The following is a 144,179-nucleotide window of genomic DNA, read 5'->3' on the forward strand; positions in this document are numbered from 1 at the left end:
TAATAATGCTTTCATGTATCATACTCGGTCGATGGTACGAATTTTTGACAGAATTATTCGGTGATAGAAATATTTTTTTTTTCTAAAATGTGTATTGCATTTAGATTGGGGATAAACGAACTTATCGGTATGTTAGACTGATCATTTACCAATGATTTAATTGAACAAAATACTCGATACGAATATGATGATTATGTATTCAACATTCGATATTCCATTCCACCACTTAGTTGTATCTTGAATTATTTAATGTTTACTATGGTCATTCTGTGCTGTATCGGATGATGATGGTTAAGCATCACCGTGTGTCCTTTAAATGTCCTGACTTGACATTCCGAATCCAATATAATTATTAACATTAGATCAAGTAACAAATTTAAAATGTCAAACCAGGAGCACCGATGTCAATCGTCATCCAATATAAGTGACACATATTTTTCAGACAAAACGTAACTTGTTATGTTTTTAATTGTGTGAGTATTTTGGTTTTTTAGATCAGAATTTAGATAATTTGCAGTGCATTTAGTCTGTGGTATTTGATCATTCTGATTGTCTATTAATTTTTCAATCATGTAATAATAATATGATTGAATTTTGGATGAAGGTAATTTATAAAAAGAAAATACTGCTTGATGTTATAATAAATTGGTTTTTATTTATATTATATAAACAATTTTATCGTATAGTAAAGACAGATAATGTGATATAAATTTTAAAGTTGTTTTGTTTTAAAGAATAAATAAAAATATATGATTTTTTCATGTTGTTTATAATCTTTTAATTTTTGTCTACGGTTTTTTTGTCAGTTTATTATAAAAGTTTCTCCTACAGTGGTCAGAAAACTAAAAAAAAAAAGCTGCCAAAGGATTAAGAGATTAAAAATACTATTAGTAAACTATTGGATTTGCCCGAAATGCTAAAGGATTTGGGAAAATATCTACTTAGTTCCCTCATATACGGTAATCACGACGAAACTTATTTGAGAGTATGGTAAGCAGGGTTATTTTCAAGTGGGTGTCAGTTTGGCCTCTCGTCGCTTGGCTAAAACAAGTACTTATAAATTTTATTAGGTGTTTAATTTGATAATGATTTATTAAATTATTCGCATGTGAAATGTTGTTTATGAATTTGATTAACATCTGATGCAATCTGTGCATCTATTCTATAGACATGGCTGCTATCGAGGGTAGTTTATCATATTTAAGTATTGAGGTATTATAATTGTTATTAGCCGTCAAAACTGTCTCGCTCTAAAAGTTAATACAGCCAAGAGAGGGGCTGTTAAAACATAGCACTTTTTGACAGTTTAGAGTGTTTAGACGATTAACTTGTAACAATTAACCGCCTAAATACATAAATATGATAACTACCCTCAATAGTGTATAGCAGTGACGTCCCGTGGGGGTAGGCAGATTGAGCGTCGCTTGGGGGCGGCAGTTACTCGAAGGGCGGAAAATCGAGGAGAATCATTTGGTATATATATATAAATAGCTCCTGCTGAGTACTTACTTAATAATGAAGATATCTTTCCTTTAAAAATTCAGCTCACTGGTTGGAAACAAAATGTAGGTTTAACAGGACTGTGTTTTTTTGTCGAGTTCGCGATGTCTAGTTTACTTCCGTTGCCCTTCGACGTATTTGGTGACCAGAAACGACACGAGCACGGATGATAGAAAATATTGCATTTTGTCTAGGGACGTCACTGGTGTATAGAATAGACCCACTGGTCATGTTTCTAATATAATTAATTGATTAATTATAAAAGCCGATTACTCTTCGATTGGTGAAATTTAAAACACCTTTGATTTAAGTACGTAGTTTTTAGTATTAATTCATGTGACTCATCGATGGAAAGTACGCTGTGGAATACTTTCACTGAAATAAATTTGTCTGAATCTTCTTTATCCGAATATACTTTTTGAGTCACCTTCGGTTTTGGGCGCCGTGGAAAAATCCTGATGCACCAAGGGCAAAGTAAACAAAAAAAATACACAGTCACCCTAGGCTTAAGCTTAAAGGATCTGAACTCACAGGGTAAGATGTGAAATCCGATGCTACTTGGCCGATTTTATGTTTTCTAATAGGTAAGCATGAAGTTTTTGAAAATGTTGTATTTTTGATAACGGTTCTCAAGTGAAAAGAAATTTAACAACGTCAAAGATCTTCACCTCTTCATAATTTATTCCTCTTGATATCATTATTTGCTTGTATTATAAAACGGAAACTTTGAAGTTAAGGATTTCAAAATGTTGTAAATGTCATGTCATTATCAGCCTTAATATCCACTGCTGGATGAAGGCCTCTTCAAGCTGCTTCCACTTCTCGGTCCTGTGCATTGCATTGCTACATACTTCCGCAGAACTTTATCATTTCATCGATCCAGCGGACTCTCGGTCTACCTTGCGGACGTTTTGTACTTCTTGGATACCACTGGATGACTAGATATGTCCAACGATTGTCTCTTCTTCGAGCTATATGTCCAGCCCATCTCCATTTACGGCTTTTAATAAACTCTTACATTGCAAACCCTTATCCACTCATTCCTCTTTTTGTCCTTTCGCGTTATGCCCAGCATGCACCTCTCCACACCACGTTGTCATGTCATGTAGGATGTCAAAATGTTGCTTGGGATGCCACAGTATATTAAGGCTATACTTTAGCTGGGGCACGGTCTAAAACGATCGTGACGCGAAGATTATGCAAATGACGCGTGCAGAACAAAACATAATTTGTCATAAAAGGTCAACATGCGTCCATTTAATGTTATGTTTATTGTTCTATTACTAATAATAATATATGCATTGACACGTTTTCTATTTCAAGTAAATGGGTAACGTTTTTAGTCATCTTTACACGATTTAAGAATTAATTCCCCCGACGCCATCACAAAACAAATTGACGTGTTCACAGCTCCACTTTCGCTCTCCGATTGGCAGCGAGTCCGAAATTTCGTCCCACCTATAGATGAAAATTATTTGCCGTTTCACTGAAGTATGCTCTTAAAAAACACATACAGTGATATGGGTTCACACGCTTTGGTGTCTGTTTTCTTCATAACAAATTTTCAACACTGCATACTGCTCTTCCCTTATTCCAAGGCATAGTGCTATTTGTATATTATGGAACAAATAGTATTAAGCTAATACGCACACTTATTTGAAACTAATTCACTTAGTCACTGTCCATAGACTAACAATACCATGGTCCCCACAATGGGGGGGGGGGGGTTGGCAGAGCTCTAGCCTGGGGGCCCGGCGTTGCAGGTCGAGCAGTTATGTGAGATAAACACACCACAAATAGTGAAAAAAAGTCGAAAAAAAATATGATGTGATGATTGACATTCAGATGTAGAATTGTATATTATATATGTTTTGAATGTGTTTCTTGAATAATAAAAAGAGTTATGTATCCAATATGGCGAAGGGCGCATGTTACCTACTTGACTACCATAAAAGGGGGTCGCAATCAGTGCTTCATAATAATATTATGATAACGAGTACCGATCACTCAATAATTCAAGTGAATTTATTTAAAGATACAAAAAAAATATTAAAATACACCTCATTTTACCTCGTGGAACCGTGGGGTTCTGCGGAATACCATTTGAGGAACACTATTGTAGAACATCACACTGCCCTTAACCTTGGTGATAGGTAGGGGTTCCCGCCAAACATTCAAACTTCAGAATGTGGGGGCCATGAACAATACCCAATAAAAACGCCTATAACAATTAATAATAGGATATAATAAAAACAAAATTAATTTTCATACAAGGTGTTTATTTATATAAAATGATATTCTTAAATCAACATAATTAAATATGTAACATATTATAAGTCTAAAAAAAGCTAAATTGCTGTGTGAATATAGCCATTTAAATCTAAAAATGCAAGTAATTCATAAATAATAATTATAAGGTACATAATCACATTATAGGTAGTTTTTTAATCAAAATAATTTTAAGTATATTATATAAAAGCATATTTAAAAATAATAATTACTAATTTCATGTCAGCCTTAAATGATCATAAAAATCATACAATCATTTAAATAAATAAATATACCTATACCCTAAAATTGTTTTCATAGTATGTATCGAATCTAAGTGATACACTTTTTCGCTTATTATTATAAATTAGCCCAAATTCATATTTAGCGCCTTTGAATCAGCTTTTGAATCATTAAAAAAACAATACCTATCTAGGAACAAAATAAATAAATTAAGAAGGTAATTTTATTTCAATAGGTAGGTAGGTAAAAATTGTGCTGTATTTCTCACTATTTTCGGAATACTGTTTTTTTCTTTACCTATTTGTTTTGTGTTCTATTTTTTAAATTAATTTATTTATAGCTGGTGTAGCCAGTAACAAAAAATTAAACAATAAATTTGCATACATACATAATATTTTAAGAAAACAACTCGATTCTACGAACTGGCTTAAAATGCCAGTACAAACGTACCTAATATTATTAATAATACCTACAAAACTTTCGCAGTTCTTTCATTTCAATTTAAATAACCCGTTTCATATTCACATTCAGCAAGTCTTGTCTTTATTCTAGTTTGTTTAAAAACGGCGCGATCGATCCCACGTCCTCGCAGTCAGGGATAATTTTCCCCTTGAACTTGATGCAGGCGTCCGCGCACAGCTGCCCCTCAAACCATGGTCCGTACATTTTCTTGCATTGGGCGCAGTTTCTGATGCATACTCCTAATAGGTCGTAGCCTGCTGTTGAGAGAATTAAAAATGAATGATAACAATTTTTCAAAATACTTAGGTACGACATAATAAATTATGGACACTAAAAAGAAAGTAAGAAGTTAATAAATGCTAATAGTTGATTATTTAATCTATAAGTGGTACACATATTATGATCATAAGTAAAATGAAGATTAATTATTATGCAATTCAAATGTAAAATACATACGTCACCACCATAGATGACGCATTTTCTTTGGTGATTGCATCAGTGTGAACTAAATTATTATATAAAAGGTAGAATGTATATTTATTTAAGTATGAATTTTTCAAAATTGTCATGATTTTATATCATATTAAATTTAGTCGACAGTGATACTGATGCAATAAGAATAAGTGAATAAGCAAGAACCGGCCTCATCTTTGACGATGACATGTTTGCGAATTTCAAATGTATCTTGATTTTGGGTCAATATAATAAATATTCTGAGATCATACATATTCAATAAGCAAAAATACAAATCTCGGCCTACTAAAGTCGATTACAAATTACAAAAGATACCTAGATTACAAACTAGCTGTAATTTATTATTAATGATAATATTACGTAGGTATGTGCATAGTGAATAGTAACTAGATCCTTTATTATGAAATAATATGTTGCGATATCCTAAAGACGGGGACAGATTTAGTAGATACCAATCATATATTTTTTTTAAATTTACGAAAAAACCTGGCGGCAGATAAAGCTTCCGCTTTCGCGTCAATGAATTATTTGGGGTAAGTATCCAAAAGCTCGATAAAACTTTTGAAAAACTATAAACTCTACAAACAAGCACTTTTCCGCAGCAATTCTAAAACGGAGTAAAATTTAATTACTTTTCATAAATAGTTTTATAGAGCTACGTGGATGGCCCCCTCAATTGGGAGGGCTGACATCGCTCTAGCCTAGGAGTGGGGTCCGCCAGCGAAGTTATATGAATAAAAGATTCTTTCAAAAATGTCGATTTACGATTGAAACTGCTGAAATGACAACAATATTATCACTATTACGAATGCATTTAAATCATTGGTTCCCAACCCATGAATCGCGTGATTTCTAGAGGGTCGCAGCTACCGACGTACTCTTAAATTATTATGAAAAGTATTATTTTTATAATATACTACCTACTAATTTTATTTCATCAATAGTAACCGTACTCTATTTATCTCAAATGTATTATTATTGATTATTATCTAATGATCTATTATTAGGGTTTTGACTACTTATACGCCTATTGATTGTATTAATAGTAATAGGGGTTTTTTTACAAACACTTCAACTATTCATAATTTGTTTGTTATATTTTTTATTGTGATCCTTGACTTAATAGGTAGGTGATAAAGCTTTTATCTACTTTATTATATAAGTTAGAATTAATTGTATTCATTGTCAGTGTGTATTTACCATTGGTGAGTGCGTATAGTGCCCGAAGATGCTAAAAGACGAAACCCGGGTCGCAAAAATGAGTCAAATGGAATAACACAAAATGAGTCCTAATCCATTCAAATATAATATGTAGCTGTTTGACAATATGTTCTACTACGTATTCTTCGAATTATACGCTGATGTAGGGCATAATGCTGCCAATGGAAATAATTGGTAGGGGGCTCGCCAAATATCTTGGCTGGGGCCCCGTGTTAGGGTATAGGGGAAATGGCTACGTGCACATAAAATCGCATCCACTGGTGGTTGCTACGTGCTGCTAGTGTTCTTATACTGTTTGTATGGGAAGTTCACACACACAATAATATATTATGATTATGTTTACCAATTGACGGATTCGCTTCAACGTGTCCAAGTACGAAGATTGCTAGGATTGTCAGGCTCAGAACAGAGATCATCAGTCGGCGGTATTGGCTGGACATATTGCTGAAAACACATTTTTAAAACCAATTAGAATATTAGAATGTCACGCCATTTTAGCCTAACTGAAAACCGAGAATGTTTCAATACAACGCAGAGATACATTTTTTTAAATATATAAAGGTGGTAGGTACTGTAGAGAACAAAACATTATGACGTTTCTGTTGCCTTTGAAAGATTGATTTTAAAATTAAATTTTCATGTTTAAAAAGGTGTAATCTGCACAGTGGTGTTAAGTGCAACCAGCGGCAGTTTTCTTTGACGCAGATGACTAAATCGATTCGTCATAAGATTTAAAAGGGGCCTCGAAACAGTTCCAATCAGTCATACACTGGCGGCTTTCGTGGTGTAGTGCATAAGGCGCTGGCCTTCCATCTGGGAATTCTGGGTTCGATTCCCTATAATATTTATGCGTTGTTATCAAAGCCTGGGTGTTGGTAATTGTTCAAAATAACTAACAACCACCTTGTACGAAAAGCAAGGACATGGTTATAATTATAAACAATTAAATTAAAAAAAAAAAACAGTCATACACTGCACTGGCCCATAACATAACAATTCATACAGCTATAGAAAAAATAAACCACACATATCATTATTTATCATCGTTGTCATCTTCAATAATACTTATTTTTAGTTAAAGGATGTGATTCTAGTAAAGCGATACATTGATATTGTCGGTACGTCGGTTGTTGGAATTTATGGTTTTATTTTATTTATCGTGGGGGGCTTCCAATTCGGTCAGTAACTCGGGCCTCCAAATCCCTATAATACCCGCCATTGGGTACAACGAGGAACACAAACAGCGCCTTGGGGCCAAGACACACGGCGGTGAAAAAATTACGCAAACTGCGATCCCATAGCGCATATTATTTTGTTTGATGGCAATAATTGCACATAATAATATGTACTGTATTTTGTGGTACTGCATTTTTTGTGGTTGGTGTGCATAATTAAAAAAAATGTTGCAATAAAAAATAAATTAGTTTTAATCACATCCCAATAAACATTTTTTTTATAAATATGTAAACACTCGTCTTAAATTATATTATAGGTAAACACTTTATTACTTTATAAACTTCCTGATAATTATAATTCTTATCTTATTAGAATCTATGGTTCGATGTTTCGTTCGAAATTTAAAAATAGTAAACTGTATTTCTCTATCGGACGATTTACTATGTACAAACGAGCAAGAGCTGCAGAACGAATTCAATTCTTCGCTGTTCGATACATCGCCTTTTAATACTTTTTGAGCCTACGATATTAAAACAAAAATAAAACTATCGCTTTGTTGTCAATCCAACATGCAAATATGGCCGTCCTTGGAGGGAAACTATACGCTAAGAAATAGCCGGTGCAGGAAATGAAAAAATAACGACAAAGATGCTGGGCTAGTAAAATCACTTCCTTGGGCATAGGAAACATAGAATTTCGCAGTGGTACTTACTAATTAGGCAATCAAATATTATATTGCAAACGATACTATTTGTATGTTTTGTAGCGGAAACATTAGTAAAAAAATGAGTTTGTTAGTTTAGTTCCGTCATTCTGTGATAGGTTGCTATTTCAGTAATAAAAATACGTAATTGTAGCCAAGGGGTTTGCTTTTTTGTACAGAGCCCATTTTCAGTTTTGACTCACCATTACGATATATCTAACATCTTATTGGCTGCAAACTGCTCCATACCAATTATCCGACACCTCATTGGGTGGATCCGTCTAATATAAATATCAATCAATGCAGGACCCTGATTGCAAACTGTCAAACCTATACGAGTAGAGCTAAAAGGGCCTATATGGCAGTTATGTCAAAGTAGGCTGTGATCTATTCTCTAACATTGTCGTTCTTCATGGTTGAAGATGCTGAGGCGTTACAAATTAGGCAACATCACTATTCATTGTCTTTGACCATCACAAAGAAACACTAAATTTTTCATTCGTCGTGAAAATGATACGTTTTGTTATTTTAGACACTCATTGCATTCATCGTAAAACTATTATCATACTGTGCAAAGAGCCTTCTGCGCAACGGTAAGGGGGAACTACACCTCAATTTAAAGCGCGTGATTTCACATCTTCTCTTTCTCTCACTCTTGCGCAGGCCATCTTGAATGATGCAATATGAAGTGATACGACGAGGACAGACCTAATAAGACCAGGGACAATTAACTATTTATAGTACGAGTATCTATCCGATAGATCATCAAAATTATTGCATTATTTAACATATAGAACACATAGAACAAAATACCGAGAAGAATGCAGACAGCAAAGAGTGGCCTTCATCTCACAATGAATCGAGAGCGGTTGAGATGATTTTACACTATATTAGCTCATTGTAACAATAATTAATACTTTGATTTAAAATGTAAAAGCCAATTGCCAAAACAATTAACGCAATAATTTAGAAAGCGTTTCAGTGAGAATTGTAAGTACCGTTAGTTAATTTCGTAATAATTAAATAGTACACATATAGCTTAGCGGTCATGGCATATGGGCGCGAATCCCGCTGGGTATCGTATTTTTTACAAAAATATTTTTCTAGTGGTTATATTATATTTCTCACAGATGTTTTTCAAATTATGCAAATTAATATTGTGTTCACACATTTGCAATAGGTACCATCAACAATGTCGGGGGGTTTTAAATTTCATATTTTTTTGAATATTAAATTATGGTGAAAGTTGTAAGATAAAAAAATATCCAGATCTAAAATCTCATATAGGTACGCTGGAAACCAAACAGAATCAATTTGTAGGAGGACGATAAATACATACATCAAAAGGGACTGCTTCACCGCTTGCTTTTATATATTTATGAGGTGAATAATATTAAGTATTGTATCTGGTGGTAAAAAAACAATATCTTTTGAGTTCAAGGGCTCGATAGAAAATGTTAAATTTTCGTTACTGGCAGTATATTTCCCCCCAGATTGTCATAACATTGATAATATGAGCGAAGAAAGTAATGCGAGGCCTTCATCAAGCAGTCAATCGAAACTGGATGAGATAACATTACACTATTATTAACTCATTGTAGCAATTGCTACGATGTTCATATATTATTTGTAATGGCAAATACGATTATAAAATCCAATATCTATACATAATATTAAAACATTATTTTTTTATATAATTTAAGAATGCATAATATGACAGTGGCGGATTTAGAAACAGTGGCCAGGAACAATGACAACTTTTGAAAAAATAACACATATTCCAACCACCAATGCACATATTATTAAACTACCAATGTATCTCTGTCCCAGAATAATATTATGTACCTAACTAAAAATAGTTATTTTTGAAGATGACACATGGATTTTGTTATGTTTTGCGTAATATTGTATAGGTAGGTACTTGTGGGAAATACGCATCTTTTTAAGATTGTAAGTATGAACAATTTCGAGGCACATTTTTAAATCTTATAACAAATCAGTTGTGTCGTTTGCGTCAAAGAAAATCGCCGTTGACCTATGCATTGTTGTATTGTGTGTAATATAGAAATACCATTCAGTTGAAATGACCAGTTTATAATTTTTATCGATATTATTCACATCTTAATAGTATTGTTGATTTATTTATAAAGTTAAAAATAACTTTATTATAAAATTCCGTTTTACCAAACAACGAGGAAGTGTATTCTTTGTTTGGATCCGAGTCGTAATTCTGCCTACTGGCAGTCAGTCAGTAATGTTTTGCATTCAAAGTGGGGAAAAGTTTATTTTTAATCGCATTTTTTTATTCTTTCAAAAGACAGCTGATTATTAATGTTCTTGATCTTCGACAAGGCTTCGCGGCGCTGCTGGCCGCTGACCCAAGGTGCCCGAAGGCTTTCTTCGCGCTTTCACAACTGTGGTTCGCGATTGATTGATCGCGGTTTTGATGATACAGGTGGTACCTAGACAATAGCTATGCGACCGATTTCTATAAAAATATATCTATATCAGCAATTAGAATATATCAATTAGTAGAGGACTACCGTGAAGGGGGTTAGCCCCTCTGAAAAATGTGTGCCTATATATTTCGCCATATGACACTAATATTATAATAATTTACATAAATAATATTATGTTCTTAAAAGGTTTGTGTTGCCTTTATGTTAATACACCTAATATTATTGTTAGTTTTATACAGGTGCACGCCAAGGGTGGCTGCCGTCCGGGCGTCACTCGAAATAGCCGTCCCCCAAAATTAAATCATTTTTTATTTAAAATTTGATACAAGTCAAAGTGTCGTAAACCGATAGATATGCACTTACGGAGTATTTATAAATGAATATTTAATGATATACAAGATAATTTCGCCCCCTTTTCATCATAAAATTTATTTTATGTAATTATAATAACATGTATTTGTTAAATATATCATTAAAAATGTTGTCAAACTTCATAAATAGGGTATTAATGAACAATTCTGCAGTGTTTTGACAACAATTTAAATAAAATAAAATACACACGATGTCTTCTCCAGCAGAACCATGAGCTGAACAGTCCGATGGCTTGCTGCTTTGTGGATTATAAGGCTTTCGACAGTCCGCACCGCCCCTCTCTCTGGATGATACCGGGAGCATACGGGATCCCTCCCAAGATCATTGCCATAATCAAAAGCCTGCACGAGTATAGCGAATGCTGTGTCAGAATTGGAGACACTGTCACGGAATGGTTCGGGGTCACGACCGGAGTCAGACAGGGTTGTGTAATTGCACCGTTTCTCTTTATCATTCTCTTTGACTTCATACTACGGAAGTCAATACCACCCGACCGAGGCATACCTGTTACCCCCACGCTGAAGCTATGCGACCTGGAATACGCCGATGATGCTGTCCTATTCGACAACTCAATCGAGGGCATTCAAGAGACAATCGACAGGTTGCATAACAACTCCTCTCGCGTTGGTTTGAAAATCAACGCGAAGAAAACCAACGTCTTGTGCAATAGCACCTGTCCTGATCCAGATTTCCCTCTGATTAGCGATGGACAAAACATCGAGAGCGTCGACAGCTTCAAGTACCTGGGGGTACACATCACGGGAGATGGCATTTTACAAAAAGAACTCGCTATCCGAATGGGAATGGCTGGAGCAACATTCGACTCGATGCGAAATGTCTGGGACTCACGATTGTACTCGGTCAAAACCAAATGCCGCCTATTCGACGCTTGCATTCTGACGGTGCTGCTTTACGGTAGCGAATCATGGCACCTTACGAAGGCTCAGAGCAACCGTATACTGAGCTTTGAAAACAGATGTTTGCGACGAATACTGGGTGTGCGGTGGTATGACTTTAGGAGCAACGAGGAGATAAGCGAACGCACCAAGCAGCCTCTCATCACGCTGAAAGTGAAAAGGCGACGTTGGACCTGGCTCGGCCACGTGCTGCGGATGCCAGAAGAGAACTTTAACCTGGCTTGCCTGTTTGTTCAAGCCGACCGGATTCCGGCGACCTGGAAGGCCGCTAAATACAATCTACGGAGTGTATACGGCGGAGCTACGGGATGCTGGTTTGACCTGGAACGAAGCAAGAAGACTGGCGAGCGACAGGGATTCTTGGAGGCGCCGCGTGGTGTCCATATGCGCCAGTTAAGGAGCGGATATGGCCAAAGAAGAAAGAAAGAAGAAAATACACACACACGCCATAGACTATTTATTTTCCTCTGTGTTAAAAGAATTTGGCTAATTTAATGCCAAAATCTTCTGGCTTACAATTATTAATACACGTCCTCTCTTCGGCGTTTTGTTTGACACACTATAGAACATATGAAAAACAATGACAACGACATAAAAATGATAAACCTACTTATTTGAAATCTTCAATACTCATTATACTACCTAATCAGAGAGCCGATTGCGCCTTTGGTATACTAGTGTAGTGGCTCATGAAATCTAGGTTTGGAATGAAACTTGCGTCGGATAGTGTGTAATTACTATTTACAAACATCGAAGCTTTAATGAAAATTTAATATAGTACTCGGCGGGTCTATTCTATACACCAGGTTGGTTTCGGTCCACTACGGCAGCTAAATAGGGTAGGAGAGTATCGAATTATTAACACTTATTGCAACAATTACAATAATTTAGTTATACTTGTTACAATAAGTAGGTACTATGTTTTAACAGCACCTCTCTTAGATGTGATAGATTTTAGACCGAGATAGACAGTTTTGACGATGACTTTTGAAATGTGAAGCTTTAAAATACGTAATATCGATGTAGGTAATTATAATTTATTGAAAATACAGAAACTTTGAGAACCGTCATTTTGTTTCTCCGCGCGGAATTCAGAATTGAACAAATAAAAGTGAACACTTCCGATAGATGTGTTGTAATAAATTATGATTGAATTATCACTTTCAATTTTTAAAAGGTAATTAATAATAAAAAAAATCTTTAATGTATTCATTCAACCAGCGGGTGTTCCAGTTGGTTATCTAATCGCATATCTATATTAAACAGGTAAAGCTAATATGTATTTAATCACAATATAACGATTTATATTCTGCAATACTATTATGTAAATAATTAGTCATTTATAATACGTAGCTATATTCTATTCCATTCTAGTATTGGACCATTTGGTTACTATGAAGTAATTTAATTCTAATCCTAGTCAGTCATGCCAACCGTACTATAATTATGCCCCCCCCCCAACCATGTCCGATCCTAATGGGATCATATGGGCCTCCACAGAGTAGAGGTTTGTATTAAAAGATTTTGTTTTTTACGAGAAATGGATATCAGCCTCTTGCTCAACCTATTAGGTCCATACCCTGACTCACACAAATTGGAAAAATAGTACAATACTATAATTTAAATTCTGCGAAAAATGTAAAATACTACAATATTACGCCAAATATACCAAAATACTATAATTTTAAAGGATTCAAGACGAAAAATGTTCCTGTACAATATATATTTCAGAAATACTGTAATTTTTACCCCTTTGTACTATAATCAGCACAGAAAAAGATGGCAACACTGATCCTAGTCCAAAAGGTTACATGTAAATTGTACGTAACGTGGCACAGTTCGCCGTGAGCTTTCTTATCGGAAAGAGATGACTGTATACTATACGGTCTCCAATTTTACTAGACTCAATATGAACATTAATTCAATTTACATAGCTTATTCTGTCAAAATTCATGAATTCAAGAATGAAAACCTAACCTAACAAATAATCCAATGTATCGGCTATTTTCAAAATTTGTTTGCTGCTGGCTTCCTGTAAAGTATAAATCGACAAGAACCGTGTTTTATTTAGACATGAATTATATGTCAGTACTATACGACCCAAAGAGGTTGGACAGTCTTTAATATACGGCCATATATTTCCGATACAAAATTTCACGGCGAAGTGTGATACGGCGAACTGCATACGTACAAGTTTCCGGACACGAGTCCAAAATAGGGAATAAAAAATAGAATTGAGATCGCAAGGAGTATCTTTTTCAAAATGAGACGCTTCATTAGCAACCGAGACTGGTTCGTTGTTATGTTCTCTCAATTCTTTTCTATGGCATGGGAGTATGGACGCTAAACCATGAGATGTCACGGAGAGTTAAAGCTTTCGAGATTTGGCTGTATAGACGCATCTTCAAAATTCCTTGGACTGACTGGGTGACAGATGTTGAAGTTTTCAATCCTGCGTTGTATCAAAACTAGAAAACTACAGTACCTCGGCCACACTATGAGAGAAAAGTAAAGACCAACGGTAAGCGTAGCAGAGGACGACGCCGCATTTCGCGTGTTAAGAATCTCCGCGATTGATACGAGTGCAGCTCCACTGAACTGTTCCGGGTAGCAGGTGATAAGACTATGATCGTTAAGGGATGGCTCGATAAGAAGACGCCCAAAATAAGATACATATTTTGCCACTACACAAATGCGCGTTCACAATCATTTGTTTGAAACTCAACGCACGTTCACATCCGCAAAATTAATATCAAATTAAATGTAGTTTGCCTAGTCCATATCGTACACATTCCACAAGACCACACGGGGCTACTTCCGATGAAAGAGTTAGCATTCCCACCCAAATATGGACACACATCTTATTCGTTTGTCATTAGATACACTTGTATAAGTCTTCCATCTGTGTCAGAATGAAAAAGGTGGTAATTTACATAAAACATTTAAATGTATTTATACAAACGATTTTAAACAGTTTTTATTATCTAATAATAAACGATATATATTATTTAATTAATCAGGTGTCACCAGAGTGTGTACTGACTTGGTATTCAACCTGAATATTTACGTGTTTCCACAATTCGTGTTTTTTACATAATGTACGTACGTTTTATAAGTACTTTAGTTGCGATTATAGAGCAGGAGCTTGCGCTACGTATATGATCTGTGGATCTCGGGCTATAAACTCTCTGGCTAGCTTAAATTAATATGTGTATTTGGATCTAACTGCCTAGCATTCAGGAAATTGTTGTAATATTCTACCCCTTTTATGAGAAATTTTAGACTGTTTGCGTTGTCGAAAAGACATTAGATTTAACGACATAAATCGGATACATATTTTGCGAGCGGGATGTCTAATAAAAATGCTAGATCTGGTAAGAAAACTCTAAGATCTCTGATCCTAGTTATGATTTGCAAATCTTGAATTTGAAATTCCGGGATTGAATTTCTTAGAATTCCTAGATTAGTTTAAAAAATGTGCGATGGAAAAAATAGTGTATTATTATTGTGAACTAGAGAAATATAACGTAAAGAAAGTGACTGTAAGCTCGAAATAAACTATTACAAGATAAAAAGAACTTTTTATGTACAACGTATTTTAATTTTTTGTTGTTATATATATATATAATATAAACTTGACTTGACTAGCTTAAACGATAAAAAAAATGTACTTGATAGAAATAATACTGAAATGTCATATTGATTTCCATAGTAACGCACGTATATATTAATAATTTAGTTGCTAGGACCCCAGACCCCATGCAACCAATAATGGTGTCGAAATAACTTTTCATAGAAAACAGAATTAACTGAAAATGAATTCAATTCTACTTAAAGATGGCTAAAAGTATTAAAAGAGTGCATTGGCATCGTGTTCTGATATATTATAAAAGTTTCAAATGTCTAGCTAGTCGGGAAGTTAGTTAAAAATCGATTGCAAGATTTGTACCGTACAAAGAACCACCGAACAAATAAGAATACGAGCTAAGAAAACGTTGTAATAAAAATAATGTTTATAACCCAATGAAAAGAATCAAAAATTTATTATTTATATGATAAATTACTTATTACTAATTACTAGTTATAGTAAGATTTTATGACACAATATGAAACATATATTTCTCTGATAATAATCGATGATTATAAAATACCTAAAAACAAAACAAAAATAAATATTTTTTGAATCAAAGATATTTTTTTACAAACCGGACATAAAATATGCGTTCCTTGAAATCCAATTTCTATTATTATTATTTTTTAAACCTGCATCGTTTTTATGGTTATTTTTATCATTAAATTGTATTTTAATAAATTATAAGAAGAATTATAAAGATTTTTGATTAATTCATAATTTTATGTGCTTATTTTTTATTGATATTGAATCGATCTTCAGTATGATCACTGATCACAATAACGAATTTTATCAGACATTATTTTAGCCTTGTAGAAGATCAATTTACGATTTTTCCGAAAATAATCTTGAAACAAGCATAGGACATACCTAGTTTTTTTTTTAAATTTATTTTCTAGAGATTATGTAATAGCCAATATTTTCTTACACAATGAAACTTCTTATGATAATAAAAAAATGTCTCCAAATGTGAATATGGTGAATGAAAATATTTTTACAAAACTTCATACGCTTTTCACAAATCCTGGAGTTCCATGATTTGAAAGTTATATCCGGGATTACCAGTGGCGGAAAGTATAAAAATTTTGAAAATATACACATTAATTACTTTGTTACAATATGAGTGTAAAAAATCAAATCAAATCCATGATAAAAATTCTGTAAAAAACCAATTCCTGTAGGTTTTATAACATTCAACGGTAGTTTATCGCATATGCGGGGGAAATGTTTGCAAGGGGGCATCCAGAACTGTCAGTGCATCGGGCCTCAAGGTATTGAGGGAGTTCCAATCCCTAATCTCAATGTACCCAATGGTTAAAATTTTCTTTCTTAACTTTCTTCTTTAAGCACTACGGTGCATGTTTGCAGCATCAGTGCCGTGCGGCTCCGTCTCGGGACGGAATGAGCACTTAAAATCACTTCTTTCAGACACGTTTAAAGCGTCATAGAAAGCGGCCGTGCATATCCACGGCTGTGCATATATGACGGGTGGTGGTGGGTATACGTATTTTGTATCGTGTCCGGAAACTTGTACGTATGCAGTTCGCCGTGTCACACTTTACCGTGAAATGTAACGAAAAATATATTGCTGTCTATTAAAGACCGTCCAACCTCTTTGGGTCGTATACTACTGACATAAAATTCATGTCTAAATTAAACACGGTTCTTGTCGGTTTACACTTTACAGGAAGCCAGCAGCAAACAAATTTTGAAAATAGCCAAAATACTGGATTATTTGTTAGGTTAGGTTAGGTTTTCATTATTGAATTCACGAATTTTGCCAAAATCAGCTAAGAAAATTGAAATAATGTTCATATAGAGTCTTGAATCTAATAAAATAGGAGACCGTAATTATAGTATACGGTCATCTCTTTCCGATAAGAAAACTCACGGCGAACTGTGCCACGGTGAAATGTTTTACGTAGAATTTACATGTAGGTAACCATTTTGCATTTATAATTTAACCCAGGCTTTGGTGCGGTGTGGTGGCTTGGTGTCACTTTATGGAAGAATAGGACGTATACCCAAATATAAATGTTTTTAGTCATTATTGATAACTTAGATTAAGATTAGATTAATGTCTAATAATACAATTATGTATGCGGTAGCCTAATAAATGCTTGACCAAGCTAACCACATTGTCCAACAAAGTTATTATCAATCGTATACATTCTATAGTGTAATAGTGTAACTGTGATCTTTGGTCAATTTAGTCTAAGACGAGTATCCAAGTTTACTAAGTTTTTTGAGGTATTTCATTATTTGATCAATACAATCTATCAAAATGACAATAGTATTGAATGAAAGGGTTGAAAGGGAAGAGCTTATCAAGTCGGTCCGACCCTTAGTCGGACCGGTCGGCCATTGTGACTTGGTATCAACGAGGGAAAATTTCTCAGCTTTTAAAAAGTTTGCGGCATTTTACGATTTTATTATATCGGAGTAGGAATCACGCACACTCTAGTGCACGTCAAATTTGAGGAGCGCCTAACGTTCGTTCTCCACTGTATACGCCCGCATAATGGGTGTGGAGACGTGGCGGGTGGTGGAGGGAAAAAAGCAAGTATTAAATGATCAGTTTTATGAAACGTACTTTTGGAGTTTATTATCTCGATTTACAGGAAGAAATTAAAGGTTCAAACTCGTATATGAAGAATAAATACAGCGACGCGTTTCTTTGACACAAATGACGCAATAGCTTCGTCAGAAGACTTAAAAGGGGGCCTCATAACACACGGCCACATAATTATTTAACTATCAAAATGTTGAAAAAAATGCGTTATACAAATTACGTTTAAAATAATACTCAAAACATAGCAAAACCCCTCTGCAACTGACGTCAAATTTTTTTAGAACATGCTTTTCAAAAATAGATACGTAATTGCACACAAAAAATAAACCAATAGTTATATTATATTGGGTCACCCTTTTACTAGATACTTTAGTAGTTAGAATTTACGTGGGTATGGTGTTTATTTTAATTTAATCGTAGGGAGCCTCAAAATTTCATTTATCTTGAATTGACCAAAGTGTGTGTAATATAATAATATGTTGATTATTTTATTTACCTGAGATTAAGTATCCTGTAAAATAACTGCGATAAAAGTGTTTCAAAAACGGACTTCTTTTCGAGAAGTTTAAGTCACAATGCGATAGTTTCCATTGGAGAGATGCGCTTTTATATCCCTAACTGTTGGATTTCTCTCAGCAGTCCCATTAGTCTGCGAGACAATAGAATTAGGATTACGGAAGGCTGAGTAAATTAAGGGATGCTCACCATTACCGGAATGAATCTACTTTTAATTAGCAACTCTTCGAATTGAATTATCGCAACTGGACTGTTCGTCTCCGCGCACAGTGTGTGAGTACTTTTAGGTATACAGGCATTGAGTGGGAATATCTATGTATTTACAAGAATGTCTAAATTATAAACCTAATACAAACGATAATGCCAACGAATCGTGGACGATTACTGTGCGAACGACGGGAATGGACGATTAATTGGAAAGGGAAGTTCTGGGAAGATTTTTGGGCACACGACGGAAGAGGGCTCTCACATCAAAATTCGTCCGCCTGCAGCGTGTCAAACACGATGATGTGACGTCATCGTTATTAACAAAACACACGTTGCCAAAGGGATCTTTGCAGATTGATCGAATGCGACTTTTTAGTTAGAAAAAACATCTACTGTTGCAATCGACAAGTTACATGCTTCTCGGGCTGCACACCTACGAATTGGTCATTTCTATACCGGCTCGCCGATCGCCGCATCCAACTATTTATACGTTTCGAAGATTACGTGCGACTGTCGATATGTAGATGTGCGCGGTAATGTAATGGATGAAAACCTTAAGGCGATACTTCAGTGAAACGGCAAATAATTTTTAACTATAGGCGCGACGAAATTTTGGACTCGCTGGCACTCGGAGACCGAACGTCGAGGTATGAATACATCAATTTGTTTCGTGATGGCGACGGGGGTATTAATTCTTAAATTGTGTAAAGATGACTAAAAACGTTACCCATTTATTTTAAAAAGAAAACATGTCAATGAATATATTATTATTGTTACTAATATAACAATAAACAGAACATTAAAACGGACGCATGTTGGATTTATATAACAAATTATATTTCGTTCGGCATGCGTCATTTGCACCCGCGACCCGCAATCCGCGCATCGCCTAGCCACGATATTTTTAGACCATGCCTCAACCGAGGAGAAAGACGCCATCGGCTGCATTCAACCACAGCGTTCGAAATGGACAATTTTACGAACCGGAGCGCTCGATAATTTTCCGAAAATATTAATGTAAGATTATATAAAAAGAGTGTATGTACTTTGTAGATTTTTGTTATATACCTGCCAAGATTAGACGGTTTGCTGGGACAATTTTATGGCATGCAAGATTTGGGCATAATGTTGTCGGCAAGGTAGATGAAAATTGAGTTAAGTTTTCAGTTTCGTATAACCTTTAAAAATTATATTTAAATATTCACGAATCCTAACGCAATTTTTCATTTTTCCACGAGACGGAGCGATAATCTCGAGGAATTCACGAACAGGAGCTGCGCTCCGGTGCGTTCCGGTCCATTTCGAGCGCTGTTCAACCACTGTATCAAAACAGCTGTTAACTAGTTATTGTTTAAAACATAATCTATTATATTATATTATTATCTTATAATAAAGCCAGTTTAAATATAAAACGTGTTTATATGAAATTGAAACGGCCGCTCCGTAACAGCGAACAACTCTTCCTTTTCTACTTCCTCCAATACATTGGACGTGTTAGGCTGGCTGGAGACTGCTAGCTGGCGAACAAGAAGACTTGATCAAACCTCACGGCCCTCGTAATCCATTGCGTTAGGCACTGGCCTTTCATCAGGGGGGTCCGGTTCGATCCCGGTTAGGTCACAGTATTAATGTGATTTTCTTAAAGCCTATCATTGTTTCACTTATAACACCAATCATACTACAATGGGCCTCGTAGCCTATTGTAGTGTTAAAAACGAATATGATATATATACATAATATATCAATTCATTCGGGGCCGTAGCACCATAGCGAAGAAAAAACGTTTGCATAAAAAATATTGTTATTTATTATCATTTATCAAATCAATAGTTACCTCTTCGAGTGTGTCCATAGCTTTGAGTAACTCTGTTCGCTGGACAGACCCGGGCGGCAACCATTCTTGGAGTGGCCCAGTGCTCGAAATGGAAAATTTCACGAACAGGAACGCTCGACAATTTTCCAAAAATGTGTGATATTAGATATAATAATATCTGAAATATAAAAATATCTTTTACTTTTACATGATGTACTTTTTTTATCATCATCTTCGCCCAATACGCTATCGGCTATAACAATTAGTGGTAACATACAAATATAGAGTCATTTTAGTTTACGAAATCGTTTTCTAAAAAATACATTAATAATTATACAAATATAAATAACTAAACGTATATGAATCTAATTGGAGTGGGAAACATTATTAAAATACACGAAACAATAGACAAACTAATTACAATTTCCCATTGGTTTCGTTAGTAGTTTGAATAAAAATATGCAACTAAGAGTGGATAGAAATATGAGTGAAGATACTTCGGTTTAAACAAAATACATGCCGCTTTTTTCAAAGCTCTGATTTTTCGTAAATTCGAAATATTTTGATTATGGTGAACTATTTTTTAATCAAATCAAAATCCATCGTATACGAAAAAGCAAGGGCATGGTTTTTAATAAATTAATTAAAAAAGTATGTAATACGCAAGATTTACAAATGTAGCATTATTTATTAAATATGAATCATTTTAAACAACCTCAGAAGTGTAGGTACATATTATTAGAAAAAAAATATTTACATCATGTGGACATGTAGGATAATTTATTCTAATAGGTTTCCAATGTTATAGAAATTGTTATATACAGGGAAATTTTTCATATATTTATCTCATTGGATTCTGATTGATTTATTTAAATATTTTTATTTCGTATTGTACCTTAAACAATACAAATTTTTTTAACATGCATACGATGTTCACGAATATGTATCTATATTAATTATGGAATTATTTGATTTAAGTTATTAAATCTATTATAATATTAGTTTAACCATCAAAAACACAGTTCATTCAACCCGAAAAATATCCATATAAAATTAAAACAATAAAAATATATGATAGAAGATAAAAAACACAACTTAAAATTATTAAATTTGGAAAAATAAGGAGTCTAATTTTGTCGCTTCCTCTGATGAAAACGCTTATCATTGGCTGCATACAACTTAATATTGATAAACGACCAATGAACGACCTCGATTGCATTATGAAATACAAAAACTATGAACGCGTCAAACCCATGTAAATTTCGCTAACATAATAATATGATAAATGGACAATTCGGCCAATTATGGTTGTCTCGATACAAAATTTAAAGTTTCATTACAAAAAACAATTGCCTACCACTGCAGTAAAGATAATATATGTATTGAATGTGTTTCATTTAAAAATTTCAAAGTTCCAGTGTGCATTATAACTATTACGTTATTAACTCACTATATTTAGGCATGTAACTTAACCTTAACTGTATTAAAATAATATGTTTGAACTTGCAAAAAAGTATGTGTCTCGTTTTATAAATTAATAATACAGTAAATCTACATTCCAATGTAAAATAGCTTCCAACATTTCCTTACAATCATAAAAACCTTTTTTTTCAAAATACATTATTGTCCCATACGACAATGCAATAAATCTTACTTACCCCAGTGCATTTCTTTGTATACAATTTTATTGTTTTATCACCATTGACGCAAAAGAGTAATATGTCTATTGGTGCATTCAAGGCCAAATTCGTTGAAAAAAGTATTGTCTTGAAAAAAGGTTATTTCTCAAATACGCTGTCTTACACTTACCCTATCACTATTTCAAAAAAACTTAAGTAAATTATGTACGGGTCATAGAAAATCCAGTGGTTCTAAACCAGTAAAATTATTTTTTAATAAAAAAAATATTTATGTTTTTGTACCTTTGTCCATATCAATTCATTTTCGTAAATTTTAAATCTAACCCGGAACGCAATAATATTAAGTATGACGCTTGAGGATTTTACTAGACGACTCGCTGTCCGTCGGATATTTAACGAACCGGTACGCCATTTTCGAGGTTTTAACGAACAGGAACGCCATCCTTAAGAATCCCACGAACAGGAACGGCGCTCCGGGGCGTTCCGCTCCATTCCGAGCGCTGGAGTGGCCATGTTCACGTGGACAATAATATGCAGATTCTTGGAACAGAATTGATGGTTTATATTTTTACCTTATATGTAGATCAGACGACGTATGAAAGGGAGCCATTGACCGTCATAATAGAGAAGTCCAAAGATTAAGACGTGCGTATCGTGGAGTGGAAGGGTCATGGGCCATAATAATATGATGCCTAATAAATGCTGACAACTCAATAATTCAAATGGATTTATTTAAAAATACAAAAAATCACTAAAAATACTTACATGGTTCACGGAACACCATTTGGGGAATAATTACGAACATCACACTACCTTTAATCTTGGTGTTATGTAGGGGAGTCCCGCCAAATATCCTGACCCTGGGGCCCGCTTCAGGATGTGGGGGGCATGGGAAGGGTCCACGATGTTCGCTTTTTTATAATGGAAATTTATACTAAACTTACCGTGTATATATATATATATATATATATAGGTACTTGCACCACTTTTACATTTTTTACGTATGTCGAAAAGGGATCTGATTAATTAGAAAATAACGCGGATTTGTTTGCTTACCGACACTTCTGATTATCAATATTTGTATGTGGATTAATTACATTATCATTCACATTTCACAACCTAATACGAGCTTCGTAATAAGTGTGTCAAGCATTGGTTATATTGGTTTTTTCAAGGGTACATGCATATATATTTTCTTGTTAATATTGAATCATTATATTTTTCCGTTATATTCGTTGATTCATCAATTATAATATGTCGTCAAATAATATCTAAAACTTCTTTCGTGTGAAATTCGGAATATCCATAAGATGACGAAGCGATTTTTAAAATTTAACTTATTTAATTATTGAATTTGTCTTTTAATTTGCAGTTTATTTTCTTATTCTTCGCATATTTATTATTGGTAGTAAAAGGTATATTTTTTTATTGCAAACAAACAGTTACATACTAAAGACAACATAATTAGGTGACGGTCGTAGTTTTTAGCTTTATTAAGCCCGTTTCAGACGGGACGCCAGTGTCGCGCTCGATATAGGAGGCCTTTGTATTTGAATAAAGGGGCCTTTGTACTGTGTTTATGAACGCCCCAGAGCTAATGAGTCAACGCATAATTTCGCGTTATTAATTATAGCATAAAACTGGCTGCGGTAATAAAAACAAGTGTATCGGCGGCTTGAGAATGTAGCGACCGACGGAAAAGTGTACCGGGCACACGTTGACTTATTAGCTCTGGGGGGGGGGTTCATAAACAAAATACAAAGGCCCCTTTATTCGAATACAAAGGCCTCCTATATTATATCGAGCGTGACACCAGTGTCCCGTCTGAAACGGGCCTTAGGCTCTTAGAGAGCTGTTTGACTTGACAATTGAACCAATTTATCCAGGTGAGATGCCACGAGTGTATCCACCATATTGTCATCTTAAACCATACAAAAGACCAAAAAGGTCCTAAATTTAACTTACCATTTACGATGTTAATAAATTCCTTCACCTTGGGTTACTGACTTGGCCTGGCTTTGATATTCGATGATTTTTTGGAAACACAGAGATTGATTGAAATAGGTACTTATATTATTTTTTCATATGAGCCCAAAATGTTAAATAAAACTAATGACAGACATGATAACACCTTTTTTATTTAATTAAAAATATATATAAAAGAATTTACTTACATTTTAGTCGTTTTAAAACTATAACAATATATTGCACATCAAAATACTATGATTAAAATGCTTTATTATATAACAGAATATTTAACGCAAGTATCTATACATTTGATATTTTATTTATTTAATATTTGTAAATTAATTGCTGTGATTGACTAATAAAATAATCAAGTATTGTGGAATTGAGATGATAATTAATTATATTATTTAACATTTTTTGTTCACTTATTAAAGATATTCTCTAAAATCAACAGAGTCTGTTAGTTAGATTATAGATGGATTGTGAAACTAGATAGTATCTACTATCTAGATACCAAACTATTAGAAGTAATGCTTGGTATATTATAAATGCTTAAAGACAGTTATCGACATTACATTAAAGACGTTATATTAATATGTCGATTCGGTAGGGAGGTACCTACATAATATATTGTAAAATTAGAGGAAAAACATATTTTCGTTGTCAAATATTATTATTTTGTAGATTGATAATGGTGGAAATTCGCAAGGTCTTTCACGTGAGATGTCAGTGGATTTGGAAAAATTCACACGTACATAAAAGAGTTTTTTTTAAATTTAACTCTGGTCTTGGCTGGTGGTTGGTTGGATTTGATTTCTCTCCAACGTCTGGAATTTTTCTTCGTACTTGGACTTCAGCTCCTGAAAATAAAAATAAAACATTTCAAATTTACTGTTATTTAAAAAATATATATTTTTGGACACACATTGCCGTAAAACTGCGGCTCCGAAAAGCTGATTATGTTTAACTCCTATAAATTGTAATCAGGCAAGATAAAATTTACAATAGGAATAAAGGAGCTCTATCCCATGCCCACCAACCTAACTGGTAGGGAGCCTGGGGTCTTTCAGGGTTTTCAAATAAAATTTGAAACCATTTATGAAGAATCCTTGATGCAGAGAAAGCAGCCGCCCCGATGTAAATAAGGTCCAAAGGCTCTACCAAAATAGGTAGTTATATACTACGATTGAAATCTACTGTAAAAAGTATGACATTGGAAGATGCCATCGTTGTCTTCAGACGTATGATATGAAAATTAATCACCCAAAACCATGGCCCCCGCAAGCTGATAGGGTTCTGGCCTGGGAGCCCGGCGTGGCGTGTCAACCAGATAAGTGAGATAAACGCACTTTAAAAATTCAACCATTCACTTCAAGAATATTAACATTTTAAAACATGTGTTTATACGATACAATTTTTTTTTTAGTGTGTCGATACTAATCCACTTTACACTTAATACCCATAATTTTACCTCGAATACCATTTGAAAAATGCTTGTATAGTGTCGCATTGCTTTAAACCTTAGCTATATGTAGGGGGCCTGACAACGATTCTAGTCTGGGGGCCCGTTTCAGGATGTGGTGGCCATGACCAAGACATTGCTGGTCGAAAGACGTGCAATGCCATACAGTAAGAAAGCAAATAAAGGATATTCAACATATTTAACGTTTTGTAAATAAAATTGACGTTTTAATAAGTTGTTTTTCTAGGGGACCTAATATGCCCCTGCACGTTTAGTCCATCGATTGCCAAAATTCTTTCAAAGGACCCTGTCTATTCCCACTTAAACTAACGACTACACTAGCAACACTTCGTTTACTGGTGAATACAATCATTAATTGTTAAAAAAAAACATTTAAAACAGTTGTCATTCTGACTCACCTTAAAAATCGCGAGCTGAGCCTCATACTCCTTTTTCAACTCCTCGTTGACCTTGGTTCCAGTGTCGATCTTGCTAATCAACAGTGCATGCCTCTCCCTTTCAGCCTTTATCTTCAAGTCCATGCACTCCATGCGTTGCTGGAAAATGGGAACCAAAATATTACATTCCGTACAATTCGTAATTTCTGACAGAACTTAATATAAATATAGCACATTAGCATGAGGCTCGATAGATTCGGCAGAAAACAAAAGAAAGGTTTAAGTACTTATATTAATATACAAAGATGCATAATATTATACAACTCAATAAACAATATTTCACATAAAGTTTCCATCGAAATATCGAAGAATTAAAAGCGAGAGTCGTTTGTTTTTTACACATAACTATTTTGTTTTTTTGATTCGTTTTAAAATTTAAAACTACATAAATTAGGTATTGCCGTATTCTGGTAATATTATTGATCTTGGGTATAGAACCACGAGACAACCTTACATATTCCACAAAGGGGCCACTTGTCTATCTGAATCGATTTTGTTCACTCGTTTGATTGTGATTAAAATTATAACAATTACTTTACGTGTGTTTAAAACTCCACGCTTGTACCTACTTGTAATAGAAAACATTTCAAATGCATATTTTTGTCCCAGCACGAAAATAATGAAAATAATTACAAGATAAAAATAACTTTTTAGATACAACGTTTTTAATTTTTCTGTTGAATTATTATGCTCAATATGCTCAAACTTGTAGGTACTTGATATGAAGTAAATAAATAACAAAAAAAAAATATAGAATACTAAAATGTCATTTTGACATTTCATTTTGATTTCCATAGTAACGCACTTATGTATTAATAATTTAGTTGCTAGGACCACCCCCTTAGCAACCAATAATAGTCTTTTACTTTTCTCTGGAATAACTTTCCATACAAAACATAATTAACTGAAAATGAATTCAATTCCGCTTAAAGATGGCTAAAAGTATTAAAAGAATGCATTGGCATCGTGTTCTGATATATTCTAAAAGTTTCAAATGTCTAGCTAGTCGGGAAGTTAGTTAAAAATCGATTGCAAGATTTGTACTGGACAAACAACCACCGGACAAACAAGAATACGAGCTAAGAAAAACGTGGTAAAATCAGCGATAACTTTAAATTTAGTAAGTACACAAAAAGTTACGATTTAATAGCTATATTATTAATTGCATTTGACGGCCATACGTTTTGGTCACCGCGGTGCAATTTGTTTGCGACTAATATTTAGACTTAACTTGTGCCCCCACGAAGTGACCACCCCTTCATGGAAAACCGCCCCTGTTCTTGAACAGGGCTTGGGCGAATGACGTCTATGAAAATTCCAGCATCCATTACCCATAAGTTGATATTACACTACTGTACAATGTGTAGAGATACTATCTAATCTACCAGATAATAATATGATTTTTAAGAAAATGTTATTTTGTAACAACGTTACCTGCAGATGTTCGACTTCCATGTTCCTGATGCTGAGAAGATCTTTGGTAATAGTCACCACCTCTTTGAGAGATGTAACCTGGTTTCCCAGAGCTTCGATCTGCAATTCTTGGTTCTTTATCATCTTGGTTTTATCAAAAAGCATGCCCCGCGCTTGCGTCAGTAACTGTAACAAATAGTTCTTTCGGTTATTTAGTCAAACAATAAATAATTATTATTAACTATCTAAAATTAGGGTTGTTTATCGTTTCGGATTGCGTGATACTGGGTTACATGTAAATTGTACGTAAAACATTTCACCATGGCACAGTTCGCCGTGACCTCTCGTATCGGAAAGAGACGACCGATACTATACGGTCTCCAATTTTATTATATTCAATATGAACATTAATTCAATTTTCTCAGCAAAATTCATGAATTCAAGAATGAAAACCTAACCTAACCTAACCTAAAAAAATAATCCAGTATATCGGCTATTTTCAAAATTTGTTTGCTGCTGGCTTTTTGAAAAGTGTAAATCGACAAGAACCGTGTTTTATGTAGACATGAATTATATTCCAGTACTATACGACCCAAAAAGGTTGGACGGTCTTTAATATACAGCCATACATTTCCGATACAACATTTCACGATGAAGTCTGATACGGCGAATTGCATAAGTACAAGTATCCGAGCACGGTGATACTGTCCCTGAGGGTCGGTCTATTCTACATACAAGGCGACTGTCGACGGCTGAAGTGATAAATATTACTACTAGTTTATCATATTGTATTGATATCAAATACTAGTTTATCATATTGTATTGAGGTATTATAATTTATAATTGTTACATTAGGTTAGCCGTCTAAACTGACAGAACTGTCTATCTCGCTCTAAAGGTTAACACAGCCAAGAAAGGTGCTTTTAAAACATAGCACTACTCACGTCAAAAGTTGTATTTAAGGTCCTGGATTTTTACATAAAACCACAGACTAATAAATACTCCACTCTTTAAGAGAGTCCTTTCTAAGATTATTTTCTAATATCCAAAACGGAATACTAGAATAAAATCACAAAAGAAATATTATAATAATTACAAGAACTTTTGTGCTCAGGTTTCGGTCGATTCGCCCGCTGCGAACTGACATACCCTCACATGAAACCGATCGGTGCAGGGGATGGAAGTTTGAAGGTGGAAACTTCGAGCTACTTTACTCATTAATGAGTGAAGTAGATTGGAGTGAGTTGCTCGGGATTTGTGATGTAAATGAGGCGGTACAATTCTTTTATAATACTGTATATAATGTGTTTGATGAATGTTTTTCAAGGAAGTCGCCATGTCGTGGTGGAAGGCGATACCCGAGGTGGTTTTCTCGAGAGATTATTGGGGACATTCAGATCAAGCATTGCTATCACAAAGCTTGGAAGGCTGAGCATGGTCAACGCGACTATGAAATGTTTAGCCTTTATCGCTTGAGAGTGAGGCAAGCTGTTCGAGTGGCCTATCGAACATATATGGAATCGGTAGAAGATTGCATTCGTGAAAATCCCAAATCGTTTTGGGATTATATTAAATCATTAAGAAGGGATGGCGGGTATGCCGATTCGATGAGTTGGAAAGGCGAAAAGGTGACCGGACATGGAGTGGCAGAAGCATTTGCTGGTCACTTCAGGTCTGTCTACGCAAGTAGTATTCCTTATTTGGATGTTGCCTCTGCGTCAAGACAGCCATCATGCGGTGCCCAGTCCATTGATATTTTTCCAGTTGACGAGAGTGATGTGTTAAAATTTATTAAAAAACTAAAAAATACTCACTCTTTGGGACCTGATAACGTCCCTACATTTTTTTTAAAGGGGTGTGTTGATTTTGTCAAAGGCCCACTTGCATATATTTATAATCTTACAATGGAGACAGGTATCTTTCCGGAAACGTGGAAGATGTCGAAGGTTACTCCAATCCATAAGAGTGGTACAGAGTCATCAGTGGAAAATTACAGGCCGGTAGCTGTTCTCTCTGCACCAGCAAAAGTTCTTGAGATGATCATGCACAACATGATTTCTCCAAAAATTGAGTCATTTATAATAAATGAACAGCATGGATTTAGAGCAGGCCGATCAACGGAAACTAACCTGATGGTATTTACCAATTATGTGTCATCGGCCCTGGATAGAGGTCACCAGGTTGACTGTTCTTACAATGACTTCTCGAAAGCATTTGACAAAGTCGATCATGATGTCCTGATGGAAAAACTCCAACTTATTGGATTGTCTGATCGATTTTTGAAGCTATTCGGGAGTTATTTTAGGAACCGTCAACAATACGTATCGTACGGCCTTTATCAGTCACAGACCTTTAACACATTTTCTGGTGTCCCTCAGGGCTCAAACTTAGGGCCGTTGCTGTTCACGATTTTTATAAATGACATAGCATTGGTAATAAAAAATGCTATGTTTTTGTTGTTCGCTGATGACTTGAAACTCTTTTTGGAAGTTGTCACCTTGGACGATTGTCGTCAGCTCCAACTTGATATAGATAATATATTAGATTGGGGCAGGCGTAACAAACTAGAATTCAATATTGATAAATGCAATCTTTTGTCGTTTACCAGAGCCTCAAAAGTGTTGTTTTTCCAATACTCGATGCATGGCAGAGTTCTGTCACGAATATCATCTGTAAGGGATCTTGGCATTACGTTTGAGAGTATACTGACATTTATTAGCCATATAGTTACCATTTGTAACAAGGCGCTTAAAATGTTGGGCTTCGTCATGCGTACTTCCCGGGTCTTTTCGGATGTTACGGTATTAAAACTTTTATTTAATTCTTTAGTTCGAAGCAGACTTGAGAGTGGGTCTATTGTTTGGGCACCGCATCAGTTGAAGTATGGCCTTATGGTGGAGAGGGTTCAGAAGAAATTCTTGAGACTCCTTTATTTGAGGTTGTACGGATACTATCCGTGGCTTTATCCAACTGACTTTCTCTTAGGCATGCTTACATACTGCAGTTTGCAATTTAGAAGAAATCTTTATTTAGCTATGTATTTTTTTCGACTTATACGAGGTATAAATGAGAACTCTGCCATTCTGGGCAGTGTTGACCTGTGTGTCCCTGATAACTATCTTAGAAATAGAGAACATCAGTTGTTTATTCTCCCAAGGTGCAGAACCAACCTGCCACTGGTAATGCCAATTGGGAGGGCGATAACTATGTTCAACGAAATTGCTTCGGGTGTTGATATATTCCGCCTACGTGAGGATGAGTATAGGTGGACGTTATTTTATAAATTTTTAAAATAGGGTCTGCTTAACTCATCCGGTGTATTTCCATGTACCTATATAATTAATATTTTTGTATGTACATATTTGTTTAATAACATATTATCTATCTCTTTTTTATGTCATGTTGTGAACGTCTTAAACTTATAATTTGTAATGTCCACAATATGTAAAAATAAATAAATTGAAATTGAAAACATTTTATATATACATCGTTTTTAGATTTTCCGTTGAATTATTATGCTCAATATACTCAAACTTGTACTTGATATGAAGTAAATAAAAAAACAAATAAGTATAGAATACTGAAATGTCATTTTGACATTTCATCTTGGTTTCCATATTAACGCACGTATATATTAATAATTTAGTTGCTAGGACCACCTCCTTAGCAACCAATAATAGTCTTTTACTTTTTACGGATTTTTCTGAAATAACTTTCCATACAAAACAGAATTAACTGAAAATGAATTCAATTCTGCTCAAAGATGAATAAAAGTATTAAAATAATGCATTGTCATCGTGTTCTGATATATTCTAAAAGTTTCAAATGTCCAGCTAGTCGGAAAGTTAGTTAAAAATCGATTGCAAGATTTGTACTGGACAAACAACCACCGGACAAACAAGAATACGAGCTAATAAAAACGTTTTAATGTAATCATCGAACATGAAAATTATCTGTCGAATAGAGAAAAAAGGTCTCACGTGCGATTCTGCGAGGAAAAGTTTTTTCTATTGATAGATCAACGAAGCTAACGAAAAGGTCTCGAATCTCGTTCTGAAGTCAGAATTTTTCTTGAAAGGCAGTTTATAAAATCTAATAAAAGACTCATGGCGGCTATCGAAGATAGTTTATCGTATTTGTGTATTGATAGGTTAATGGTTACAATAAATTAACCGTCTAAACTGTGAAAAGGTGCTAGGTATGTTTTAACAGCCTTTCTCTTGGCTGTGTTAACGTTTAGAGTGAGATAGACAGTTTTGACGGCTAACTTATTGTAACAATTAACCACCTCAATCAGGGCTCGAAATGGACCGGAGCGCCGTTCCTGTTCGCGAAATCGGTAAAGTTATCGCTCCGTCACGTGGAAAAAATAATTTGAACGTCTGAACAGTCTAGATATGGCATATAATAAAAAATCTAACACACTTATTTATATGAAATACACTAAATAACTATAATTATCATTTAACACCATAATTTGATAACTATGTTAATATCTTCAGAAAATTGTCGAGCGCTCCATTTTGTAAACTTTTCCATTTCGAGCGCTGACCTCAATACATAAATATGATAAAGTAATAATATTTATCACTTTAGTCGTCGATATCGCCTTGTGTATAGAATAGATCAAAATGAGGATTTAAGAAATATTGCGACACATATACAAGGATTTTTTGCGGAAATACTGTTGAGTGTTATACCTTCTTTTTGTTTTAAAAACACTGGGTCATGATATATATCCCAGACATATCGCAAAAATAATTTGTGGACTTATCTAACACAGGCAAAACACAGGTACCTATACACAATAATATGACGTAAACTTAAAAAGTATTTGAAATCGAAATTAATCACAGCACTAACTAGGTTCTTCTTTTTACATTGTCGTAAATGAAATCGCCGCATAAATGAATCAGACAATACCTACTGTGACACCCCCGTATGGTCCCCATTTGGGGATGTCTTTGTGTATCTGGAGACGCCCGAATCGGTATCAAAGCCAACAAATAATAAAGCGCTGATTACGAAAATAAATAATAATAAAAGAGCCCAGCCGGCAATGCCGTAAATTTTGTTAACCGTTGGAGATTTGCAACGTCGCTTTCTTTTCGACGACGGTTTCGTTGGAAAAAATCACAAGATGGCGCGCAGATCGCAACAAACAGAAAAATCGCGAGCACGCCGATTTCGTACGGATAAAATAAATTCTTCAAAATGTAACCATATAGTATAATATAAACTTAAATAAACTCGCCGTTTTCCATCACAATTCCGGTGCCTTAATTATCCACCTTCATCCCAAATACAGACGATAAAAAAGAAAACAAAACACAAAGTGACAGTTGATTAATTTTCACATACGAAAATGGGAGGGAAGTGATACTACACATTATGTTTATACTGCAGTAGTGAAGGGTGGAGGTAGGCTGTTAAGATCCGCCATAAAAAGTGCACATTAAACTTTGTCAGCCGGACGTATTTGTTTTTATTGAACTAAGACTACAATTTACAGATAGTATTTTGGTTAGTTTTAAAAAAAACAATTAAACCCTGTCTAGACCAAACCATAGTAGTTTTGGTATATTTTGGGCGATACGACAAAATTGTGCTCAGTTTTTCATTCATACTTATTTGTTTTCGTTGGATTTAGAATACATTACACATATTGTTGGGTCATTATTTTAAATTCATTAAGCCCTGCCTAAACCAAACTATAATAGACATAAAATAATTATTCTATCTATAAAATATTAAAAGTTATGTATTATTTAATTGCATAATTTTAGATATTTTATAGATAGACGAATACTTTTTGACTATTATCTATTATGGCTTGGTTTCGCATGGTTTAGTTTAATTTTAAAAACTAACCAGCACCATCTGTAAGTTATCGTAGTCTTATTTCAATGAAAACAAATACGTATGACTGACAAAGTTTAATGTAATATAATATATATGGTGGATATTAACAGCCTACCTCCACCCTTCGCCACTGGCACCTAGTTATGTTTATAGCCCCAACGAAACTACGTAAAATATATAGATATCTTTTAAAAGAAGTATCTAACATTATTAATTATAATGGAATGGAATCTTACATCGTCGTGCTGCTTTTTGATCTTCTCGACGATGTCTTTGTTTTTGGCGTTTGGTTTTTTAAGAACTGCGCTCAACTCTGTCTCCAAGTTGATAATTTTCGCTTTGAGGATGTAATTTTCCTCAGTTTTTACCTGAAACATGAAACAATATTATTTTATAGTCAACTAACTCATTTAGCTACATTAATTACATGCTCAGATCATGGCCCCCACAAGGGGGGGCTGGCGGGACTCTAGCCTGGGGGCCCGGGCTCAGGAGGGGCCCGGCGAGGCGAGTCGACCCGATAAGTGAGATAAACACACATCACAAATTTGCTTTAATAGCAAAAAAAAAGTCGCATGAATAATATTATTATTTAAAATTGTGTGGTTGTACGATACAATTTTTAATTGTGTACCAATACTCAACATCTCCATAATTCAAATGGATGTAAGTATGGACAATAAAACACTAAATGGGATACACATACAATTTTACCGCGTACACCATTTGGAAAACGCTACTGTAGAGCGTCACAATGCCTTTATCCTTAACGATAGGTAGGGGGGCCATCCAAAGATCCTAGCCTGGGCGCCCGCTTCACGATGTGGGGCCCATGTCGCAGATTATCAGGTTTTATCAAAGAATTTTGACCGTGACATTTTCGGGTAGCATAATATTAATTTAGGTTACCACCAAAAGTTGGTAAGTTTCGAAAACATATTAAGTATGGATTAATTGCAATTTGAAGTTTGACATGCCCTCTATAATCAGGCATAATGCTAATTCATTCGTGATTTATGTGCATGGTCTATATATCGAATGACCAGGATTTTTTTCTAGGATACATATTTATAATTATATAGACGCATAATCCGTTGATTACTCTAAATAACTAAATTATCGACTTACCAAGTTTTGGCAGCAACCCTAGATTTAATATGTAATTCAAATAATGTCTGACTGAAAGTATTATATTATTATTATAGAGGGTTACATCAGACGTACACGTATATTTTAATTCTTTTACCAGTGTCATATTATTATGTTAAATGCCTCTTATGACACATTATAGGATGTCTCTCCTTATCTTGGTAAATATAACAATTTCAGATATATGCTATCACCACCTCAAAGAACAATAATTTAAATTTTCAATTTCAATTTATTTATTTTACATATTGTGGACATTACAAATTATAAGTTTAAGACGTTCACAACATGACATTTAGAAACAAAGAAATATTATTAAAACAGTTTTATGTAGATAACACAATGTGTAAATACAAAAAATATTAAGTACCTATATAGGTACAAGAAAATACACCGGATGAGTTAAGCAGACCCTATTTTAAGATTTTAAAAAACAACGTCCACCTAAATTCACCCTCACGTAAGTGGAATATATCAATATCCGAAGCGATTTCATTAAACATGGTTACTGCCCTCCCAATTGGCATTACTAATGGCAGGTTAGTTCTGCACCGTGGGAGAACAAACAACGGATGCCCTCGATTCCTAAGGTAATTATCAGAGACACACAAGCCAACACCACCAAGAATGGCACCTACTACTTATGTATATAAGAAATCTAAAAATATGTCAAAACTGCATAATATATGAGACGTAGGTAGGTACATTTCCAAAAACTGACCAAAACCTAACAATGAATTCATGCATTTTCTAAGTGTCACATACAATCTATAATTTCCAAAACCAACGAAAATATACGAAAATGGTGCTAATTAACTTAAAGATTTGAAAAACCGAGGTACCCACGTAATTAAGTACCTAATTGAATACACATAAATGACTTCTAATTTGAAAATACAACACAATGGGAAAAAATAAATAACATTAAAACCACATATTTTGGCTCTACCTAACTATTATAATGTAATTTTTAAGACAGTCATAGATGCAGAAATAATAATATTTACCCCCATTCGACTTATATAAATATATTTTATATATAAGTCAAAATATGTTTGTTTGATTTCCTTTCACTACTTGGGCTGATATATAAATAATAATATTATTAAGTATTATAAAAAAATATAAAGTTTGTTTGTTCAAATTACCTTTCCTGCCAATTCCAATCATGAATTTATACGAAAGTTTGCATATTTTGGATTCGATTTTAAATTTGATGTTCTTTTATTTGACTTCTGTCAGATTTATTTTTGTTTTGACATGTTGTATGCCTAGATATCAGTAGCAAAGGGTGGAGGTAGGCAGTTAAGATCCGACATAAATAGTGTACATTAAACTTTGTTAGTCATACGTATTTGTTTTTATTGAACTAAGACTAGAATTATTTAGAGATGTTGTTGGTTAGTTATCTATTAGTTATTAGCGATAATATTAGTTAAAATTAGTTAATTATTAGCAATCATACTTAGGTACCTATTTGTTTTCGTTTACACATTTTGTTGGTTCATTTTTTTAAATTCATTAAACCTTGCCTAAACCAAACTATAATATATAATTAACTATTTCTTTTATTCAACGAATAATTCACAAGATTTTATTAGATATATTATTATGTATGTTCAAACTATAATAGATAAAAAATATTTTTTAAATTATATAAAATATCCCAAGTAATGTATGATTTAATTTTAAATGCATAATTTTAGATAATTGACTATTATCTATTATGGTTTGGTTTCGCAGGATTTAATTGAATTTTAACAAGTAACCAACACCGTCTGTAAATTGTAGTATAATTTCAATGAAAACAAATACGTATGACTGACAAAGTTTAGTGTGCACTATTTATTTCGAATCTTAATAACCTTCCTCCACCCTTCGCCACTGCTAGATATACATATTTTTATATTGAAGAATGTAATTATTTTGTTAATACTATCGACTGAAGGTACTTGGTGGAATTTGAATTTAAATTCTAATGGATTTAAGTTTAGTACTATTCCATTTTAGTCGTTTTTTGCGACCCTGGTTTTAGGCGCCAGAGTTAAGAGTGTTCGTTGTCACCTTTGTGTTTACCTTTGGTGAGTGTACACGGCGCCTGAAGATGCCGAAAGGCGAAACCCGGGTCGCAAAAAACGACTTAAATGGATTAGTACAAAACTTAATTACATTAGAATGTCATAATAATTATTGGGTATTTAGGAAGATACTGGTATATCGGTCAATGAAGCATACTAGAATACGTATTCCGCTAGTATTGTATAATATAAAATATAGATAGACTGGTATTAGTTAGATTATGTGTGATTGGAAAGAAATAATTATTGTACCTTGAGCTGGAGTTGATATCCTTTGATGCTGGTGTCTCCTTGTTCCTTCTGCAGGATTGCTATTTGCTCTAAAAGAATGCTCTCCCTCCTAGCCCATTCGTCCTGATAAGAAACAAATTAGTATTATAATAATTAATACCTACCTGATTTATTAATTACAGGTACAGCAATTACATTTTGTAACATAATAACAAACTAGTCAGTGACGTACGTTTTCTATTCGCCGACGGTCTCTCTAGAAAAAAAGAAACGTAGTTATTTTTAAAAGTATTTAGACACGTTGGTATTATTGGGGGAAATCCCGGAATCTTGTTCAATTTCCGAAACCCGAAGTTCCGGAACCGGGTATACTGAAATCCGGGATTAGTTTTTTTATAGGCCGTCAACTATAACGTGAGGCGTGACCTAGGTGACAGTGTCATGATGTGAATATTGCAGGTGTATTACGAGCTGATATTTCTTCAAACATCCGCACCTCATGTTATAGTTGACGGCAAGCGAGCAAAGATCGATTGAAAACGAGTTAAATTTTAGCAAGCCATTTGCACTGGACATAGAACCATTACGTGTTCCGACGTTTTCAGCATTTATTTTAGCTTAAATTTCATGGCCGACTATTTTTTTTTTAATTTTATTTAGAATTATTAATAACCATGTCCTTGCTTTTTCGTACAACCACCGTTGTTAGTAATTTTGGACAATCACAAACACCCAGGCTTTGAGAAAAACACATAAATATTGTGTCCTCACCGGGATCGAACCCAGAACGCTCGGGCGGAAGGCCAGTGCCTTACCAACTGCACCACCAGCGCCGCCCATGGCCAACTATTACGTTGCATTTCTGTATAGAAAAAAACTACATATGTTTATTTAACTTAATCTGATGACAAATTTAGCTTAATTTTATGGTATTTTGATTATCAGTGGCGGTATTAGATACGTGGATGCCCGAGGCTCTGACAGGTTTGCTTATGCTTATGCTATGCTTATGCCACTGGTTATACAGTCTATTGGCTACTTTTAGGCCCCGAAATTATAGCCCCGTCTCGTGGAAAAAATAATTTGACCTTCTTAGCTATAATTATGATGTAGGCCAAATAACAAAAAAATCTAACACACTTATTTTTATAAAATATACATAAAATTAGAAAAATATGTTTATGTTTTCTTACATTTCTTTGAGCGCTGGATGTTTATAATTCAAACAAAAATATTCGTGATTTTCAGAAAAATAAAAAAAAATGTGGACGCTACTGACGCTTAGTTGTATAAATAATGAGAGATAATCAAATCGATATTAATGCATCTTCGAATTAAATATTCTGTAAGACTGATGCCTACCAAATCAATTTACTATAGGGATCTCATTAGGATTACTTACTTAGCCGATAGGTAACAATACACCCAAACCAATTATGAGCTTCCGAAAATGCCAGCCTGTCATTTATTTATGTGCAATATAAACAAATTTACATTATATTTATTATTATGTATTGCATGGTTTATGGTAAGTCAAGTCAACCAAACATTTCTTCAAGCAGACAATACATAATAATTATTGATTTATAATAACCATACATAATTAATTGAAAACTTCTCATGCATTATAATCCAATAGAAAAAAAACCCTTTTTTTAAAAAAAATAATTACAAGATAAAAAGAACTTTTTATATACAACGTTTTTAAATTCTGTTGAACCATATAAACCTGACTTGACTAGCTTAAACCACCGGACAAATAAGAATGCGAGCTAAGAAAAACGTTGTAAAATACGACACCCGACGGGACTTGGAACATTTTTGTAACTGCTGAATTCGCGCCAGTGTGCTTTTCTGATTAAGCCACGGGCATCATATTGAATTACGAAGATTTTAACTAGTAGTTATTACATTGTTGTTGGTTATACTAACTAAATAACTGATGTATATTATGTATATATATATTGAGTATATATCAACAAAATTCACTAATCCCCATTTCAATATTATAAAAGAGGAATGCTATTATCATAATTAAGTATATCACTATTAAAAATTAATTTTTAGAAGATTTACCTAAGTATTAAATTTATTTTGGAGTGATGTGATGAAAAATGTTCTAAAAATGTGTTTATTTTAATATTTTACTAATAGTTATTTATATCGAATATATTCGTAACTAAGTTACCAACTTTAGCTTTACCATTCCACATGCAATGATGCAATTATGTATATAATGTACGTATTTCAAACCCACACACAAAACATGTTATGGAGGGGGGTCCACTTCGAAAATTTATTCATAATAATTTGTTATTGATTTTTTAAGGCAGTGGGAGGGGTAAGATTAACAAAATCTAGCAAGCGCCATTGACTCCCCATTTACCCCACGGATCTCACACTTTCCGGGTATAATAATATTATAACCCATGGCCCCCACATGGGGGGTTGACAGGGCTCTCACCTGGGAGCCCTGGCTTAGGGGGAGGGGGGTCGACCAGTCTATGCGGCTGTGCGATGCAATTTGATGAGATATGATTGATATAATTAAATAATAAATATTCACATGTATAATTTTATTTAATAATAATGTGTGTTACCTGACTAATAAATAATTACACGATAAAAAGAACTTTTTATATACCACGTTTTTTAATTTTCTGTTGAATCATATAAACTTGACAATTCTATGTATTAATAATTTAAGACAAATAAGGCAATTGTCAACAAATCATTTTTTTGCTATTTTGCAACAAACAAACAAATATAGAATACTGAAATGTCATTTTGATTTCCATAGTAACGCACGTATATATTAATAATTTAGTTGCTAGGACCACCCCGTTAGCAACCAATAATAGTGGATTGGATTACGGATTTCTTCCGAAATAACTTTTCATACAAAACAGAATTAACTGAAAATGAATTCAATTCTGCTTAAAGATGGCTAAAAGTATTGAAAGAATGCATTGGCATCGTGTTATGATAATATATTCTAAAAGTTTCAAATGTCTAGCTAGTCGGGAAGTTAGTTAAAAATCGATTGCAAGATTTGTACTGGATAAACAACCACCGGATAAACAAGAATACGAGTTAAGAAAAACGTGGTAATAAAATGGCTATTAATTTATCCAATATATCGAATGGTCGCATTTTAATTGGCTACGATAAAAGGTGGTTGGATTAGTGTTTGCGATAGTAATTATACCTCGCAGAACCATGTGGTTCCGCGGAATACCATTTGGGAAACTCTACTATAGACCACCAAACTGCCCCTGACCTTGGCGATAGGTAGGGGCCCCGCTTCAGGATGTGGGGGCCATGATATAGGTACTCCATATCCCAGACATTCAACACAGATACAATTTGGCCTACAGTTAAACTATGGGTGCTCACGAGACCGTTAATATTAACGTCAGTTTGACGTAACAAAAATACATATAGAATGAAAATATCCCTCAGTATTTTAATATAAATGAGGGTAGGTACACAATTATGATGTTCTTTTAATTAATCGGTATTCTATGTTTGTTAGTATCTTAATATCTGATAATTTACATAACTGGAGTTCTGCTAATTTATCTACCTAGTGATTTATGAATAAAATTATGTTTATTAGGTATAGTTGAATAGTAATAAAATATTAATAGGTCGGCATTACCTCTGATACAACCGGTATGACATGCTTGGTTGCATTTTCACAGCTTGGAGCAGCTTTGTCTAATTCTTCGCTTTTGATATTGTTGGTCAGAGGTTCGCTATTTCCGGTCACACAGTTGCTAACTGGAATCGAATTGGATTTAACTTCAACTTCTGGTACGGCAGCTATCTCAGGTCCATTGGTTGAAGATACAGGAATACTTTCAACTGGCTTAACTTCTTCTACAACTACTGGAGCTTCGATTATTTTATCTATAGGAGTCGGTTCAGTTACAACTTTTTGCTCTTCGTTCTTTGGAATTATTGGTACACTGGTTTGTACAATTTCCGGTTGTGTTGGTGGAGTAACAGTTTCAACTGGTTTAACTGCTTCTGTTGCCTCTGGAGTTTCAGTTATTTTGTCTGTAGGTATCGAATCAGTTGTCACCTTTGGAGGTTCACTGTTTGGAATTATGGGAATATTTTTTGGTTCTTCGGCAGCTATCGGTGCGTCGCCATTTACAATAGAATCTACTGCACCGTTTACTGTACAATTTACTGCATTTGAAGTATTAGAAATAGGTTCCATCATTGGTAGTGGTGTATCATCATCTTTTACAAGATTGATAGATACGTCAGGCTTATTTGAAACGGGACATTCAGCTTTCACTGTATTTGCATCAGCCATATTGATTGTTTACCTAAAAATGGATAATTAAAATAAATATTCAGTAATGTTATGACACATTATTAACCACACATGATTTGGGTAACTGTAGATTACAGTGTAACTTATTAAAAACGATTGTTTTTATGTCAGTAAAGTTTGAATTACTGAAAAAAATCACAAAATTAAATTAGTGCGCATTTTATGTTTTGATAAATACACAGAAAATATCTAACTATGTACGTATGCAGTTGAAATTTAGTAGGGCAGAGTCATAGAAGAACACCAATGACAACACATAAAATTGAATAAATCACAATTTTTCACAAATTCGAACTCGGCACTTACGTGACTTTGATTAATCAGCGTCGTGTTTGATATTATTTTTATGTTTAATAAAGTAGGTATTATTAGGTACGGGATAATTACCTAATTAACAAATGGATTGTTAAATGTTTTTGAACGAGGAAAGGATGTGAGGCAAACCTTTTACTAAATATTTCACGAAGAACTGCGTGCTCGAACATGCATCGTTGTGTGATACTATTCTGGGAAAGAGTACAAAATTGTATTTTTAGATGCCTGTATAATTTAATACGGTGTAGCTTTCGTGGTCAAATATATGCTTTCCACGTGTGCTTTTCAAAAAAGCTCTGTGTTTTATAAAATATTACTAGATAATCTCTTTTTTATCAGGGACCGTACTTACTATTAAATTACACGTAGGTACATAATACTAATATTTTGGAGGCACAGCTAAAAACAAAGTTTCCAAGTTTAAAATTAGATTGGCATTATTTGTGATGTTTTTTTTGAAACTAGCATGCGTACTTTTTTAGTTCAGATAGGTACTCAGAATTATTCTGGTCTTGTCAATGCCATATTGTTATAAAACTGAGAGTGATCTTTCTGGATACAGCATCCAATGAATATTTACATAACTATTGAATATTCGGCGATTACCTATAATAAGATATTGTCGAAATTTTCTTGAAAATTCATAAAATTCCGATCGACGTTATTTTTGGGTCGCATTGTTTTCACGACATTGCATAGTTACATACGAAAATATTTAAGTAGGTACCTATGTTTTCACAATGTTGTAGAATTTTGATAATACAAAATATAGTGTTATTATGTACCTATTTGTTTTTAATCGTACATCCATTCCTTATCAACAAATAATATGTATTTTTATTTCGAATAAGTAAATGTTAATTATGTATATAATTATAAATATGTATATGATCGATTCACCATTTCAACAAGGAAACAATTCAAAATTTCAAGGTGTTGAGTTAATAATGTCATTCGATGTAGAAAAGTCTTCTTTTAACAATTCAGCAAAAAAAAGAGTGAAAAAATTTCTTCAATGTGTCATAAAATCAAAAACCCCTTTTTGACATTAATCATTAATTTAGTTATATATGTACTGGAGTTTCTGGGTTAATTCCTTCTTTGTTAACATTTCACAAAACATTACACAAAATTTCACTGTGCATTGCTGAAATCCACTAAAATAGGTAAATATAAAATATACATTTTCCTCAAAATCAAAGGTTTAAATTTAAAATGAAAATCACTCAAAAAACTCGGCGCTTTGCGCCTCGCCCCCTCAGAAGGTTACTTAAACCCTGATGGCTAAAATTATTAAACATGGATACATGCCTTGCCTACTGATTCTCTGAATGCTGGTTGTCCAAATTCGAAAGAAAAAAATGCCAATCTCTGTTGCTAACGAATTATATACGACTATTTTCTTATTCATAGAGTATTTTACTTATTCATAGAATATACGCTTTATAACTTTGCACTTTTTTACTGCACTGATACGCCTCTTCGACTGATTACCTCGCATTAAATTAGAACAAATGATTATTCACATTAATTTATTATGTAGTAATAAATTAATAGGTAATATCTAATATATAACAATTATTATTTGTTTGTTTGTGTGTTTGTTTGTTTGTTTGTTCGTATTTAATGCGCAGCCATACCGTTCATCCGATTGCGATAAAACTTTGTCAACTTATTGCTTGCACTTGCGCGAAGAGTATAGGCTATACTAATATATAAAAATGAATGTCTGTCTGTCTGTCTGTGTGTCTGTCCCGTATGCGTTCCTATACCATTCATCCGATTGCGATGAAATTTTGGGAAGTGGTTGTATGCACACCCATAAAGGTTTCTGAATTAGAAAAATCATCACTTTCTTCTTCTTCTTCATTCTATTTTCTTTTATTCGTATTTTCCTATATCATTCATCCGATTGCAATGAAATTTTGGTAAGTGGTTGTATGCACACCCATAAAGGTTTCTGAATTAGAAAAATCATCACTTTCTTCTTCTTCTTCATTCTATTTTCTTTTATTCGTATGGTTCCTATACCATTCATCCGATTGCAATGAAATTTTGGTAAGTGGTTGTATGTACACCCATGAAGGTTTCTGAATTAGAAAAATCATCATCTTCTTCTTCTTCTTTATTCTATCTTCTTTTATTCGTATGGTTCCTCTACCATTCATTCGATTGCGATGAAACCTTCGTCAGTTGTTGTGTTAACACCCGCAAAGGTTTCTGAAATAGTACAACCATCTTCTTCTTCTTCTTCATTCTATCTTCTTTTATTCGTATGGTCCCTATAGGTCTGGTATACTATTCATCCGATTGCGATGAAACCTTCGTCAGTTGTTGTGGTAACACCCGCAAAGGTTTTTGAATTAGTACAACCATCTTTTTCTTCTATTCGTATGCGTTTCTATTCCATTCATCCGATTGCAATAAAATGTTCGTCAGTAATTGTGCCAACACCCGCGAAGGTTTCTGAATTCGTACAACCATCTTCTTCTTCTAATCGTATGCGTTCCTATACCATTCATCCGATTGCAATGAAATTTTGATCAAGTGTTGTGCTCACGTCGCAAAGGTTTCTGAATTGATACAACTATTTTCTTTTTCTTCTATTCTGTCTTCTTCTATTTGTATGCGTTCTTATACCATTCATCCGATTGCGATGAAATTTTGACCAGTTGTTGTGAGCAAGCCCTCAAAGGGTTCTGAATTAGTACAGCCATCTTCTTCTCCTTCTATTCGTATGCGTTCCTATACCATTCATCCGATTGCAATGAAAATTTTATCAAGTGTTGTGTTCACGCCCGCAAAGGTTTCCGAATTGATACAACCATTTTCTTCTTCTTTTTTTTCTATTCTATCTTCTTCTATTCGTATGCGTTCTTATACCATTCATCCAATTGCGATGAAATCTTGACCAGTTGTTGTGCGCAAGCCCGCAAAGGTTTCTGAAATAGTACAACCATCTTCTTCTTCTTCTTCATTCTATCTTCTTTTATTCGTATGGTCCCTATAGGTCTGGTATACTATTCATCCGATTGCGATGAAACCTTCGTCAGTTGTTGTGGTAACACCCGCAAAGGTTTTTGAATTAGTACAACCATCTTTTTCTTCTATTCGTATGCGTTCCTATACCGTTCATCCGATTGCAATGAAACTTTGGTGAGTTGTCGTGCGCATGCCCACGAAGATTTCTGAATTAGAAAATCATCTTCTTCTTCTATTCGTATGCGTTCCTATACCATTCATCCGATTGCAATGAAATTTTGATCAAGTGTTGTGCCCTTGCCCGCAAAGGTTTCTGAATTAGTACAATTATCTTTTTCTTCTTCTATTAAATAGAAGAACGCATACAAATTTTGTATGCGTTCTTATACCATTCATCCGATTGCGATGAAATTTTGACCAGTTGTTGTGCGCACGCCGGCAAAGGTTTTTGAATTAGTACAACCATCTTCTTCTTCTTCTATTCGTATGCGTTCCTATACAATTAATCCGATTGCAATGAAACTTTGGTGAGTTGTCATGCGCATGCCCACGAAGATTTCTGAATTAGAAAATCATCTTCTTCTACTATTCGTTTGCGTTCCTATACCATTCATCCGATTGCGATGAAACTTTTGTCAGTTGTTGTGCGCACACCTGCGAAGGTTTCTAAATTATTATTATATAACATACAAAGTTTGTTGTTTGTTTGTTCCATCCAATTTTGATTTTTTTTACTACATATTAATAACATTAATAATGTTTTCATATTTTGGATTCGATTTTAATTTAGTGTTCTTATGTTTGACCTTTACTCCTATTAGAATTATTTTCATATTGCTATATTGTATTACACAGATATTTTATTAATAAAAAATAATTACCTCTTATTATTTTTCAAATATCTAAGATAAATATAACCACGAAGCGACCTTGTGCGAAGCCGGGTACTTCAGCTAGTATTTAATAAAATATATTATTACGGAGTGCAAAGTTATGAAGTGACGAACTCTACATTTATCATAAAAAATGTTCTAAAACGGTGTTAAAGGTGGAAATATATTTTTTAAATTAAGAATTATCATAAGAGTACATTATTCTCAGAAGGAATATCGGAAAACCATCTTGACGAAGAGAGCTTACCTTAACTACCTACCTACCTAATAAAAGCTGCTCATGCACATTATCAAGACTACAAAAATAAACGACTTGTCTCTGTTTAAGTATTAACGAAAAATTGTAGAACATTGAAGTTAAGCGCCCTTCACCGAAACCGCCCAGCCCCACACTCGGTCTTAATTGAACGTATCACGGGACCCTACAATTGGTGATGTGAAGCATCTAGTGCTCCATTACTCAAATCCACATGAATTATTGAGTTGTCGGCATTCGGCATCATTTATTATGAAGCATTGATCGTGATTCGTACTCCCCCATTGTGGTAGCCAAATAACGTGACACCCATCCGCCATATTGGATAAGTCAGGAAACACACTAGAATTAATTATAACATTCACTATACTATTATAGTATTTATTATATTTTTACTATTATAGTAAATTTGTGGTGTGTTTATCGAGTCAACCCGCCACACCGTTCCCCCAGGCTAGAACCCTGTTAGCCCCCCTTTTTGGGGTCATATGTTAAGTATATTTTTATGTAACTAGGAGATATAAATGTAGGCCATCCTCTGCTCATATATCATCGGTGTTTTATAAAAAGGGCGAATTAACCAAAATTCTATTTTAGAGTAGGATTTTTGACTTTAGGCATTTATTTATTAATTATCTGTGGATGATTTTAAATGTTTAAGAGCATACATAAGTGAAACGGCAAATAATTTTCAACAGTAGGTGACACGAAATTTTTCACTCGCCAATCGGAGACCGACAGGCGAGGTGTAAGCACGTCAAGCTGTTTTGTGATGGCGTCGGAGGAATATATTCTTAAATCGTGTAAAGATGACTAAAAACGTTACGCATGTACTTGATAAAGAAAAAATGTCAATGGATATACTATTATTATTACTAATATAACAATAAACATAACATTAAATGGACGCATGTTGAATTTTTATGACAAATAATTTTTCGTTCGGCTCGCGTCATTTGCACAATCCGCGCATCGCCTAGTCACGATCTTTTTAGACCATGCCTCAGCTGAAGTATAGCCTTAAAAGTTTATAATAAAGCTTAGAAAGAATACTGTCTTTATAATATAATATTTTAAAAGGCCTAATATGTCACGTTCGCTTTTTATCCGTAAAACTCTAAGTGGATATTCGCCGATACGATTATCGTTTTAAAGTTGGTACTTTCCTATGGAGATAAAAATTCGCTGTTTTTACACAACAAAGCTAGTGAGGTACATACCTATTGTTTTTTTATTAAAATCTCAATTTCGCCAATATGGTTGATTCGCCCTTTTTACAAAACAGCAACGATATAACCTTTAATCTACCTCAGTTACATGCCCACCTAATGCCTCTTCTCAGCTTCGCCTGCCCTTTTAAAACCAACCCTTGGATTGTATTTTTTTTTGAAGTTGTACTTTTTTAGGCGCGTTTGGAAAATCAGATCAGAGTGTATTTTTGGCGTGTGACATGTAACACATAATTTATTTTTTCACACGATAAAAAACGTACTTGATTGGATTCGAACCACCGATTGTTCGGTTATCAGCTGAACGCACTACCTTTACGCCACAGTATGATACTGCAATCGTGACGATTATACAGTATAATATTATAGCTTAGAATTATTCCGTTGCCTAGGCAGCGAATTTATTATTGTCGGCCATTTGCAATTCCTTACGTAAACAAACTATTAAACGTCATAGTGGCAGTTGTTAATTTAAAAATAAAAACAACGATAAATAATTATATAATTTAGTAATATACGATAAAGTGTATAGAAATAAACCAACGGCGTTCCAATAAGCGGTCCTTTTTCTTGAGTGTGTAATTTAACAAGATAATTAAGAGCTAGTCGAAGAATCTAGTTTATCACAAGTTTTGTTACGCCAAAGAAGTATAACTTCTAACGCGCGTACATAAGTACACAAACCGATTTTTTTTTAAAAACTATGGTAGATATGAATCATTTGATACCAATATTTGCACGTATAAACACTTTTCTTCCAATACCAGTACTAATGTGTAGATACTTTTTCTTTCAATAATATGATATCCATAATCACATGGTATCTATGACGTTGTTACGGGATGCTTGGAGATACTGAACAGTGTCCGTATGCACCACCTCAGGAACTGGATAAGGAATCGATTGTAGAGGTATTAATTAAAGGTCATTAACATTTAAAAATATCGATTTTATTTCAAAAAGATACCCTTGTTATTCCAGCAAGTGGAATTTCGATTAATAATGTCAATTCATTTAATGTAAAATCAAGGCGTTACAAATACTTAATACATAGTATCATTAGATAGTTATGTTACACCCAAATTACACTAGCACACGATTTCCACCATTTTATGAACTAATCGAAACAAGCGTTGAGAACATCGAATTGGTACCTGAATTGTTGAGTGTAATAATTGCTTTTTAAGGTTATCAATTGCTAAAAATAATAGGCGGGTCTGCTCGCGTAATTAGAGCATTCAAACCTTCATCAATTTAATTTGTACAGATCTGACAATAATATCTAAAATTTGTAACATTTTAACATTTACAGTTCAAAAACTATTAAGTTGTGATCAAATTGAGGTGCAAGTCGCCTAGTCACGCTGTCGCGGCTACAAATTTAATCTACGGTTTCGTCATTTTGCAGAATATTTTGAACGATCAACATCTCTGTAAATTCACTGAAGAATGACATTGATGAAGAGTGCCAACTATAATGTATTAGTAATTTGAATTATTATCAATTATTCATGCTAATTTCAATTATTTCTAACAGTTTCTACGTGTGCGTATGTTAAAATTACTTACGACATGACATCCATAGATAATATTTTGAACAGAACCCAACCTGCAGACCATAGATAATATACAACATTCTTATAGAAAACAAACATGAAAAAAAAATAAAAAATAAACGTGATTTTGACATGAGTTGACAAAGTGTAGGCATGTAGAAGATGATAAAAACGTTCATTGAGTCATGCAGGTGTCTATGCAGTGCAGTTCAATGTGAGGTGACCTCATTGTTGTTTTGGTGATTTCGGCAGATTTTGCCAACTGACAATGTTCGTTTAAAGGTCAGTCTCACTCGCATCAGTCTAATAAAATTTTAAACACCAAGAAAACGACATTACACACTTTTTTCCCGTAGCGGCAGCTTACTGTACGTCACGTGATAGTAGGCGACATGCACCTCAATATGATCATAACTTACGCACTGTCAACCAGTCTCCGGTAACCAAGTAAACAGCAATCATGAGGTATAAAAAATGAAATCAGCATTTACGTATGTGGTTGTGGCGACCAGTCATACTTTCTGATTGCTGGCGACCATGGTTGCCGGAGACCAGTCGACAGTGTGTAAGGGGCATTATTAGCTAGTATAAACAGGTAATTTATAAACACACTAGGACACTAAGCATTCAAAAAAATTTATAATTACATGCAATCTTAATTCGATACACTTTACAATGATTGGTTCGGCGGCTTTTTTCAGGCAATAACAAAATTTCGATGCAGAATACTGGTGATCCTTTCTAGCTTTCTCTAGTTTGATTCCAAGATTAGATAAACTGTGTGTTGGACAACATACTTAACCATGCAATTAATTGGTCACTATTTTTAGGGTGCCGAGAAACAGAAAAGTATGAAAATCAGATGAAATTTGCATCGATTGATCATTAGGTACAATTTTGAAGTAAATACATTTGTGTTTTAGTATTACTGAATCTGCACAGTTGATATGGCTGGTCATTATAACATCAAAATATTATTTATATTATGTGTAGGTACAGGTTCCTCTTGCGCTGACTGTAGATAACAAAAAATCCACATAACTATAAAGTTATTCGTAAGTACTAATATAAATGGGGCCCAATTTTAAGCTAGTAAATTTATCAACATCTGTGTGATCCGGTTATGTATTGGCAAGTCAGTTGAGTAAATGCTTTTAATATCAATATAAAGACTAATGTATGTTGTGGAGGCCCATATTATGATCTTCTTAGGATCGAACATAGCTAAAAAAGAAAAAAAAAAATCATGTAGGTATGAATAACTACAGCTTTGTTAGTTTTATGAATGAGTAGCTGCAAAGGTTAATTTTATTTTATTCTGTCCTGCAAGCCTGCCAAACGTAAAACACTATTGTACTAAAAATTGAAATGGTATTTAACATTATTTGGTCTGCTTATGCATATAACATTAGTGTAGGGCTCGTCTTATTGTCATGGCGTCTAGATAATTTTGGCAACAGAGGAGTGTTTGGTCATCAAGCGTTGGTTTTATCGGAACCATTGTCGCATTATATAAAATACATTATAAGTAGTGAGGGTAGGTGAAACGAACTGAGTTTTGTTATCTTTTCACGCCTCACTCACCCGCTGAAGATTGCCAAACATTCGTTTATTGCCGAAAATACCAAGACGCGCGATGATAATATACTATCTACATATCAAATTGTAACACTTAGCAACCTCGCACATACATAAACTGGGGATAACTTGCAGTTGGTCGACATTGTGTATGTTTGTGATTTCGTGGGGTTTTAGAAATCACATGTACTGACATTCTCATAGTAATTTAAAAACTTGTCGCCACTACACAAAGAATCCATACTATTCTTAGCGCGCGAGTGGCTTTCAGTTCAAGCTGCAGCCGCGCCGGTTTGTCAGTCGCAGACAGCATAGAGCACGAAACAATGTACAATAACGTCATGTATCTGACATTTAGACGACCAAGTCGCGTTTGTGTCTGACCACAACATTTGCTGGAGTTTCTGTGTTTGGTTTATGTTAGTTATGCGCTGAATGTCAGTATATAAAGGACATTAAAGCATTATTTTATAATATCCTTAGCGAATGTTTTAGTGGTCATATTTATATATTATACTGTGGATGTTATCACTAGAGAGATCGTTTATTAGCCTTCGCCGTTCGACGTATATCTTTGATGATCGATGCTAATGCATTTGGATTAACTCCCAATTCACAGAGGCGAACGCAAAGCGTTAATGTTTCGGCATCTAATCCAGTTGACAGCAAGCGGGAGATCTGCAAAATGTTGTGGAAAGTGTCTCTGGCTTGCGACAGTTGTGCGTTTCTTTCGGAAGTCATAATTTAACTCAATTCCTTTCACTGACAATGATATCGAATCAAGAGTCTTGCGTGTAATGCAGAAAATTAAATAAAAAGCAACAGATGTAAACAATTCAAACTTCAACTGACGTCGACGACTTTGACAGCAGAGCAGTGTTGCCATCTATTCAATGTGGAATTATAGTACAGAGCCTCCAAAATTATAGTATTTGAGCAGGGAACTCAGAAATAATGGGAACTGAAATACCCAACGGGTAAGGCGATAGCAGGTAACCGTCTCGAGTAAGGAAGAACCCGGGTTAAACTTACACACGTGTCAAGAATACGTTGTATGTCTAATACTGAAAACTGCTCTCGGTTTATGCATTTACGCTCATTTAATGTTGGTGTATTACACATACTATTGCACGTGCATAATGCGTGCTTCATTTTCGTAGGACACTCATACATTCAAAAACCCTGCTTCAACGTGCGTCGTATTGAATATAGCCAATCGGTATTCTATTTATTATCTATTCTGTGTATTTGAGGAAAAATATAGTACGCGTTGTCATCTGTTGAAAATGTATAGGTTTTTTGTTCCTCAGAAAAAAAAATAACGGAGAATTTGATTAACTCCGAGACCCCTTTTATCGAGGTACCTCTTCCGACCAAAAATGCTTACCAAAGAATTCAAGAAATTTCTAACTTTTAAACCAAAATCAAGGTCAAAATCACGCTTTTCGAGCATTATTTTCAAGTTCTCCAAATCTTCTTATATTGCGAAATAATGGTAGGTACTTTGCACCAATTTATCGAATGGAAATATCGAAATTTTAGTACTTTTCACATATTTTTTCCGATATTCAAAATTATAGTATTTTGGGCGTACTATACCTGTTTTATATCGTACATAGTACGGGGACCAAAATTATGGTACAAATACTATAATTATAGTACGGTTGGCAGCACTGGAGCAGAGCAGTGTTGCCATATTTTCAAAGTGGAATTATAGTACAGAACCTTCAAAATTATAGTATTTGGGGCAAAATATAGTACGCGTTGTCATCTGTTGAAAATGTATAGGTTTTTTGTTTCTCAGAAAAAAAAAATAACGGAGAATTTGAGAAACTACGAAACCCCTTTTTATTTAGATACCTTCTCCACCAAAAATGCTTACCGATGAATTCAAGAAATTTCATTTTAAACCAAAGTCAAGGAATTTTTGTACGTTTTTCGAGCATCTTTTTCCAAGTTCTCCAAATCTTTTTATATTTCGAAATTATAGTACTTGGCACCAATTTATCGAACGGAAATATCTATATTAGTACTTTTTACATATTCTTTCCGATATTCAAAATAATAGTATTTTGGGCGTACTATACCTGTGTTATATCGTACATAGTACGCGGACCAAAATTATAGTACAAATACTATAATTATTGTACGGTTGACAATACGGCAACAGAGTGTTTCATTGGGTTGCCATATTAAAAAAATATTTCAACTTTGATTGGAAAAATAAAAGCTGACCAAGTATAAAGTTTTCATCGATAACTAAATAATAGGTATTTCAATACATTTTTTAATTAAATTAAAATATGATAAATATATAAATTACCCCGAATAAGGTGATTTAAAAATAGATTTATTTTCGTATTTAATATAACTGAGAGCAGTAATTTAAATTAAGGGTTTTATACAAAGAGATTGGAAGACTTTATACTACATATGGCAAGTTTGAATAAACAGGAATGTGACATTTTTAACCAGCTGATTTTGAAGGTTGAAGTTTCTGAGATTGTGTTTTCATTTCCTAGACCAGTTTATGATAATATCGAAAGTGAAAGCAAGGTATTCGAATACCTATCGTAATATAGCACCATATCTTATCATATGGCCATAGATAGCTGTAGAATCACAATTAATCAAAATTTGTTGTCACAATCTTCGTGATGGACGGAATCTGCGAATTGTTGGAGACTTACAATGGAAGAGATAAAGTAAGTTTATTCATTGAACTATTTTGGATATTTCCGTGTTATTAATTGATACATTACGCCGGTATTTCTTCTTACGAAACTACCTCGAAATAACACTGTTATAATAATTTAACAGCTGTCAGGTTGTTTGATATGATTTTTGTGTGATAGAGATGAAACCATGAGAATAAAACTATAAGTATTTAAATCAACTCAATTACAATAGTGTTTTTGGTAAATATGCCGTAGATGCCCGCATGAGATTTTATAACTTTCTTTTTAGACCAAACCAAACCTAACCCACCCTAATATAACCTTAGTTTGTGATAATGATGTACCAAAATGTATGAAAATTCAAATTATAAATTAATAATTATTGGAACGAAAAGCATCTGCGCCGACAGAAAAAGGTATGTAATATAATTGTCTACATGGAATAAACTGTTTTCGTTAAAAAAAATCATAAAAGTCCATGCGGGCATCTGCAGCACAATAACCGTGTTTTTTTCTATCAAATAAAAATATAGTAATTCATACTATATTTGGTGAATTAAAACAATAATTTAGTAGGTACAATAAAATTAGGTACTAGTCGGTTCGTTTTTAAAATAGCCGATATACTGGATTATTTGTTAGTTTGGGTTAGGTTAAGTTATCCTAACAAATAATCTAATATTTAATAGCTATTTTAAAAATGTGTTTGCTGCTGTATCCGGGATAACCGACCAGTACCTAAAATTAATAATTCAAATTAAGTTAGTAGCAGCTGACTAAGTATATGACTATTTTTTTCTAAAATTGATACCTATTGTATCATTATAAATACTACATAATAGTAATAAATGACATAAGCGTGCTTATCATCACCGTTCTGCCCATTTTAAACTTTGTAATGTTGTTTTTCTGGTTTTGTTTTTTTTGCTGACAGGTCAGTGATGAACAACCCCATTTTTCCATTACAGTAAATTTATGCATTTTCTAATTGTTTGCAGGCCGCACAGGTAATATTCTAATATCTAATATCTGAATATATTATAATTTTTATTAAATATATTGTGTAAACTAGATAAAGCGGGTATTCCCAGCTATGTCATCTTCAAAGCGAAAAATATTCTGTTTATTTTAATACTCACAATTTCGAGTAAATTCATTCTTAACTTATTTACTTAAGCGGTCACTACAGTACCTTCAAGTCCATGGCCGACTGCACAACCATCCTCTGGGTATCTCTTTCTAAAGCTCTTCACAGTTAGTCACACTCAGCCTCTCTGTATCTCTCCTGATATCCTCCCATTTCCATCAGGAATAGGTCTAGGGCCGATTGCTTGATATTTATTAGTTGTCCATATTTGTAGTCACTTGCCAAAGTAGGAGACATTTGTCATAATTTGTGTTGCAGTTTGATTTTTTTCAAACATTTTGTTCATTCGGTGTAATGAAATAATGGCATGCTGTAGCTACAGGTTGTGTATCACTGATCCAGATCTTATGTACTGACAACAAAATAAACTTGTTTTTCCATAGGCTTGATTGTTGTTAGACTAGGTATAAAATAGCATTTTTTTTGTACAAAAACTCTTTTTGTTACGTTGGCATTATAAATCAGAACCTGCATAGAAAACATTAAAAAAATCCATTCATGGTATTATATTAAGTACCTATATTCTTAATGTATTTTTATTAAACACTGTTGTCAGAAAGTAGACATTATATTGCAAAGTAGGGTTGTCAACTGTTTTTGGGACATGCAGCCCAAAACAATTTTGAATATACATAAAATCATTGCCACAGATCGATCCACTGCTGGGTGAAGACCTTCCCATAGCCCTTTCCACTCTTCTCGGTTACCATTATATAATACAACCAAGACCCTTGACAGGGACTTCCATTCTGGGGCAGTTCCTGTCGATTGTATGTTGATGAAAATCCCATTTCTTCATGTATATGAATATTAAACTAGTAGAGATACTAAGGCAAATGATAAAATTTGCTTCCAGACATGGCGTATTGCAGGTGCATTTATTTTGTAACAATGTTCACATATGCTTTGAAATTTACTTGTCAGTGCCACACTGAGATAAAAACACCTCGTATTAGTGTTGTATGCCTAAATGTTCTCTCGCATGGCAAAATGTCATGTGGGACATCTTGGCACTTTCATATTTCCCTGCTATCCGTCCGTCTCTATAATGAACACTTGGTTTTCGACTTCTTGCTACTTCATATAGTGTCTTATGATTATCGTTTGCTACAGCTCTAAGTTAAGTTTTTTTTTAAATATGAACTGTCATTACTTAGATGAAAAATCACAAATAACAGTAGGTACTTAGATAAGTAAATGTCATGTGGAACTTCGTGGCACTTTCACATCTCGCTGTGTGAAATTCGTATGTCCCAACTGTCCCTATAATTAACAATTGGTCTCCGACTTCCTGCTACTTGATACAATGTCTTATGGTTGTAGTTTTGCAATGGCTGTAACTTATGTGTTTTTTATATATGAACCGTCATTATTTAGATGAAAAATCGCAAATAACATTAGCTATGTAAATGGGTAAATCATCATTTTTATGGTCTTGGCACATGAGCGTATTATATTTTAACAGATTTTGGATTAGGTAATTTGAAGGCCAGTCCATGATCCAAATATTGATTGAAAAAATAAAACTTGAATTTTACTCTACCTGAAAGAAACGTATGTAGACAATGTTTCAAAACAAAACCCATTCATTTATCGTAATTTATTGTGATTTTTGGATTGTCACCACGTGTTCTTTATCCTTCGCTCCTCGACGATTCGGACTCGTTCTATGAATGTGAATATCGCTCTATCTATAGTCTCGAAAAGGGGTCTGTATAGCTTAGAGCAGGAGGGGGCAAACTGCGGCCCGCGGGCTGCATGTGGCCCGCCGGGTATTCTTTTGCGGCCCGCTATCATTAATTGTACTTCTGATTACGAATAACTTTTTATAATTTTTTAAAAAATATTGACAATAGATTAAAATTCGAAGAATTTGTTGATTTGTAAATGTATTATCTCAGTACGTCTTCTTTGCGTCTCGTCTCAAACTATGTAACCACTATTTTCTACGTTGAATATCGATTTCAATAGATATTGATGGTGTGCCGACAGAGCTACAACTTGAGATTATTGATCTGCAGTGTGACACTGATTTAAGAGAATTGTATCGTCGTGAAGAAATCTCCAAATTTTACAATGCCCTTAATTCAGACAAATTCGACCAAATTAAAGATTATGCAAGAAAAATGTTCGTTATTTTTGGATCAACCTATATACGTGAACAAACATTTTCGATCATGAACCTCAATAAAAATTCTTTACGATCAAATATCTCCGATGCCCATTTACAAGCAGTTTTGAGAATATCAACTGCAAAATTAACACCTGAATTTTAAAAAAATGTCCAAAAATGTACAACAGTTTAATTCTTCTCATTATTTTTTTGTAATGTTTATTTTTCGTGATAATAAATAGTGTATATCTAAAAATGGTATTGTACTTGCGGCCCGCCGCTCATTTTGAATTCTTGAATTTGGCCCTCCATCCAAAAAGTTTGCCCCCCTGGCTTAGAGCAAACATTGTTCAGAGTAAAAAGGGGGAGATACCAAATTTGATTTTGATGAAAGTGCTGGAAGTAAGAAACATCTAGGAAAGAAGGAGGAAGAACACGCAGTGACTGAAAAATATATTACAATAATAAACAAAAGTCTCAAACATTATTATTATTATAATATAATACAACCGTTCGTTTAGTTTAAGATATGTCAATATATTATTTTCAATGTTATATATTATATATTTATGTATCATGCTTTTTGTTTTTGTTAGATAGTCCGTTTGGCATGCTACACATGCAAGCTGTGGGGAAGTTTGGCCAAGAATGATGGGCTTTTGGCCGCGAGCAGCCGGTTATCGGCCACGCGGGCCACCATGAGACTCTTCGATGACCTTCCTATGTTAAAACATACACTGCAATATGGATTCGGTAAACAAGTTAGTATAAATTACACATTATACTTTTGTCTAAATGTAAGTACCTATGTAGCACTGGCGAAGAGTGCCTGTTGGAGCAAAGTAAGCGAAAAAATGTTCATATTTGGACGGTCATACTTACGATATTTGAAGTTGAATTTAGTTTCATCATCAGTATTTTACTGATTATCATATTATTAATGAATAATTGCTTTGATGCTCACGATCACCGAGCGGGTAACGTGTCGGCTTATATGATGTCGTCGGTCCCTGGTTCAAATCCTGGGTCTGGCCAAAAATACATATGTTGTTTTTTAATGTGTCTTTGGAGTCAGAATATGGACCTAGTATGTTAAGTAAGTGGCTAACACACATTTCTCATAAAAACAAAAATCTGTTTATACAATCTCCATTCTATGGGGGCCCTTATCAGGAACATCCTAAGATCGGACATGGTTAAAAATGTATAATTAGTATATTTTTACTCATATTTGTATTTAAAGAATGATTTTAACTAGATCATAAATAATGTCAGCCAAGTTTCAAACCAAACGTTTACGCCAGAGCAAATCTTCGGTAGACTGTTATTTTCATACAATTCTCTCTTTACAAACAGTTTTGTTTTTCTGGTTATGTAGCAAGCTGCATACTAAGTGACTTGTTCCATACAACACATATATTTTTGAGGATGTTACTGTCGTCTTCTGTATATTCTTAATTCATCAATTATGCTTGTAGTAATTAGATTCCATTAAGATTATATAGATGTCACTATGCGTAGTTTAAATATAACGACAAGTAAATATCGATTTGCATTATTTCTGACACTAAACACATTTATTTACTAGTTAGGGCAGTGGTTTCCAAACTTTACGTTACTACGCCTCCCTTTTTAAACAATCTAATTTTGGTGCCTCCCACTTTTATTTCATTAAATACATTTTCACACTCAAGTGCTTTTTTCTACTAAACGGGCTCAATATATGGATATCATTACATCTAAAGCAGAAAATTCCGTTTTGCATAAATATGATGTTACGAATGGTAGCAGTACCTACTTGCATTGCTTTTTTTGACAAAGTATTGTTATTATTCTTCAGTTCGATTCAACCAAAATTGAACAAAGGTTTTTGTTTCCGTATAGTCAGGAAATACACTACAAATAATTATAAAATAACATTCTAAATGTGAATTACCATCAATCACACACACCACACAATTATACTGTGACTGAAACAGCGCCGCAGGCGACTTTTTTACTAATATAACGAATTTGTGGTGTGTTTATCTCACTTAACTGGTCGACCCGCAACGCCGGGCCCCCTGGGCTGGAGCCCTGTCAGCCCCTCTTTTGTGGGGGCCATGCACAATAGTATTGAAATGAGGTATAATAAAATTAGTCTCCATATCTTCATACAGGTTTGCAAACAACCTAACTTGTATAGGAATGTTTTATGTAGTTTATAACTAGCTGCCGTTTTATAAACTATGCACTTACAAACTGCAAACCTGTAGGCCCTGTGGCTACATTATTTTGTTAAACTTTTCGCGCCTCCCTTTGCAACAGTCCGCGCCTCCCCAGGGAGGCGCGCCCCCCAGTTTGGAAATCGCTGAGTTAGGGTATATCACATTAAATGTTGAATAATCAAGCTTACACTACTGGTATTTTTTTATGATGAGCCCCACTTAAATAATCGCTTAGTAAGTAGCCTTCACCGCTGTTATGTAACAACATAAAGGTAATAATTAAAGATAGTAGCCGGAATACAAAAGCCGATAGCCAATAGTAGCTCAATTTAGAAAACGCTTCAGAGAGTTATTATAAGAGCCATTAGTTAAAATTTGTCGTGATTAAGTATAGTACCTTTAGCATAGTGGTCTATGTGTGTGGACGTAAAACCCGAGAGATGCAGGTTCGATTCCTGTGGGGTGTCTTACCTTTTTCGAAAAGATTTTTTCTATTGGTTTTAGTATATTTTCAAAAATTATGTATGTTCAATTAAAGATAAGATAAGTAAAACAAATATTTTTATCTATATATGCCTGATATCGTAGTCACGATTTATTAAATCTGATAGCTTTATTATAGCACTAAACAAAACTATTGTTTTTATAAATAAACTACTTTCTAAACAAATTGTATGAGTTACCTATTATTATAGTTTTTATTAATTCTACAATATTTCAGTTGTTTATATTTCTTTTCCGATATTCTTACTTAAAAGTAAAATACATGTAGTGATGTTGAATGGGAAGTATCAAATGAGACAACCTGTTATTGTTATTTCAAAAATTTGAATTTGAATGATCGGTTCAAAGTTTCATAGTAAAATTGAGTAACATTAGCTATTTATGATTTCCTAGGCCATTAACTGAACTTGAAACATTAAATTTTCAACTGGTTTTCATACAATAGTTTCATCATTATAATAAATTTTAGTACCAGGTTAAGTTGAGTTTAATTTTCACAAAGAAATTGTATAATTTGACCATCAAAACGATTTTCAATTAGGTAATACGTTACCAAGGAAATAATTTATTGAAACAAGACATGCATATTTCAATTACGTTTTATTGGCTAGTTTTATGAGACTTTGGATCCCAATAAATTTTCTTAAAATACTTTTATGAATGTTTTTCAATATATTTTTATGAATATAATTTATAAACATAATTATGTATTAAGCAAACTGTATAAAAAACGTATATTACACATACGACATTGGTTACACTATGTCAGCGGTGGTGAACCTATGGCACGTGTGGGAATTCAGCTGGCACGTGAAAGAATTATAGATATAATATTATTAATACATATTTTTAGAAAGAATGTTTTTTGCAACAATGCGTTTGTTGATAGTGACAGCCGGACTGTAAATGTTGTGATTATAATATTACAAACATACATTTGATTTGAATGGTTTTTACCAGTAAATTTAGTAATTTATTTAACCTTCCATTAGCGGGTTCTCGGCTTTTGTACGTTCCACTTTCCTACAATTCTTTAAATAAATTTTTTTGGCAATAATGCAAAAATTGTACGCTTCACATGTTATTTTTCAATGTGTGTTTGGACCCGGAGTATGGTCCTAATAGGTCGAGCAAGTAGCTAACATCCATTTCTTGTAAAAAACAAACAAACATCTGTTAATACATCCTCTACTTTGTGGAGGCCTATGATATAATTAGGATCGAAACATGGTTAAAAGAAATATTGTCATTTGATTTTGAGATGAAAAACAAATAATGTATAGCGAATTAAACGAAGTGACAGATGTCATAATTACTTATTGTAAACTGAAATCAAGTGAATATGAGAACTCTAGAAACAAAAACGGCAGTTTCCTTTTTTGAAAAATGTTGGCAACTCAATAAAAATGTCATAGGTATAATTTCTTAGAAAAGTATTACATATTATTAGTAATTATACCCAAGTATAAGAAAAATATAAAACATTTTTAATGATTTGCCAACATTTTACGAAAATGGAAACTACTGTTTTGTTTCTAAGCTCTTCCTGTAGATTTGAACAATTTTTATTTGTTTCCGACAAAGGAAGATTGTATGGAGTAAATATCGATTGTCTACGCAAACACGAAAAGCTAGTAGTACTAAGAATGTCTTACCATATATTATCCAAACTATTGTAACCAGTTAGACATTGTTTTTATTCATGTGTCAACTGATATAGTATTGCAATACTTCCAATTTAAGAAGACATATTGTTGAAATGCTAGAAATAAATTTATCTACGGTGTGTGTGCATTTATTAACTATTCATTTATAAATTATTATACCATTTATATTGTGCAGTTTTTAAACTCTCACCAATGGCAACGCTTTTGATTGCCAAAAGCAATGCTGCCATGCATGTTTCATGGTTGATTTTACGTAACATCGACATTCTATGCATTAGGCTCTTCGATTGTTAATTTTTAAATATAATCATTATGGAAAAATATCTTTTACAGGAACCCGACAAAGTTTTCAGCGCACTCGGTATACTAGCAAACGCCGTGGACCAGCTGTTTTATCCAATTGAGAAAATCTGTTGGTTCGGAGAATGCGGGATATTAAAACTAACTGATAAACAGGCCGCGGCATTTGATACGGCCAACACTGCATTTTGGGTTACTTCATTGTACATAACACTTATCAGGTATGCAATTTAACAATCTTATACATTGAATATTATAATACAAGTGTTTCTCATCTTCCACAACTAATAATTAAAAATTAAAAACACTGTACAACCCTTTTGTTGGTTTGTGCTTCCTCAATATAAATTGTCCGGTGTTCGAATTTGGTACTAAGATTATCACAGTATAAAAAATACTAAATGATGGGCCAAATGTTAGCATACATTGCCCTCACTCACTGGACAACTTATACTGGTAGATGTTTAACAATGTTTTATGCAGATCAGATATTATCTGTTCATATCGTTCACTTGTCAAAATCCACGTGTTCGACACCAAATGTGTTGTTGATTCAGTGCAAGGACCCAATGGGTTAGACCAGTGGTCGGCAAACCGCGGCTCTTTGGCCCCTTGAGTGCGGCTCTGCCAAAAATGCCTTCTGTCATATTTGATATGGTTACAAAGAAAAAACAGAAGACAAAAACTGTGAATTTAAAGTTGAATGGACCGAGACTTTCGGGTTTATTCAAAACTTAAATGGACTACTGACCTGTATTATTTGTCGGAAAAATTGGCGCATCAAAATTTAGAGAGACACTTTACAACTTACTAAACACGCATCATTTCACACTAAATATCCTGTCGGTGATGCAAGGAAGACAGCGGTTGAGGAACTTTAGAACAGTCAAGAACAATCAAGTTCTCTGTTTAATTACTGAATACAATCTTCCAACAATGTTAATATTGCAAGTTTTGTGGTTAGTAAAGAGATTTCTGTGAGAGGAAATCAAGAGTAAATTGAGAAGTCGTCATATTGACGAGAACCTGGAATCGTACTTAAAATTAAAAACATCAACATACGAACCAGACTTACCCAAACTTTCCAAGGAGATGTAAGTCCATTATTCACATTGAGTGTTTGACAGCCATTGTCATGATTCAATTTTATGGATACCTTACTTACAATTTAATTTTTATCAATAAATAAGATCATTAGTACATATGATATCAAGTTTTATTCAGTGTACCTATAGTTTAATTAAGACTTAATACTTTAACGAAGTTTATTAAGTTAATAAACAGGGTACCTACATATATAATTTAAGTATAAGAAATTTGGCTCTCAAAAGAAATATCGGTCGTTGTACTGTTGATATTTTGCTCTATCGACCAATGAGTTTGCCGACCACTGGGTTAGACGAATGGTTTATAACCATTTATTTGGCTAATAACCATTTAAATAAACAAGAATTAACTGTATTCATTGTCAGTGTGTATTTACCATTGGCTAGTGCGCATAGTGTGTGAAGATGCCGAAAGGCGAAATCTGGGTTGCAAAAAATGACTCAAATAGAATAATAGTACAAATCTTAAATCAGTGAGAATTTAAATTCAAATTCCATCAGGTACCCTCAGTCGATGGTATTAATTTTATAAAAGATTTTGTGTAGAAGTGTGATTGACAATGGGGAATGAGAGGGTCAAAAATACAAAATGAAAACATAATTGATGATAATCAAGCTATTCATAAACTATTCATAGAAATGTGTCGATTAAACAATTATTATGATTTTTGTTAACTTGAACTATAGACATACCAGTATCTGGAGTCTACTAGATTGCTTATCTGAAACTCCACTCTATTATTATTCCAGAGTTTCCATTAATATTAAAATGAAAGAATTTTCCACAATCCAATAAAAGAAAACATTACTATAGATGTGTAAATATGGATATTCTGTATTATACACGTAACTAACAAAAGAGTCCTTAGAATTGAAATATATCAGGTTTTGACCTGTTGTATTTTTAATGTTATTGTATGATAAATGCCATTATATGAGAATAACTTTTAATATTGAATAATTTTAATATTTAATTTTGGCCTCCTGTAAAGTTGAAAGTTGTCGCATACGAGTGATTTAATATCCTTGATATATTTTTTTCATTGAATATTTTATTTTCAGATGTTTAAAACAGATGCGAATCACAAACAGACAGCGGATAAATCTGTTCAAATCTAATGAGAATGGTCAAATTACCGCCAAGTACTGGTTAGAGACAGTCATGTGCCTGAAGCTGTGCATAGATTTGACGCACGCCGTCAACTGCCTGCCTCCGGGTTGGCTGTGGGGTGGTAAACTCGACGGAGTGAAAGTCGGCACCATCGCTACACTGTCGTCGCTCATCGGCATCGGTTTGCACTTTGCGAGAAAGAGATATTTGAAATAGCATTATCATTTACAGTGCATCAAACGACGCGATGCAATTATAAAATCATTCTATCAGAATATTAATAAACAATCACAGTGATACTTGACTAGGGTTTCTGAAAAACTACGATTGGGTATATCGGTGGCGAACGGTGGAGGTAGGCTGTTAAGATCCGACATAAATAGTGCACACTAAACTTTGTTAGTCATACGTATTTGTTTTTATTGAACCAAGACTACAATAATTAACAGATGGTGTTGGTTAGTTTTTAAAAATCAATTAAACACTGCTTAAACCAAACTATAATAGTTTTGCTATGTTATGGGCGATCTGACAAAATATTTTATAACTTTTTCATTCATAGTTATTTGTTTTCATTGTATTAAGAATACATATCAACTGTAGAAAGAAAAAAGGACGTAATCCACACAAATCAAATTTTACAGGAGGCACAAAAATGTTTTTGTTATGGTTTTCAGACAAGTTAAAATACAAAAAAGACATAACCTTAAAGTACATGATAATTTATAATTTGGTTTTTATATTCCCAATCTGATATCAATTATTGGGATAATTAAAGAAAAACGAACAAATATGATGGTTAAGTCGTTTTTCTCACTTCACTTCTTTCTTTTTCTTGAATTGATAGCTAAATTTAGATAATAAATCGGCGTTTGCAGCGTACATTTTTTGGACATGGCGTGTATTTAGTTGCGTACAACGTTATTATCCAATAAAACCTATTTTGAAAAAACTGAGGGTTGCGTTCTTTTTCCATTCTACAGTCGATATTATTACAGATGGTGTTAAGTTAGTTTTTTTTTAAATTCATTAGCCTTGCCTATACCATAATCAATAAAAAATATTATCTATAAAATATTCAAAATTTTGGATGATTTAATGGCATAGTTTTCAATGACATTAACATGGACGAATCATCTGGAAAAGAAAATGACACTCACTTTATTGTCGGGTCTGCCGAATGGCATAATCTGTTCTAACGCCATTACAATAAAGGTGATATTGTTATAAATTCCTGATGATTTTTGTTGGGTCTGCCGAATGGTTCGGTTCGAACGGGTTGGCTCAAATGAACATTGACATTAGAAACACTGCTCTAACCCCATTACAATAAAGGTCATATTGCTATAAATTCCCGATGCGTGATATCGCTAATGGAAATTGCGTGACGTCTACCTATACATGCGAATTTACTTGCTAGCTACTGTATTGAGTGCGTCGTCCATTAATAATGTCATTGATAGTTTTAGATACTTTATAGATAAATGAATATTTTTTAACTATTATCTATCATGGCTTGGTTTTCGTAGTTTGATTGAATTTTAAAAACTTATCAACACCATCCGTAAATACAGTATTAATTCAATGATAACAAATGACTGGGCTGACAAAGTTTAGTGTGCACTATTTATGTTGGATCTTAACAGCCTACCTCCACCCTTCGTCACTGGGGTATATGGTATTAAGGATTAATAAATCTGTGGTGTTAAGGTAAAATTACAAATATTTTGAGAATATCAACTTGACAGAAGATAATTTTTGAAATAACTAACTTTATGTATTCCTGTTAGATGCAACTATATATATAAAAACTAAATCAAGTACATTCATACCTACATAACATGCTATTCCAATTATTATCACGCTTTTCTTAGCTCGTGTTCATGTTTGTCCGGTGGTTGTTTATCCAGTAGAAATCTTGCAATCGGTTTTTAACTAACTTCCCGACTAGCTAGACATTTGAAACTTTTAGAATATATCAGAACACGATGCCAATGCATTCTTTTAATACTTTTAGCCGTCTTTAAGTAGAATTGAATTCATTTTCAGTTAATTCTGTTTTGTATGAAAAGTTATTTCGGAAGAAATCCGTAATCCAATCCACTATTATGGTTGCTATGGGGGTGGTCCTAGCAACTAAATTATTAATATATACGTGCGTTACTATGAAAATCAAAATGACATTTCAGTATTCTATATCTGTTTGTTGCAAAATAGCAAAAAAATGATTTGTTGACAATTGCCTTATTTGTCCTAAATTATTAATACATAGAATTGTCAAGTTTACATGATTCAACAGAAAATTTAAAAACGTTGTATATACAAAGTATCTTGTAATTATTTTTATAAATAAATCTATTGTTAAAACTATTTGAGTTAATTTATGCTCAATGTGAAAATAGTATTCACACTTCAATATTTGTGGTAAATGACATTTTTGTGTTTCAAACTTAAACGATTGGTTTCATATTTTTTTTTTTTATTATATAGCCATTTTTCAAAACAAAATTGGACATGTTGACATTTATTTTTGTCATTTTAATTATCTAATCGGTTTCTCGGAGTTAGGAATCGATGTTGGTCGATCGAATCATATAGGAAATGAGTCATGAAAATGTAAAAAAGTGTATACATTCAATCGTAGTAAAATATAATTTTATTGTGGTTTTCAAGGAGAAGCATTAACCTTTGTTATTTTTATTTCCTTAACCACTTTATGTAGAAGTCATTTTCACTCACTCACGGCCTGCCGCAGGAGTGAGAGAAAGATAAGATGTGAAAACATTTTTTTTCCTATGCTTTTGACTGGTTTTGGAAGTAATAAATCATTACACATTGCGTAGAATTATAAAATGTACGTACTTTTTGTAAGTAAAGATTTTGATCATAATGATATGTGGATCTATTTATTGCAATTGGTTGTATGTACTCAAAGAAATATGATATTTGCCCTATTACATCAGAATACATACATCAAATTAGTATTAACGGTTATTGCCCATCTGCATAATTTTTTCGTATCCGCATTTTAAATATCTAGCTTTTTCTATGCCTCACGATAGTACTATGGCAGTATCTGATAGGCTGCAGATTTTAAATACACACGTTGAATGTAGAGTGAAGCTCTTACTACAATCTCTCTAATACTGATAATTTGTGGCTTGGTATTACATAATTATTCAAACAGATGTCACTGTGTGTATAATTTTTTAGATTATACAAATCAATTGACAGTGGCTAGTAATTTGAGTTTAAATTCGAGAGAGATAACTTGCGAAATTTGTATGTGCGGCCTGTCGATCACGGCCTCATGGAGCGAGAAAACTCGCTGAAGGCATAGAACCGGTTAAAATTAAATTTGATTGAAAACTATGTTTCAATCTATAACTGTATAAACTCAACGAATTGACAAAAAAATATTTCGTCTTCATATAAAAAATATGACTAGATCAGTCTTATCGGTTTTTCTGTAAAGTTGGTAATTGTATAGATATGACATATTGTATGTGTAAATCAGAGTCGGAGTATGTCTAGTAATAGGTAGGGCACTTCAAATGTCAGTTTTGGTTGCTGCACGTGGTGTCAGAAGGACTAATTATTATATGATGATGTATGAACGAATTGTCAATCAGTTGTCATGCATGATGTCACAGTAGGTATTTGTAAAATTCTGTGCAGGATAATACTACATGTAGTAGATTTACTCAGTCAGAGTGATATACTGTATAAGTGACATCTTGTTTTTTTAAATCACACAATGTGTGAAATTCTACCGTCAAAAACATCACCATTAGTCGATTAACATTTTGATTCAAAGCTGTGTGACTGATGTTTTATCAGTCATTTCTTGCTAATGTAAAAATCGAAATCAAGTACAGTTTTGGTTTTGGTGTAGACGAGCGACATTCATGTATGATTGATTAAAACTACATGAGTCAGAACTCGCCTGTAAAACAGTGATGCACCATCTTATTCCGATTCATGACGTTACTGCTAAAAATACACGTTTCCATAATCAAAAGTCAGAGGCTGCATGTAAAATAGCCACCAGCTTTAATATAAATGCAACATACATTTTCATGACGATTAAAAAACAGACCCGCATGTTAAAATGCTATTCAGTTAGAATGGATCATTAGAGTCCTATAAATTTATCTGAAGAACGGTCAAAAATGGAACTACTAACTACTATATGGACGCCATTTCGAAAACGTCATTCGAATGTCAGATTCTGTCCAGATGTGAGTCTTGATTGGGTGGTTTTCGATTGTGGCTCCCCCATCAATTCTTCAGATAAGTTTTTAGGTCTGTACCTCTAATTGTACGGAAGTCTCTGAGTCACTACTGAGTGACTCGATTCTCAAGGCTATTTTTGGCGAAACTGTGATTTATATTTTCATTCTGTTTGAACTAGGGACCCTGAATTTGACGTACTATATTTATTAATTTGGCTTAAAACTTAGGTGCAAAACATGTGATAGAAATTCTAATGTACAAAAATCTATAAAAATATTATAATGATTTTTTGGACCATTTTCTTTAGGAAGATTTAGTTAATTACATGAAAACAAATATTTTGTGAAAATCATATTTTTTATAAAACGTTAATACCGGTTTTACCTAACAAATTGGCATTGTCAACTAATTTTACTGCTTATTATGTTGTATGTTAAGTCAAAGTAACAGAATGATAATACTACATTATTATGTAGTATAATGATTTTTCATTACTGCATAATACCCCGTTTACACGTGCATAGATTTACTGCTGACAATACGTTATATCGCGCCCATAACAAAAAAATGCATGTGTAACAATGTATTATCATTCAAATTGCAAAATTGCATGCATGGATCAAAAAGGTTCAGAAACTTCAGAATTTTCATGTGACAATAATTGGACTGTGCGATATCTGTGCCTGCGCAGTAGAACGATAATGGCGAACCTACCGGTAAAAAAAACGAAGACTCATTTTGAGGTAAACCAATTTTCACGACCTGTCAAATAGTACCATACAATGACAACATCGCGTCTTGCTTATTCTTTAAGAATGAGATTGGCGAGATAGTCAGCACTTATTCATGTAAACAGTTATTATCACGATAGTTTAAAATACACACTATTGGTGCAAGTAAATCCATGCACGTGTACAGGCGCAATAATTCTCTAAAAAATTGAGTCAACAATGAGACACTCTGCGTCTTCTTTCATTCATGGACTGCCATGGAAATTAACGAAAAAAAGATTTTGAGACTAAAAACTCAAGTATAATCAAAATGTCACTTGGTGAATTCTTGCACTGGCTGACGCTAAATGTACAAGAATTATATTTGATTTTATAATAGCTTTCCGTCAAGTAAATATATACTTAACTATAATTCCATTTTAAAGTTTTTATATAAAACTAGTATAAAATGATATTTATATGTGAATAGTATGTATGCTGTACATTATAAATATGTAAATATTTTTCAACATATTTTTGTTATGTATAAAAAATATAATCCATAAAGTTTTTATATAAAACTAGTATAAAATGATATTTATATGTGAATAGTATGTATGCTGTACATTATAAATATGTAAATATTTTTCAACATATTTTTGTTATGTATAAAAAATATAATCCATAAATTTTTATACATATTTTTTAAAAAAAATTGTGTAAATTATGAATATATCAATTAATTATGTTAACTGGTTTTCATTGGTGAGATTGTCATATCTTTTTGAAATGTTGTGATTTTTGTATTAAATTTTATTTTCTTTAGTTGGTTATGAAGATATGGAGTAAATTTTTGTTATTTTCCCAAGTATTATTTTGTATATATTTTTGATATTGACTGTTGGTATTATTTATAAAATAAATAGATTACCTATCTAAATCGAATGTGTTTTTATTAAATTCATCCCACCAACTCTATTCGTTGTCTTATCAGCGCATCTATTCTACACACAAGGCTGCTCTATTGGCCGCTATCGAGGTTAGTTTATCATATTTATGTATTGAGGTATTATAATTGTGACAATAAGTGCTATGTTTTAACAGTAGCTTTAGAGCAAGATAGACAGTTTAGACGGCTAACTTATTGTATCAATTATAATATTGCTCAATACATAAATATGATGAACTACCCTTGATGGCGCCGATGCAGCCTTGTGTATAGAATAGATGTGCAGGTATCTATTCTGATGAATTTTATATTTCGTTTTCAAATGGGCCTCTAGTGCCGGGGCCGAGAAACTTTTTTGGGTATTACATATTACCTCATAATAATATTATAAGATTTGTTTACAACCTCCTCGAGATTTCTTTCCTACATTCAACGAAATTCGGAATACCCAAAGAACAATTAAAATATAATATTGATTGAATCCAGTTATCAGGAGAATACAGCAGTGGCGAGGGGTGGGGGGGCATAGACTAATATACTATTGTTAAGATCCGACATAAATAGTGCACACTAAAATTTGACAGTTATAGTTATTTGTTTAATTGAGTTAAGAAATATTACAGATGGTGTTGTTAAGTTTTTTTAATTTCATTAAGGGCGGACATGCTCTTATCATGCTATCATGCTATTATCTACTATGGCTTGGATTAGGCAAGGTTTAATCGAATTTTAAAAACTAACACACCTAACACACTAAACATTGTGGTCTAAGCCGGCTCGCACATCTAAACTCGCCTCGTCTGCCACAAACGAGTTAGATGTGCGAGCCGGCTTAGTTTAATGAAAATAAATACGTTTGATTGACAAAGTTTAGTGTGCACTATTTATGTGGGATCCTCCATCCTTCGCCACTGGAATACAGTCATATGAAAAGTATGTATTATTCACGATAAATCAACTTAAATAAAACACAAATGAATAAAAATGTCGATAATAGACTAAATTAGTAAAAATTTTATGGAACTAAAGAATTTTTTTTTTTCTGACCATGTCCGATCCTAATAGGGGTGGGGGGGCATAGACTAATATACTATTGTTAAGATCCGACATAAATAGTGCACACTAAAATTTGACAGTTATAGTTATTTGTTTAATTGAGTTAAGAAATATTACAGATGGTGTTGTTAAGTTTTTTTAATTTCATTAAGGGCGGACATGCTCTTATCATGCTATCATGCTATTATCTACTATGGCTTGGATTAGGCAAGGTTTAATCGAATTTTAAAAACTAACACACCTAACACACTAAACATTGTGGTCTAAGCCGGCTCGCACATCTAAACTCGCCTCGTCTGCCACAAACGAGTTAGATGTGCGAGCCGGCTTAGTTTAATGAAAATAAATACGTTTGATTGACAAAGTTTAGTGTGCACTATTTATGTGGGATCCTCCATCCTTCGCCACTGGAATACAGTCATATGAAAAGTATGTATTATTCACGATAAATCAACTTAAATAAAACACAAATGAATAAAAATGTCGATAATAGACTAAATTAGTAAAAATTTTATGGAACTAAAGAATTTTTTTTTTTCTGACCATGTCCGATCCTAATAGGATCATTTGGGCTTCCGCAGAGTAGAAGTTTGTATTAACAGATTTTGTTTTTTACGAGAAATGGATGTCAGCCACGTGCTCAACCTATTAGGTACATACCCTGACTCATACACAAATTGAAAAACAATGTGTACTTGCCAGACCCAGGATTTGAACCTGAGACCCACGGCGTGATAGTCCAACGCTTAAGCCAAAAGTGCCAAAAGAGTGTGGGTAAAAAGAATTTAGTTGAAAACATTTTCATTTGTTTTAGAGAAATTATGTTGTTTATCGTGGAGGTTTTTTAATGTCAGAGCAATTTGAATACTGTCTTCAGGGTTCGACCAATTCCTTTGCCTAATTGTTACGTTTATGAAAACGCTTGTTAACATTTTTATTTATTAAGTATTAATTAACTGTGGCAATATTTGATTTTAATTCATTTCGGGCATGTTTAGATGCCAATCGCAATATATGGGGTAAATAGAGAATAAATAATAAGCATTTTTATATATGTATGTATTTTATTGTGTCAGTTACATACATATTTAAAATAATATCCAATGTATTTTATTACATCTTACAAAAAATCTAGGGTAACTCTTGTATTAAATTTATAACATATTCAAGAAAGACTTATAACAGTCATCAATAATAATTATTCTTATTAAAAAACTATAGTTAGGTTAGGTTAACGATTAAAGAAACAAGAGGACCGGCAAAATAATATGTGGTTAATATATTGACATCATTAAAATAAATTAAGTATTTTATACAATTATAGTAGAACCCCGATTTATTTTACTACCTAATTAGATATTTTAAATTGTACGTTTACCTTATAAATCATATGATCAAAAATAAATCCAGATAACTGAGTTTCTACTGTAACTATTATTTAAATGAACAAAAATCGTACCCAACATTATATTGTCATACATCAGATGCTTTAATACAAAAAGTTTATATGAATTAGTCGAGTAGACTCCAGTTAAATGTAGCCTAAACTCTAGGAATTTTCCCCATTAGAACGTAATATGTAATATGCCAAGTAGTGATTCTGAGATTTCACAGAATATTTCGAGGGTTTACCAAACAAAAAATGTTAAAAGCCACTTGGTTTTAACTTAATGTATTGGTGGCCATTTTTGTGGAAGTTAGATATTACATGATTTCACTTAAATCCACGGCTAGTCCCTGCAACACGTTGCAACGGTTGGTGGATAGACATAAGCCATAAACGTTGTCCACGTAGACTATTTACCATCTGAGTATAAAGAGTGACGGAGTGGGATAAAGCAAGGGTACCATTGCTGAAGTAATAAGGTGAGGTAATCCCACGAATCAGTCATTTATTTCGACGTTTCGTAACGATTAACCGTTGTGTCGACAGACAGCCTAACATACTATTTTTTTATCCTCTTAAATTTCTTTAAACGTTAATTCTATCATACAAAAAGATACAAATCTTCCAATTGAGAAGTTTTCAGTTCACACGTTAAAAACTATAATGGTAATAAGTAGTTGATAGTAGGAATCGCCGATATGTTAACATTAATACTAAATTCGAAAGCAGTAAACAATTCAACCAATTTATATAATGAATGCATCATCACACAATGTTTCTCATTCTTATACACAAAGAAATAAAAATCAGGACCATATGCATAGTCATACTTTTGTAAATACTTGCATATGTAGCCAATTTTCAAGCACGTAACGTAATGAACGACAGTTCTCAAATAAATACATACTTAATATTAAAATAAATCAAGTAAATATTTGAATTATTGATTAATGATTATCTACGCAAACACGAAAGACTAACAGTACGAAAAATGTTTTATTACAATATTAAAACCAGTTTGATGTATTTTATTTTGACGTTGTGTTGCAATACTTCCAATTCGATTGGTATCGTCCCAAATGCTTGAAACATTTGTATCAGCGGTACGTACATTTATTCAATTAAACCAGTGATAAAGTAAACATATTTTTTTTCAAGTTTTAAATGTTTACTATCTATTCATAATTGTTCAATACATATTGTGCAGTTTTCACAGTTTTAACATCGTATGTCAATTAAAAGATATTTTTAAAAATCGTGGAAAATTATTATTAAAAAAAAATGGCAGCACTTATGATTGCAAAAATCGACGTTGCCATGATATTTACTGTTTTGATAAACTGTCAACTATGCATAGAGTTCATAATTAGTTAGTTTTACATAAATGTCAACATCTTTTCATTTGGTCCTTAGAGAGATATAATAGGCCGCGGGGAGGATGACAGTCTGGAAAAAACTCATGGTAATTGGTCAGGTCAAAGATCGGAGAGAACCAGGAAGAGTTCCCCCCAGATGGACGGATCAAATTAAGAATGTCATGGGTTTTCCAATGACAGGCTGTGCGTGCCGCTGAATGCCGTCAGACGGCCGATTCATCCGGGTCTCGATCCTAAGTTCAGAGGTCCCAATAATTATCCAATGAAGAATGCTTACATTGTTAAAGCTTGTGCATTAGTTATTTGAATAAAAAATAGTTTAATTTAAAAACTTAATATAAATTTTATGTTATTGATTTTTAAATGTCAGTATAGTAAAGCCAAATAACAAGAAAATTGAGAAACATTAATACATAATATGAATGAAAGACTGCTTGTAAAACTGTTGTGTAATAAAATAATGAAAATTAATACAATAAAAAATATAGATCCATATTCCTTTCAAAGTATTGTCAATTACATCCATCGATGGGTAGATGCACAGGTATTTCTAGTTTGGTATGTTTTAAAAACATCAATTTTGACAGAGATTCGAATGGTTGAAATCGACATATTGTCGGTGAAAGTGCAATATGTACCACGGATAAGCAGAATTTAAAAAAATACACTTTTTTGCCAAATTCCATGACAACACACATTGCTTGGTGTATTTAAATTTCAGACTTGATTAATTAATTGTCAATAACAAAATTTATAATTGTCAATAAATTGAGCGTATAGCGAATTAAATGAGTTTCAATAGTAGATTTTGCTTTTTATAAATTCTTGAATAATGCAGTGATAAAATTAGTAAATAAATTCTGTATTCATAATTTAACAATGTTTATCATCTGCGATTAATTTTCCGTGAACCTACGTCGACACCTGCGCACATATTCGCAGAATAGGACAACAATGCTGTAAAGACATGAATAAAGATTAATTGCAAGTATCAATGACTGTTATTAAAAACAAAAATCATAATTCAACCACATTTATTTGCATCTATCTGTTTGAAAGAATTAACTTTATACGAGCTCTTACATTCTTCGCACGCTCTGTCCATCAGCAAGCTAATAATTGCATTGAAAAAACACAAAATTATAAACCATTTTTTTGCAACAATTACAAACGATATCAACATAAAATTTCTATAATACATGAGGCATCTATTTCCAAAAACCAATAAGTCCACATAATATGTATTGGGGAAATGTAACAAAAAATACATACATGTCATTTCATATATGTCTTGTCTGGAAAGTTGGAAAGTCTGGCAGTTCACCGTATCACACTTCACCGTGAAATGTTCTATCTGAAATATATGACCGTATATTAAAGACAGCCCAACCACTTTGGGTCGAATAGTACTGACATAAAATTCATGTCTAAATAAAACACGGTTCTTGTCGGTTTAAACTTTACAGAAAGCCAGCAGCAAACAAATTTTTAAAATAGCCGACATACTGGATTATTTGTTAGGTTAGGTTAGGTTTTTATTCTTGAATTCATGAATTTTGCCAATATCAGCTATGAAAATTGAATTTATGTTCATATTGAATCTAATAAAATTGGAGACCGTATAGTATACGGTCATCTCTTTCTGATAGAAAGCTCATGGTGAAATGTTTTACGTACAATGTACATGTAACCTGATAATAATGTCAAATATTCTAATTGCAATTAGTCCATAAGATGATTTCGAACCTTACCAACTTTTGGCAGTAATATTATACATGTCATTGCATATAATATGTACGTAATGATTTATAACTAAAAAGGTCCAGCAAGAGCATACGAAAAAGATGTTTCATAACTTATTGACGTACAGAAACCGATAAATTAAAATGATGTCTAATTTTATTTTGCTTCATTTAATCATTTAATCAGTAGTGTTAATGAAAATGAAATAAATAAGTTAATATTAAAACCAACCGCTTAAGCTCAAATACAAAGAAGTAAACCAAAAATATTAAACAAATTGTGGACTTTTATTGGTATTTGTAAATAGGCACCCATACATACATAACAATAAACTATAAACAGACAGCCGATACAAATTTTAGAAAAATATGATAAAACTTAATTCCTAATAGGTAATAGGTAATAATAAAAATAAGAATTAAGCACCAAGAGGGCCATATCACTATGATAATCACTATAATTAAATTCCATCACATATTAAAGATTTCGTGAACACCGACCAGATAGTCTACATCACAATACAGCTCGGAGCAAAGGTCCGTGGCACTCTTGAGATATTCGGCGACGGTACACCTTTGATTCTTGAGCGTGTCGAGGTATTTGACTATTACATGTTTCACGTTGGCACAGGGTTTCTGGTCCACCATCGCTTCAAGGCTAGACATGGTTTTGGAATAGGCAACGTTGTCATTCGACGGGTTGGTCGATTGGAATGCTAACGTTACGCAGAGACCAAATCGAGTGATTATCCGGAACCTAGAAAAACAAAGGATTAATAATTGTTAGTTGAGACAGCTGAGGATGATATATCGCAATATTTATTAATATTTTCAGTTTGAAGGAAGACAAGTCAAGACAAAACATTCAAATTGTATACGGTTGCCATGAAAATAAGAACGATATTTTATACACCATGTCCATGGGTTATAGGAATTTTAGGAATAAAATCGTTATATTATACAATGCAATCCTGTTGTATGTATATTATATTGATATGTGTGCTCTAAACTCATTTTAGAAATAGTTTATTTATTATTGAATTTGTCATTACAGTAAGTCCTCGACTTCGACGATTTCGACTTACGTGAATTTATACATAAGCGATTAAATAAGAATATAATTAATTAATTCAAAAAATGATTTTTTTTATTTGGTTGCGCTTTGTTTCTCTTCGGAGTTTGTTTACATAAACTATCATGTTCATGCGAGAGTGAGAGAGGGAGAAAGAGAGAAACAACATTGGCACAGGCACACTCCGCCTCCACCTTTCTCCTCCACATGATGCGACTTAGTCTTAATCTAGATTTTTTCCTTGTATGTTGCGCTGGGGATGTCAAATCATGTCGAACATTAATAATATGTAAATGCGATTCTCGAATTGATGATAAAAGAAGAGAGACATGCCATTACTATGGAGACCAAAGTTAAAATCATAAAACAATACGAAAAAGGTGAAAAGATGGCAGACATCGCACGGAGTTCATAAAATGAGTCAATCTACGATTAGAACAATAAATTATACTCGATAAAGTTCGAATTATGTGAAAAAGTCAGTACCAATGCAATCTATGATTATTACCAAGAATAGACGAATATTAATAGAAGAAATGGAAAAATTATTGGCTAGAAGTTGGATAGAACAACACCTCCCAATAAGCCTTATGGCCAAGAGAAAGCCTAGAGTATTTATGAAGACCTAAAGTGTAAAAATAACGATAGCGTTGATACTCATACATTTACTGCAAGCCACGGATGGTTTCAAAGATTTAAAGACCGCAATAAACTACACAACACCAAAGTGACAGGAGAGGCTGCTAGTGCAAACACAGAAGGAGATATGAATTTTATCAAGAGTTTAGCAGAAATCATAAAAAATGAGGATTACCTGCCCCAACAAATTTATAATGTGGATGAAACTGGACTATACTGGGCCAGATCGGTCATATATATCCCTACTAGAAAGAAATTTATGCCAGGTTTTAAGGTGTCTAGCTGTAAGCTAACACTTTTATTCGACTTACATGAAAACCTTTGGAACAAATTAATCACGTAAGTCGAGGACTAACTGTATAGAACTGTCAGATTGTAGAGCCAACAACCTACTACACTAATAATAAAATTTATGTTACAGCGATTTTAAAATATTTGCTTTTTGATCAGCATTTTCACAATTACCATATAAGTACGATGTATTGTAGCCGTCTTGTTCCATTATATTATCTCAAAAACTATTCGACACAATATTGATGAAATTTGCACAGCTTATAGACCACATTGTTGACACTAATTTGATTTTCATCTCAAAAGGTTCCGAAGTTAAGATAAAGCAACACAGAAAAATAATGCACAAGGTGGTCAGATAGCCGTGGCGTGGTGGTGAGGTAAGATGCAGGTACAGTGGTGTGCACCTACATCCAAAAGTTGTCTATCACAATGATTTGAAAAAAACCAAATCTTGTCAGTCTATTCCTTTATTTTTTTATTTCCATATTTCACGTGGACTAAGTCATAGGGCGAGTCACTAGCAATAAATAAAGGACAACTAAAAAGTATAGATAAAGAGTCTAGTGATATCGATGATCTTTTAGTAACCAAATATATACTGTAATGACTTACTTAACACTAGCAGCCTTATTCTGAACCAGTCCTATCGCTTTGAACAATCCCCAGGACGGTTCCTGGGACCATTTCTCCAAAATAGTCACTATCTGATTGGCCGCAAACGTCTGGTTAGTGTTGTCCAAAGTACTGTCGCACAGCAACGATATCATGTAACACACCCAGATGCTGGCCTGGCTCTCACTTTCACAGCTGTCGGATGGAAAAAATAGGATCAATCTCACCATTTATGGCATACAGTAAAACCTTGTTAATGCAAATTCCACAATACCGAAAAACGAAAAACAAAATTCGAATTACTCTAATTCAAAATATAATACAAAATTTAGAATTTTTTTTTGTTTTTCATAAATTTCGTTTATGATCATAATTGTGCCTATCCAATTTCCGATACAATTCTTTAAAATTAAAATCTGTGCAAATACCATGCGTCATTAATCCATTAATTGAAGTTACCAAGTAATGTCGGTAGGTATTTACCACCATGTGTTGAGCTGGAATAAGAAGAACACAATTGCTTGGCATTGGTTCTCTAGTAAAACTACGTGAAAATCCAATAAACAATCAACAATTAAATACCTACAGCCCTGAAACATGTGAGTTATCGTTTTTCCTTTGAGTGGAGTGCAGTTGTGCCACTGATATGTTAATGTGTCATAAAATGTCAGGAATATTATTTTATTACCTTCATAAAATAAGCAATTTATGACGTTTTAAAAAAAGTCTGTCACAATTTTCAATGACTGGCTCATGAAATAGTGTACTTTATTACGATTTATTGAATATTTTTATATGCCAGGACTCTGAAATCATTTCGTGTTACGAAATTCGAATTAAAGGTATGGTTTTATATGAAAATATATGTTCAAGGGAGGTTTTTTTCGCGAAAATTTCGATTTACAGCGAATTTATGGTAAAAACAGGAAATCTCATTTTCAAAAAATTAATTATTAAAAAAACCTACCTAATTTCGAGTCCATGCAGACTTTGGAGTACATTCCTATCGACCTGCTGGAAGATGTTTCCCTGTCCCTGGTATTTGTCTCTGTCGATGGCCTTGTAAGTTCCCATGGCTGTCAGCAACGAAGAGTTGGCCAGCAAGTACTCCACGGGTATTAAGCAGTTGTTTTTCCAAGTGTGCTGGATGAAACACCAGTCTCCTGCAATCAATTCAATAAATACATCACAATTAATAAACTGTAAAACGTAATTAATAACACACAGTATGTATAATAATTCAACTGAGATTATACAAACCTTTATGCTTGAAAAATGCCAATAATGTCTGCTCTGCTAAAATGGCGAATGAATCTCTTTGAGTGACTTGCAAAAGACAGCCAATCAATGAGGTGACGCACAATTTAGACGTGTTGTTAATCCATTTCAGCCATTCCTAAAAATGCAAAATTGACATTAGAAAGAATAAATAACCTAGTATAAAAATTTATTAGTATGAATAGATGTAAGAATAATCTATAGACCTGGGCAAATGCGGCTCTTTGTTGGGTTAAGTGCAGCTCCCAATATCTCTTGATAAAATTATAGGTATTTTCTTTCCCCATTATACTTGTATTTTCGTGAGTTTTCCTTTCTAAATGTTGTCAGTGACAAGATGCGCGTATTAAATTTGAATTTGTGTATTTTATACTACGTGAGAACGTGACTATGGTGTGGCTCTTTATATATGTGAACATCCAGAATGGAAGTGAATGGAAGTGAACGAAACTGGTCCTGATCGTTATTCAATTATGTGGAATAAGAATTACATAAGAATTACATAACAATTTATTGTTTTTTACTTTAACCCATTGCCACTGACATTCCTAATAACAAATTAACCATTCAAGCCAAGTTTTTATATATCAATATTATATCAAATATTTAATCCCAAAGGGTGATATGCTTTAACCCGGCCGGCGCCGATGTCACACACCTTGTACAAATCGGCCAAATTCGCAATGCGCATGTGTATAAATCGATGTCACCGCGTCCATATTTATCATACGGGACTGATTTTTTCACGTAAATTTGGCCTGATTTGTCCTTCTCCTGCCACCTATGACATATTTTAAAAGCATTGGTTCTAAATATAAAATAATCACCAAAGTTTCGAACCAATTCGTACGGCCAAGTTTTGCCGGTCGACAGAAATCAGTTTGAACTGCGCGCCGCGACTGCGCAGTATACGACAGACTTTCAACCGAGCGGGCCATTGCGCGGGATTGTATTTATCGCATACAAGTTGAATATTTACCGCAATCGTTGATAAATACTTTTTTTGCTGTCTGGTGTACTTATCACATTAAAACTGGCATGATTAACTATTGAACGTATGATTTTATTTTACCGCGATTTTTAAAATACTTTTTGTACTGTCTACCGTGTCCCATTTTAGTGAATGTGAAAATTAATACTGATATCAATAACTATTGTGTGTGAGTTTAATGGTTTCTGTGATTTGGCGTTCCCTAATACTGTAGTTAAACATTTTAAAAACATTTCATAGTTTTATAGTGCGTAAATATGGAGGAAGAAAATGTGCGTACTAATGAGGAATTGGACTCAGATTATGATATGTCGGAAGAGGAATTGGAACAGCATGAGACTGATCATGACGTCGACGATACGGACTCTGACGAGCCAATTGAATTTTTGCGGTCGTGGAGAACTGGCCCGTATATTCCAATAGTTCACGAATTCAATGATTGTCGATCTGGCGTGACATCGAACGACTTGAACGAATCCTCTCCCGAATGTCTTTTCTTTGAACATTTTTTGAATAAAAATATAATGTCGGAAATAGTGAACCAAACGAATACATTTTTTAACCATTCGTACAGTGCGGGAGACCTTGGACCGAAATCGCAATCACACAATTGGACAGACACGTCAGTGCCGGAGTTGTATACATTTTTTGCCGTATCAATGCTGATGACTCGAAATAAGCACACGTCGATAGAGGAACATTGGAGTACCGATCCTTACCTGCATGCAGACATTTTTGGGAAAATAATGGCTAGAAATCGATACCAACTTATTTTACAAATGCTTCATTTTTCTGATCCTAGTGTGACCGCCTCAAATGATAGACTAGCTAAAATTAGATTACTGTTAGAACACACAAGAACAATTTTTAGGGAAACGATGATACCGTATCAGAATCTTTGCATAGATGAGAGCATAATCGTGTTTAAGGGTAGATTAATTTTTAAACAATTCATTCCTTCCAAAAGACATCGATTTGGAATAAAAATGTTTGTGATGTGTGACGTAATGACAGGATATATTATTGACTTTATAATTTATTGTGGGGAAGGGACTGACATACAAGACAATGAAAATCTCGGTATTTCCGGTGCGGTAGTGACAACGCTAATGAAAGACTACATCGGGAAAGGTCACACCTTATGGTGTGATAACTGGTATTCGAGTCCGGCGCTTTTTAAATACCTTCACTCTCACAAAACGAATGCTTGCGGTACAGTGAGAAAAAATCGTAAAGATATGCCAGAGTTCAGCAAACTGAAAAAGGGAGATACCGAGTCTAAGTACAATAGTCCACTTTTGGCTCTGAAATGGCACGATAGGAGGGATGTTCACATGCTATCCACCCTCCACGATGCATCATTTGGACCAACGGGAAAAGTGAACTATAGAACTGGCGAAAACATCGAAAAACCAAAATGTGTTATAGATTATAACAAAAATATGGGTACGGTAGATAAGTCCGACATGATGCTTAGCAACTTGTCGTGTATGAGAAAGTCGATCAAGTGGTATAAAAAGGTCGCATTCCACATGATCGACTTATATTTATTAAATGCTTTTTATTTATATAAATTTATTAAATGTGACAAAAAAACATTGGGCGATTTTCAACTCTGTGTAATAAAACAATTAGTGAACAAATATTGTGTGAGAATTTCAAATGCACCCCTGCCCAAGCCGACAGCGTCAACTAGCGATAATCCCGTACGATTATTGCCCAAAAGTGCAACGGGACATTTGCCAGAATACATTTTACCGACACAAAATACCGATAAGCCTAGAAGGAGATGTTTCGTATGCGGGAATTCTAAAAAAAATCCGAAAAAAACAAAACTCTCTCGCTATATGTGCCCAACGTGTGATGTTGCGTTATGTCTGTCACCTTGCTTTAAAATATATCACACGTCAAAAGAATTTTAAAATAGGTTTATTATTGTATTTGTTTTTTTTTTAATATCTGAGTTCGTGTTAATTTATCAATAATATTCAATAAGTTAAGTGTTTGTGTAGTTTAAATATATTAAAAGGGTCCCCTTTATATTTGTTTACGACTCAACCCGAAGACATTAATATGTGATTTATCGATATGCACTTGAAAATTAGTAACACTTCAATTCGTGGGAACGTAATGCACAAGTGTCGAAATAGTACACACCGCGCAGAGCTCTAACTATTGGCTACAAAATGGCGTCTTACGGTGAGTTCTTTCAAATTTGGATAGCATTCGTTTGTTCGAGTGTTTCTGATATTATAACTGATTTATTACGGTTTTTTAGTGTGTCGAAATTATTTTAATGGTTTTGGGTTCTCGACTGGAGCTGTGACATATTTTTTATTGCTTTTTTTAGTATAGAACAAAGACGATAATGAAATTCATGCGTAGTTATGGTGCGTCATACGATTTTTGAGGCAGGTGCCGGGTTAATAATATATAAATATTATAATATATTATAATAATTTTTTATATTAGATAAATACTTTTTTTGTACTTAATAGAAATACTGAATAAATATAGAATACTGAAATGTCATTCTGACATTTCACATTGATTTCCATAGTAACGCACGTATATATTAATAATTTAGTTGCTAGGACCCCCCTTAGAAACCAATAATAGTGTTTTACTTTTTACGAATTTTTTCCGAAATAACTTTCCATACAAAACAGAATTAACCACTTGACTGTTTATCCCGAGCGAGACTCGGGCGCGGATTTACTCCGTACGTTGACGAGCCCGAGTCTCACTCGGGCGTTTTTTTTCTCAACTTGCCAGGAATGTTTATCACAACCTACATTCGGGGAAATCGTATTTCAACTTGTCACACAGTTTGTTATTTGTTTTAACTGGTATGTGAGTGATATATGAGACATATGACATAATAAAAGCTTTATTTACTGCCGGGCAGAGCGGGCCTGAGTATATTACGATTTGTCAATGACTTCATAAGTTCGTAAAAAATAAGTATATATTATTCATACTTATTTAGTTTCGTATTAGTTACCAACCAATACCACTTACGGCGAATAAAAAAAGGCCTACTAGACAGTGCAAAGTATGCTGCTCACATAGAAATGAAAACGGCAAACGAATACGGAAGGAGACGAGATACTATTGTCCGGATCGTAATGTAGGGTTGTGTATTGAGTATTGTGTAAATTCAAAATTTACCCTACCAAAAAAACTTATTAAATTATTTCCGTAAAATTTAAAACATTGTAAACCTACATATTATCTGTTGTGATAAAATGTAAAAAAAACATGTAAAAAAAATTATAATAAGACGTTGAAAGAAGATTTGTCATAAAATTTTAAACATTGTAAATATTGTAAAAAAGTGTAAATTTAATGTGAAAAAAAGTAAAACGTAAAAATAAAATTTTTAATAAACTGTTTAAAAAATGTTTAAAAAAATATCTGACAATTTTTAGACACTCTTTCTCACCAAAATCTAACTGGTAAGTGGTTAACTGAAAATGAATTCAATTCTGCTTAAAGATGGCTAAAAGTATTAAAAGAATGCATTGTAATCGTGTTCTGATATATTCTAAAAGTTACAAATGTCTAGCTAGTCGGGAAGTTAGTTAAAAATCTTCAATCGTCCAATACAAATCTTGGATAAACAAGAAAAAAATTGTACTGGGCAAACAAGAATACGAGCTAATAAAATCGTGGTAAAATAAACGGAGGTAGTATGGTTCAAAGTCCAATTAATAAAATCTTTTGTTGATTATTTCTCAAAGTTATAAGTTTAAGGGCCCAGGTGCCCGTGAGGTTGAAAATGAAGAATTTGAGGTATCTTTTCGAGCTAAGCTTGAATTATCTGTAAATTTTATAGGAATATACATCGTAGCTGTAGGATTGGTTTGTCGAATAGATCAAATGTAAAATGTTCAGTAGATGAAAAACAAATTACATTATCCTATATTTAAATACATGGAGGTATTTAAATTGTTGTTTTTACAGCATATGAATGCTGTTTTCATTACAAAGCGATTTAAAGAAAAGGATGGTTCTGGTCCGTTTAGATACAAAAAATCATTCTGCATTAAAAGGTTGATTTCGATAAAAACGGATATTCGACAAACCAATCCTATAGCGGCAACATGTCATTATAATTTCTTTTCTTTTCTCAACTTAGAAATTAACATTTCATGATCACGTAAATTATTAATATCATGAAATGGTTTTCTTGTAAACATTGAAACAGTAACGTTGAGAATAAAGCCATAATTAGTACAGCAGATGTCTGTGGGTTTTTTTGTTTTGTTTAAAAAGGTATACTAACGTAACTTTGAAGAAACACTGCCTTGGTGTATGTTTCTTAAATACAATATTTTCAATAATGTAGTAAAAAAATATTGTATAAAAACCTTCTATAAAAGCAAGTACAATTCAAGATTTCTCCGACAGATGCGCTTAAGTCTGAGAAAAATATGAAAAAATGCCTTCTCTCCAACACACGAAATACTCATGCTTGTAGGGAATGCATCGATATTCCGCATAAGAATTTATAAAGTTTGGGAAATAAATAAACATTGTTCAGAATATGTTTTAATTGATATTGATGAATATTTTCGGCTGGTTATTAAAATTATATTCAAAGTTTGAATATTTACCTGTTGTGTAATTTCTAGTAAGAACGTCATATTTAGCATTAGAATCCCGTTGCTCAGAAGAAAGGAGCACTCCATAGCCCTCTGCATATCAGTTACGCCAACTAGAAAATAATTTTATTTTAAAAATCATAATTAATATTCGAGGAAATCGTAATGGGAAGAAGGCCAGAGATCTCAATCAGATGGTGGTGTGTTTTTGATAGTTTTCAAGAAATGAAACAGACATGTGATATGTATTAACCAAAGATGTTGAGAAAAACCTTCTTCTCTATAGATAGTAGCCTAAATGTATGAAATTGAAGCAAAAGGAGGATCACTGCAGGGCTATTCTAAATAGTTAACACGTTTTCATTATTTTTATTGCTCGAAAATAACATGGATATCACTCTGAGAAATTCCATAAATAAGGCAGTTATCTACAGTAATTGTTCACAATGCACTGTGTCTTACTTGATCCCAAATGCATTCGATTAGAATTAAGTAAGACGTGTCAACTGTGTTACTCAATGACATTTGACAGCTCACTGTTAAAGCGGTCATAGGCAGCCGTGTTAAAAAGCCTGATAGTTAACTTCCCAAGATAATTAACTGCCTAAATATGACATATCATAATTATCACATTTTATATTGATTTTGTAGTTAAATGATATGTTAGAATACCCCGCCCTGCCCTACTGGTTCACTGATTAGGTTCATTTGCAGAGAACTTCACACTACTGTCAACCTGACAATCATAAGTGTATTTTACTTAAAATTGAATAATGTTATACCTAGTGTAGTAACAGTGTTCTCAATCCTGGCCAAGAGTTCTCCGATGCTAAGAGCAATGGCCTCATTGAGTCCGCTCTTTTTGTCGTCATTGTCTCGCCCCTGGGAGAAGGAGGAAATGGCATTGACCCAGCCTCGGACAAGGCAGGAACGCTTCGCCTGCCATTCCGTGTTGCTTTCGCTTTCGGGAACCAAACCGCCGGATGCGCACAACAATCTGAAAAAAAAAACACTGAATATGTGTACCAATTATTGTTTGATGATGTTATTTAACTAGGTAGTAAATCTTGATGTATTGACCAAAAACAATAATCAATTTCCTGGTTAATGTAATCAATGAAAATATGTTCAACTATGCAATTATCATAATATTCTTAACCAGATTCATTGCAGTGTTGAAAGTTTATAAATTACAATCATGCCAAGTCATTTGTAAAAATATATTAATAATATAGTGGCTCACTGAAGATCTTTTTTATCACAGTTAATCGGGGGCGGATTAAACTAAAACAGAAGTCAATTCATAGTTAGACGTGTAAGGCACTGGCTTCTCATCTGGGGGCACCGTGTTCGATCCTGGTGAGGTCGCAATATATTTATGAGGTTTTCTCAAAGCTGGATATGTTTATGGGACCGTTTCAATTCAACTAATACACTACCGTCATTAACCCTCACAGTCAGTTGTAGTGTTACAAAAAATATATATATAACTTATAAGTGATAATATTCATTCACTCACGGAACAAGTTTGCTCGAATGAAACGGTTCAGAAGACGAATTGAGGGTTGCCATGAACCAGTTAACGATTTCCTCAAACAATTCTACCTTCAGTAGCCCCCATGGGAGTAGCATGGCGTCATCCAACACCTGAAACATATTATTCATTTTATTGACTGTTATTTCTTGCTGGAAAGACATGATACTGAAAGAACAACAAACACTATTTATATATGTTAGTTATTTTTAGTTTAGTTTCGTGAATATCCTTCCATTCTTTTCAGGTTGTAGTTCTTCACTGCTGCATACTCACATGAAACTCGATGAGCTCGTTGATCCTTGACTATATTTGTCCAGCAGTGATTCACTCGTCGAGTGACATATTCTGTCCATTACCACTTCACCACTTGGCAACTTCTATTAATTCCATTGCGTATTCTTGTTTGCCTCCTTCTTTTGTGGTCTTCCCTAACATTGTGTTAATGAATATTTTACGCTTTAGACAGAATGGCAGTTCACCTGTGAAGATATTATTCAAGCATCCAAATGCACTCTTGCCAGTTTGGTTCTGCAAGCAATCTCATCATACGTACTCTGTCTATACACATTGTTATCTGAGATAGACGTACTTCTTGACCTGCTCAATTAAGATCGATTTTGGGTTAACAGATGCGTTATTACTTTCGTTGACATGTCAATTGAAAATTCAAATGAAAATTGCAGTAACTAAGAGGGTAAAATTACCGATTGATCAGGATGCAGTTTAATGAGGAGTGGTAGAATTAGATGCAGCGCAGGCGGTCTCAAGGGATGAGGGATGGAGTTTAGCCATGGTTGCCACTTCCTTCCTGCCAGGCAGTGCAGTGTAAATTTGTGGCAAGACGGAAGGTTTAAGTTGCTCACCTGTTCATAAAAAGGTAATTTTAATTTGTACATTATTTATTATGTGGGTTTTTTGTTTTTAAATATTTTCAATTGTGATTTCGCTGGGTAATGTAAGTTATAGATCTTTATAAATTCTGTGAAGTACATATTATTATGTATGTATTTTTGCCAAGAGTGTTGACGATACATAAATAGGTACATGGAAATAACGGTTTTTGTGAAATAGATTATTATATAATGTTATTTGTGTAGTAATCATAATAAACATACATAATTTTGAAAACACTTCTAAGAAAATATTATAACCAATAGAAAAAATTTTATTTGAAAAACATATCCTCAGCCCATAGAGACCCAGCAGGAATCGAACCTATATGCTATAGGTTTCATATCTAATTGCGACAAATTTTAATTAATAGTTCTTACAATACTCATAAAAAGAATGTTACATTCTTAAATCTTGTGATTTATTCGTTGAATAAAAAAATAGTTAATTAAATTATTCGCATGTTCAAATTACAACAAAAAAAATCTTGGAGTGATCCGTGATGTCGGTTTACCTACTTTGATTTAAAAATACAAAAGCCGTTATCACAAAATGCCAGTATATAATATGTCAATAGATGCTTACTTTGGATACGCTTTGCAGATCATTGAAAGTGAGCCAGTGAACGGGTTCGGTTGCCCAAGGGAGTCGGGCGAGGGCACGGTGAACTCGAGTGAGGACGTGTGGAGCCACAGCCCCATTGACATATTTTCTGACGTACCACTGCCATGTCAGACCCAGTAGATCGTTTGTACTACCTGTAATTTTTAATCAACAGTTTGGTGCGTGAAACATTTGTAAATGGATATCATTGGTCCAAACAGAAAAGTTAAACATTGCATAATATTAACCCAATGCTTACGGGCCGCACAAAATTGTGTTTTTGCTAATTACTTTTCAAATGCAAATTAACACGTTAATTACAAAATTAATTAAAAGGGCCCGTAAGCATTGTGTTAATATTTGAATTATTAATTTGATTTTTTAGGAATATTAAATTCTTCTTTAAATTCTTAAAAAGTTTGATAGGTCAGCTTAAGAGAGATTCAAGTAACAGCAAGGGGGAAGGCAATTTATGGACATTACGCGATGAGTAACATACCTGGGAGTGTCTCCACGCAGTACAGCAGCGTTTCAACGAATGCATCGAGCATGGTATCGGGCGCAGTATGTTCTTCAGGCCCCCACGGCATGAGGGCAGCACCGCGGCTAAAGTCTGAGACCCACGCGGCGGCTTCGTTGCCCCCCCACCATGGAATCAACCACACTTCCCAGAATGACAGCATCGCATTGAACACCACAGACGTAACTGAAAAAAGAAATTATTCAAAATGGATAATCAACTTAATGTATGAATCCAAGATGGAAATGTATAGAAGGGTGGAGTGGTTACATTTAGTCTTGACCTTTCTGTTTCGGCCCGGGTCTCGCATATTCACATGTGTGTTTGGACCTGATAGGTTGAGCAAGTCGCTAACATTTATTTCTCATAAAAACAAAAATCTGTCAATGCAACCTCCAGTCTGTGGAGGTCCATATGGTTTTCCCAGAATCGATCATGGTGATGTAATGTTTCTGTTTCGGCAGGTGAGTAGGATGAAGGAATGAATCGAGTTATTGACTTACCAGCTTTCAGCTAATCGTCGCATTTATACTCTACACCCGGACCATAATGTATCTTAATACATGAACTATTAATGGTTGTGATCAGATGGTCAGAGGTGATGAATTTTATTATTAACGTAAACAACTCATAATGTGGTAAATTTAATAAATGTGACAGTGAACTGAGTTGATAATACCATCTATGCAGATGACCTCTAAACTATTTGTCAAAAATATGTTAAATATGTTGATGACTATCTCGAGGTAAAATCTTATCAAGCACCAATTATTGGTGGCAGATAAGATGCCAGATAGTGCGCAGATGCGACCAAAGGGTTATAGAGTATTCCTAACTATGACTAGTTTTTAAAATAATGAAACTTTGGTTTATTTATGAACAAAATTTAAACTTGGTTTATCTCTAAATTAAATGAGGGTCGACACCATTTTATCCCAGGTCTTATAGTTGATATAATATTTGACCACAATTGGCGATTCACATGTTAATATTTTTTAGACTTACTCTGATTAGTAAGTAACGGAGGCTGTCTCAGCATGGCCGTGCTCAACACGACGGATGAAAGGAGCGCCCCTAACCTGGCCATGTGAGGAGAGTACGCCCCGTACCTCGCCGGCAAGCCATGCGGACCCCACGTGCCTCGCCTCCCCCACCACTGTTGGCCCAGCATTTCCAAACTGTCACACGCCTGGAACAAATATTTGAATTCAGATTTTAAAATGTTCGAGCACAATTTATTTCAAAGTATTTTTGTTTTATTGTTTTTGTTTGAAAATGTTGTAGCGTTCAGTTGTATTTTTAATTATTTCTACATTCCATTTCGATACAAATTTTGACCTGCCTCTTCTTCTAAATCTTATTGGACTACTCGATTAACCTAAACTGAAATCTCCAGTTAATGTCCAGGTGTCTGAGGTATATATAGGTGAGTAATTATGTATGTAATAAGACTGTACTTGAAATGACTAAAAACATAAATAACATTTATTCGCTGAGATGAAAAACTTAAAATGCTGAATAATACCTGTTGGTGTAAAAGCAAATGTGGGTACGTCTCGATAACAGTGATGCAATGTTGCCAGCTATCAGGGGGTAGTTTTTTCTCCAAAGATAGAGTGCAGAGTGTTGGCAACACCAGACTCAGATGTGCTGGGAATTCCCATGCCAAAACTTTACTCAGGTGCCCGCACATCAACTGCAAAAAACAAAAATTTTAATTATCTCAACATCATTGTGTCTCTACTGTTATTAATATTGACCAATACATATTGTGAATTTCAGAGGTAAAGTGTCATTTTTGACAAATTTATCTTTTTGAGTTTCATTTATATTAGCATCAGATCTTCTAGTTCTATCGAGCAGAATAATGAAATAATAAAATGTTCCGAAACAATCATAACAACAAATTAAAGGCAATCACATGAGGTAAGTAAGTTGAGTTAATCGATTTCTATTTACTGTGTTGTAAATTGAGGGGCTGAAGATTGAATTAATACAATAATACAAGTGCACCAGTGGCAATGTTGAATAAATCAACTTCAAAGTTAAATATGCCTATGCCAAGAAAATGATTTGATATTTAACCATGTGTCTGTTTTTAGTGTTTGAAGGGGTACATTGCTGTGGAAATGATGACAAAATTTTATACACAAGAATTCATAGAGTGCAATCTATCTAATATGTATAATTCTTCATACAAAGCAGTTACACAAATCCTCATTCACATACAAATATGTATGTGGTAATGCAGGGGTTCTTAATCTATTTGCAGTAGCGAACGCATTTGAGATTTGGGGTAATAGTGGCGGGTGCACATCGGGTTTCTAGAAATTCTTCTTCATTTTTTGGTGTGTCTTCTTGAAGAATTTCCGCTATGGAATTAGCAATTTTAGTAATGTCTATATCTGTAATTAAAGGATTTAAAAAAAATGTAGACATCGGTTCGATAATGAAATATTTATTGCTGGAATATGTTTTCAAATTGCTCTAACAGCGTCTTAAGATGTAAGAAATAAAAAATCTCAAAAATATAGTTATTTTGTTGCGATTTCAATAAATAATTTTATTAAAAATATATTTTTTTCGTTATTTAATACTTTGCCGGGGGCGCACGAAAATGGCGCACACGCGCCTGCGGGCACGTGGTTAAGAACCCCTGTGGTAATGTGTTAACTACTCCTAATTGATTGTATACTTATGTATGTAACTGTAATTTGTACCCCTTCAATCGTCAATCCCTTGAATGCACCTACAATGTACAATAATGGATTAGCAAATTTTTGAAGAATTTCGAAGATTAGCAAAGATTTTGCAAATACCCCGTGTAGAATGGTCCTTTCCGGAGGCAAGTCACAACCGGCCGATCCAATAGCTTCGCACAGCTGCATGATGAACTTATTTCTGTCCAGGATACCTGGTCTGGCATCCCGTAACCACTCAGAGATGTGAAACTGTAAGTGTTTATAAAATCGTTATGTTATTGCACATCAATTATAATAAACACATTAAGATCCACCGAGAGTAACACCACCATCATGTTTCAAACTCAAAAGAATACCAACAGATAAACCAAAGTCGAACGGGTGAGAAATTAAAACTGGAGAGGTTTGGTTACCTGACTTTTGCCAGTCGCCAAGGTGATAAACGTATTTCAATATTCACTGATATTAGATATAATAGAAATTAGAATGTAAATTGCCACACAATTTATTGTTTAGAGTGAAGTAGGATACCATACTCCGAGGTCCCTTCTACAATTAATTATGTTTGATGTGTATCTTTCCGAGCATGTCCGATCCTAATAAGATCATATCGGTCTCCACGGAGTGGAGGTTTGTAGTAACAGATTTTTGTTGTTACGAGCCAAGTCAGCCACTTGCTCAACCTATCAGGTCCACACTCTGACTAATACACAAATTGAAAAATAATATGTGTACTTGCCAGACCCAGGATTCGAACCTGGGACCTACAACGTTATAAGCCGACGCTTAAGCCACGCCATCGTGACTGTTGTGTGTGGTTGATGTGTATAACAGTAGAAAATTGATGTGTTTTGTTTCTGCTATATTAAAAGTTCTCTTTGTCGGGAACTCGACTGTGTAAGAATTTCATGTTGTACTCGAAATGAAATCCTGTCTTGTGGCTCGCTACCTGCCTAATTGAAGGTAACTGGAAGTCTTAAGGTTACATTATATTTTTAGTTTGGCAGGCCTATTTCAACTATGTAACACCATAAGACCCAATAACACCATTACTGCGATCCGAGATAACCCCAATATGTCACGGATGTATTCTGTGCGCAGAATAGTCTAAGTGGTGAATCTTTGAGTTGGTACCCATGTTTCGCCTGAATTTCAAACTCGCAGTGCTTTGGGCGAGGTTGTGTGATGCGTAGACTTACGGAGTACGATGTCGTTATTGCGCAGTGCGTTATCGCTAATGTCACAATAATATAACAGTTCGAGCAGAAATCCAATTATTTAATATTCTTGGAGTTAACTGTAATGTTAGAATAAACCTGCTGATGTTATTTACTCTAAAAGGTAGTTATCTTTTTTAGCCATAAACCGGCATAGTTACAAAATACTTATAGGATAAAATGGTACAAACTTTGGAGAGGTAACTAAATGCCACGTGCATATCAGGAACCGTGGTGCAGATGGCAGCATAGACTTCCAGCATGTCTTTGGTGGAGAGTTGAGCGGGTCGGAGCAGAGCGCCCACCAACCCCGCCGTTCCACTGGATCTCATTCTCGTCACCAGATTCACGCAGTAAGAACCGTTTGTAGTGACGAATGCCTACAATGACATCATATTTATGTGTTAGTAATAGAGTGTATTGTGAAATTTAGTTATTAAACGCAGAACGTCTGTCTACATCATACTTAATTGCTGTAAAACTATTCTAGATGCAAATAAGGCATCTATTTCCTAATATCGATGTGTCCATAATGAACTATTTGTGGAAAATTACCTTTTTTTGTATCAAGCGGTAAAACAAAATTACAATTATTTTCATTTGTTTATAACATTTTAGTTGCTTCTGACGAGTTTTGGAAGTCTTTACATATAATATATGTATGTATTTTTTTTTATATTTAGACCATATCATGTGGACTTATTGATTTTTAGTATTAATAGAGTATTTTAAATACATAATGTGTCCACTTCAACCGATTCGAATTATTCAAATTAGATTTTCTCAAAACAAAACTGGACATACAGCATCCGTGCACTAACTTATCTATATATAGTATTCCACAAATAACATATCTACATCCTAATTTCACAAAGCACATAAACTTATTAGATAAAATTCTACCTTACCAATTTCTTTGTAAAAAAAACTATTGGTGAAGTTACGCAGAAATCATCTGCACGTACATACCTCGCCTAATTGTGTGGCGACGTCCGTCAGCACTTCATTGGCCGGTGGGAATTGAATCATTTCGTCTTTCAATGAATTTAAAATCATATTGAATAAGGTTATTCCGCCATCTTTCAGATTGACAATCGCACCACTGCACGCCAACCTAGTTTAGATAACAATAAATTAGCAACATGTATTATCTGGTGGTTATTATAACAGAAGTCAAAGAGTTTCAATTAAACGAGGTCTGTTCAAACACAGTTCTGTTCCGACCTTTGCCTGGGACCTTATAATGTCTTCAAAATAGTCTTTATGGGATTGCACACACTTCTCCCAGCGGTCCCGCCATTGTTAGAATCATTTCTTGAATGCCTCTTTGGGTATATGGTACAGTAGGACAGTCGCATTCCGCATAATCTGTTTTTGTGACAGCGTCATTTTCAACCTGGAGAACTGCCAACACTCACAAGGAGTCATGGTTAGCATTTGGGAAGTCCAGCATAACCTACGAGACTTACAGAGGGAGTTGCTTCAACACGAATTTCGATTGAAACTTTCCGCAAGACCAAATCCTCACTCAAAATGGAATGTACTGAACCGGTGCTTATTCCCTTATTCCCACCTTGTCCGAAAGTTCCTAAACAGTGGGACAACGGTCCTGCAAGACTTCTTCATTTCGATTTGTTGAGGATCTACTTGAACATGAGTCACTCTCCACAGATGTGAAAGTATTTTTGAAACGGTTGTACCACTTCATTTGCGCTATGCCCATGGTATCGTACTGACACTCATTGTGGACGTGAAAAAATTCATACATGCGCATGAAGGTACTCTCTACTTCCCCGACAGAGGACACCCTTCTCATGGTTTGTTTCCGCAGGAAAAACAAAAGTCAGACACTTTTTGAACAGCTCTGGTACGTTTTTTATGATTTACGTTTATAGCAGTGCAGCCCGGCAAATAAATCTTACGAGCATAAAAGTGTGATGTTTGCTACAAATGAATCTGTAAGCGAATGATTTAATCCTTTTTTTTTTAAATCCATTCTCTTATAATCTTCCGATGTCAAACTAGAAATATTTTATTTCATCAAATAAAGTACAATGTTTATGGTAAAACAGTATTCTACGCATTGAAAACAGCTAATATTACATAATTTACACAGATGGTGTTGGATATATGGACATAGTTTGAAATGTCGCAAAACTTGATACAATATCTGCCTGTAATGAAATGGTGAAACAAATCGATTGAATAACTTACTGGGAGAGTTTGGAGATAATAGCAGTGTGCATGGCCAAAACATCATAAGGTTTCATCGCAGTATCCAAAGCTGCTATGTGGTTCTTCCTGTTGTAGCCAATGTTCACGTTTATTTGATCTTTTATCTTCGATTCAAATCCCTGCATGAAAACAATCACATACGTAAGGAGACTTTTTTATTCTTTGATGTGCTGATGGATGTAATATAATGTCTACCGTTGTACAGACAAAGATGATGTTATTTAGTTGAAGGGTTTTCGCTATCAATATTCATATATTTCTAGATGACAACATATAATTTTCATCCCCAAAATATTGAAGAGATAAAAGTGGTATTTGTACATTTTTTTATACCTACCATTCCGAATCATCTCTTAACTAGTGGAGAGCTATAACAGAGTTGTATGAATATTATTGACGGTAGAAAAAGTCACCTTAAGTGTAAAGTTAGCCTTTCCTTGGCATTTTGCACCGCAAGCCTGTTGTATATTCTTCGAGAATTCCCTTTTCATGTAGAGATTAGGGATCAGATCGCAAAGGTTGCCATCTATTGAGCTTATATTGCGGCAAGTGTGATCATACTTTCTGAAAAGAATATTAAAAATAAATATGTGAATACTAAGTAAATTAACATTTTTACTCCTAAAGCGTCGATTACATTGAGCTTCTTTACGAGCTGTTTGTTGGCGAATTTAAAAGCGGGCGATTCAGCTACTGCGATTTGATGATTACACACAAAACTTTCCATTCGCTGAGAAGCCACAAGCCAGCGACTATTTTGACAGAACGTAGTTCGTTTTTTTACCGGGAGGTTGCTACTGCGCTCTACTGCGCAGACGCAGTAGGCCCATACGCCGGCATGTAGCATGTAAAGTTGACCGGGTTGATAGACTTTTTTTAGAAATTAATGGGTATCCCACACCATTGGGTACTTGCTTTGCAGACATAAATGTGATTTTTCAAAACTATAAATTTACCCCATTAGCGTGAAGTTTGATAGTTTATGACAGATAGTCAGAGCGGTGCCGACAATGACATTAATATATGGACGAATCATCTGGAAAAGAAAATGACACTCACTTTATTGTCGGGTCTGCCGAATGGCATTTTCTGTTCTAACACCATTACAATAAAGGTGATATTGCTATAAATTCCAGATGCTTTTTGTTGGGTCTGCCGAAAGTTTCGGCTCGAACGGGTTCGCTCAAATGAACATTGACATTAGAAACACTGCTCTGACGCCATCACAATAAAGGTCATATTGCTATAAATTCCCGATGCGTGATATCGCGTAATGGAATTGCGTGACGTCTTCGTAAACATGCGAATGCGCGAGTTTACTTGCTAGCTACTGTATTGAATGCGTCGTCCATTTAATAATGTCATTGGGTGCCGAGCAAGAAAGCAATGCAATTGGCTCTTGTAAGTGCAGTCCAGAATAGCAACCGTAGCAATAATCAAATTCATCATTCGTAATTCCAATGCAATAGAAGAAATTGCATCTGCGCATATTCAAGGTTACCTTATTCCACTAGGTATAGTGACACCATGATTGACTCTCGGCATGTTTTTTTGTTCACATTTAGATCGGATATAAGTAAATTCTCAGTTGTTATTGAAATATGGATGGGGAGGGGGGACGTACTAAGAATATTAAAATTAATCAGTGCTGTGTGAATTTTTTATTTTCCATTACACCATGGAATAAAGTTGGTGTTTATAGACTAGTGGAAAGAGCATATTATATTTTCAATACGTATATAAGAAAATCAGAATGGCAACTGTGCGATCTTAATATTTGTGAAGTTTTCCAACTAAACCAAGCTTCATGCGCTCGCAAAATAATTTCAAATGTCATAAGAGAAAAAATGTAAAAGGCTCCTTCTATTTACAGTCCAAATTCTTTGGGCGAAATGGACATATTAGGTGCTTGAAAGAGACAGTATTGTCTCAAATACTCTACGTTGACGTACAATATTTTTACAACATTAACGTATAATGCATACGGGCATTTTGTGTATAATAACATAATTTTGGTAAAAATTTGATATACAATATCCGTACACTCTTCACAGAACGATTATTATGTCGAGACACTATACTGAACCTTACTTGGCACATTTCTCCAGCTCCTTCAAATGCGTGTCCATCTTCCTAACCACCCTGCTGAAATCCCTGGCGATCGTTGGATCCAAGAGCGGCTCGATGACCCTCCTTTCGCTCCCGTCTTTGTATGCCACGGCGGGCCTTTCGTAAGTCTTCAATCGTAGGATGATTCTCTCGCTGGGGGACAAGTCGGGGGATTTCCCTTTCGAATTTTGTCGGGATAGAACGTGTTGGCTGTTTGAGCGTCCTGCGTCTTGTACAATGGCTATCGGCCACGTGGACGGCTGCGATCTGTTCAGCTCGAACGTGTCGATTGTCTCCGCCCACGTCACCTACATAAGTGAATATTCATCATTTGGCATAAACAGTTAACAGGGAGATTTAAATGCAAAATTATAAAGCTCTTAATTTATATCAGAGCCGCTAAGAAGTGGAAGAGAATTTTCTCTATTTAGGTTATTGTCAGGAGTGGACATGGATTAACAGAAAAAATAACTCACATTTTGACCAGTCATAAGCATATGTAGTTTTTGAGCAAACTGTTGGGAGTATATCCGTCCGTTGCTGATGTTATCGAAATAGTCATCTTCCAACCAGGAGTGAAAAGCAGCCATTAATCTGAGAACAGAATTTAAAAAATAAATCTCTTAGTACAGTGGTTTGATTGCAAAGCCTCGTAGATATTATAACATATACCACAATATTTAAGTGTAAAAGAACTAAACAGACCATTGAGTAGCTTTGATGTTCGGAGAATTTTATCGTTCAATTGGATCTAAGTTGTTAATGGGCTAAAAAGAAAATTTGATTGAATTTTAAAAACTAACCAATACCATCTGCAATTTGTATTCTTAGTTCAATGAAAACAAATTAGTACGACTGACAAAGTTTATTGTGCACTATTTATGTTGGATCTCCATAGCCAACGTTCACCCTTCACCACTGTGCATTAGACATTAACATAAATAATTAAAAAAAACGGTAATGGATCTAGCATAATGACATAACAGTAAAGAACCTGGCATACAACAATGGAAGAAAAATGGCTGACATACATACGTCATATTACAATCAAAATGTTAAATCAAAACAAGACAACGTGAACTAACTCGGCTTGCTGCAAATGATAGATCTTTTGTTGTTCAGCTTCAGGGGAATTGGCTCCCTTTTCACTGATGCTGGCCACTTTCGCCTCATGGTGGCTCCTGGCTTCCAGTAACCTCGCTCTCGCCCTACCCAGTAGCCTAGAGTTCACAATTCCTTGGAAGAATAACGGGCCTAAGGGCTTTGGCTGGCCGATGAAACCCCTGAAAAGTTGGATTAATATATAGCATATTTTATTGAAACGATGAGACACGAGATGCTCGCCAAATTTGGCGTCGTGTAGTAGCGTTAAAAACTGCACACGCCACTGTGGGGTCTTTCGACATGTGCAACTTTGACATATAAAACAAATCAGATATGCTATGTTCGCTTTAAAGATGATTGAACATATATTCAAAATACGAATTCACATAATACAGATTATTTGACAGTTATTGACAGTTTGCATAGTGCCAACAGGTCAAATAGGGAGAATCTTTTTTGCAACGGGGGATTCAAATGAATGTTATTTTTTCATTTTATTGCAAAGTTTATATTACTTTTATTCTATGTATGATTGTATGATATTTATTTTGTTTTAATATTTTAAATTGTTTTGCTTTTCAAATCCGCCCTTGATCGCGAAATTTCACCCATCATGACCGTATCCAAAACGTATTCCCCGTGATCAACAAGGGTTACCTGTACATTGTGGATAAAAACCTTCACAAAATTCATTCAACAGACTTAAATCTCATGATAAATGATGAATAAATGACATAATTTGATGCACTGACGTATTTGAAATAATTGACATAAATATTGGTGGTAAATTCTAATGGATTTAAGTTTTGTACTATTCCATTTGAGTACTCAACTGGAATGGTACTCAAATGTAATAGTACAAAACTTAAATCCATTAGAATTTAAATTCAAATTCCATCAAGTACCCTCCCCTCGGTCGATAGTATTAATATTAAATTTAAAAGTTTAGGATTTTAATGAAACATTGCCGGTATATGGCGTATTTACTTTGCGCAATTTGTGTAGTAGGTGAATTGTAAATATCACTGATGTGGTGTATAAAAATACATATACTTACACTAAACAGCTAATATCCAAATAGACGTAGAAGAATAGCTGCCATATTAGAGTATATATTGGATGAGAGATCGACATGCTGATGGCATTTTGAACTGAACGGTATAAAACCAACCCGCCTGAATTATCACCACCGCCAACACTCTGTAAAATAATAAAATGGATTTTTAATCAGTCAAGTATTGCAATCGAAACAAAGTATCTAGTATAAGTAGATGAGAGAACTAAAATAGTTCTCCGCTGATTAAGTTAGCTACAAGTGACTTTGCATTGCGGAGAACATTTGTAGAGAACTTCACACTAATGCTATCTCATTTATTTGCCAATTTGCAGGGTGTATGAAAAGACAATCCATCACGATGAGTAGATAAGCAGCCAATAATACTACACTTCGGCATTATTATTCACTTTAAAAATCCTATACAATTTGTATAAAACCAGATATAACTACACTCGAGTAAGTAATCACAGCCATTGCGTGAATAAGAAAATCGAAATGGCAAATGAGCGAAGCTAATATTTGTGGAGTTTACCAACTTAATCATGCTTCATAATCATGAAATAATGTATAAGGTGCTTTCTATTTATAGTCCAAATTCTTTGGCTATGGTAGAGTTTTGCTTTTAAAGTTCCTTCATGGACCTTGTGGAGATTGTAACTTACTATGACCTGGTGCCATCGTAGTCTTCGTAAACTGAGTATTATTTATAGGTAAGTATACAAAAATCAAACTTGAAGAAGTAAAACAGAGAATATATACTGCACAGGTCAAACTTCTCGTTTGTATCAATCCTGAAGTCTAAAAGTGTCCACAGAAAAATAAAGATTCGTCTTGTTAAAACTATCATAGGCACTGTAATAACATATAGCAGCAAATCGTGGATACTAACTGCGGAAACATCTGAGATAATTGACAGCTTTGAGAAAAAGATCCTGTGGAGGATGTAAAGAACCGTAAGTGAAGGTTGGGTGTGGAGAATCAGGTATAATTCCTGAGGCTAAACTGGGCATGCCATGTCCAGCGTATTATATATGTTACGCCGAATGTGCGAAATTGAATTATCGTTGCCTTATTCATGAATTAGACAAAATATCTGGAGAGTGCGTGAAATCGGCAGTAATTTTTCTGCCTACTTCATGTCTTGGACAAATTAGATAGTAGCGCTACGGTGGTATTTTTTGCAACTAAACTAAATGTATCAAATGCTCATGGATTGGTCAAAATGTACATTTATATTATCTATGGTCAAAATAGATGATCGCGCTCCGTGGTGTTTTTTGCAACTAAACAAATGTGTCAAATGTCATTGATTATAATATAAAAATATACCAATCAATAACTACAATGGCGTTCATATCCATTTACTATGCGCAAAAAAATTCTAGAACTATAATATGATAACGGAAGAATTTTATTGAAAAGTATTTTCGCGATTTGATTCGTGCTTGGGTATCAATTGTGCAATGGTCGATTGAATGTTTGTGATAGTTTGTTGATAGCTAACCTCAAAATGGACATTCAGTTGAATAATTTAATTCAGAATTACAAAACCTAACCTAACCTAATAATAATAATATTATATTATGTCCAATTATAACTAATAAAACCATCCGTATTAAATTTACTTTTTCTTCTGTCATGTTGACAGTTCAAGAATTCCATACCGTGGCGAATTCATGTACTCAGCAGAAAAATTACCTAATTCATGAATAAGGCAACAGGCTTGACTATTACATGAATTAGCCAAAATTTTGCCACAGTAACATATACACAAGTACAAAAAATGTGTAAATTACAATATTAAAAATAATTCATAAATTCTGTTGAAACTATATAGATGTCACTGTTTGCTAGCTTGATTAAAAAAATGCTCATAATTAATGTTTTCTGTACAAGTTAAGGAAAACTTTCAACAATCATTTACTATTGAGACTTGGCCACTGATATAACCGACTTTCCAACCGAAAATATACCTAACCTTTAAAGTCTTGTCTATGTTGACTTTAGAGCCTTCTTTGTGCATGGAAAGCTTTTGCAGTAGTCTCTGCCAAAGGCCGGTGGACCTCTCAACGTTGGCGTGCTCTATCCAAAGCGTGACATGCCACAGAAAAGGGACTTCCACATTGCACTGCACCAGCCCTTTCAACGGTGAATTGCTGTTCCATAGCCAACTTCCGAACCCTGACGACGACGTTGGCGATTTCGGGGACGTTGGCAACTGTAAGTTAAAAACTTATAACCATCACCACATAATATAATAACCATCGAGACGTATTCTGTCCACTCTGATAAGGGATCAATAGAATATATTTCTTTTGACTGAGCCAGATACCGAAAAATTGCTTGCCAATCAATCAAAAAATTTCTGGGCTACAATAGGTACAAAAATAACATTTAAACATCACATCATGAAACAAGTGAATATGTTTACAGTAAAACCCCGTTACAGACCTACAAACTTATCTGTAGAATGGCCAAAAATGGAACTATGAACTACCATAAGACGCCATATTGAAAAACGTCATTTGAATGTCAGATTTTGCCAGTTACGAGTCGTGATTGGGTAGTTGTCGACAGTGGCTCTCCCATTTCATTCTCTGGATAAGTTCGTAGGTCTGTAATTCAAAATTGACAGGATAGAAAATTGGAAAAAAAAATCGAATTACGAATTCCAAAATATATGGCAAAAAATATTAAAATTTTGAAAGAAAAGTTTTTTGTAACAAATTTCGTTTCCGATGCAATTTCTTCCATATTAATAATATCAGTTTTTACTATTATGGTTCATTCATTGAATTAAGTAGTATAAATTGCTATAAATAGATTCTCTGAATTTTAGGGAATATTTCGATTTACTGCGAATTTCGAATTAATCGTGTTTATATTAACGGGACTTTACTGCAATAGGTACCTGAATAAAACTTCCAAAGATGTTCGCCGCCTCACTCATGGCGTCGTGGTGCAGAAAACAAGTAGCGAGGACTGTCTCCAAGAGATGAATGACCACCCGATCACACTGCCAGTTATCAATAGATGTCAGCCAATATATCCACACCATTAGGAGCTTACGAGGGGACGGCAATGAGAAACTGCAACAATGTAAACATATTATGACGTAAATTAATTAATACATACATCCATAGATAGTGGCCATTCTAATAGGGATGATGGATTATGGCTAAAAACGTCATGGCTTCAGGCACTATCAGCAAAATCCAATATTCAAGCCGGTATCTCTGGTCGTAACGATTGACACATTACTGTGAGCAACATTTGCTTTTAGCTAATCGGATTCCTTTTGACATTCTTAGAGCAACGTTTACATTCATATACCTATACTACATTTCATCATAGAACATATCATCTCTTGATAATGACCTCTGCGACAAGCCCGAAACGTCGAGGAAAGAAAGGACACACGGTGGAAACCCAAAAATCTACTATGAAGTGGTGGAAGTTGTCACAAGATACATAGTTATTATAAACGGGTGTAGTGACGCATAAAACTGTGTCCTGGACGATCATGTTAACGCAAGCACATTTTCCACATATTATTATGTATTTATAGTCTTTTACCTCACCATATGACAGAAGGAGGTTGTTTTGAAATACAAGATAATATGTTGGAGTATTAATGCAACTGGCACAGAATAGACAGATTGCAATTTGTTGTCAACCTTTGATAGACATCGAGTTAGCACCTCACAAAGAAGACTCAATTGCTTACTGCCTTACCTGGTATAGGATTTGAGTTGGGCCTGCATCATTTCCATGAGTTGTTTGATGGGACCCGAGAAGTCTCCGCTCACGAGGCGTGTCGCCATCTTAGTGTAAGACTTTTCCACACGAAGTAACACACAGAGTACCTCCTTGAAACTGCAATTTAAAATAAAACCACCAATAAGATAAATTACGCATCTATTTCCAAATACCTATACAATTTCCACAGTTGCAAACACACTCATTCACGTCAATATTTGTTATATTACCACTTACGATGGCTTTGTATCATAAGAAAACATTATTTTATGAATACCTATTATCACTTCCCTCCATTTTAGTAAGTGAATACAAACTGTCACTTTTATTTTTAGTATTCTTTTTTATCGTCTGCATTTTAGGGTTTGGAGGTAGATAATTAACACACCGGAATTGTTTCGGAAACGACGAGTTTATTTGGTGTTAATATATACTAGATTACTACATTTTATATAATTTATTTTTTTGGATGACGAAATATGCGAGCGTGAGCGAACAGTGTTTTTGCGTGCTGTCAAAGAAGCTTTCTGCCGCCAAAACAAACTGTCACGCTCGGGCCGTGCAAAAAATGCGGCGTTGCCATACGTATTTATTTTTTTGACAATGTTGCCGGTCAGATATTTATTAGACAGATATTAAACATTATTTAATTATTTTCGCAACCAGCCGTTACTATTTGTTGGATTCGATACCGATTCGGGCCTCTTCAGATACACAAAGACATCCCCAAATGGGGACCATACGGGGGTGTCACACTATGTAACACGGTGGATATTCAAAAAATCCTGCACTCTACATCATGGCCCCCACATCCTGAAGCGGGCCACCACACCAGGATATTTGTCGGGCCCCCCTCCCTATCGCTAGGGTTAAAAGCAGTTTGACGCTCTACAGAAACTTTTTCAAATAGTGTTCCAGTTAAAATTAAGGGTACCTATTCAGTGTATTTTTACCGATTTTATGTATTTTTCAATAAATCCACTTGAGTTATGAAGTTTTCGAATATCGACACACAATAATCTAAATTTGCATTACACAATCACATATTTTAAAACGTAATCAAATATTCATTCTCCTGCGGCGCTATTTTACCATTAGAGCAAATTTGTGATGACTGTGTTTATCTCACTTATAAGAAGCCGCGCCACGCGGGCCCGGGAAAGCACACAGAGCCCGGACCCCCAGGCTAGAGCCCTGTCAGCCCCCCCCCCCTTTTGTGGGGGCCATGCCCTACATACATACTGCTGTATTCATATTTTTGAAATTTTCAATAGAGTAGTTTGACAACGTGAAGTATTAAAACGTCGCAAGTGATATGATTTTTTGACAGATGGGTAAAAAGTCATGGAAGAGTAGAATCAGTTTGCGTAGAAACTAAGATATCATGAACTATGTTTATTTATTTTAAAATAAGATCATCCAGAATTCTCCAACTTTGCATTTCTTGTCTTAATAACCCCTGTGATAGGTATGAGTGCAGCTCCAACAAACTGCTTCAGGTATCAGATGATAGATCAAAGAACTGATTGTGGCCGACCTCTGTTAAGGTGCGATTAGACCAAACGAACAAGCACATAGAGCGAGAGTATTCTGTTCCTGCTCGCCCGGTGTAAACGCCTTGTGAACAAAATCCAAAAAACAAGTTTTAACTAAAAAAGCTAGAATATAAAACTGCGAGCGAATGCTCTGGCTCTCTCTCTGTGTTGTGTGTCACCGAAATATTATTAGTCAGTTGTTCAGAAGTATTAAGAGTTTTTCTTGGTTTAGTAAAAAATGCATACTATTATATGCAAACTATTTTGATATATAAGTAGTATCGGAACCACTACCAAATTTTTGAGTAAGCCTTATATGTGTTAATAGTAAGATCCCACAAACATCTATGTTCTTGATACATCTTGGTTAACTGTAAACATTTTTCTTGGGTCCAACCTTTTTCGAGTGCAACAATGCGCAAAACTGATGTACTATTTAGTAATCATATAGGTATGTTCGGCAGTAAGCGAAGAACACTTTGATAAAATCGCTCCACCAGCGAACGCGACTGAACATGAAAGAAAGCTCAACGCAACTGTCTTGCTCTAGCATGCGTTTAGATCAAACGAATGAGCATTCTAGCTAAATGCAGCGAATCTCTGTAAAATCCAAAAGAATGCTCACTCACTTGACAAAAAACATTTACGTCAAGAGAATTTCACTGGAATGGGGGAAGAACGAACATTCGCTCGCTTGGTATAAATGCTGCTTAAGAGGATGGCATGATAACAAAACGAAGATAATTCATCAAAAGATCTCATGAATGTGAATATATAAAGGTGAAAATGTGGGACAAGCTACAAAGTGAAATGTGAAATATGAGTGATACTTACACTTTACACTGCGCTATTGTGTCAGGACACTCAGCTAGAACGGGCACCAAGTAATACAGCAAATGCACAACTTCAAGATAGCGTCCGGCATTGACCATCTTGGATAGGAGCGGAGCCGCCTGCTGGAAGATGAGAGGCACCGAGTGTCCCCAAGTAGTGGTGAGAATGATTGCGAGACTGCTCTCGTGGCACTTCCCCGTCACGTCCAACTGCCCGATGCTCTCCGGGTGAGGCACACTCTGGAAGTTTGCCGACCAATCGTAGCAGTGCAACTTCAATAGAAGGAGGCAGTCTTTTATCCAATCGGGAGGCGAGGTTTTCGGACGAGTCAAGTGCTGGGCCAATAGCGCAAGGAAAATGGCGACACTGCGCTGAGTGTGCATATCGATGCCACTGGAAAACATAATATAAAATAAATTAATGTTTTTAGCAAATTCATTCTTCCCCTAAAGTGATGCCTAAAAGAATCCATCGTTTGACAGTTTTCTTAACTAACAATTCTACCATTTTGGTAAATTTATGTCATTACAGCTAAATATTTTAAGTAAAATAATAGTTCGTGGACTAATCTAGTTTAACGTGTTCGCCAGAAGTGTTGTTGATGAATGTTATTTTTGAGATACGAAGCTCTTGGAATACATCATATATAGTCTTACTATATGTCTTGGTGTGAAGGTATAGTCCCGGCATCCCGGTTTGTCACGGTTAAGTGGAAAAAACTAAAAAGTGCCGAATATATACAGTCAAAAAGTGCAACCTCGGAAAATGTCAATTAGGCAACACGAAAACCTGACTTTATCACTGGCCTAGCACGCAGCGTCTCAAGTCAGTCGCGCAGCTGCCGCGAGTGCGAAATCTTAGTTAAGTTTTGTCAGTCTGCGTAGGTAATTTACTCGAGTCGGTGTTTGTCTTCAGCGTGTTGTTTGCAATTATTTTCTACTGTACGCGAAAAAGAAACTGCGTGTAGTTAATTGTGAACTAATTTGAACACAGTGATGTTTTCGACACGATTAAAAATAACAAAGAATTTTTAAAGAAAGTTTTCGCTAATGATAAAAAATAATAACTTTTTAATAAAAAGTTATGTTTAGTAAAGAGTAATTAAAAATTATTACTACAAATTTGTTTTTTGTTAACCACTCCATTACTTAGCCTTTTTGAATCATAGAATCAAATACTTAGCTGAATATAGTTCTCTCTTTTTAAAATCGCATAGAATTCGCTCGCTCACTTTCTGTTATTACAAGGTAAGTCGAAATTGTCCTGATTTGAGAAAAAACAAAATCACAAAAATAAAAAATCTAATCATAGCATATTTATTCCTTATTTTTAATGATTTTTTCGGAACTCCGAAGGATTACGTTAGAATAGATTCACTGCTGACCAGATAATTACTAATTAATTACCACATTTAAATATCATGCTAATTATATCTAATGGCCAACTAATGGTTACGCACCTAGCCCGTCTTTAGCACTGAAAGACTTTTAATCTATAAATAAACAACACTATCCTAACATACTAACACACCTGTGACAAGTCCAATCCATTGACTTAAGCAGATACGGCGTGAGGTCCACACATCTTTCCTTCCAGTCGTTCAAGAGACTTATCACTTCACCAGTCTGAGGTCTCCAGAGGTGAAGAGGCAGAGAGCTAATCCACTGGCCGTTGCTGGACGAAGGCGTGTCACAGAGGATGGCGCCCGTCAGATGGGGCATACTCCGCACTGTCACTCCGCATAGCGTGCGTGCCCACTCGCCGCAACCAAACTCAGAGAAGTCCGATGCAAAACCATACTGGAAATAAATTATTATAATATTTAATTATACACTTTGACTTGGTCATTCATCCACGTGTGTTAATTAACTTGTTCAACCCTAAATACTTCATATAAACATCCAACGTGTTTTAAAAATTCTGTCAATCACCTCGAATGTATATCTATTTCTTAGAAAATATTAGCATAATATTGGCAAATCTATCACCCGGAATGGGATGGATATTCAAACCCCGCCCAAGATTTTTGCATGAATTTTTTTTTTATAGATATATTTCTGACGTTATTTCAGATTATTCATATTTATTAGAGAATATTACAATGTTAAATCTCTTGTATTTATTCTTCTATAATGAAATTCACAACTATACAAAAAATTTTCCTAGCATTTGAAGATCAAAGATTTTAATATTTTTCCCCCATACATTTCATATTTCGTAATTCGAATATTTTTTCGATTTTCGGTCCCATGGAATTCGTATTAACGAGGCTTTACTATATATGAACTATCATTATATGTTTATTAAATTTACATGTTGTGCCGTTTGTATACTTCACTATTGTATGAAAATTAAAAATAATACGAAACCGACATTTGAAAAAAAATGGCAACAATTCTCGCTGCTGACACGACGTTGCCACACTATCTCAATATTCGCAGCTATTTTCATCTATGTATGTCATTTTGATTGAATATAACTTGACACCAGTGGCGAAGGGTGGAGGTAGGCTGTTTAGATTCGCTATAAATAGTGCACACTAAACTTTTTTTGTCATATGTATTTGTTTTTATTGAACTAAGACTACAATTTACAGATGGTGTTAGTTGGTTTTTAAAAATCAATTAAACCATGCCTAAACGAAACCATAATAGTTTTGGTCTAATTTGGGCAATACGACAAAATTGTACACACTTTTTCATTCAAAGTTATTTGTTTTTGTTGGATTAAAAATACATATTACACATATTGTTGGTTAATTTTTTTAATTCATTAAGCCCTGCCTAAACCAAACTATAATAAATAAAAAATATTATTCTATTTATAGAATATTCAAAGTTATGTATGATTTAATTGCATAATTTTAGATATTTTATAGATAGACATGTATTTTTTGACTATTATCTATTATCGCTTGGTTTCTCAGGGTTTAATTGAATTTTAAAAACTAACCAACACTATCTGTAAATTGCTGTCTTTTTTCAATGAAAACAAATATGTATGTCTGAAAAAGTTTAATGTGCACTGTTTATGGTGGATCTTGACAGCCTACCTCCACCCTTCGCCACTGCTTGACACTATGTATCTCGGCCTAAGAAAACATGCACAATACAAGTGAAACACATTGTCTGTAAATTTACCTTAAACAACTGTTTAACTACAGTCGTAATGAATTCTTCTTCACTGTTTGCTATCGCCATATTGGAAATGCACACCAGACAGTAATAGCACCAAACACTATCTGAAACTGTTACAAAAAACACAGTAAATATTAACATATTTTTGTTTTAATGAAACATTAATAAAATTATGTTACGATGTCTAATTATGATGTGCACTAGAGTGTGCCAGATTCCTATTTTAATCTTTTCTTCGCCATACGAGCGAATGAAAATTGAGAATAGTTATTTTAAATCATTTTGCGTACCAATTAAACCATCCACAATTTTCTTATAGAGGGTTGCCGTTGTTTGGGTTGAGGCGAGTTTGAAAGGCATCTCCGCCAGAAACATTGTGGAGATTTCCTTAGAACAAGCGGCTTCCAAGGTAGACCAACCTGCGTGGAACACACTGTCGTATTCCACCGACAGTCTTTCTACGAGGTTAGCTTCACAGCATGTACTGAAAAAAAAAAAAAACCGAATTTAGCACTGTGCGAAGCCGGTTACTTCAGCGAATTCAATATTATATGATTTAGGGTACTGTCAAATAGATCAACTGCTTGACATACACTACTTCTAGGGTCAATAATCACGATCACCAAAGTATTGCAAAACATACCAAGCAGCCTCCCATAAATCCGTGCAGTACATTACAGAATGCAGCGTGAGCCTACAGAGTTCTTTAGTAAGTTCAAGATAATTTTTGTAGGAGAGCAATCCAGATCTGATGATATTTAGCAGGAGTCTCGTTGTGGCGAAAACTCTTAGAACTGCTCCTCCAGTGAGATTGCCACCACAGAAGATATCCTGGAAATATTTAATGAATTGTTAAAATGATTACACAAAAAAGAGGGAAAAGAGATAGATAAGAATAATGAATTAGGGTGAAATTTTTTATGGTTGACAAAAATTTGAATTACAGAAAATTTCGAATTACAGTTGTTCTGTACCCGTTTCTCGCTTGTTTTTAAAGTCAATTAACAATTAGATTTTTATATGGTTGATGCTGAAAATTTTGAACTGAACTCGTGTAAAGAACTAAATAACTTTACAACAAACTCAACACGTTATTAAACATGAATAATAATGGGCTGTCATATAATTAGAAAAGTGGAGACTAAAACAAAAAAGTAAAGAGATCCACGGCGCAGTGAACATATTACGAGGATTGCCTGGGGAAACTAGATACAGTGCATCTATTCTATAGACAAGACTGCTTTTGGCCCGCTACGGCAGCTATCTAGGGTAGGAAAGTATCGAAATATTAACAATTATATTAAGTTGGCTGTTTAAAAAGTCAAAACTGACTATCTTGCTCTGAAATTTATTATAGACAAGAGAGGTGCTGTTAAAACATAGCACTTATTGCAACAATTACAACTAACGTATTGTAATTGTTACAATAAGTGCTAATAGTTCGATACTTTTATACCCTAGATGGCGGCCGAAAACAGTCTTGTGTATAGAATAGATGCGCTGATGTCATAAAACAGAACTGAGTGGAGAATTTTATCTAGTAGTGGATGGAGACAAGCTGAAAAAAATAAATGCAGCATCCAAACCTCCGTATCATTGCTCCTAACCACCATGAGTTCTTTGAAGATGTTCTCAAAGGGAATCTGCCGGATGAGGTTGATGACATCGTTTTCCCGCAGGATACCGGATCCCGCTGAACCAATTGTCTCCATGTCAGCTCCCTCGCCGTCCGAGTCTACCACTATCCACAGTCCGTCGTCAGTTGCTTCTGAAGCTACTGCTATTTCATCATTATCTGCAATGTAATTGGTACAATGTGGTTTCATTGATGATTTGAGTTCAAAATAGAAATATTATGGTAGTGAAACTCAATGATTACGTTTAAACCGTAAAACACATGAAATCACACATGAAATACATTATCGCAGTTTTCAAAATACAGTAGGTAGCTTAAGCCGCATTTAGACCAAGCGAGCGAATATTTGTTCTTCCCCCACCCCAGCGAAATTCTCTCGCTTTTTGTTGAGCGAGCATACGAATTTCACTGGAGTGGGGGAAGAACAAAGATTCGCTTGCTTGGTCTAAATGCGGCTTTAGAAGTTGATATTTCATATTAATTTCTTTTAAATACGATTTAAATAACTGTGCCATTTAATTTTTGAAATAATAATATTAAACATTTATATTAACTTACGATAAAATGCCTTGACATGTTTTCATATCGTAAGCACTTGGGAAGTATTGGAATTTTTCAAACTTCATTCATCCAAAAATAGTGGAAATTTAAAAATTAAAAATCAAGCAGCCTGCTTTGGCTAAGTATCTTCCAAGCATAATAAATAATACATCACCTCAATGCCTTGCAAACGTGATGTATTTAATGTTTGGCGTTATAGTGAAACATTTTAACACCGAACTTGCACAAATGAGATTTCATCTGGGGCACACAAATCACACAGGGCAAATTTATTATTGTTGCCGATACTATTTCCGAATGCTCCTACATGAAGGCTATTGCATCTCTTTCTTTCGCTCGGCGTCGCTCCAACTATGTTATATTATCTGTCAAAACTATCGAATTTCACGCTTATGAGGTATGTTTATAGTAGAAATCCTAGTATGGACAATACAAAACTAAACATACCTTCATCATTGGAGTCCGAATGTCTTCTTTGGTTTATTTTGGCGGTCTCTTTACTTTGAATTGGTCTTGATCTGGTCAAGATTGCTTCCAGCAAACACAGCGCTTTCGATATATCGTTTGCTTTTCTGACATTGCACTGAACAAAATGAATCGCCCAAGCAATACTCTGCGATACCCTGAAAACAAAATAAAAACACATGACGGTCCACGATATTGTCCATTCAATGTATTCATTCTGCCAATACTTTCGGTTTGTGGTGGCAGATAATGCACAGCCTCAGGGAAGTTTCAATTTTTTTTAAAGACGCACATAAACTGATGTGACGTCCAAACAATAGACACAATCTCAAACCCGCGTCGAACTAGGGGATTATCGAAGCATCTTTAATATCATAATACCTGAAAACGACAAGTAAGTGAGTAAGACAAAGCCCAACTTTTATAGTGCCTTGTTGCAAATGGCAATTATATGATCACTAAACGAGTTTACTGCCAAATATAATAACAAGATCTCTTACAGATGATTTTCGAGAGAGAATTCTGCCATGTATCAAATACTGGAAAAATAATACTCTTGAGGGTCAACTAAACGACAAGTTTGTTACGCCTGCCCCAATCTAATATATATATTGTTAGAGTTGTTGAACATTGTCCAAGACATCTTCCATGAACAGTTTCAAGTCATCAGGAAACAATGAAAACCTTTTAATGACCATTGCTGTCGTTTATAAAAAACAGTCTACTCATTCATAATGTTTTGTTTACCTCAAAATATGATGCAGCAGAAATAAGATATTCTCTAGACTCTCCTCTTTTACAATGAGCGCTTCGGCCAGGGATCCGCACCAGCTTCTCAGTTGATTCCTAAGTGCCCTATCGAAACCCCAACCTGAAGTTCTGAGGACCCAGAACATTATCCGGAGAGACTCTTTGACGGACTTGCAGCCTGACACGGTGGCCATCCAAATTAGTTCATCCACCTAAAATTAATAGTATTTTATTTCCTACACATTATTGTTTGCATGTAACTTACGACAGTCGAGCACGCTACAAACTATTCGAGTGTTTACCGCAAGGCATGAGTACCTCAACTAATAGAAATATCATGAATCATGTCAACGACATGACGTCACACCATTCCATGCTTACGAAGTGCGCGCTTCGCGAGACAAAACGCGAGACAAAATGACAAAGTGTCTGTCTACAGTAGCAAAAATATCAAAAATACTGAATCCCATGTGCAAGATTAAACCAAAAACCGGTACATTATTACACATTGTTTCAAAACTCATCAACCGGACAAAATTTTAAGGCTCCAAAAATACGACTTATCCTGGGAAAATGTGGACGTATGTTAACCCTAGTTTATATCACTTCGGTCATATCGGCTTGTCTCACTTGGCCTCTGCCAAGTCTTTTTTTAACCGTCCGAACAATCATACCTTTATTTCAGTGTGATATATTTATAATTACCAAGCATTTAATGCTATTCAAGGAATTGCTTGTGCGTCTAAATATTTACACGTATTGCATTGATATTAACCGGTTATATGCCGGGAGTTTTAGTATGGCCGTGCATGAAGGGCCGTGATTTTCTTTTAAAAAATAAAATCTAATAAATATATATTTTTTGGCAATAAATTAATAGTATATCATATAGATTTACCAAATAAATGCACTATTTGTCATCTGCTTCGCCATTTATTAAAAAAATCAAAACCAAATATTTTACAAAACGTCAGGGTTGTCGCAAAACTTACAAATGATTATAAAACTATCATAAAAGAAATAAACTATAAAATCACAATATTCCAGTATTCCACCCGTGAAACAAAGTTTGGTTAGCAATGCAAATATCACGAGACAACTGACTTATATTGTCAACACGTGTGTGTCAACCCTGCTGAGCGATACATATCGGTAACGAGTTGAAGCTATTTTAAAACACTGATTTTAAAACAGAAAAAAGTTTGTGCAAATACGAAAATATTACACCATGATTCCAAGAGATGTTGCTGTGTATACCATATGTTTGAAGTATTAAAATAATTGTCATTGGATAGTAAAAATATGTGTCAAAGTGGACCGTATATATACGGTCGTGGCATCTAACCGGTTAAATAACGTAATAGTTATTTCAGTTTTTAATAATTATTCTTAGAATCCATTCAATTCTTTAGTTTCTATAAATAATATATGATTCTACAGAGTTATCTACAAACTACAGAAAAAAAAATATTACTCGATTACTGTATTTGAATTAAAATGACTATACGAAATGTAACCTTATCAATTGTTATTTTTATCAATTTAGTATGAATGACTATTTAGACAAGTGATTCCCAACCTTTTTCAATTCATGATGACATTTTACAGATTTATAAAACATTTACGGCAAACTGAAGAATACTAATTGTGACTGTCAGTAGGTTTATATATATTTTTTACATTTCACTCGAAAAAATAACCAAATCTTTGGACTTTAACTAGGCGGTATGGTAGGTATATGAAAATCTTGTATACCAATAATTAACATGCCCAAACGAATCGAGTCTATGTTGCGAAATAATTAAAATCAATATTTGTTGCAGTTAATAAAATTAATGATAATAATAATTGATGTGCGTCGAAAACATTAAAGTTGTGATTATATTGAGATGCACGTCCCGTCCTGCCACCCTGTCACGGCGACAAATTTAGTCTATGGTTTTGTCATTTTGCAGAATATTTTGAACGATCACCATCTCTGTAAATTCAATGATGGAGAGTACCAGCTCTAATTTATTAGTATTTTGAAGTATTTTTTTTATTATTCAAGGTAATTTCAATCAATTTTAACAGTTTCTACGGTTGTATCATTTTTGTTTAAATAACTATGGATACGGAAATTTCGCAGTCAATGGGCAGTATTTTTAGTAAGTCAAAAAATCATTTTAAGTCAGATACTGGGTATTAACATTAGACCATCGATGTGGTAAAATAATATTCATATAAAATGAATATTAACTGATTTTATATACTAATCAATATTGGTAAAATACAGGCATCCCTCGACTTTCGTGCATAATTAATTGGTTCCAGAAAATGTTGACTGTACGAAACTAGTGTTATATAAAAAAATGTAAAAAAGTGTTTTTTAGAACATTTTTTTTTTATCAATGATCATGGGTATAATAAAGTTAATAATGCGCATTAGCACTCAGGTGTTTTATTTATAAACTTGTCAAAAACGTGAGCGACTGCATGGAAGCGTACAGTTTTTGCATTATTGGAAAAAATTTAAGAAATATACGAAATGGCGAATTGTACAAAAATAGAACATATTATGAAAGTCGTGGACCACTTGTACTATTTATTGTGATTTTTAAGATCCGCTACTTACTTGAATTTTGATCAAATGTTCAGAATGTGAGTGTAATGAGTGCGTTTCCGTTGCCTTCTCCCGTAAGACGCTCAGATTCTTCTGAAAGTCACCCAGCACATTCTTCTGTAAGATTGCATTCTGATAAGTGTAGGACCCGCTCACGTGATACCCGTCCGCGCACAGAGCCCCATTCCTCTCCACGCAGTTATTAACCTGCCAGATGCACGCTTGCTTATCGTTGCATTCCATCGCGAGAGCCGCCACTTCTTTTTCGTTCAACACCAGTTGCGATCTGGCCCTCTGATACTCCATCAGGGCGTCGTACAACGGATGGGTCGACGCCGGCGCTTGCAGTTCATTCTTTTCAAAATCCACAACAAACTGCTTCGACGCCACGATCTCTTTGCAACCGTAAATATTTTCTATCTCTTCAAACGTGAAAGGAACAACTTTTTTATACTTCAATACGCTTGGCGTAATTTCCGCCTGCTTCATCTTTTGTACGACAGTCGAGAGTTCTCTGTAACTTTGTTCGGATGACTGTAAAATATTTTGCTTTCGAGTGTCAGTCTTGTTTTTGATTTCTACATGGGGTATATTTTTGATAACTGGCAACATTTCTTTTGATTCTATCACAGTTACTTCCTGGTTCAAACATTCATTACTACCCTTTTCCCCTTCATTTGAAACAGTGTTTTCATTTGTCGGAATGACATTTTCCTCCCTTGTTTTCCCTTCATCTACTACCATATCTATATCATTAAATTCATTCACGTTTTCTTCTATCGCTCTTTCAGTTTCATTAGATTCAATTGTATTTTGGATAATCTCTTCGTCTTTATTCTCTTGTTGACTAGTTTCATTGAGAGATATTTGGCTGTCGTCTATTGCGGTTATCAATAATTTTTCATCCGGCGTTTTGTACCTAGTTTTTTTCTTCTGCAACAATTACAAAACAAAAGCAAAGGTTACGTTAGGTCATAGTATATAAATCTACAATATCAATAGGTAGGGGAAGGGCAGATTCATCTGGCATTGCGCCAACAACAATAATACGTTGGAACGGTGATTATGTCATTTTAAGCAGGGCTTCGAATCGGAACTGAACCGAAACCCGAAAAAACTGTTATTTTTGTCGGAACGAAAACCGGATGAAATAATTATTGGTTTTTTCGGTTCGGTACATGTTCAAACATGTGTGTTAACATGATTTTACTCCCCACTTCAGTTGTCTTAGGTGCAACATGTCTTACGTCTTGGGTTTTGGCTCTTGGACCCTTAAGCGGCGACTAGACGCTCATGCATTACTACAAGCTTACCTGTGCAAACCGGTTTGTATCAAATTAAGTATGTAAAAACATTGAAAAATTAATCTCTTGGAGCTGAACCGAAAACTGGAAAAACTGTTATTTTTTTCAGAATGGAAACCGGAACCGAACCAATATATATTGTTTTACTTGAACTGGAATGAAAACTCACCCCATTTTATGGTATATATTGCATTACGTAAAAAAAAATAGTTCATGCTACTGATCACTCTGCGAGAGTTGGACGTTTTGACACATTGACTCAAAATAAATGTCAAATCATTCATGTCAGAATGATAGGTATGTAGTTATCGATATTTATATTTAATGGCGAATGACGAATGAAGAAAATTAAAAAAAAAATCTTTTTACTTTATATCTATAATAATATGCTCTATATGCCGCAGATGACCGTATAGTCATTTATCATTTTTTTTTTAGCGGAAACAGTTTATTGTATGTAGACTATTATTTTAATTGTTAATTTAAAGTTTGATATTTTCATACATTTTGATTAGGGATTCCAATCCCGGGATCCCAAACTATTTTCGATACCTATGAATCCCAGGATTGGTAAACATATGACATAAACAAGATGAGTTTTTTTATCAATTTTTATGGAAAATAAAATAAAAACGAAAATATAATAGAAAAAATACTTTTAATAACATACGAATACATTAGAAATAAACTGAGTTTGAATGAAGTATGATTTATTACCCATGTGTTGCCAATTCATTTTATTTTTTCACATATATTAATAAAAATGAGAAACAATGCTTCGCACTTTTAACAAAGTGATTCCACCATGTTTTTTAATGCATTTGTCATTTTTTTTAAATTTTAATTGAACTTGTATTTGTTATCTTTTCATACATAAATAAAACTGTTTTACTTCCACATTATTATTTATACATATTGCAATATTATTTACTCCATTAAACCTATGTATTTCCAAGATTGAACGTACACACTAAGTATTAAGTCTTAAATAGTATAAACTATACTAAAATTATTTTTGATCAATTTTATCAATGTTATTTGTATATTATATAGAAATTTTATATTAATTATTGAAAAAAATGCCAATCCCAGGACCAGACCCGGGATCGTCAAATCGTAATCCCGGGATCAAGATTTTGGCTCGGGATTGGATTCACTAATTTTGATGCATCATTATCGAACACTACGATTAGGTTAGGTTGGGTTTGGTCTAAAAATAAAGTTATAAAAATTCATGTGGTCATCTGCGGCACTATTACCAAAAAAATGTCAAAAAAAACTAATACATTGAAAAATATTGGATATATTATAATCAGTGGCGGCTATTTTTAGATTGTGCAAGTGCTCAGCATCCTCTTGTAATTTTTAAAACATCACTCAATGTGTGTAATCGTTATTCATAAGAATCAATTAATAATTATCATTCACTTTTTGAAATTTATACCGTATACTGCCCATATACATTTGAACTAATAGTATATACTTACAACGTGAACGTCATCACTCCCTTAGTCACCTAAAATGTGCAGAACCGCATGTAGTGCGCAGTACATTTTTAGTTTGCGTATGATTAACCAAATGCCATTACAATACGTCTGAAACCGTAGTCTATGTATCCATAGAATAAAAATACATATTTGAGTTTGTGCTGCGCCCCAAATTTTATTACATATAGACTCGAGCAGCGTTACTTTATACACATTATAAGCCTGACATGTAACTGCTTGTCTATCGTAGACAATAACTCTTAGATTAATATGTCTACTCAACATGCCAAAGTTCATTCTTTTATTTTATACAAAATTGCACAATTTGTTGAATTTTCCGAGCTATGCGGCGGCATTGGCAAATCCTTTAACCTTTTGGATGACAACCAAGTAAGCTCGCTACCAATAATTTTATCGTAGGATTGAGGGTGTGGCAAATGTGGCAATAGGTACAAAAAACTACTTGACATTGTAGAAAAGATGGATTGCTTTGATTTTTACACAAATATTTTTTTTAAGTTTTCTCTCAGCAGAAACATACCATATTATGTATCTAGGGCAGAGTTGGCGAACCTTATTACGTACCCATGCCAAAATTTCCCAAATATTATTTTTCGTCTGTCTGACCAGAGTTTTTCATGGGAAAAAAATGAAAAATAGTTTTCAAGAATGCTTCGCCTGATAAGGTCAGTGGGATAATATTATTTGGCGCATAAAGCCTAAGGACCGACCTATGCAATTATATATTTACATTAGACATAATGATAATTTTTTTGATACCCTGCTGGATGAAGCCATTTCCAAGCCCCTCCCATATTATTCGATCCTTTGTTTGAGATTAAATAATAATTTTGCTTTATCTACAAAGTTTACTGCTGTTTACACTGACATTTGAGCTAATCGCGCCGAGAAAAAATGCGATAAAAACTAAATGGCCGAGAAAACACTATTGTTTGTAACATAGGAGGAACTCTCAATAATTCAGCAACGGAATTAAATAGGATCGAACACATAACGAGTATGTATTACGCGTCTTAAAATTGAAGACCATTACCACAATCCTTACCTGTTTTAATTTTGTTTTCTCCATTGTAGCCATTTGATAACACTATGCAAGTAAAACGAACAAAAACGCAATACTGATGTAAGTAAAAAAAAACAATCAGTCACCGCTTTGATAATATTATTTCAATTGCAGTTCTTTATTTTGTTTTGCTTGTATTTACTTGTCACTTGTCAGTCAAAAAACTTACGTCAGTAAAATTAAACTGCCAGACTTAAAAAATAAAATGCCTAATTTATTTATGAAATATTGCACAAAATTTCGAGGGTATACTTGCAGAACGCATTAAGTGAGTTTTTGCTGTTTTTCTGTTTTAAATGCCAAAATTCTTAGAATTTTACGCTCTACGTTCTGGTAAAACGCACTTAGTCATAGGATATACTGGTAAGAAAATAGAAACTGCATTAAGTCATATTGTTATTTTTTTATACTGACAGAAAGCATTATATGACCTATAATGCGTTTTGTGTGTACAAAATACAGGACTTGTAACATGGCATATGCATTAAGTGTGACATAATGCATTCTGTCAGTACAAATTTTGTCAATAGATGTCACCATAGGGCATAGGCCATACCTTTGCAATTTTAATTCATCTGTCTTTAGTGATTAGTGAAACAATACATTGAACCATTTGAAGAATTTATTAGAATGGCTTCGTCTCAAAGAGCTAAACATAATATATTAAAGATGTGTTGGAGTTGTTCTTATGATCGCAAAAAAGATTACATTCTAAAAAATGTTGAGATTGAAATTCCCGTTGATAGAAAACCAAGGAATGAAAAAAGGAAATCCAGACAAAACTAAAGAGTTATTTCTTTTTCAAGAGTGGACAAAAAGTCAGAGTCTGAAATATTTTTTTAGAGTACTTTACACATTTTAAATAGATCAGTAATTCACGCATTTAAAGAACAAGAAGGCGTGGAAGTACAGTTTACGTTACACGATCGTAGAGGTAAACATCCCCCTATTCACAAAACAAGCAATGAGAATTTAATCCATATAAAGTCTCACATAGAATCCTTCCCGTTTATGGAGTCACTACACGAGAAAGGACATATATATATAAGGTAATATTTAGACAGTAAATTAACAATTTGCAAAATGTATAGCCTGTGTAAAGACTATTGACACAGATAACCTATCATAGAGTGTTCTGCAAAAATTATAATTTATCGTTTTTCAAACCAAAAAAGGACCAGTGCACATTTTGTAATAAATACAAAGTAAGTTGCCCCGAAGACAACATCATAATGGAAGAGGATTTTCAGAGTCATTTGAAAAGGAAAAATGAATGTCATTCTGAAAAAGAAAAAGATAAGGATATGTCTAATAATGAGTCCTTATTCATGACTGTAACATACTATCTTCAGAGTGTGTTACATATACTATCCACAGAGGTTTCACTGCTCTATTATAAAAGAAAATTAAATATGTTTAACTTAACTATTTACGAAGGTCCAAAGCCGAATAAAGGATTTTGTTTGGCTTGGACCGAAATAAATGGAAAACGAGGGAGTTGCGAAATAGGAAGTTGTCTCATGTGGTATCTCAAGCAGCTTCCATCGAGTGTAACTGAAATATCTTTCTTCTCCGATACATGCGGAGGCCATAATAGAAATTTGCAAGTATCTGCTCTTTTCTTGAATCTATGGAATGCGATTCTATGCATAGTGCCATAGAAAACAGGCAAAAGTTTGCGTCGATTTATTGTGCCAATGACTAAATGATTTTTAAATGTCTCGTTTCATTTCGAAAAAGAAACCATACGAAGCAAGCGAGCTAAAATATACTGACTTTTATGACCTCAAATTTTTGTCGAATCAGTTAATAAAAAATAAAAACTTGGCGTAAATTGGCTAAAAATGAAATGTCTTAAATATGAAAAGGAAAAACCATTTACCATTCAATATAAATATAATTTTAGTGATGTGTACGAAACAATAAACGTTTTAAAAATTAGAAATGCTTCGCGTATCAACCAAATTTGTTTTGTAGAAATCGAAAACATTCCACAATTCTAATATAAAAATCCATTAAAAATAAGTTGTGCAAAAAAAAAGGATTTGTGTGAAAAAAGTGTAATACTGGACATTTTTCATTGGTGGTTTCAACAATTATCTGCCGAGAATAACAGCCATCCAGACTTACTTCCGGAGCCCGATATAAATGATTCCGATGCCAAAAACGACAAATAATAATGAACATTATTTTTTTTAATATTAATACTGATACTAATCTAATTGTTTTCATAAATAAGTGCAATGTGCAAGTGCAAGGTGCAAAGAATGTCAATCAGAATTAAGGCTAGTCGTAATATGTAGCATACTATCCAATCTGCATACCCTTCAGAGAAATGTTATTGTAGTTTACGGTAAATAATTTAATTCTAAAAAAAATCTGTTTAAAAATTATTGTGATTTATTATTATTTTCATTGTATTTTTTCTATATTTCTCTAATTTGAAATAAATAATGTTATTTTCACTAAAAATATTATTTTTATTTGTATTATTATGTACCAATCTAATCATTAACATAAATAAATATAACGATAATGCATTGTCATTTATCTAATAATATGTCAAAGTTAGCAAATAGTTACTGACAGAATGCATTATGTCAGCGGTCACTTACATTTACATTTTTAAAAAAATATCCATACAACTTATCAACATCAAATCTTATGTTTTGTATGCCAAAAAGGTTATTCTTTATAATGTAGAAAAAAAATATATAAAACATAAAACATTCTACGTGGGAGAAAGCTTTGAAAAAAAAATTAAGCTATTAATGCGATTATCTCAGAACTTGTTTTAATGACTTAATGCTTTCTGTCAGTATACCCTCGATTTATTTCTGCACAATAAAATGCCATCTGTCACTTTTTATGATTCCATTCATAATTTTATTGAGAAAATTAAATTTAATAATCTGATGGTTTTTACAATCCTCTAAGTAAGCTAAATAGAAAGTTCAATGTAGTCGGTTTTTGTTAGCATATCCAAGTAATCTAAAAAACATTTAACTGGAATTAAGTCATAATAAACAAGGTTATTCAATAATATTTTTTCATTATTTTTAATTATTTATAGATATTATTTTCCTATAAATAATTACAAAATATTATAATTGTTGATGAAGTATTAATAAATAATAAATTTACGTGCTTGGCAGCACTGAAATAACCAACCTTTTCTAAACTTCAGACGAAGTAAATATAAAATAAGGTTATTATAATTGTTAAATATATCAATTAATAACGTTAGTATTCATCTTTTAACATGCTAAGATGAATCATTTGATTAATTTAGTATACTCCAACAATATATTACTATTCTGAAGTTATTAATGTCATTAAAAAAAATATTGGTTCAGTGATGTAAGAACGATCAAATGAATGCTTTTATGATCAAATTGCCTATTATTTAACTCGAATAAGCCAAAAAAGTGCATTAGTGTAAGTCTGCGTATTTTAAAAGATAATTTATTTACCTTTTGTGGTTTTAGATGTTTAAATTGGGTACGTCAGCCTTTAAGAGGTTATGTCCATTTCGGACACTTCGACACTTCAGCTCATCGTCGGCTCCAGCTGTTCAGCCAGATGTAGACAAAGCAAATAGTGGAATACAGCCTGTTAATTTTGATAAGTCTGATCCGGCAGCGCTAAAAGAACGTCCTCCCGCGGCAAATACTGGTAAAATTCTCACATTATTTTTTATTTTTTTTGACCATGTCCGATCCTAATAGGATCATATGGGCCTCCACAGGGTAGAGGTTTGTATTAACAGATATTGTTTTTTACGAGAAATGGATGTCAGCCACTTGCTCAACCTATTAGGTCCATACCCTGACTCACACACAAATTGAAAAACAATATGTGTACTTGCCAGACCCAGGATTCGAACCTGAGACCCACGGCGTGATAGTCCAACGCTTAAGCCGCGCGGCCACCGTGGGTGTCACATTAGCTAGTCTATAACTTACCATAATAGCGCCTGTACACATGCATGGAATTACCTACCGTCGGCAATTGTGTTTATTTTAAACTGTCATGACAATAACTGTTTACATGTAAAAGTGCTGACTGTCTCTCCAATCTCATTCTTCAAGAGTAAGCGAGGCGTGATGTTGTCATTTTATAGTTATTAGTTAGTTATTATTTTATATATATTATTTTTCTGACAGGTCGTATTGAAAATCGGAACTCATGAGTAGTTCATTTGTATATATCTATACCCCCCACCTCCGCTTTCCGCCATTGTGTACTAAAAAAAAGTTGTGGTACACGTCGGTTGGAGAAGCCAGGCGGGGAACTTTGCTAATTGTCATGGCCGATTTAGGTGAAAATCATGAATTCAAGAATAAAAACCTAACCTAACCCAACCTAACAAATAATCCAGTATATCGGCTATTTTGAAAATGTGTTTGCCGCTGGCTTCCCCATAACCGACTTGTACCAAAGTTGTTTTTGATTGACAAGGTTTTTGCGATGATATCGAAGTAATATGCTTATATTTATTTTTAGGATTGGTCGCTGCCGCCTTTGCCTCCTTGACTGCTGATGCTGATAGTTCCGACATCCTGGAGAAATCGTCAACCCCGGGAATCCATCCGATTAATTTCTTGGGAAAAAAACAATTGGAAGATCAAATCAGTCAGGCAAACGATGTGAAAAGCATTTTATCACTTGTCGATAACCCATTACTTACCAGAAAGCATGCTTTGAAGGTAATAACTCTTTTTGTAGTGAAATTTTTTTACATGCAATTCAGTAAAATTGTCCATGCTCAAATCTTTTCAAATCAATCTTTTTTTAACAGCTGAATGTGATGCAAATCGCACCAGTCAGGCCGTAACTGGAGCGTCAATTTTAGGGAACACACAAAACCCTTTACAAATTAAACCTCGCACAGACCAATGTGAAACATTCGCACTGCTGCCGCTGACTATAACTTCGCATAGTGAATTTTGCATGTAACCACATCGTCTCATCAGTTTCGTTAACGAATTCATATATATATTCATGTCCGATCCTAATAAGATCATATGGGCCTCCACAGAGTGGAGGTTTGTATTAACAGATTTTGTTTTTACGAGAAATGGATGTCAGCCACTTGCTCAACCTATTAGGTCCATACTCTGACTCATACACAAAATTGAAAAACAATATGTATACTTGCCAGACCCAGGATTCGAACCTGGGACCCACAACGTTATAGTCCGACGCTTAAGCCGCGCGGCCATCATGGGTATAAATTACACAATGACAATTATAACAAGATGATAGTAGACAGATTATATCAATAATAATTGTTAAATTTGAATGTTTTAAAAGTCTTTATTGAAACTACAATTCTTGACGACTGCAAGTCGCATTGTCGTGAACTGTCGGAATCATAGTGAGAAATGTCCACATGCAACAAGCAAGTTTCAACTATTGCATGACAATTCAGAATTTTCTGAACTTTTTTGAGCCATGCATGCATTCTTGCAACTTGCACGATAATACGTGTTTACACATGCATTTTCTTGTTATGGCTACGATAATACGTACTGTCAGCAGTAAATCCATGCACGTGTAAACGGGGTATAATGGAATATATATATTAATTCCTCCCGAAAAGTAGATCAATGACGATCAATCAATAAGATATCTATTACCTAGTGAAAGTTTCAGATCAATATAATCATTTACAAGAAAGTTTGAAGAACATTGTTTGATTAAATGTTTAAATTCCTTTATCTCTAAAAGTAGATCAACGTCGCACATGTTTTTTACATTTTTATAATCACATTGAAATTTATTAGAAGGTTTCAAATCGAAAGAAGGACATTTTTTACAAGAAATGTTGATTCTTCTCATAACGTATTGCGTGTATACTCTGCATCAAAACATACATTAAAAAAAACATTTTTTATTATTATTTCAGATAGTGGCGATATTATCAGAGTGGTCATCAAAAAACCACATGATGCCGGCCACGTTCAATCGTGACGAGCGCTTCCTGCGCCTGTGTCGCTTCCTTGGGCGGCAGCCGTCCAATGAAGATGTTGCCCTCTCGGTGGAGCTCTCTGCTCGCAGCTCAGAGGATCTCAACACCGTCCTTGGGGTCACCGGGGATGACCAAGCCGCCAGACTTATCGCCAGTATCAGTTTGCCGCAGATGGTCAAGGTATACATAACCATAACATGCCACCATAGTGTTACCATAGTGAACGTGAAGAGGGTACAGTAAAACCCCGATTTTACATGTCCGAATTTCACATAACCCCTCTATTTACTCTCTGTAGTCTCATTTCTTTTTAGTACATTTATTACCCAATTCCTGCAATTTATATCTGAAATATTCTAAATTCAATTAAAATGATTTAAATAATTAGGGGTGGGTCAGCGCCATCTTAGCCGTGGGCACACAGCATTGTTTGTCTTTCAGTGTTTTGGCTCAAATGTTGTAGTCACACTTGTTGCTAACATATTTTATTCTCGTTAACATAATTTTTTGCGTAATTTCGTGTTTATTTTCTTTTTGTTTCTTTTTTCAATAACCTAACCTTAATTTATATCACCTAAAAAATGTTAAAATCAGGTTTTTACTGTATTTCATAAATGGAAATGGATACCTTTGTATGTGGGTGATTTTGTAATAGAATCACGATGACTGGACTCCATTGAATGAGGCACAGTATTCTTGGAGCGTGCAGCAAATATATGAGATTGGAAATTGGAGAGATGAACTTTTTATATACCTACCTACGGAAGATGGCGGCATGTTTCAATTCACCAACTTGTAAAAAAAAAAAAAATTAAATGTTCCAGAACTGCCATCGAGTACTATATTATCTCCTAAGTCTTTCTTCCCTGTTGGTATAGTCCAAACTGTCAATTCAAATTGTCACATTACAGTAAAACCTCGTTAATAAGAACACGGATAATTCGAAATTCGCCGTAATTCGAAATTTTCGCGAAAAAAAAGTCCCTTGAACATTATTTACATATAAAACTATACCTTCAATTCGAATTTCCCAATTCAAAATTATTTCAGAGTCCTGGCATATAAAAATATTCAATAAATCGTAAAAAAAGTACACTATTTCATGAGCCAGTCATTAAAAATTGTGACAGACTTTTCATAAAACATAAATTACTTATTTTAAGGTAATAAAAATAATCCTGACATTCTATGATCCATTAACACACACGGAACCGGAAATTTGGTAGGCACATGTATGATCGTAAACGATATTAATGAAAATCAAAAAATATTTTTTTTTCAAAATTTTAATATTTTCATGTTCCATGTTCCAATTTTGAAATACATTATTTCGATAGGTTCTTATTTTATACAAGATTTTAAACATAAATATAGTAGCTACTGTCATTCGCATTACTCACCGACGTAGAGCGGTCAAGCTACATTTTATTAACTTATTTACAAACGAGTTTTTATGTATGATACATGATAATAATATTCCTGTTTTACATAACATTAAAAGCAAAATTGAAAATTTCCACTATGTATTCCAATTTCCCCAGAAAGTCCCACACCACACCACATTTTCTCCCATAGAGAGCATTACTGGCCGGCTAGTATATTATTATTCTGATTGATATCAGGTTATGTCATCCCTGGCTCAAAAGAAGAGACGTTCCACACCATTACTGAGAGCATTATCTTACAACATCACCCGACAGTTGGAAGCGATCGATTTGAAGAAGTGTGCAGACTTATTGTTCTCTATGGCGGTTCTCAATTTTCCTGATGGCGTGCTTATGGATCGAGTATGCAGGTATATCTGAAATGATTTGTACAATTTGTTACAGTAATCAAAATACAAAAGGAACTATCCATACTAAATGAGATTTTATCTAATATTAATTAAAAAAAAGCAAATTATGAATTAAAAAGTTGCATACATTTTGTAATTCATAATTCGAAATTTTGTTTCCTTTGATTATGAATACACTGGGATAATCTATCCTGTTTTCTTTCATACAATACATTGGTACACGTAATTTACATGGTCTTGTCTCCATAATCTTGTCAATTCATAAAACTTGCGAAAAAGAAAATATATAATAAAAGTTTTTCCATTTCTGAAAAAAAATCTATTCAAGACGTTTGAAAGTCTATGGACACAGCTTGATAACATAAAACCTGCTAATAACACATACCCATGAAAGATATGCAACACAGTAAAGTATTTGAATGTTGACACTGATTCCCGCGCAATCCCGCTGTATCCTGGTCGATTGGTTTAAGCCACACTTTATTTATAAGAAGTATCATGTATAATTATTATTATGTCGATGGTTCGTGTGCTATGGGAGCTTGGTAAAAGGTCAACATGCTGCTTTAGTAGAAAGGTTGAAACCACTCTTATTGGCGAGTTTTTCAATAAGCCTGTGAATCTATTGTCACGTATCATTCATTTACAGTTAAAATATGTCGAAGATGTCACCCACCAAAGACATTTATCAGGTTGTCACGATTCCTACATTTTTTATGTTGAAACACGTGACATTTGCATTCTACCACTGTTGACATTTCATTTGAATGATGAAAATCTTTTTAGTGATATCCAGGAGAAACTGCCTCTGAACGAAGACAAGTCGGCAGTGGTCGGCTCCATTGCGACGAGTCTGGGAATCATGAAATACAAGGATACGGAGATGCTGGACAACCTGTCCGATTGGATGGTCACCCATTCCAAAATTTGTCGACCCGGAGATGTAGCCGCTTTGGTAGTCACCCTGGCTATGCTCGGATACAAACCTGTTAATTTTGATCAATTACCAAAGGTAAAATAATTAATTAATTTATTGAATATTATTATAAATAACCTCTGATTCTACATAAATCAATAGTAATCAGGATCGGTTTCATCCGCTTAAGATAGTGGAATTCAAAGTGGGGGCGCCACGCTGTAGGCTGTTTGAAAAAAATTAATAATTCCGAACAATGTTAATTCAATTTTTTTTTCAAGTGTAATTTTTTCTTGTATGTATAATAAATCTGAGGTGTATTCAAGTTATGTATGTTCAATACATTGATATACTACTAGATGAGCAGTTCCCATACAAGTGTCATTTTAAAAATGTACCACAAAAGATATTACGAATATCGTCTTATAATATTTCCTTGTAGGTATAATGCGTTAAGACCGTTAACATGGATTCCCGAATTTCACCCGTATTGCCCTGGCTGTAAAACTAAATTTGCGTTCTTGGAATAGTGAACCTAAGGGTGCTGCAATGCAAAACAGACAGAGCAAGTCGTCATGCGCTGACTATTAGTTAGAGTAAGATGCAAGCTAGACCGGGCTTACTCAGTAAGTTTTAACAAAGGCCGAGTCGTTGAAAATCGGGCGTCATTTTAAGAAGCATATGATTCATCCAGTAGTATATCAATGGTTCAATATATAGAATGTTACATTCTCAAATTTTGTGAATTATTCGTTGAATGGTTTATTGTAAATTGTTAGCAGGTTCAAGTAGACGTTATAACTAAATATTTGGGGAGAGCCTGGCGTTGGTTAGTAATTAAGGCAATTAATGATTCCTTGATTTAAAAACACAAAAACCGATAGTCAAAAATAATGCAATTTGATAAGCATTTCATGTAGGACCTACTACTTTAAATTATCGCAATTAAGTAGGAGGCCCATAGCTTAATTGGTTAAAGCATATTACCGTGAAACCAGTAGATATATGGGTTCAAAGCCCGTCGGGCGTCGAATTTATTTCAAATGTGATTTTTTCTAGTAGGTGTTTTCAAGTTATGTATGTTCAATATTAATTCAATTTATTTTGCTGATGCTCGAACGCAATGATACATTCATATATGCTGCAGAGGCTGTTTTCTTCAGGCAATAAGAAAATTTAAACTGCTCTTCCCTTATCGCATACACTATTGAGTGTTTTTGTGATATGTTGTAATACTATAATTGGGCCTTGTGGGTTGTTGTGTTTAAAAAGTTACACACTAACTCATTTAGTGCTAAAGCGTCAATGACATTAAGCTACTTTACAAGCTGTTTGTTGGCGAATTTAAAAGCGGGCGATTCAGCTACTGCGATTGTGATGATGACACACATAACTTTCCATATGCTGAGAAGCCACAAGCCAGCGACTATTTTGACAGAACGTAGTTGTTGATCATAGACAATAGATAAAATACGTAAAAAAGCATAGATAATATACACAAACTGGCGAGTTGAAATCATAATATTGTGTTGTTGTTTACTTTTATCGGGCTCTAGCGCTATGAAGTGGAACGTAAATGAACGTAAAATGCTTGCCGAAAAATGTCAAAACGAGTAGTTTGTATTTTTACCGGGAGGTTGCTCCACACGCCAGCGTGTAAGCGTGCAGATTGTAAATTCGCCAACAAGCAGCGTGTAAAGTAACTCAATATCACCGAGCCTTTACAATGCGACTGGCGCATTTGCAGTAGTTGGCCAGTAGATATAATTAACATGATATTAAAATGTGGTAATTTAAAGTAATTAACTGGTCAGCAGTGAATGTATTAACTGAGAAAGATTATAAAAAGTTCTTGAATATTATTGATGTTTATAATATGAGCTCTAAAAAAGTATTAAAGTTTGGTGGATGTACGTGGTAGTGAAGAACCTAGGAGAGAGAAGAGTAGAGGGAGCTATGGGATGCTTATTATTCAGCAGTGAATTGACTTTGGCTAATGACGAATAGAAGTCTGAAAAGGTTAATGCAATGTTATGGCGTCGACCATTTGAGATGCTGTAAATCCTCTTGAAGCGTGTATTTTCTTAAGAGAGCATTTTTTTTGCAGATTGTGCAAGCGGATATAAGTAAGCCTTCCACGTGGCTCGACATTGTTTGGTCTATGGCTGTGCTCGATCAAGTCAGCAATGAAGATGTTGCCTCAGTTTTAAAACCGAAATTCATACAGAGCTTAACAGTCAATAACGGAGAACAAGGTATACCTGCCAACCTTAAAAGGCGCTTAATATTTACTAATGTCTGCCGAGTTTATATTTGCAAGCCCAATTTCATATGTTGTATTGTTAATTAAATGTCAATAAAGCATGTTGTGGTTAAAAGTTAAGTCATCATAATATACACCCGTTAACAAAGCATGTGGGTCTCAACATAATGGAGGTTATAATATTATCTTTTTATACAAAGAATGGTTATTAGCCAGTCATCTAATTAATTAAGTCGTTACTCTGCATCAAAAGAACATTGAAAAAAAAACGGTGTCTGTACTTATGTACGCGCGTTAGAAGTTATACTTCTTTGGCGTAACAAAATAAAATAATCGCACACCGCGTTAAAATTCACATCAACCAAAAATATTCAAACAGTTAGAAAATAGTTTTTACATAAACTAAATATGTAATACCAAACAAAAGTAACGTACCTATCACACTTTGAAATATTAAGCTTAGCGTAAGAATATTTTTCACCGAGCAAAATTCTATGGTCACTATGATCGGCTATGATCACATCATTCAGATCTGTCAAATAATAAAGTTTGATATAAGATAGAATTGACGTTTTAATAGCCCCATATCAATAAAAACTAGAATAAAGGAGGGCCGCTTATTAGAGTGCCGCTGGTTTATTTCTAGACACTAACTTATATCACTAAATAAATTATTTAATTATTTCTCGTTGTTTTTATTTTATTTTGGCCAACAATACTTGATAGAAATAATACTGAAGTGTCATTTAGACATTTCATATTGATTTCCATGGTAACGCACGTATATATTAATAATTTAGTTGCTAGGACCCCAGACCCCTAGCAACCAATAATAGTGGATTGGATTACGGATTTCTTCCGAAATAACTTTTCATACAAAACAGAATTAACTGTAAATGAATTCAATTCTACTTAAAGATGTCTCAAAGTATTAAAAGAATGCATTGGCATCGTGTTCTGATATATTCTAAAAGTTTCAAATGTCTAGCTAGTTGGGAAGTTAGTTAAAAATCGATTGCAAGATTTGTACTGGATAAACAACCACCGGACAAATAAGAATACGACCTAATAAAAACGAAAAATAGTTCAATAGTTTGTTATGTTTTCGGCAACGGAAATCCCTACCAACGGGCCCCGATCTTTCACGTGGTCCAGTGGAAGCTGTATATCAGTAATAAGACTAAGTGGATGTTAATCTTCTGTGATGTTTATTCGTCATGGTCTCAAAGTACAGTTACATGTTGTAAATAAAGGCAAAGAACTCAGGAGGGTTCGATCCGCAGTGAAACAACTTGGCTGAGTTAAGTTTGAACAAGTTGAATAGTATTAGAATCATTTACAATGGTATAAATATGTAATATTAGTGTCGCTTAGTTCATGTACAAAGGTTTATATTTGTGTAGTAACACAGCTAGATAGGGTGGATAAATAAAATCGGGGTTGATCAATAATATAATATTTAGTAGGTACATTGCAATAGTCGAAATCACATTGATCGAATATTCTTAATAATGCTTTATAATTAGTAACTTAGGTGTCTCCTGTAAAATAGAGAAAAATTATATATGTTTCTCTGATCCTAAAGGGTCGAGTTTCCGATAAGAACCAATTAATCAATTTTATGTTACCGTAGTGCAGTGGTCTTCAAACTTTATCGACTCACAGAACCCTTAGAATTACAAGTTTTTTTCGGAGAACCCCATCCCATCCCATCATACAAAAATATATCTTAAAATAATTACATTTTTTACACAATTTGTCGAAGTCTAGGTCTATTTGTCGAATTTTTTTTTTCATTACCCCCAGAGAGGTGCCGCGGAACTCTGGGGTTCCGCAGAACACAGTTTGAAGACCACTGCTATAGTGGAACCATTTAACCATGAACATGCACAGATGTGATTTTATGTGTGCAGTAATTATGATTATTGTTGTAGTGGCTATTGTCGACTTTACTTACATCAAGCCTATTGTATCTTTTTTTCTCGTTCCCACTATGTCTTATTTTCCATTGTCAAAACTATTTAACTTCACTCTTACGTGGTATATATTTATATAATAGTTTTCTCAGATAATATTGTTTACTGTTATTCCATTTGAAATGGCATTACATATTATATGAATAGAATGGTTTTAAAAAAATCTTAAAACCTCTTATGTACTTAGAGCGGAATGCAGAAACATTTGTCATAACTAAAATTTCCTTAGCAGAAAACACTATGCAGAAACACTGTCCTTAGTTAAGATCATTTTTATTGAAAATAATACCATATTTAAAAATTCTCGTTAGGTAAATTAGGTAAATTATTTTATAATCGTTAAACGATGACAAAAATATGACAACTGCATTTTATAAATGCAATAACTATAAATACATATTAATATTTAATTATAATACTCTTATGTTTCCGTTATAAGTCATTATACGTGATTCCACAGGCACCACAAGTTTTTTTTTTAACATGGTAACACTAGCATCAAGTGTCATTCTTCATCTGGTATTTTGTATTTCTGCGGGCTGGCGTATAAAAATAAAATATTATTCTGCAAGTACATGCCAAACGAATTAACACTATCAATATCCATATTGAGATACATTGTCAAATGAATTTGAGTGTATGGACTGTGTTATAGACATGCGAATTTATTTTGACAGCAGCTGTCAGTGGTAAATGGTAATACAGAAGGGGGCGTGTTCATAACAAAAATAGTCTATGGTTAAGGATTCCTTAAATCTATACTCAGGATTGTCTATAGTTAAGTCATCCTTTTCGGCGACTTATCCTTAGGAACGAAATCTTAGATTGTGCATTCCGCTCTTAAGTAGTTAAATATTTTTTTGAAATTCAGTTTCAGAAATTTCATTTTCCTCTCACAAGAAACTGTCAAATATAAATGGCTACGCTAAGCATATTCTGAAGGACTACAAAGGACCTCTCTTGGGTGAAGATTTCACGTCAAAGCGACCCGTGACCTATTCGAAGGAAAAGCAGCTCTTTGTCTCAAACATATTGGACACGCTAAAAAGCCTTTTATCGTCAGACGCCAACGTGAAGAAAATCTGTGATTCCAGAATGGGATTCCTCTATGGTAAGTTGTAATTTTTGTATTAAAATTTATTTATTTTACATATAATGAACATGACAAATTACAAATTTAAAGTGTTCACAACATGAAAAAAAAAAACGAAGACAAATAAGTGTCAACTAAACAATGTTCAAATAAAATATAGGGTAATATCAGTAAAAAAGTTCATGAAAGTACACCAAGTACGATCTTAAAAACTTGTAAAACAGCGTCCACTTAAACTCACCTCACGTAAGTGGAATACCTATAGTCTATACCAATATCCCAAGGGTTATTGAAGAACACAGTTATTGCCCTCTCAATTGGCATTTCCCATTGCAGATTAGTTTTGCACTGTGTAATCTAAATCAGTGTTCTTCAACCTTTTAACACCCACGGCCCGGCGAACATAGAAGTATTTCGTGGACCGGTATTAGCCAGAAATCCATTATAGATAGAATTTTATTTATTAAATCTTATGTTTGAACATTAAAACTTTTGGTTAGTGCCACATCTGCTGGTGTTTTATTGTAAGCAAATTTAATATACGTGGTTGCAGCATTGTTTCTGAGAGACGAAGCGATGCATTAACATCCATTTGATTCCGCTGTTTTTATTACTCAAAGTACTAAGGTTACTTAGTTACGTCTTTCTACTTAGTTACTTAGTTAAGTCTTCACACAAATAGGAAGTCGAAAAAATTTATAATTCAGAGATTTATCAAGGGATATTCAAAATTGAGACAATGATTGCATTTTATGTCTGGACACCAGAGTGACTTCAGTAGATAGCTCGATCAGCTTTTCTTTCTCACGGGTATCAAGTCCGCATGATTTAATATCTTCCAAAAGAGATTATTAATCCAGAGGTTAGTGGTCCAGCTTTATGCGGATCTTAAGTTTCACGGGAATATTTATTAAAGTTTTCAGTTTTTTTTTTTTTTTCCCGACCATGTCCGATCCTAATAGGATCATATGGGCTTCCACAGAGTAGAGGTTTGTATTAACAGATTTTGTTTTTACGAGAAATGGATGTCAGCCACTTGCTCAACCTATTAGGTCCATACCCTGAGTCACACACAAATTGAAAAACAATATGTGTACTTGCCAGACCCAGGATTCGAACCTGGGACCCACGGCGTGATAGTTCAACTCTTAAGCCGCGCGGCCACCGTGGGTGTAAGTTTTAAGGTGTAAGTTAATGCTTTTAAATGTTGGCTTATGATGTTGAATATGAATTTCTGGTTAATATCAGCAGCATTCCAAAATTCTCCCAACATTTCATCCAGTGCGAATTCCCCGAATCGTGTAACGATATAGTCGGTTGATAATATGGTGAAAGCTTTCGAGGACCGGTAATAAATTCTTGCCGACCACTGGTTGAAGAACACTGATCTAAATGATGAAAAGCTTAAAGAAACCTCAACCTGGATTCTGGACAAAATTTTTCATTTTGGGCAGAAAAATTGATGGTATTATACAAAGCTCTCGACATGGATTCTGAATAATTTTTTTCTGCAGGTAAAGTGCTCGGTCGAAGTATTGTTCCTGTTTTTAAAAAAATCCTTGGCGTAGCCATTATTACACCTAAGCATAAATAGGTTTGCCACTTCTATGATAGGTTGAGTGATGGTTTTAAAGAATTTGTAATGAAACCTCTTCGGAAGATGGCCAAGAACTACACCAGATTGTAGTGCAAATGATGATAATGACTTTTTTTTAATTTACAGATGCCGAATGTGTCCTGGATTCCAAATGTACTCCTTACCCTGTGGATTCTGTCAGCAAGCACAAAGATAAACGGTAGGTCTAATTGTGTCTTACAATAATGTATAGAAAAACAATTAGGCAAATAAGTAAAATTTGTTGGTTGATGTAGCTGTAATTTTATGAATACATAATATTAACTCTCAATTTCGAATTCCAAATTACAAGTCAAATTTCAAATTACAGCAAAATTCGAATTGCAGATATGAAAACAAATAAATATGATCAACAATAACCAACAACATACAGTAAAACCTCATTAGTAAGAACACTGATAATTCGAAATTCGCCGTAATTCGAAATTTTCCTGAAAAAAAGGTCCCTTGAACATTATTTTCATATAAAACCATACCTTTAATTCGAATTTCGTAACTCGAAATGATTTCAGAGTCCTAGCATATAAAAATATTCAATAAATCGTAATATAGTACACTATTTCATGAGCCAGTCATTGAAAATTGTGACAGACTTCTTAAAACATCAAAAATTACTTATTTTATGCAGGTTATAAAAATAATCCTGACATTTTATGACCTAATTCGGTAGGCACATCTATGATCGGAAACGAAATTAATGAAAATCAAAAATTTTTTTTTCAAAATTTTAATATTTTTTTCCCATACATTTCATATTCCGTAATTCGAATTTTTATCGATTATCCGTCCCATGGAATTCGTATTAACAAGGTTTTACTGTAATATGTAATATTATGTATTCCTAATTCAACGAAAACAAATAAGTATGAATGAAAAAGTGTGCACTTTTGTCGAATCGCCTATAACATACCAAAACTATTATGGTTTGGTTAGGCAAGGTTTAATTGATTTTTAAAAACTTACTAACACCATCTGTAAATTGTAGTCTTAGTTCAATGAAAACAAATACGAATGACTGACAAAGTTTAGTATGCACTATTTATGTCGAATCTTAACCGTCTACCCCCACCCCTCGCCACTGCTGTAAGGCTGCATTTATTAATAAGTAATAGCACCTGTACACGTACATGGATTAACTTGCAGCAATAGTGTGTATTTTAAACTATCGCAATAATAACTGTATACAAGTAAAGGTGCTGACTGTCTTTCCAATCTCATTCTTCAAGAATAAGCGAGACGCGATGTTGTCATTTTATATTACTATTTGAGAGGTAGTGAAAATCGGTTAACCCCAAAATGAGTCTCTGTGCGGTGTAGTTGGTTTTTTTATCGGCTGGTTCACCACTATCGTTCTACTGCGGAGGCGCAGATATCGAACAATCCCAACTGTCACGTAAAAATTCAGTAGCTTCCGAACTTTTTTGATTCATGTATACAATCTTGCAACTTGCGTGATAACACGATGATAACATGATGTTTACACATGCATTTTCTTGTTATGGCCGTGATTATATGTATTGTCAGCAATGACATTAATATGGACGAATCATCTGGAAAAGAAAATGACACTCACTTTATTGTCGGGTCTGCCGAATGGCATAATCTGTTCTAATGCCATTACAATAAAGGTGATATTGCTATAAATTCGTGATGCTTTTTGTTGGGTTTGCCGAATGGTTCGGTTCGAACGGGTTCGCTCAAATGAACATTGACATTAGAAACACTGCTCTAACGCCATTACAATAAAGGTCATATTGGTATAAATTCCCGATGCGTGATATCGCATAATGGAAATTGCGTGACGTCTACCTATACATGCGAATTTACTTGCTAGCTACTGTATTGAGTGCGTCGTCCATTAATAATGTCATTGATTGTCAGTATTAAATCCATACACGCGTAAACGGGGTATAAATGTTGCAAATGTGCCAATGGAAGTTTGTTTTATTTTCAGGTTATTTAAAGTAGCACTTCTCTCCATGGATTATCATGATATCAGCAAACAATCTTCGGAGCCATTAGGATCTATTTTATTGTACAAAAAATTACTAGAGCACCAGGTATGTAACAATACTGTATCAATGCAATTTACATTAATATGCGTGTAACACTATTATGAATGCGTTATTTATATGTGTTTTGTTTTCCTCAGGGCTACACGGTGATTCTTATTCCATATACCGAATTCAACCAACGGGATAAACTTATTAGTCGAGTACAATATATCGAGAAGAAATTCAAGGAAGCCGTACAAAGCACGGCCGGGAAATAGTTACGCATTTCTCTTTGTAAGCACTGTACCATAGTTATTAATGTAATAATTTAAAATATAATATTACGAGATCGTTATTCATTTGTTCGGCTATTATTTATTTTGATAATATAAAATAATTTTACTCTTGATGCGATTTTTATTATCACTTTTAATATGTGACAATACTAAAATGCCACTGCTGTTAATATTACTCTCAGCTTACCACGAGATTTCAATACATTAATTATATCCACCTCTCCGGGTCTAGGACGATTCGGCGCCGGGACATCTGATCCATGCAATCAAATGAAATTCGAAAATAAATAGACGTTCATGAATTATAGGTACTTAAAATATATATTTAATACTTATTATTTATATTTAAATTATTATACCACTATTTAATACTTGGTAAGAATTTAAATATACACATGTAAATATTGATTTAATTGTGCATATTATGTTTAAGTTCCAACGAGAAGAGAGTTCTTTTGTTTTTGTATAAAGCCTCAGGCATGATAATTCTCAATCCGCAATAAAACACATTATGTTGAGAGAAATGTAGTAGATAAAATCTGATTAAAATTCCTCGTCTACTTTCTGTATAAAATCGTAACGAACGTCCATTTATTTCATTAGACTGTGTAGCACAATTGTCCTGGCGGCGAGTTGTCAAATTCCCACACCTCCTAGCAAAAAATGAACTTTAAACCTCATCTCGGTTATAGTTGAATGCGCACTGATTCCTTTCTGCATTAAGCAGCCAATTATAACAATTTCATTTTTATATTTCAATCATTTTTGATAGTTCTTGTTAGGAGCTAATATTAAACCAGTTTTTTTCGTGTTAATAAAATTATGTGTAATTTGAGAGAAAAAAAATTGCATGAGTATATATTTACATTTCGACAAAATGATCTGATGAAATAATATGGTGCCTGTTTATTAAATGGTACCATATCTAAATTTCTATTAAATTCTCATTTAAAATTAATTACAAAAGAAATACTTCATGAAGTGGTTATAATGATCGCTGGTAATTTAACAGAAACAAAAACAGAAGAAAACAAGTATTGACTTGGTACCTTAAATGCAAATATGTTATAGAGATGGAGTCTAAATGTATGAAAATGAAACAAACAAAATGGCCCATGGTCTACTGATTAAGTTAGGCTATAAGTCAATCTCGCAAATTTCCCAACAACATAAAACCCGCATGACTTTTCAAAATTCTACAAACCCGAATTTTATGAAAATTTAATTGGCTTTATTTAGCAACGTTTTGTCTTACGGCATCTTTGAAATGAAATTTAATATGTAGTTAAAAAAATTTTCCTAAAAAGATTTTTTTGCATATTAAAATATGAGTTCGCCCCTGCCACTAAAGGTTCAAATACATTATGATGTACGTTGCATACTGTCATGCTGTCATGGCGACAAATTTAGTCTATGGTGTCGTCATTCTGCAGAATATTTTAAACGATCACTATCTCTATAAATTCAATGATGGAGAGTGCCAACTCTAATGTATTAGTAGTTTGAATTATTATTCTTGCTAATTTCAATTAATTTTAACAGTTTTTACGTGTGGGTACGTTAAAATTACTTGCGATATTGCATCTGTAGATAATATTTTGAACAGAACCCAACCTACAGTCAGACAGATAATAGATAATAATTTAATGGAATATATATATATATATGTATATAGAAAACCACTAAAAATAAAGAACACGCGTTTTTGACATGACTAGAAAATGTGTGGGCATGTAGAAAATGCTAAAAAACGTTCATTGAGTCATCCAGGTGTTGTAGTGGCGCGTCATTGTTCAGGTGATTTCGGCAGATTTTGCAGACACAGACAATATTTGTTTAAAGGTTCAAAATGTGCTACGGGATGGGAGCATCAGTCTAATAATATTTTGAATACCAAGAAAAACGACGTTACACACTTTTTTCCCTGTGACAGCACAACGTGATCATAATGTATTAGAACCTTAACTTTCGTGGAACGTTTTCAAATGTCAAAATTATATGATTTGTTTGTTGCATAGCAACTGGGAAATATGTCAAACTGACAGTCTTGTTAAAGGAACTAAAGATTGCTCCGTCTTCTATATGCAACATCGTTGCTTAAGTGTAATAAATTTGTAGATATTTTTATGACTTTACTGATTTGCTTGTAATTTTATGAAGGCGCTATTAATTCGAATGAAAGGTGACACTGACTAGCCGATCGCAATCCTAGTACACACTTCAAAATGTAAAAACTACAAGTTAATTTTGCCGTAATTAGCTAGGACACACATGGCTCAGTTGGTAAAGCACATTGTCATAAATACAGTGAATGCGGGTTCGAGTCCCATTGGGTGACACATTAAAAAAGAATCTAGTAGGTAATATATCTGAGGTGCTTTCAAATTATGTATGTTCAATAAAACAATGTTATATTCTCAAATCTTGTGAATTATTCGTTGAATAAAAAATGGTTTATCAAATTTAAAATATTTTACAGGTGTGTTCTTTAAACGTGATAATGTGAATTAGAATGTTCTCTATTTAGGTGACGATTTGATTCATGTATAAAAAAAATTTAATTACTTAAATTTTTGAAAATCAATTAAGTAAATATTGTATTATTTTCATAAAAAATATGTAACTTGAACACAAAATTAATTGGATTACCCTACTGGGTGTGTTGGTAGTTTCGATGCAGGGTTCGCCTTATTATTTTTGCCGTAAAACCAAGGGACATAAAGCGTACCGACTGTCCTCAAATATTGAATGCGCGTTATGTTTATGTGTCAAACTTTAATGCATAATATTGTTAAACAGGTGTAATTATTGAAAATAACATATTCTTTAACATGTGTTTAAGATTATCTCATATTTTTCCGATCCGTACCCCGTTATACCATACTCAGTAGAGTAAGCCAGTTCCTATTAATTTTGTGTTCCCTGTATATGTATATGAAAATCCACGGAGTTTGACAATGCGATCAAAATGGCACAATTTTTGGCTGGTAATTGTTTACCTTCTTCTTCTCTTGGTACTGCCTTGTCTTCTATCTAGGTTAGTGACCAAATTTCAATACATTTATCACATACACCTTGGATATTGAGTTACTAACAGAGGTTACCTAGCGAAGAAAATTTATTACACCTTATACTTACACGCTTTTGCTGCCCTCTACGTTTCCCTGCATAAATCATATTTCTTATGGCACTAATTGTAAGATCTTTTGGTTCAATCGTTTGTAGTTTGCCATAATTTCAACGACGTATTCACATTTTTTTTTTTTTTTTTTACCATGTCCGATCCTAATAGGATCATATGGGCCTCCACAGAGTAGAGGTTTGTATTAACAGATTTTGTTTTTTACGAGAAGTGGATGTCAGCCACTTGCTCAACCTATTAGGTCCATACCCTGACTCACACAAATTGAAAAACAATAATATGTGTACTTGCCAGACCCAGGATTTGAACCTGGGACCCACGGCGTGATAGTTCAACGCTTATGCCGCGCGGCCACCACATTACCTATGTCTATATTCTTATATAAAAAAAATACATCAGCCGTATATTAATTTTTTAATATAATGCTCTTTGCTATAAAAATAAATGTTTTACTACGAAAAATTCCCAAATATTCATGATGAATATGAAAAAAACCAAATATTTTCAGTTGATAGTTTTTGGCTGGTAATTGTTTACCTTCTTCTTCTCTTGGTACTGCTTTGTCTTCTATCTAAGTTAGTGACCAAATTTCAATACATTTATCAATCCTGGCTCATTTGTGTCAGATGACTAACACCTTGGATATTGAGTGACTAACAGAGGTTACCTAGCGAAGAAAATTTATTACACCTTATACTTACACGCTTTTGCTGCCCTCTACGTTTCCCTGCATAAATCATATTTCTTATGGCACTAATTGTAAGATCTTTTGGTTCAATCGTTTGTAGTTTGCCATAATTTCAACGACGTATTCACATTAGCCGTATATTAATTTTTTAATATAATGCTGTTTGCTATAAAAATAGATGTTTTACTACGAAAAATTCCTAAATGTTCACGATGAATATGAAAAAAACCGAATATTTTCAGTTGATAGTTGGTTACCTTAGCACACAAGAACAGTGAATACATAAGTAATATAAAGGTGTTATCTTGGATTCCAACAAGTAACATTTTGTTGTTATGGTGTTATGTATTTGGCATAACGCTGCAGGAGCAGGAAATCATCTTATCTCCCTGGCAATGTGGTAACATAAACTCTATATAATGCGTAATGTTTGTGATTTATAAAACTTTTATTACCTACACAATCAGACATGGTTATATTTATTTATGATATCTACTCCATGCCTTTCTTGATAGATACAGATTGTTAACTATGTTGAAATAATTTTATAAGTATGTTTGTATATATTAATATTGTGATACAAAGTTTGAATGTGTAAAAATATAATGTAGATTAGTTTTATGTTCGACAAAGTTAGAAATCAAAATTAATAAAAGATGAAGTGATTTTAATATACTGAAATAATATTTTGTGTTTTATTTTTTGTCTCTATTTTGCGGTAATACTGCTATGAAATGTGTGCTAATTATTAACTACACCAACCATGTCAGTTGACTCGAAAATTAATAAAAAAGGTGATAAATATGTTATGTTGTATTCCAAGAGTTAATTATCCCGGGATATGAACTGTCAAGCGTAACAGTTTTTAACGCGGGCCCGGACAGCCGCGTTACCTATTTAGAGTGAGATAAAGGACGACAATTACATCTTGACATGCAACGATTCAGAAAATTAATACTAACATTCCAACAAAGTCAAAGTTGCTGTACTACACGTCCGTTAACTGTGAAATGTCATTGATTACGTGAAATATTTTCAGCAATGTACACCTTTATACAATGTAGAATATAAGTATATTATACACGCCATAATATATATATACCTATATAATACAACATTAAAACTAACTGAGATATAGTGCATATATAATTCCAGTTTTTTTTTATTAAACAAACGTCTAAGTCAGGGTTGACAAACCTTTTTACGTACACGTACCAAAATTTCCCAAATCTTATTTTTTGACTGTCTGACGCGCCAAGCAATTTTTCATAGGGAAAAAAATAAAATATATTATAATTGAGTTCTTTCTTCCACTGAGGTTCTTTACGCACAAATTGACGTCAGAATTGCTCCGATCGGGTCAGGAATTCTCTCGCTGCAGTGGTTTCAAGCATTGTAAAATGATTGTAAATCGATCAAAATCAGAGGTTCAGTCAGTCAAGGTCAGTGCGATAATAATATATGTTACGCATAAAACCTATTTAAATTAAACATAATGCTTATTCTCGAAGAGTATCTATCTGCATGCAATTATTTATACAATGTGATCTGTCATTTACTCATGAATTTCGTCGTTTCTGTTTGCGCATCGATTGGTAAAAATATTCAAAATCGAATCATTATAAATATACTTTTGTTTTTTGTAAAAAAAAATATTTTTTAATTATTACTTGCATCTAATTTTTTTCTCTTGAACATAAAATATTCGCGTGTCATAGGTTCGCCATCACTGGTCTAAGTGATTTTTATGATGAGTCATAATAATTACAAGATAAAAAGAACTTTTTATAAACAACGTTTTTAAATTTTCTGTTGAATTATTATGCTCAATATGCTCAAACTTGTACTTGATATGAAGTAAATAAAAAACAAACAAATATAGAATACTGAAATGTCATTTTGATTTCCATAGTAACGCATGTATATATTAATAATTTAGTTGCTAGGACCACCCACTTAGCAACCAATAATAGTGGATTGGATTACGGATTTCTTCCGAAATAACTTTTCATACAAAACAGAATTAACTGAAAATGAATTCAATTCTACTTAAAGATGGCTAAAAATATTAAAAGAACGCATTGGCATCGTGTTCTGATATATTCTAAAAGTTTCAAATGTCTAGCTAGTCGGGAAGTTAGTTAAAAATCGATTGCAAGATTTGTACTGGATAAACAACCACCGAACAAATAAGAATACGAGCTAATAAAAACGTTGTAAAAATACAAAAGGCTATAGGCTCCATGAGGATATGGTTTGTTGAATTTCTGATTTTAATTTAGTATTTTATATCGAATTAACATATAAATATACATAACTTGAAAACACCTCAGATATATATTATATACCCACTAGAAAAATCATATTTTGAAAAAAATATGATACAATTTAAACTAGTAGGTCATACATGAAATGCTTCTCAAAATGCGCTATTATTGACTGTTGGTTTTTTTGTATTAAATCAAGGAATATTAATTACCTTAATTACTAACCGACGTCCAGCTCTCGCCAAATATTTAAGTTATAACGTCTACTTGAACTTGCTAACAATTTTTAATAAACCATTTCTTTTATTTAACGAATAATTTACAAGATTATAATAATATGGAATGTTACATTCTCAAAAATCTTGCGAATTATTCGTTCAATAAATGGTTCAATAATTCAAAAATTATTATTAAATCGACATCATTGCCATATCAGAATTGGCGCTGAAAAAGGCATTCACAGCACTAGAAGCCTCTGCCAAAAGAATGGGTTTACAAATAAACGAGGCAAAAACTAAATACATGCCTGTCTATGTCACACCACGAGAAGTCGCACCAAAGTTAGATATTGGTGCATACAAGTTTGTTACGGTCGACAGTTTCATATACCTTGGATCTCTTGTAACTCGACATAATGATATTACAGAAGAAATCAACAAGAGAATCATGTCTGCGAATAAATGCTACTTTGGTCTGTTAAGACATTTTAAGTCCCGCTTACTATCTCGTCGAACTAAAAGCACTCTTTACAAGACACTTGTAAAGCCAGAGCTCACCTACGCATCGGAAACCTGGACATTAATTCTGCGAAATGAACGAGCCCTGAACATCTTTGAAAGAAAAATTCTCCGCCGTATATATGGACCGATCAGGGATGGCAACAATTGGAGGAGAAGATATAATGCTGAGCTCTACGGACTGTACGAAGGTTGCAGCGCAGTTCAATCAATTAAGATTGGGAGACTGCGATGGCTAGGTCACGTGCACCGTATGAATGACAATGAACCGGCAAAGAGAGTGATGTCCAGCAATCCAATATGACGTAGAAGAAGAGGGAGGCCAAAGATTCGCTGGTTAGATGGAGCTGCCAGTGACTGCCGTATTCTGGGGGTACCAAATTGGAAAGCGGCCACACTGGATAGGGACAGGTGGAGGGAGCTGTTGGAGGAGGCCAGGACCCACACCGGGTTGTCGCGCCCCTGATGATGATGATGAATTCAAAAATTATTATGGCTTGAAGTCCAGTCAAATCATTTTCAAAGTTTTTGTTCTAAACGGTGAGTTGTGAAAATAAAAATATGTATCTACATATATAGCAATCTAATTATATAATTTATTCATGCATTAATAATTGAATTGGTTCATTGAGTGCAATGCAATTGGCAATATTGAATGAGCCCATTGCAAATACATTTATGAAAGTTAATTGAGGATGTAACACACTTCTTGTGACAATTGGATAATGGCTGAATCACCGCTTGTAATCGTTGGCAATAAAAGATTTTGTTACCTGATTTGATGAGCACTTCAGGTCATGCCTAATAAAACACTGACAGCTATCCTTATTAGCAGATAACCCTACATCTACCGTTACCGTCATAGTGTCATGGGTCTTCATTTATTTTTATTAATGTTTGAAATTTTGTTTATTGTCGTTCTTGCGTAACTGCGTTTTGATATGCGTTATATTCGTTCGTTCTGGTTATTTAATTATCAATGTACTTATTATTATTAACAGCGTTACAGCCCTGTGACGTATTGCCAAACCGTATGCATCTGCCATCAGTATGTCGCCGTAGCCTTTGTAAAGAACATTTCCACGCCATCCATATAGAAAACAGTGTCAATTCCTACATACGGCAATTTGTATTCAGGTACACGGTCACTCGTAAAGAATAAACTAAATAAATAAATAATTAAAAGTGTTCTTTATTTTCCTTCAAATATTTGTGTTTTGTAAAATCGTCCACTTCAGTCTAATGTTCCAAAGCATTGAACCGATACTTGAAATGCATCTTAAAAATAACACTAATAAGACCAGTTATCATTTATGGCTCGGAGACCTGGTGCATGACTAAAGACGTGGAAAGAGTGTTGTGTTCATTTGTGGTATCTTCGGACCCATCAATGACAAACAGTCAGAGAGGAGACGAAGATACAATTACGAGCTGTACACTTTGTACGGGGCCCCGCACATTGCACAGTCGATCAAATTGGGCCGCGGTAGATGGCTGCGCATGATAAAGAAGATTTGGATTTAAAGTTCTTTAATGTCCTAAACTAAAGGGAAGCGGCTTTGGACAGACCTGGATGGATGCAGATGCTGGAGGAGGCCAAAACCGACATGGTTATAGCACTAGAAAGAAGAAGAAAATCGTCACCATTTTTTGGACAAGGACGATGTAAGTGTTTTTAAAATCAATTTATTGTTCAAATCACTGGAAAAAATTTCATACCAATGAAACATACTAACTTACCTTTGCTCATAAACAAACGCAATAAAATTTAACGAGTAGGTAATTAAAAAAATATTAACGAAACCAGTTAAATTATTTAATTTTACTCCTGTGCGTGTGAATAAGATTTGGCATTACATTATATCGCACCATCGCAACTAAACTGCCACAATCCAAAAAACGTCAAACAGAGAAAATCAGCTTTGAAGTTTTTACCTTTCGCATTTTTGTACTGTGTTTTTGAAATATGTTTAGATATTGAATGAAGTTTTGAATTTGATGATTTAGAGATATGAAATTTTTCAGTACATATACTATGAACGATAGACAATGAAACGTAGTAATTAACTGAAAACACGTAGATTTGGACTTGTGGCGGTTTAGTTGCGAGGGTGCGATATATGGGAAGGGTGGTTAGCGTTTGTGCGAAAGACTACAGCAATGTATTGATAGCCGATATAGGGTTTGACATAATAGTTTGTACGGGTAACATTAAAATGTGGTTGCCAAAAGCTACATCGATGTCATTGCGAAAACTCCGTTACCTGACTGTGATAAGTAGGGTTTGCCAATACGTAGCCCGGTGTAGGCCTAAGCACGCGTATATAACTTACTGAGTGGAGGTCTTTTTCTACTTGTCCGCCGAATTGAGATAGCTGATCTGCGCCACAGGGATTTAAGGATGCTTGGTCAAAGGAATTGGAATGCGGCAGTACTGAATCATCGTTTGGGATGGTGAAATATTTTGAAAGAGGCCAAGAGTTGTAGTGTCAAAAACGATGATGTAGTTACAGATTTGTTGCCCGTATAGATAATCGTG

The 144,179-nt window shown here is 34.0% G+C and overlaps 6 protein-coding genes across 14 annotated transcripts; 2 read left to right on the forward strand and 4 right to left on the reverse strand.

Annotated features, from left to right (window-relative positions):
- Positions 1-4,554: 4,554 nt before the first annotated feature.
- Eh (Eclosion hormone) lies at positions 4,555-6,608 on the reverse strand. The gene is made up of 3 exons (XM_085945640.1): positions 6,512-6,608; positions 5,276-5,278; positions 4,555-4,730 (listed from the first exon to the last, which is right to left on the reverse strand). The coding sequence occupies exons 1-3, from the start codon at positions 6,606-6,608 to the stop codon at positions 4,555-4,557; spliced, it is 276 nt and encodes a 91-aa protein (XP_085801766.1).
- A 17,684-nt stretch (positions 6,609-24,292) lies between these two features.
- LOC147073357 (uncharacterized) lies at positions 24,293-41,614 on the reverse strand. 6 transcript variants are annotated; one of them, XM_085945127.1, is made up of 8 exons: positions 41,588-41,614; positions 40,457-41,135; positions 37,028-37,051; positions 36,817-36,918; positions 33,574-33,705; positions 27,497-27,661; positions 26,024-26,161; positions 24,293-25,002 (listed from the first exon to the last, which is right to left on the reverse strand). In XM_085945127.1, the coding sequence occupies exons 2-8, from the start codon at positions 41,120-41,122 to the stop codon at positions 24,919-24,921; spliced, it is 1,311 nt and encodes a 436-aa protein (XP_085801253.1). In that variant the 5' UTR covers positions 41,123-41,135; positions 41,588-41,614; the 3' UTR covers positions 24,293-24,918. The 6 variants fall into 6 exon arrangements, with proteins under 6 accessions (XP_085801253.1, XP_085801252.1, XP_085801251.1 ...); XM_085945126.1 differs by having other exon boundaries at positions 41,531-41,614; XM_085945125.1 differs by having other exon boundaries at positions 41,450-41,614.
- Positions 41,615-47,746: 6,132 nt separating this feature from the next.
- Positions 47,747-50,813, reverse strand: Mzt1 (Mitotic spindle organizing protein 1). Its single transcript, XM_085945289.1, has one exon. It carries the CDS (start codon positions 50,691-50,693, stop codon positions 50,484-50,486), a length of 210 nt encoding a protein of 69 aa, XP_085801415.1. The 5' UTR covers positions 50,694-50,813; the 3' UTR covers positions 47,747-50,483.
- A 1,599-nt stretch (positions 50,814-52,412) lies between these two features.
- LOC147073359 (peroxisomal membrane protein 11C-like) lies at positions 52,413-64,416 on the forward strand. The gene is made up of 4 exons (XM_085945445.1): positions 52,413-52,657; positions 56,487-56,651; positions 60,602-60,789; positions 62,737-64,416. The coding sequence occupies exons 1-4, from the start codon at positions 52,610-52,612 to the stop codon at positions 62,999-63,001; spliced, it is 666 nt and encodes a 221-aa protein (XP_085801571.1). The 5' UTR covers positions 52,413-52,609; the 3' UTR covers positions 63,002-64,416.
- Positions 64,417-73,081: 8,665 nt separating this feature from the next.
- Epg5 (ectopic P-granules autophagy protein 5) lies at positions 73,082-117,038 on the reverse strand. Of its 2 annotated transcripts, XM_085945446.1 has the most exons (34): positions 116,846-117,038; positions 113,001-113,921; positions 110,384-110,598; positions 109,619-109,794; positions 108,561-108,769; positions 107,618-107,805; positions 107,265-107,458; positions 106,978-107,084; positions 105,368-105,636; positions 103,838-104,230; positions 101,445-101,585; positions 100,621-100,798; positions 99,688-99,927; positions 97,710-97,852; positions 96,634-96,831; positions 96,025-96,142; positions 95,531-95,856; positions 93,853-94,003; positions 93,419-93,558; positions 92,174-92,318; positions 91,396-91,584; positions 90,105-90,236; positions 88,811-88,981; positions 88,291-88,474; positions 87,265-87,471; positions 86,748-86,920; positions 85,976-86,134; positions 85,254-85,381; positions 84,517-84,731; positions 83,747-83,847; positions 78,119-78,254; positions 77,826-78,021; positions 76,859-77,053; positions 73,082-74,998 (listed from the first exon to the last, which is right to left on the reverse strand). In XM_085945446.1, exons 1-34 carry the CDS (start codon positions 116,876-116,878, stop codon positions 74,713-74,715), a joined length of 6,957 nt encoding a protein of 2,318 aa, XP_085801572.1. In that variant the 5' UTR covers positions 116,879-117,038; the 3' UTR covers positions 73,082-74,712. The 2 variants fall into 2 exon arrangements, with proteins under 2 accessions (XP_085801572.1, XP_085801573.1); XM_085945447.1 differs by lacking the exon at positions 116,846-117,038 and having other exon boundaries at positions 110,384-110,622; positions 113,001-113,090.
- Positions 117,039-120,035: 2,997 nt separating this feature from the next.
- On the forward strand, positions 120,036-134,917 carry LOC147073361 (FAST kinase domain-containing protein 4). 3 transcript variants are annotated; one of them, XM_085945451.1, is made up of 11 exons: positions 120,036-120,223; positions 120,352-120,538; positions 121,370-121,572; positions 122,775-123,017; positions 124,460-124,632; positions 125,419-125,644; positions 127,656-127,803; positions 130,659-130,898; positions 132,604-132,676; positions 134,471-134,576; positions 134,669-134,917. In XM_085945451.1, the coding sequence occupies exons 2-11, from the start codon at positions 120,352-120,354 to the stop codon at positions 134,786-134,788; spliced, it is 1,719 nt and encodes a 572-aa protein (XP_085801577.1). In that variant the 5' UTR covers positions 120,036-120,223; the 3' UTR covers positions 134,789-134,917. The 3 variants fall into 3 exon arrangements, with proteins under 3 accessions (XP_085801577.1, XP_085801576.1, XP_085801575.1); XM_085945450.1 differs by having other exon boundaries at positions 120,036-120,105; XM_085945449.1 differs by having other exon boundaries at positions 120,036-120,071.
- The last annotated feature ends 9,262 nt before the right edge of the window (positions 134,918-144,179 follow it).

Source organism: Rhyacophila brunnea, unplaced genomic scaffold (assembly GCF_057557595.1).
Source record: "Rhyacophila brunnea isolate RB1 unplaced genomic scaffold, BYU_Rbru_1.0 scaffold_18, whole genome shotgun sequence".
Taxonomy (NCBI): domain Eukaryota; kingdom Metazoa; phylum Arthropoda; class Insecta; order Trichoptera; family Rhyacophilidae; genus Rhyacophila; species Rhyacophila brunnea.

Coding starts and splice junctions, on each gene's coding strand:
- LOC147073361 (XM_085945451.1), top strand. CDS start 120,352: ATGTTTAAATTGGGTACGTCAGCCTTTAAGAGGTTATGTCCATTTCGG. Junction 123,018..124,459: donor GTTTGCCGCAGATGGTCAAG/GTATACATAACC, acceptor GATTGATATCAG/GTTATGTCATCCCTGGCTCA. Junction 127,804..130,658: donor AGTCAATAACGGAGAACAAG/GTATACCTGCCA, acceptor TTTGAAATTCAG/TTTCAGAAATTTCATTTTCC.
- Epg5 (XM_085945446.1), bottom strand. CDS start 116,878: ATGGCTACAATGGAGAAAACAAAATTAAAACAG. Junction 109,795..110,383: donor CTGCTGCATCATATTTTGAG/GTAAACAAAACA, acceptor TTTTGTTTTCAG/GGTATCGCAGAGTATTGCTT. Junction 104,231..105,367: donor ATGGATTGGACTTGTCACAG/GTGTGTTAGTAT, acceptor TATGTTTTCCAG/TGGCATCGATATGCACACTC.
- LOC147073359 (XM_085945445.1), top strand. CDS start 52,610: ATGGACGGAATCTGCGAATTGTTGGAGACTTACAATGGAAGAGATAAA. Junction 56,652..60,601: donor AATATGGATTCGGTAAACAA/GTTAGTATAAAT, acceptor TATCTTTTACAG/GAACCCGACAAAGTTTTCAG. Junction 60,790..62,736: donor TTGTACATAACACTTATCAG/GTATGCAATTTA, acceptor TTTTATTTTCAG/ATGTTTAAAACAGATGCGAA.
- Mzt1 (XM_085945289.1), bottom strand. CDS start 50,693: ATGACTTCCGAAAGAAACGCACAACTGTCGCAAGCCAGAGACACTTTC.
- LOC147073357 (XM_085945127.1), bottom strand. CDS start 41,122: ATGGCTGATGCAAATACAGTGAAAGCTGAATGTCCCGTTTCAAATAAG. Junction 37,052..40,456: donor TCATACCGGTTGTATCAGAG/GTAATGCCGACC, acceptor CTTTTTTTCTAG/AGAGACCGTCGGCGAATAGA. Junction 36,919..37,027: donor ACCGTCGGCGAATAGAAAAC/GTACGTCACTGA, acceptor GTTTCTTATCAG/GACGAATGGGCTAGGAGGGA.
- Eh (XM_085945640.1), bottom strand. CDS start 6,608: ATGTCCAGCCAATACCGCCGACTGATGATCTCTGTTCTGAGCCTGACA.